The sequence below is a fragment of the Cupressus sempervirens genome, chromosome 8 (genome assembly GCF_028749045.1).
Source record: "Cupressus sempervirens isolate cs-2001-9-10 chromosome 8, ASM2874904v1, whole genome shotgun sequence".
Classification (NCBI taxonomy): Eukaryota; Viridiplantae; Streptophyta; class Pinopsida; order Cupressales; family Cupressaceae; genus Cupressus; species Cupressus sempervirens.
In genome coordinates, this window is record NC_143125.1 from 105,944,404 (window position 1) to 106,088,582 (window position 144,179).

The 144,179-nt window shown below is 35.3% G+C and overlaps 3 protein-coding genes across 7 annotated transcripts; 1 reads left to right on the plus strand and 2 right to left on the minus strand.

The window, feature by feature from the left end:
* Positions 1 to 57,286: 57,286 nt before the first annotated feature.
* LOC149541818 (uncharacterized) lies at positions 57,287 to 119,100 on the minus strand. 5 transcript variants are annotated; one of them, XM_089796885.1, is made up of 7 exons: positions 118,756 to 119,100; positions 117,848 to 117,929; positions 116,010 to 116,049; positions 115,535 to 115,618; positions 78,718 to 78,910; positions 57,859 to 58,132; positions 57,287 to 57,773 (listed from the first exon to the last, which is right to left on the minus strand). In XM_089796885.1, the coding sequence occupies exons 2-7, from the start codon at positions 117,899 to 117,901 to the stop codon at positions 57,576 to 57,578; spliced, it is 843 nt and encodes a 280-aa protein (XP_089653011.1). In that variant the 5' UTR covers positions 117,902 to 117,929; positions 118,756 to 119,100; the 3' UTR covers positions 57,287 to 57,575. The 5 variants fall into 5 exon arrangements, with proteins under 5 accessions (XP_089653011.1, XP_089653014.1, XP_089653015.1 ...); XM_089796888.1 differs by having other exon boundaries at positions 57,891 to 58,132; positions 118,756 to 119,091; XM_089796889.1 differs by lacking the exon at positions 118,756 to 119,100 and adding an exon at positions 118,640 to 118,749 and having other exon boundaries at positions 57,891 to 58,132.
* On the minus strand, positions 80,952 to 84,431 carry LOC149541819 (uncharacterized). Its single transcript, XM_089796884.1, has 6 exons — positions 83,746 to 84,431; positions 83,374 to 83,606; positions 83,106 to 83,258; positions 82,564 to 82,964; positions 81,863 to 82,426; positions 80,952 to 81,728 (listed from the first exon to the last, which is right to left on the minus strand). Exons 1-5 carry the CDS (start codon positions 84,417 to 84,419, stop codon positions 82,058 to 82,060), a joined length of 1,830 nt encoding a protein of 609 aa, XP_089653010.1. The 5' UTR covers positions 84,420 to 84,431; the 3' UTR covers positions 80,952 to 81,728; positions 81,863 to 82,057.
* Positions 99,377 to 108,642, plus strand: LOC149541820 (uncharacterized). The gene is made up of 8 exons (XM_089796500.1): positions 99,377 to 99,471; positions 102,791 to 102,866; positions 102,990 to 103,043; positions 103,270 to 103,350; positions 104,491 to 104,729; positions 105,663 to 107,578; positions 107,732 to 107,856; positions 108,048 to 108,642. Exons 1-8 carry the CDS (start codon positions 99,377 to 99,379, stop codon positions 108,372 to 108,374), a joined length of 2,913 nt encoding a protein of 970 aa, XP_089652626.1. The 3' UTR covers positions 108,375 to 108,642.
* Positions 119,101 to 144,179: the final 25,079 nt, after the last annotated feature.

Consider the following 144,179-nt stretch of genomic DNA (forward strand, 5'->3'; position numbering starts at 1 on the left):
CATAAAGCATCAAATTTTGAGTGTCTCCCTACTTTTTCTCTATTTGCATCCCATTTGAGAACAAGATCACCATCTTTGAAATTTTTGACCTTATCTTTCTTATCAATTTTCTTCTTCATCTATTGTTGATGTGTCTCCAAGGTCTGCATGGCCTGATTTCTTTTCTCCTCCAACTCCATCAACTCTACCATTCTTAAAGACATAGCATCATTTTCAATTACTTCCAATTGATGAGCTAGTTCTATGGATGGAAACTCCAATGAAATAGGAATTCTAGATTCCTTACCATACACAAACATAAATGGAGAATTTCTAATAGCCCTCTTAGGTATTATTCTATCAGCTCACAGGGTTGTCCTCAATTTCTACTACCAACACATTTGATTATCCTCAATAGTCCTCTTAATGATCATGATCAAATTTATTGAAGATGTGCTTAAGTAAATACCATGATCTACTTCCCATGCAAATATATGAGCTCCTATAAATTAATTAGAATTATCTAATATTATGGTGGAAGGAGCTCCAAACCTAGTAACAATTCCACTAAGGAATTCCACTACTAAAGCCTCTGAAGAATCTTTCAAGGCTACTGCCTCTATCCACCTTGTAAAGTAATTTTTTTCAGCCAAAATCCACCCATGACCAGAGCTAAAAGGTGGATTAATGGGACCTATGAAATCTAATCCCATTGAGAAAAGGGTTGATCAACCTTGATGGGATGAAGTAGAAGAGTTGTAAGTCTCTATTTACCTAAGAAGAAACACTTTTCACACTTCTTTACATGTCTATGGAAATCATGGAACAAGGATGGCCAATAGAAACTAGCTCAAATGATCTTCATGTCCGTGGTTCTTGCTGAAAAGTGGCCACCATCAGGACCATCATGAAGCTCCTTAATCATTCTCTCTACTTGATCTACACTAATGCATCTCAACAAAGCTCCATTGAAGTCCTTTCTAAACAAAATACCATAGACTTTGTTAAAGAATGGACTATAATCTAAACTATCTTCTTTTTGCCCTATCCAATCCCTGAGGATATCCATTTCCCGATAAGAAGGTCATCATTTCATCTATCCGACTCCTTGGATTGTCATCTCTCACCTCCTACTATTTTGTCAACACCAAGGAAACTTCCTCATCTATTGTTTCTTGAGATGAGATCATATGCTTGCATAGTCCTTTCCCTCTTACCAAGTTGGTGATCTAAATGTCCACATCATACTCCATCACCTTAGTGATCCAACCTACTCTTTTTTCACTAATAACTCTACTCAACAAGAAATCTTTAGCACTTGCATGAGAGACCAATAATTGGATCTTATTGTGGGATAGAAAATGTTTGAATTTCTTCAAAAATCTTATGACTACAAGCGATTGCTTCTCCACATAGCTATATTTTTTTTCATACTCCTTCAATCCTTCACTAAAGAAAGCAATAGGTTGTTCTTCATTCTTATCATTCAATTGAGACAAAACAGCAAAAATACTTGACTCGCCTCCTAAAGTGTAAAGAATGAAGTCCTTATCAAAATTTGGATTGATGAGAGTAGGGGCTAAGACTATGGCTACTTTGAACTCTTCAAAACTTTCTTTCCCTTCCTTATTCCATGAAAAGACCATTTTTTTTAAGCATAGTTGTAAGAGGTCTCACCATGGTAGCTAAATTAGGAATAAATCTCCTCATAAAATCTATTCTACAAAGAAAACTTTGCAAACCTTTCTTGTGACTAGAAAGTGAAAGAGAAAGTATTGCCTTTGTTCTTTTTGGATCAATGGTTAGACCATCCTTAGATATAAGGTGTCCTAATAATTTCCCTTGATTAGTATAAAATACACACTTTCTTGGATCCAAAGATACTCCATACCCTCTACATCTTATAAATACTTGTCTAAGATGACCAAAATGATCTACTACATTCTTTGAATACACAATGATATCATCAAGGTAGACTAACACAAGCCTTTTACTCATATTTTTGAAGGCCATCTCCATCACCTTTTGAAATGTGGCACCTACATTTGTTAGTCCAAAAGGAGTTTTACTATAGCTATAGATGCCCCATTTGGTGGTGAAAGAAGTCTTATATATGTCAACCTCTTTGACTAACACTTGGTTATAACCCAAGAATCCATTGAAGAAAGAGAATCTCTCTAAACCACTAACTTTAGACAATAATTATTCCATGGAAGGGAGCTGGTGATGATCCTTAAGTGAGGCTTGGTTAAGATCCCTAAAGTCCACATAGTTTGATTTCTCCACTCTTCTTCCTAACAAGGATAAGGTTTGCTACCCAAAAGGAATGCTTAATAGGAAAAATGATATTGGCCTCAATCAATATTTCTCCACACTTCTTCCTTACAAGGATAAGGTTTTCCACCCAAGAGGAATGCTTAATAGGAAAAATGATAGTGGCCTCAATCAATTTAGATAGCTCTTTTCTCATTTATGGCTCAATCTTGGGATTCATTGGCATCTACTTTTAACTAACAAGTTTGACATTATCAACTAATCTATGGTACATTGAAATAGCCTTGGGTCAAAACCCTTTAAATCATCATATGTCCAAGAAAATACATCATTAAATTATTGACATAGATGAACAAAAATTTCTTTACTGGTTTCAAAACATACCTTCACCATGTTTAGCATCCTTCCATCAGCAATTGCAACTAGCATATGATCATCTTTATTTGTAGTAAGGTTCATCCCTCTATCCCTTGCTTGGTCATCAGGATTGAAGACACTCTCTAGGGTAATGAGATGCTTAGGAAATTTATTGGAGCTAAGGTTGATGATTTGATCACCATACTAGTCATGCAATATCTATTGATTTCTATCTAAGAACTCTACTTCATTCTTCAAGAAACTTACAATTTGTGCATCAAATTCAAAGACCTACCAATTGACATTAATATTAGGGACACCAAGTCTAACCACCACTTTAATCTTCTATCTCTTATCATCTTCAAGGCTCCTTGGCACATCATAAGGCACTCCCTCTACTACAAGTCCATCGACATGTCTATTTCCTCCTCTAGGGATGATCTGAATGTTAAATGCATTGAAAATTTGAAGCAAAACTTGTGCTCTATGTTTATAAGACTTGAGAAAACCATTCTTGGTGATATTTTGATTCCTCACTTGATTAACCACTAGCTCGCTATCTCCATATACACTTAAGATTTGAATTCCTCTTTTTTGAGCAAGTAAGAGACCTAAATTAATGCCTCATACTCAGCCACATTATTGGTACAACTGAATTGAAGCCTAAATGATAAGTAGTACCTTTCTAGTGTAGAAGAAACCAACATCACACTAGACCCTGATCCATTTTTATTCCTAGATCCATCAAATCACATGCTCCATAATCCATTGGTATTTTCTTTAACTTCCATTAGGTTGGGAACAAGAGCATCCTTTTTGGATATATAATAAGTTCCAAGGCCTATCTCCAAGGTTTCTAATATAGGATCAAACTAATATGCATTACCCCATTCATCTAAGAGGAAATTAGGTATCTCTACTAGAGAAGTGGTAGGCTTATTTGTTGTGTCATTCCCATCTATCTCTAGGATTGTACAGTTCATATTGATGAGATTAGGAATGTAGGGCTCAATATGATGGAGGGCTAATGGTTTATCTCTAATCAAAGCTCTAGTTCCATACCTTTCTCTCAAAATAATGTATGACCAGTCTAAGGATATGTAACCACCTTGGGCAGTGAAACATCTAGAAAGACAAATGGAAAAGTGTGGTTTAACCTCATCAACCGATATTTCTTGAACTACAATGCAACCACGGCATGCATGTAAGGCCATTTCAACATTCCTAAGGATTCCTATAGTTTTGATAGTACTACCATCTAACTACAATACATCCTTAATAATGGGTTCATATTTCATTTCCAAGATATTAGAAACATATTTAGGCATTACTGAACTACTAGCCCCTAAATCAATCATGTAGTTGTGGACTAGCTTATCTCCTATAATCAGAGAAACATAAAATGGAGGAGGTCTAACCTTTTTACTTTTTTCTACCTCTTTTGATGGTTGTCCCAAACTCATGGCATTCTCCATGCTAGGTGGTTAATCTCTGAGTTTATTGCTTTCCAACTCCTATTGCAGCAACCTCTTTTGTGATGGTATGATACCTACAACATCCCACATAGAAATGTCCACATTGGTCTTCTTCATTTGATCTATCATGCTAAAAGATGCATTAGGTGCCTTGGTAGAAACCTTAGATGTAGAAGGTTGAGATGGAACAGCTTGAGGATCATTCACATCTCCTCTACTATCATTTTGTCTTTGTTGTTGAGGAGCATTAATAGGTTGATTAGCACTATGTTGCTGGGAAACTATTTGTACATGACGCACTACACTTGGTGTCAAAGCCTAATTAGGAGGAGGAGTAGTAACATCTACAATAGCTCTTCTCTTGCTCCTAGTATTGTAAGTATAGGAATGTCTGTTTACATTACAATGCTCTTCCACTAGACAGTTCATGAAAGAATAACCATCCTATAGAATAGTATTAGCAAGTTGATTAGCATTGTGTTGTTGGGAAACTACTCACTCTAGTATAGTTAATGCCAAGTAAGATTCATGCCCTTATATTTTAAAAGGCATCAACTACTATTTTTCTATTATTCTAGCCCTAATTTTGTAAGTGGAAAAAGCTTGTATAAAAAGGCTTAGGGTTAGGGATTTCATGATGAATGGTGATATTGTACCTTCTTGCTGTGGTATTGGGTTGTAAGGGATTATGGATTGTAATTAGGTTGTAATCACTAGATAATAATGATATTGAACTTGTTGTTGGTGTACATAGCCCAGGGATTGGGTGAACCATGTTAAATCTTGGTGTCTTATGTTCTCTTATGTTCTCTTGGTGTCTTTTGGTATTGGTTATATCTTCATGTAACTATTATTTCTATTTGAGGTTAATCCTAACAAGTGGTATCAAAGCTAGATGGTCGTCATTTTTTTCAGCCAAGCCATCACCATTTTTTTTACCATTTCGCTGCTAGAAGGTCTCACAGTTGAGTGGGAGCAATGGCAGACAAGGGTAAGTTGGGGGTTGACAAGTTTAATGGGTAGAACTTTTAGTTGTGAAAAATGCAAATGGAGGACTATCTTTATCAAAAGGATTTATGGAAGTAGTTGGAAGGAAAAATCAAGAATCAGGGATCTATGACAAATGATGATTGGGATCTTTTGGATAGAAAGGCACTTCGAAGCATTTGATTATGCCTGGCACCATTGGTCATTAAATATTATAAAAAGTAAAGACAACAAAAGAGTTAATGCAAACCCTAACGAAATTGTATAAAAAGCCCTCCACTTCAAACAAGGCATTTCTCATGAAGCATTTATTTAATATGAAAATAACAAAAGGTGTACCTATTTTGGATCATTTAAATGAGTTTAATACTATTACTAGTCAGTTATCGTCTGTGGGTATCAATTTTGATGAAGAAATTGGGGCTTTCTTGATTTTGTGTTCTTTGCCTAAAAGTTGGAATGGCTTGATAATCACTATGAGTAATTATGTTTCTAGATCTAGTACCCTAAAATATGATGATGTGATTATTGTTATTTTGAGTGAAGAAACTCAAAGGAAAACCTTGGGTGGATCTACATCAAGAAGTGCTTTGAATGCATAAAGTAGAGGTAGAACGACTAAGAGAGAAAATAATTCTAGAAATCATGGGAAATCAAAAGGACAGTCAAAGGGGAAGAGATCTCAATCTAGAGGACTAAGAGATTGGTGGTACCATGGAAAATTAGGGCATAATAAGAAAGATTGATGGACTCAAAAGAAAAATGAAGGAGATGTTGGAAATATTCAAGACTATGCTAGGTTACTGAGAGAAGAGGGGTGAATCAGTAACCTCAAAAAATTTATCAAAGACTGAACTTAATTGCAATAATCCAATAACCATTAAATCATTAAATTAGATCTAACTATATGCATGAAAAATTGAAAATATAAACATCCATGGCACATGAACACAATACTTTGGTGATCCAAAAACCTTTCAAAAAGAAAGTAAAACTGGGATGGGGATGATACCCACAAAACTTTAATACTGCAACAGAACGTTGGCATGTTAAGGCTTACAATGATCACTTTTGATGATCTACCTTGTTAGGAGCAAGTAGGACTGCTAGGTCCGCCTTGTTAGAGGATTTACAAACATATAATGAAGTATGCAATTAGTAAAGAGATTTAACAAAAGACTATTAAGTCTACCTTGTTAGAGGATTTGAACAAGTTCACCTGTTTGAATGAAATAGTTGATCTCTGACTTACAACTAATTTTCTGATAGAGATTCTTTGAAGTATGGATCATCTTTGTGTGATAGATATGACTTTGTTGCTCCTTTTCTGATATGGACTTATAATACACTATATTATTGATTCACATTGGCATGCTTCTTGCATATGCTTCTCTTTCTCTTTTCATACATGCATTCATTTATTCATTCCTTCATATATATTGGATATGATACAATACATTACATATATATCAATCCAATTTACAAAATTATAAAGTTGGCCAATACACAAGTTAACACCAATATTACAAAGTCAGCTCGAATGAAGACACTCAGGTTCTGAAGACTGACTTGGAGAAGTTCTAATACATGATATTGAATGTCATTACTTACCATCATCATGCATTCGATAGAAGCAGAAGCTTAGTCCATACTAATCATCTTAGAGTAGTCTCAAACTCGGTCTACACTAGTGACTATTAGATACTATGTAACTTGGTAGAAACTAAATTACTTGTTTACCATGACTACACTCGGTAAACAATGATCATCACATAGCTCGGTTAACACTAACTTCACTTCACATGAACTGTTGGCTCGGTTTAAATTGTGAAGCTTGCTAACCACTGTACTGCTCAAGTTGAATTGCTAGACTTCACATTATCTGATTTCACTTGTTAACCATTGGGATGCTCAGTAGGAATTGTAAAGCTTTGTGGCTACTAAATTACATGGAAAACACTATAGACTATTCAATAAGCTCAATAGCCATACAGAATTTGAATAAGCATTTTCACTAATAACAAACTTGACTAAATTTCAACAATCTCCCCCTTTGGCATTAGTGACAAAAAAACGTATTAACCAAAAGTTATATACATCATAGTGTGATACTGGCTCGGTACTGTTTTTGAGATTTTTTAAAATTTGTCTTTGTAAGTATATACAATCTACTTTCCTTTCCTTTGCATGATTCTCCCCCATACAATGTACATTTTTTTTTTCATATATATACATATTATTTCTCCCCTTTTTTGACAATAATGCCAAAGATTTATTGAAAATTTATTTACATAGAGACACCAATATAAGAAAGAAACTCAAAATGTAGCTTAAGTATGAGTGCTAAAGTCTTATCCCAATTTTCTTGCAAAACTTTGCAAGTATGTAGAGCAACTTGGACTTCTACAAAGAGTTTTATCATGTGATCTGCAATTGAGAAATTGTTGTCATGGATCAATATTTTTGAGTAAACAATGTGCTTATGCATTGTGTCCATGATGGGAAGGATCATATTTTTAATATCTATCAGTGAAGACTAGATCCTTGCTTCTTCTCTCAACAACTTTGCCTACATATCTGACAAGAATCTGATTTTCATATGATGTACAGAGCTTGAACTAGGGTCAAGTTCCAATTGTTGTGCACTAGCTTTCAAATCTTCATTAATCTTTGTCAATTTTCTCTTTATTTCCTTTGTGAACTTGGTAACATTACATAATTTCTCAAAAAGTAATGTTACATTTGTGCAAGATTTTTCAAGATTGGTCAAAATTGAGGAAAGATCCACTTGCTAGATGGCAATTTTTTAAGCAATGTGCTTAAGCACTTTGTTATCAAATTTTTTCTCCGCTTTCTCAATCAATTTTTCTTGACCACTACAGTCCTCATTAAAATTTTGGACTGCTTCTTCTAATTGAAACAAAATGTGTTGAAAAGTATCAACTTCAACACCTATCACATCAATCAAAATATTCCTAGCACTTTCTATGATTTTATATTCTATCTCTTTCCTCTCTCAATTTCTTTTGCTTTGCTTTCTTTTGGAGGAGCTGACTAGCTATTTGCATTTGATCTGTAGTGGCATTATCAAAATCCCACTTTGGAATCTCAATCTCTTGTCTAGATCAATGTTCTCCACTATCTCCTTTCCACTAAAAAGTCTTATACTTGGTTGAGCCTTAGGTTCAACTGCCTTTGTACTTAATGCCTTAGAATCTTGAATGGAAACAATAGTAGAGATAGTAGTACTAGCTTTAAAAATTGATATAGTACCAATAGAAGGAATACTTGCTGGTATGCTTACTAAATCCAAAACTGATATACTTATAGAAGTATCTGAAGCTATAGAAAATAAAACTGTAAAATCCAAAATTGTAGAACTCGAAACTTTACTCATTGCTGAAGAAAACAAAATTGTGGAACATGTTATGCTCACTGCTCATGAACCTGACTCAAGAATTGAAGAAGAGGGAGGTTGCAGCTCAGTAGATGAAGTGGTAGACACTTCCATTAGTGATGTGCTGAGCTGTGAGGGAGTGAAGACTGATTGGACATTTGATGTATCTATTGTGGTCACAATCAAACTTGCTGAAGTTATCTTTGAACTTGATGTAGCAGCTAATTTTCTTGGAGAGTGAGGAAGTAAGGCAATGATTGCTGCTACTATCTTCATAAGATTAGTCCCCTCGTCATCTTCTTTGTCTTCCTCCATAGCTTCTTCCTCTTTATCTTCTTCAACTTCTTCATTGTCAATCTATATTGTCTCAAAGTATGTTCCTTCTTCCTCATCATCATTGTCATCATCCTTGACTTCTATTGGAAAGTCACTTTGTTTATGCAAGTGATAAATATTCTTCCACATACCTGTAGAATTATTCACTACATGCTCTATATCTTTTAACAAAATTAAACTAGTATTAAATCTAAGAGTCATCTTGGCTTCATTTTTCTTCATAGTCTCTTTTACCTCAGCATCTGTGATGCTCGGTAACAACAACCTTAGGGTTTGTTCATAGATATCTTTTGCTATCTATTTAGTTTAATCCCATCTTGGCTTCAATTTCTCTAAAAGCTCATTAGAGATTTGAGAGGCTATCTGATCAGGGGAATACTTCCATTTGCCCAACTTGGTTAGCACCAATTCTTCAATCTATTTCTTCTCAACCTCTATCTTGTCTCATACTTCAATGATTTGAAGATGATTATGCTTGCCCCTTCTTCCAATTGTTTTATTTTTTCTTAGAAGGTGGGAGGAGGCTTGCTAAACACAACTTCACTACCTTTCTTCCTAGATCTCCTAGTAAACATTGTAGTGGATGGCTTGAGTGGCTTGGTGATGTTCACCTTGCCTTTCTTCTTTATTGGCTCTTCTTTCTTTTCTGACTCTTCTTCATCCTCTGCATCATCATCATCTTCTCCCTTACCCTCGATCAACATAAGAGGTGTGTTGGATTTGAGTTTTTCTATTCTCCTCTTGTCTTTGTTATCCACTTATGGAAGCTTGATTTCAAGCTTTATTCTTTCCTTGGCCTCATCATATGTTCCAAAGTGTGGTGCCTTTGGATCAATAGGTTTGTTTATCAAGGCCTCAATTATGTCTTTTTCTTCATCAATGTTCACCTCATAGGGAAGAGGTTTTATGCATACAACTCTTGGAATTACTACCTAAATTTAGACTTTGTCAAGCTATCCACCATGAAACAAACATTATCTTTGTAATCTTCAACCAATTAGTTTCCTTAGAATCCTGAATCTATTATTCATTTTCTTCTTGAAGACATCAAAGTAATTATCCATTATGCTAACAAAATTCTCACCCATTTATGCAATATATACATTAATCTAATACAAAACTGGCACATCCTTTTTCCATACGACTGTACCTTTAGAAGGGAAAAACTTTTGAACATAGAAAAATAAACATGTCAACAATTAACCAAATTTGCAAGGGTTATTCTTGAATGTCCTAATACTTTCCATGTTTTTGTTGAACTATTTCAACAACAAGTCTACAAGATCATATGACAGATTGTTCTTCACAACTTTGAATGCCAAGTCTACTACTTCACACGACATTAGCTAGACAGCTAGAATTGTAGATCTTGTGTGCTATCACATGTATGCCAAAGTTTTGTTCTACATCTATTACACTATTAATCATCATACCTCTATCATCCCACTCCACTAGGGTTTTCTTTTCTAATTTTGCCCAACCTAGGTTTCAGTAGTTTTGGGTTTGGAGAGCATGGAAAGGCTGATGATATAATGAACCATCTTCCTAGTGATCAAAAATTGTTTCTCAAGCCATAATTGACTATTGTGAACTCATCTTAGGATGTATCTAATCCATTTGATTTGGAAACTTTTGGGTACGTGGGGAATGTGGGTTAACCCTTATCTTCCAAGTGCTTATGTTCAGGTTTAAGAACACCATTCACACACAATTCACCTAGGGCATCATCCATCTCTAGGGTTCCAATTTCTTGAATTGCACACTTAAAATGAGTTCAAATATCATTAATGAGTAGTACCTTAGGAGGGATCTACGATTATGCTCCATTTGGATCTAGGGTTTTGGCAATTGTTGGAACAAGTTTGAAATCTGGTGGTTTCCATTCGACTCCTTTGACCAACATTTCTAACCCTTTTTTTTCCTTGTTTCTATTTCTTGATGCTACCATGGCTACTTGGTAGGTTATGTAAAAATTTGAAAATTTTCAATACAAATTTTGCTCGAAATTGCTCTATTGCTCTATAATATGCTTGATCGCAATAACACTTTAAAAAATTTGGTGAAAAATGAATTCAATCTCTTGTCCTTTTGATAACACTTTTCCATTAATGCTCAGTATGAAGGTATCTATGATGACATCATTATGCATGACAGGTTGTCATTAATTATCTTTTCAGATCGCTCGGTGAATGCTTCATAACTCGATAACCAAACATGTGTGACTGGTTACTCCCAACCTTCCTCAATAGAGTACATGACCCAACCTTACTTGGTAGAGAAAGTAACTCAATGATAACTAATATTGATATTCTATGATCCCTTTGTATCTTGAATACTAATTTGGATCAGTGCTTCCTTTCAATTTTGGAACTATTTGGATGTGATCATGATCACGAAATTCTAATTCTTTCTTAAGAACTTAATTGGAGATGGTCGAGTCACCCACTTCTTGAGTGACATGACCATCATTACTTGGACTAGCTTCCTTGGTGGATTTAGGAATTCATTGTTGCCTCACTTTCTTTCTAATGTTGTTTTCTTTAGCTTTCTTTTCATCTTCAATTCTACCTATATTCATGCAATTCTTGGCTAGATGACCAAGTTATGTACAAATGAAACATCTTATGGTGGTATCTCTCTTCCTTGTGTGATGTTTAAGATATTTCATGCCAATGTGTCCATACTCTCTATAGTAATGACATATGCACCAGGTATTATATTCCCAACCAAATATTGCTTTCATAATTTGCTCTGCTAGATTGAATGACTTGGTTCTGCAGTTTGATGCCTTGTGACATTGTTTCTTACATTTGTGACATTTGCCTTCAAATTTTGGTTTCTCTTTACATTTATTAGCCTTATGACCATGTTGATTGCAATTTTAACATTTAACAATAAATTTTTCTTTACCATTACTCCAACATTTGTTTGATGTATGACCTATCTTACCACAATGATTGCAAGTAGATCTTTGATTCCTTTGAGCACCTTGTTTGGAGGATTCACCTTCTTCTTTGTATCCAATTCCTACTTTACCTTTTTGTCTGTGGAGATTCTACTCATTCAGTTGATTCAATTGATTTATGTTTGCTTGGGATTTCATCATTCTCTCATTGACTTGCTTCTTAGATTTTAGGTCATTTTTTAATCTTTCACTGATTTGTTTTTCAGATCTCAGCTCATTTCTTATTCTTTTATTGATTTGTCTTTTTGAATTTAGATCAGTCCTTAATCTTTCATTGATTTGTCTTTGACTCATGATTTCTTCATTTTCATTGGATATTTGATCTATAAGATCTTCATGCTGAATGGATTGGTTTTGGATCTCATTGTTTCTTCCATCCATTTCTTCTTTCAACTTATTTTTTTGTTTCAAGATTTCACATAGCCTTATTGACTGAACTTCTTGTTCTCTTTTGATCTTTCTTATTTCTTCTTGCAGGGAACCATTCTTCTCTAAGAGTTCTTTGATTTCATCATTTGCTTCATCTAAACTGCTTGAAGGGAAAAGGTCTTCAATGTACTGATCATTATTCATCTGATTTGCAAGTTCCTTCCTTCTTTTCAAGGATTGGGAAAGTTGCTCCTTAGCTTTCTTGTGTTGAGCAATGGCCATTTCTAGATCTAACTTTTCATTGTTAATTTCCTTATCAAGTCTGAATATCTCCATTTTCCTTGATCTTTACTCAAGCTATCAAGCTTTATCCTGAGAACCACAAATACTTTGATACCAATTGTTGGAAATATTCAAGACTATCCTAGGTTACAAAGAGGGGAGGGGCAAATCAGTAATGTCAAAAACTTTATCAAATAATGATCTTAATTTCAATGACCTAATAACCATTAAATTACCTAATCAAATCTAACTATATCTAGGAAAAATTGAAAACATAAACATTCATGGCACATGAACACAATAATTTAGTGATGTAGAAACCTTCCAAAAAGAAAGTAAAATTGAGGCGGGGATGATACCCACAAAACTTAAATATTGTAGCATAAAGTTGGCCTGTTAAGGCTTACAATGATAACTTCTAATGATCTACCTTGTTAGGAGCAAGTAGGACTATAAGGTCTACGTTGTTAGAGGATTTATAAACATCCAATGAAGTATGCACTCGATAAAGAAATTTAACAAAAGGTTGTTAAGTCTATCTTGTTAGGGGATTTGCACTAGTTCACCTATTAGAATGAAATATTTGATCTCTAACTTACAACTAACTTGCTGATAGAGATTCTTTGAAGTACAGATCACCTTTGTGTGATAGATATGACTTTGCTTCTCCTTTGCTGATATGGCCTTACAATACACTTTGCTACTGATTCACATTTGCATGCTTCTTGCATATTCTTCTCTTTCACTTTTCATGCATTCATTCATCTATTCATTCCTTCATATATATTGGATATGATACAATACATTACATATATATCAATCCAATTTACAAAATTACAAAGTTGGCCAATACACAATTTAACACCAATATTACAAAGTCAGCTCGAATGAAGACACTTGGGTTTTGAAGACTAACTTGGTGAAGTTCTAATACACGAAATCCACTATTTTTACTCGACATCATATTGAATTTAGTATAAGTATAAGCTTGGTCCATACTAATCATCTTAAAGTAGTCTCGAACTTGGTCTGCACTGGTGACTCTATAGATACTATGTAACTTGGTAGAAACTAAATTACTCATTTACCATGATTGCACTTGGTAAACACTAATCATCACATAGCTCGGTTAACACTAACTTTACCTCACATCAACTGCTGGCTAAGTTTGAACTGAGAAGCTTGTTAACCACTAGGTTGAACTGTTAGACTTCACATTGTCTAATTTCACTTGGTAACTGTTGGGATGCTCAATAGGAATTGTAAAGCTTGGTGACTACTGAATTACATGGAAAACACTTTAGACTAATCAATGAGCTTGATAGCCATATAGAATCTGAATAATTGTTGTCATTAATAGCAAAGTTGACTAAATCTCAACAATCTCCTCCTTTTCCATTAGTGACAAAAACACTTAACAACCAAAACTTATATACATCACAGTGTGATATAGGCTCGGTACTGTTTTTGAAATTTTTCAAAAAAAAATTTGTAAGTATATATAATATACTTTCATTTCCTTTGCATGATTCTCCCCCATATGATGTACATACTATTTTTCATATATATACATATTGTTTCTCCCCTTTCTTGACAATAATGCCAAAGATTTACATAGAGACACCAATATAAGAAAGAAACTCAAAATGTACCTTAAGTATGAGTGTTAAATTCTTATCCCAATTTTCTTTCAAAGAACTGCACATATGTAGAGAAACTTGGACTTCTACAAAGAGTTCTATCATGTGATCTGCAATTGAGAAATTTTTGTCATGGATCAATGTTTTTGAGTAAACAATGTGCTTTTGCATTGTGTCCATGATGGGAAGGATCATAGTCTAAATATCTATCAATGAAGACCGGATCCTTGCTTCTTCTCCCAACAACTCTGCCTGCATATTTGACAAGAATCTAATTTTCATATGATGTGTAGAGCTTGAACTAGGGTCGAGTTACAATTGTTGTGCACTAGCTTTCAAATCTTCATCAATTTTTTTTAGTTTTATCTTTATTTTCTTTGTGAACTTGGCAACATTACATTATTTCTCAAAAGGTGATGTTACATTTGTGAAAGATTTTTCAAGATTGGTCAAAATTGAGGAAAGATCCACTTTTTGGATTCAATTTTTTGAGCAATGTGCTCAAGCACTTTGTTATCAAATTGCTTCTCTTCTTTCTCAATCAATTTGTCTTGACCACTAGCGTCCTCATTGAACTTTTGGACTACTTCTTCTAATTGAAACAAAATGTGTTAAGAAGTATCAAATTCAACACCTATCACCTTGGTCAAAATATTCTTAGCACTTTCTATGATTTTATATTCTCTGTCTCTTTCCTCTCTTAATTTCTTTTTCTTTGGTTTCTTTTGGAGGAGCTAACTAGCTATTTGCATTTGATCTATAGCGGCATTATCAAAATCCCACTTTGGAGTCTCAATCTCCTCATCTATATCAATGTCCTCCTCTATCTCCTTTCCACTCAAAAGTTGTATACTTGGTTGAGCCTTAGGTTCAACTACCTTTGTACTTAATGCCTTAGAATTTGAAATGGAAACAATAGTACGGATAGTAGAACTAGCTGTAAAAATTGATATAATACCAATAGAAGGAAGACCAGTTGGTATGCTTACTAAATCCAAAATTGATATACTTATAGAAGTATCTAAAGCTATAGAAAACAAAAATGTAGAATCCAAAATTGTAGAACTTGAAACTGCACTCACTATTGAAGAACACAAAATTGGGGAACATGCTATACTCACTGTTGATGAACCTAACTTTGGAACTAAAGAAGAGGGATATTTTAGCTTGATAGATGAAGTGGTAGACACTTTCATTAGTGATGTGCTGAGCTATGAGGGAGAAGAATTGATTAGACATTTGATGTATCTACTGTGGTCACAATCAAACTTGCTAAATCTATCTTTGAACTTGATGTAGCTACTAATTTGCTTGGAGAATGAGGAAGTGAGGCAATGACTATTGCAACTATCTTCATAGGATTAGTCTCTTCATCATCTTCTTTTTCTTCCTCCATAGCTTCTTCCTCTTTATCTTCTTCAACTTCTTCATTGTCAAACTATATTGTCTCAAAGTATGTTCCTTCTTCCTCATCATCACTGTCATCATCCTTGACTTCTACTAGAAAGTCACTTTGTTTATGCAAGTGATAAATATTCTTCCACATACCTATAGCATTCTTGACTACATGCTCTATATCTTTTAACGAAATTAAACTAGTATTAAATCTAAGAGTCATCTTGTCTTAATTTTTCTTCATAGAATCTTTTACCCCAGCATCTATGATGCTCAGTAACAATTGCCTCAAGGTTTGTTCATAGATATCTTTTGTTGTTTGTGTAGTTGAATCCCATCTTGGCTTCAATTTCTCTAATAACTCATTAGATATCTGAGAGGCTATCTAATTAGGGGAATACTTCCATTTGCCCATCTTGGTTAGCACCAATTCTTCAATATCTTTCTTCTCAGCCTTTGTCCTGGTCTCATACTTCAATGATTTGAAGTTAGTTATGCCTACACCTTCTTCCAATTGTTTCATTTTTTCCTAGAACGTGGAAGGAGGCTTGCTAAACACAACTTACTACCTTTCTTCCTGGATCTCCTGGTAAACACTATAGTGGATGGCTTGGGTGGCTTCGTGATGATCACCTTGCCTTTCTTCTTTATTGGCTCTTCTTCCTTTTCTAACTCATCTTCATCCTTTGCATCATCATCATCTTCTCCTTTACCCTCAATCAACATAAGAGGTGTGTTGGATTTGAGTTTTTCTATTCTCCTCTTGCCTTTGTTAACCTCTTGTGGAAGCTTGATTTCAAGCTCTATTCTTGCCTTAGCCTCATCATATGTTCCAAAGTGTGGTGCCTTTGGATCAACAGGTTCGTTTATCAAGGCCTCAATTATATTTTTTTCTTCATCAATGTTCACCTCATAGGGAAGAGGTTTTACGCTTACAACTCTTGGAATTACTGCTGAATGTAGACTTTGTCACTGTCTACCATGAAACAAACATCATCTTTGTAATCTTAAACTAATTTTTTGGGAATCCTGAATCTATTATTCATTTTCTCATTGAAGACATCAAAGTAATTATCCATTATGCTGACATAGTTCTCACCCATTTCTACAATATATTTGTTAATCTAATACAAAACTAGCACATCCTTTCTCCATATGATTGTACCTTTAGAAGGGAAAAACTTTTAAACATAGAAAAATAGACATGTCAATAGTGAACTTAATTTGCAAGGGTTATTCTTGGATGTCCTAATACTTTCCATGTTTTTGTTGAACTATTTCAACAACAAGTCTACAAGATCATATGACATATTTTTCTTCATGACTTTGAATGCCAAGTCTACTGCTTCACACGACACACTATTTAGATGACTAGAACTATAGATATTGTGTGCTATAGATTCTAAAAATAGAACCAAGCTGGAAGCTATGTCAAAGAAATTTGTATTTTTTGGATATGGCATCAATGAATTTGATTATAGGCTATGGGATTTTGAAAATTGCAAAATTGTAAGAAGCAGGGATGTCATATTCAATGATAAAGTGTTGTAAAAAGATCAGTTGCAGCAATATGAGGAGAAATAAGATAATTATGTAATGTTGGATGATACTCCAAAAGATGATGTTCCAGCCATTCCTCATGATGTGCAACAACCACAACAACAAATATCCTTATACTGTAAAAGGTGTCTGCTACTATTTTTTTATTATTGTAGCCCTAATTTTGTAAGCAATAAAAGCTCAAGTATAAAATGACTTAGGGTTAGGGAATCCATGATGATTGGTGATATTGTAGCTTCTTGTGGTGGTATTGAGTTATAAGGTATTATGGATTGTAATCAAGTTGTAACCACTACATAATAATAATATTGGACTTGTTGTTGGTGGACATAGCCCAAGGATTGGGTGAACCACATTAAATTTTGGTGTCTTGTGTTCTCTTTTATGTGATCTACTATTTTCTCATATTGGTTATATTTGCATGTAACTATTATTTATGTTTGAGGTTAATTCTAACAAGGTTGGTATTTGTAGTTTGGGGGTGGTTGATAGGTCTATTCTAATTATGAGGGTGATTGATAGGTCTATTTTGACTATAGGGGACATGACTTTAGTTTGGGGATCTAACACGACTGGGAGCTTGACTTTGGAGTTGGAGAGTCCTACTATTTTGAGCTTGTTGCCTCTTCATAGTTACCAAATCATTACCCATTTTTTGTACTATTTCACTATTGTCCTCCATCTTCTTTTCTTGATCTTGCATCCTTTTATCCACATACTAAATTAGTGTTTGCATCATGGCCTCAATCCTATCAACTTTATTAGATGATGTGGAGGCTATTGGGACCACAGCAAGAGGTTGACTTAAAGAGGAAGTATGAATAGGGGCTACAATAGGCTAATGATTGGGCATGTCTGATAAGATAGGCATTGGGGGCCTTGGAGCTAACTTCCCTCCTTGTATTAGATATTTTCTGATCTTATGGAAACCTCATAAGCATTTGGTAGAGTGTCCCCTCCCATAGATTGTAGAGTGGTAGCAATATCACTATTGAAGGCCCTAAGGTAATAAAAGAATGCATTATTAGGAAAAGGCTTCACTGCAATAGATATTTTATCCCATGTCTTATAAAATCTATAATTAAAATCAGTCATACATTCATGGGGTGCCCTCTTGATACTTGTCAATTGTTCCAAAAGCAATAGATGCTTACTTTTTTCTTCAAAATGCTTGCATATGGCTGCTCCTAACCCATTGCAATCAACTATAGAGTTATAAGGCAACCCCCTATACTATTGTAATGCTTTCCCTTTTAACGATGAGGCTAGAAATCTAACTACTACATCATATTTGATGATACCATGAATATTGCAGATGTTAGACACCTCTTGAATATGCTTAACAGGGGAAATGGAGGTTTCACCAATAAATTCAGGTATACTTTTAAGAGCTGATATTGGTATTCTAGGCTATGATCTAACAACAAGAGGAATGGAAATGGATCTCATAGAGGTATTTGTTACTCTTGCTCTCCTAACTAGTGATAGAGATATCCTAACCTTTCTTTTTGGATTAGAAAAAGAAAGCTCCTGGTATTCGAACTTACCTCTAAAAGATTCCTTTGTGTGTGTTTTAGGAATGAATCATAGAAACTTTGGTCTGGAAACTAGATTATGTTTAAAGCTTGGATTCGCCAAGTACTTTAAACAAATGAGCCTCTTAAAGGCTTTAATACTGAAGGCATTACTATCTCCTCAACATGAACATTAAATCTTTCTTTGACGCTAGTGAACTTAAAATGTTTAATATGAGGGTCCCACTAGGCGTGCCAAAAATTGTTGTTACAAAAGTTTGCACCCTGATCCAAAGTTTTTATCTAAGGACAACCTTGTGAAACATGGAAACAACCTCCAAGTTGTGGGACTTGAACAATGAGGTTGAATCTCCAAAGAAGGTTGGCTTCCTTTGCTATTAGGATGCACCTAGACTACACTAGGAGGGGGAAAGGGAGGAGGAATGCATAGAAACAAACTACCTAATCTATTCTAAGTAGCTAATGCACCAAAATAGGATGTTCAAACCAATCTCTACCCATACATACATAGTAAAATTATCATGACAGCCCAAAGATATACAGATTTAGACTTGCTTTAATCCTTTAATCCATTAGCGACACACATATCAAACAACCAAATGAATGAAATGAGGAAAAAGAGATTCACTTCTTATCATTCATAGGCCAAAAGAGATATAGAAATGTAGGTTATATATATCCGTAGTACATCAAAGAGAGGAAAATAAAACTTTCATTGTACATCAGTGGTCGAAGGAGATAACACAAGATGTCATATAATTCATAGGCAAAAAAGGGAATTTGCAATAATATGCAAGGACAATGCCAGAAAAATAGAGAAGATCCAACCTTAAGAAAGAAAATAAAATATACTTTTATAGTATAAGCATAACTTAGATAGCTTCCATTCTAAGATAAAACTCAAAAACTACATTCAAACTTGCAAAGAATAATTACTGCAAAACTGGAATAGATCTTATTGCCATGCAAATCCAGACACAAGAAGATCACTTATCCACCACACAATCTTTGGGAGGATAGGAACGGTGGCCATTAATCTTCTCACTAAGTAGATGGATCAATAGGAAACAATGGAGTGTTCTTTTGCATTTATCAAGCCTAGGGTACAATGAAAGTGGTTGTAGTAGATCGAATAGATTGGCTCTATCATCAAAGAGTTGCTTCCTTTGTCATCAACTTGCTAAATCGGATAGAAAAGCACAGGTCAACCGTATTCAACTATCACTCTATACCTTTCTTGCTACCTAATTGGTTGAGAACTCCTCTTTTTCTAGCTTGACAGGTCAAGCTCCTTATATATTTTGGTCAACACCAAATCTCACGATCCTACAAGTGTCAACTACGGTCAAAACCCTTCATGACACCATTTGTTCATAACCTAGACTTCCACGATCTTAAAATCACCTATACCTCATAACATCGAGCCCATCCTTCATTCTCTTTATGATCATTTGACAACAACAAGACCTACAATCTCACAACAGAATGACATTGTGATAACACCCCTGGTGTAAGCTTGTGATGCCATTATTCTCCCCTTGCAATATCACAAACACAGTTGATCTAACCTTTATAATCTTATGATCGCAATCCATCGTAATATCAGTAGTCATTACAATAGCCCTTTTGATCCTATGGTCATGGTTTAACTATCTTTTGTCATGACCTTGAGAGGCATCCTTGCGTGTTCTTGTGACCTTATGACTCTAAGATCATATGACCAACCTTCTCCTTTGTAGCCTCATAAACCTGGGAATTCAAACCTATGATCCTATTATCATTGACCCTTGTGGAGTCAAAACACATATTCTTTTGGCTTGTGATCCTATGATCATCTCTAATATAACAACAACTCAACACTACACCAATCCTCTACCTCATGTCCTCAAAATACATCCTTGTGACACCTAGGATCTCATGATAGTTTACTATCGTAACATTGGGCAAGACCTTTGAAATGTCCCTTTTCTGATTTTTTATGATATTTCCAGCCTCAAATCAGAACTTTAAAATCAAACAACCAATATTACAAAGATCTGCCAATTTCCCAATAAAACCCAAATCGGGTATGTCCAAATTAGTGCCAAAAACTTCACAACTTCACAAATTATTAATAAATCTGAAAATAGAAATTTTTACAGAAATTTCAGCAGCATAACAGCCTACAAAATAAAATTTCCAGATTTGTATAGCCTTTACACAACAGCTCACAAATGTAGGGCAAAACTATGCTCAATCGGGCTCCCGAAATTAACACAAAAAATGCCCGGAAACACCACAAAACACTCATAAACTATCTCAGAAGTTTAATCACGACCCAATACATATATTCAGCCCTATTTTAACATCATAAAGTCTGAAATACAGCAGCAAACCAAACTGATATGAAACACTCAACTGAAAACCCAAACTCAAACCAAAAATAACCCCGAAAACACCCAAATCGACACTATTCAGCACAAAGGCAAACTCTGTATGAGCATGCACATGGAATGTCTTCAAACTCCCGTCCTTAGCCTTCCTGGAAACCTACAAACTCTCGTTCTTGGGTCTCCTTCTCCACAGGTTTGGCAGCCTCTGAAGAACAACAAGAAAATTTAGCAAGAATCAAGATGTAGAATGAGCCCAAAATGCCTCCAAACCCCTTTTAAAGAGGGCATAACCCTAACTCACGTCCAAGAGGGGTTAATAAAATATAATTTAATAATAATTTTTATTTATTAGTCCATTGGTTTCCAAAGATTAGCCCCTTTTTCCAAAATTTCACCTTTTTGGAGCCTGTCTGCCTTAACAAAGTTTATTTTTTTTTTAATTATTTGAATAGGGGACATGACAAGTCCTCCCCTCCCAAATATTGCTTGTCCTCAAGCAATGAAGGTTGGAATTCTTAAGAATATGTGCTCCTTCCCAAGTTGCATCCTCTAGTGGTAATCCTTTCCATTTGACCAAATGCTCTATGATGCTCCTATTTCTCAACCTTTTCTCTCTTGTATCCAAAATCTCTTCTGGTATCAAAACTAATTTCCCTTCATCATCAAGAGGTGGTAATTCTGTAGATACTATGGTTTGTTGGCCTAGAACCTTCTTTAAGCAAGATACATGAAAAATATTATGTATTTTGTTGTTTGGTGGGAGCTCCAATTCATAAGCTACCTCTCCTACCTTCTTGATGATTTTATAAGGCCCATAGAACCTTGGCTTGAGTTTCTCTGCCCCACTTCTCTTCAAGGTGCTTTGCTTATATGGCTGCAACCTAACAAATACCAAATCTCCCACCTCAAAAGATCTTTCAATCCTTTTCCTATCAACATATATCTTTTGTTGGTTTTGTGCCTCTTCTATCCAAATAAAAGCTCCTTTCTTTGTCAAATCAGTCAAGGGGGCAGCAAGCTGAGAAAATCCCTTGGCAAATCTCCTATAGTAGCTACACAACCCGAAGAAACCTCTCAACTGTGTAAGATTAGTGAGTGGAGGCCAATCCAAAATTGCCTGGATTTTTTGTTGATCAACCTATACTCCTTTAGAGCTTATAATATGTCCCAAATATAGGATCTCTGTCAAACCAAACTCACATTTAGATAGCTTAGCATAGAAGGATTGCTGCTCCAAGATTCCCAAAACAGTGTCTATGTGCTTTAGATGCTCTTCCCATGTTTTACTGTATATCAAGATATCATCAAAAAATACCAAAACAAATTTTCGAAGATACTGACTGAATACCTTATTCATAGGTGCATTAGTGAGTCCAAATGGCATAACAAGAAATTCAAAGTGCCCATAGTGACATCTGAAAGCAGTATTTTCCACATCTTCACTCCTCATTCGGATTTGATGGTAGCCTGATCTTAAGTCAATTTTTGAGAAGTATACAGCACCATGTAACTCATCAATGAGTTCATCTATACGTGGTATGGGATACCTATTTTTTATGGTCTTCTTGTTTAGAGCCATGTAGTCTATACACATTCTCATTGTACCATCCTTTTTCTTGACAAGTACCACAGATGATGCAAATGGACTAGAGCTAGGCCTTATGAATCCCATGTCCAGGAGTTCTTTAATAGTTTTTTCAATTTCTTCCTTATAACCTCTTGGATGGCGGTATGGGGTTGTTATAACTGGTTTGGCACCCTGTTCTAACTCTATAACATGCTCAAAACCTCTATCTGGTGGTAATCCTAGAGGCAAATCATTGAAAACTATACTATGCTTATCAAGAATATTTTGAATTTCAAAATGGAAATTACCTTGATTCTTTGGAGAGCTTGTTGGTTGGATTATGACTCCTGCTGCCCATGTTACTTGTCCTCTTCGAAAAGTCCTCTCCATCCTCTTTGCAGAGACCGCCTTAGGTGCTCCATTCGATAACCCTCTCAATATGACTTCTTTGCCATTGGAATGAAATTTAAACTCCATAGTTTGATGGTTCATGTAATAGCCTCCGATAGAGTGCAACCATTGAACACCCAATACAAGATCTATCTCCCCAATACCAACCACATAGAAGTCATCACATAACTCATAATCTCCTAAGGTCATCTTGAGTTGTTTCACCACCTGTGTGCAAGGCATAGTGAATCCATCAGCTACAGTAACATTGAATCCCTCAAAATCTTCTGCTTTAAGCCCCCTTTTCATGACAAATCCCTCATCAATAAAATTGTGAGTTGCCCCACTATCAAGAAGAATAGTCAACCTTTGCCCTGCTAGTACCCCTCGAATTCGGAAGGGATGGTATCTTGGGACTCTTGATAATGCTGCTAAAGTGCCATCCTTGCTGATTTCTTTTACTTTCTCTTCTTCTACCTCCTCCTTAGTATCATGAAATTCCTCATGCTCATCTGAATCAGATTCTGAAGCAACTTCAATATAGTGCACTTGACCTTTCCCCAAACATCTGTGTCCTGGAACCCATGGTTCTCTACAAGTAAAACAAAGCTTTTTCCTTCATAATTCACTCCTAGTCTCTTCATCTACCTTCTTTTTTGCCACATTTGTCACATCTTTTGGTGGTAGTGTTGGGAAAGTGTTTTTCTGAAAATTTCCCTTATGTTGCCAAAGATTTGGGGGTTTTTGATTAGTGATTGATTTCATAGGCACGCAAGTTTCAAGTTGCAAGCTTCTTTTGATAGCTTCCTGTAAGGTTGAGGGTGAGAAAGCCTTAACCAAACCCTTAACAGAATCTTCTAAACCATCAAGAAAAAGATAAACGATCCTCTTTTCACTCATATCAGGTACCATAATAGCCACTTTTTGAAATTCTTCTATATACTCATTAACTGATTTGGTTTGCTTCAACTTTGACAATTCTTTAAAGTACTCTTCATCATCCTTGAGGTCAAATCTATCTATCACCCTTTGACTGAAATCTTCAAATGTAGTTACCTGATTGTGACCTTGAGTAGTCATTCCATGATACCACCAATCATAGGCTACATCTTCCAAGTGTAGACTTGCAAATTGAATAGCATCACTCTCTTTCATGGGGTTAAGTGTGAAGAAAGTTTGTAATTTTTGTAGCCATGCTCTAGCTGAAATTTTATTTGTTCCATCAAAAGTAGGTGCTGTAAACTTGCTTATTTTATTTTTGAGCTCTCTTCCACTTGTGTCATGCCCCCTCCTGTTCTCTTTCTTTGGCATCAAAGCGTTCATCATATCCACATATTCTCTAAAAGGAACTGAACTACAAAAGTCATCATCTAAGCCATTGTAAGTAGCTCTTAATGTAATCAAATTACCTGTAACCTCTTCCACTGGATTAATGGCTGGATTTGGTACTGGTGGCTCATCTGCAGGCAAGAAAATAGATTTGGTTGATTTAGATGGTGTGGATCTCCCATTTCTTGGCTCCTCTGAAGTGCTCCATTTCTCATTAATAGATGCAATTCCTTGTAATTTTTCTGTCAATATTCGCAAAGCCTCTCTAGTTTTCGCCAAACCATCCACTGTTTACTTCTGAGTATTTTGGATGTCTTGGAAGAATTTCTTTGCCATCTCATTTGGATCAGCCATACTTTTTTCTTCCTTGGATTTTGTACTTTTGCTTTCAACTGGGGGTTTGATCAAAATTTCTTTATTCTTTTCTCGCTGCAAATATCTTTTTTCTCTTTCACTTAGTTGCATGCAATCATAAAATATGACATGCAACTTCTACAAACCCTCAGGCTGGCAAGATCACGGCTCTGATACCACTGAAATGTCCCTTTTCTGATTTTTTATGATATTTCCAGCCTCAAATCAAAACTTTAAAATCAAACAACCAATATTACAAAGATCTGCCAATTTCCCAATAAAACCCAAATCGGGTATGTCCAAATTAGTGCCAAAAACTTCACAACTTCACAAATTATTAATAAATCTGAAAATGGACATTTTTACAGAAATTTCAGCAGCATAACAGCCTACAAAATGATATTTCCAGATTTGTATAGCCTTTACACAACAGCCCACAAATGTAGGGCAAAACTATGCTCAATCGGGCTCCCGAAATTAACACAAAAAATGCCCGGAAACACCACAAAACACTCATAAACTATATCAGAAGTTTAATCATGACCCAATACATATATTCAGACCTATTTTAACATCATAAATTCTGAAATACAGTAGCAAACCAAACTGATATGAAACACTCAACTGAAAACCCAAACTCAAACCAAAAACAACCCCGAAAACACCCAAATCGGCACTATTCAGCACAAAGGCAAACTCTGTATGAGCATGCACATGGAATGGCTTCAAACTCCTATCCTTAGCCTTCTTGGAAACCTACAAACTCTCGTTCTTGGGTCTCCTTCTCCACAGGTTTGGCAGCCTCTGAAGAACAACAAGAAAATTTAGCAAGAATCAAGATGTAGAATGAGCCCAAAATGCCTCCAAACCCCTTTTAAAGAGGGCATAACCCTAACTCACGTCCAAGAGGGGTTAATAAAATATAATTTAATAATAATTTTTATTTATTAGTCCATTGATTTCCAAAGATTAGCCCCTTTTTCCGAAATTTCACCTTTTTGGAGCCTACCTGCCTTAACAAAGTTTTTTTTTTTTTTAATTATTTGAATAGGGGACATGACAACCTTTCTTTGGCTTACGATCCCTTGATTATTTGTGATATCATGACAACCCAACCACTCAACTAACAAGAGCCTTGTAGCATCTTATCACTGCTTGGTTCACCTAATGATCCTCTAATACATGAGTTATCATAAGATCAGAACCATACCATTTTTTCATGCCCCTGAGACTTGAAATATAACACAAAATTGAATCTTGTGACTGTTGGGCAGGTTTAAATATTTTAAAATTCAATCCTTGGCAGGAGGGAACCTTTGGCCAATAGAACTATAGACATGTTTTTTTCTTGGTCATATGATGATTTTAAGGCCTATAAAGAACATTTATTTCAGCATGATATTCATATTAAAATAGATGAAAAACTTTTTGGGCAAAGGCAAAGGCCTATCAATCCTACTTTGGCTCCTAAGATGAAAGTGGAATTAATCAAACCTATTAGACACTCGACTTGGGTATCAAATCTTGTCTCAAATAGAAAGAAAAATGGTGACATTAGGTTATGTGTAAATTTTGGAAACCTTAACATATCGTCACTAAAAGATAGTGATGTTCTTCCTAACATGGAAGCTTTACTTCAGAAGGTGACAAGAAATGAATCATTATCCATGATAAATGGTTTCCCTTAAATATAATCACGTAAAGGTCAGGGAGTCAAAACAATACAAGACAATATTTACTACTCCATGGGGCACTTATGTCTATGCCAAAATGTCTTTTGTGTTAACTAATATGGTAATCACTTTTCAAAGAGCTATGGATGTTTCCTTTGAAAGCCTAATTTCTTTCATTTTGTTTGTCTATCAAGATGACCTTACTGCCTACTCCAAGAAAGAAAAATATCACTACAAACACCTAGAAAAAATCATCTTCAGCTCTCTTGAATATGGAATATCACTCAACCCCAATAAGTATCATTTTGGAGTTACTGAGGGAAAACTTTTGGGTCATATTGTATCAAAAGAGGGAGTAACGATAATCAACAACATTCTAGATCCTAAAATGGTGAAATTTGTCTAATAATTATTTAGTCAGATCAACTTTCTGAGGAGATTTGTCTCCATCTTTGTAGAAATTACCAAACCAATTGCTAAGATGTTGAAAAGGGAAAAAAATTGATATGGCATAACAAGGCCTTAGAAGCACTTGTAGTGATAAAGAGGGCAATCAAAGAAGTATTAGTAATCAAAAATTTTGATATAAGAAGCCATTCCAATTTTTCTCTTTTGAATCTCATCATACTATAGTTTTTATTATGTTCTAGAAGAATGAAGCAGGGTATGCACAACCAATTTCCTTTTTTAGAAAGTGTTTGCAAGAAGTTGAGCTCAATTATGATATTAATGAGAAGCAAGCTTATGCATTGGTTAAGGTATTCAAATAATTTAGACTATATTTGGTTGGAGTAGAGGTAATTGCATATGTACCTAATGCAATAGTAAAGGATATCTTCAAACAAACAAAAACTATTGAAAGAAGGTGTAGATATCTTCAAACAAATTGAAACTACTACAAGTGCAGGGGAATTGAATTAGAAGGTTAATCTTGTTCATTGACCAAAACTTATTGAATAGTCTTATTAGAGAATTGGAAAAGCTCTTGGATTTTCAATCTATGGTTTTTAGAACCAACACTTTCCTAGGACAAAATGTGCCTTCCCAAGGCTACTATTTTTGCATGGGCAACCCTACAAAATCAGATTTAACAACTAAATGGCTTAAGAAATTAGGATTTGAGGATCTTACCAGGTGTCTTCTTTGCAAATTTCAACAAGAAACTCCTAATCATATCCTTCTTAACTATTCATTCACACAAAAATGTTGGAATTGGCTCCTTAATCAACTAAATTTCTAGATAGTTCTTCCCAATAGCCCGTTATCTCTTTTTAATAACAGGCCAACTAAAATGGGTCACAAATTTTTAAATCCTTTATGGAAAATTGCACCTTCTATCTTAATATGGGAAATTTGGAAGGAAAAAAGCCCAAAAAATTTTCAAAAGACTAGCCTATCTTAAGATAGATTATGTAATAAAATGGAGCCTAGTATTGTAGAAAAAATAAATAATATAGTTTAAATGTCAAAATCAATTCCAATACATTTTCAATATGGGACATCTTAATGAAGAATGAATGGTACGATCTAAATACTCCACCTCAAGCTGGTAGTGGAGGTAAAGAAACAATAATAGCAAGACAAAATTTAATGGATCCCCCATAAAATTAGCTAAAATAAGCTTAACTTTGATAGAGCATCTAGAGGTAATCTAGGCATTACCGGTATTAGATGCATTATTCACAACTGAGAAAGTAAATTTTTTGGGAAAATCTTGAAACCCCTAGAGATTGCCACAAACAACATTGTTGAAATTTATGCATTAATTGAAGGACTTATTTTGTGCATCTCACTAGATATCAAAAATCTAGAGATTGAAGAAGATTGTTAGATCATTGCCAATGGAATTAGCAAAGGTTCAACCATTAATTGGAATATAAACTCTAGATTAGATAGATTACTTAACCTCTTAAAACATTTTGAGTTAATATCTTGTAATCATTTATATAAAGAAGCTAACAAGGAAGTAGATAGTCTAGCTAATTTAGGTGCAAATAGAAAATCATATATCCAAACCTATATATAGTTTACAATACATAATAAATGCCTATCTTAAAAGCTAAAATGTTAGTTAAAAGATTGATTACATAATAACTTATAATTTGTTCATCTTAAATGATTAGGCATATTTGTTATAGCTTTTAGATAGTTGGGAGCGAGGTTGAATCAGTTATGTCTAGTTATCTTACAGTCCCTTCAAACACTTCAATACCAACTTAACTTGTCTTGCTCTTCACTCTTTTTTGCTTGGTTCACCTTGCTTCTTTAAGCTTCTTCTCCTTCAATAATTTGCTTCCATTTAGAAACCTCCTCAACAACATCAGCATACCAAACCAAAAACTTCCTTGAACATATCCTTAAATAGTAGTCTCTCTACTTCTAGATTTTGTCGATTAACCATGATCATTGATCTCATATTCATTACAATTAGTCACTTAGAAAATAGAACTTTCATACAACTTTATGCTCATCCTTATCCTTCTTCAATCTTCATCATTAGACCTTCATTGTATTTTTTTCAGCCATAGATCTTGTAACAAACTTTGACTTTAGCTTTTAAACATCTTGAATATTTTTATTTCCATCATAAGTAAGCTTCAGATTCCATATTTCTTAACTTCTTCTTTTTGATTCTCAGTGAACATGTCATTTCACTCAAGTAACACATCACTTAGTTAAAACTAGACTAACTAGGTTAACATTGAACTTTAACTTTCTTTATTAACTGCTCAGTGACAACTATAGTCACTCAGTGAACATTATTTATTCTTTCACCTAGTCACTCAATGGAGCTTGTATAGCTTAGTGAATACATAGACTTCATCATTACATTACAATATTACATGATTGTAAAATAATCAAACCAACATTATATTATCATTGTCCAACTCATTCAAGTGTTCATTGAATACCATACATAGAAACTCTATCATTAACATAATTTGTTCAAATCCTCTTCATCAATCAAATAATATAGAACTCTACTAAGTTAGTGTAATGTCTAATCAACTAATAATTTTATATCAATGAAAATGTAACAACTAAAATGACTTTTTCACATACATTCATAGCATTATCAGTTAGGGTTAATGATACAGGAGCATCCAGCGGTATAAGGGCAATCCTATGTCACCCAAAAAAATGTACTTGGACTTAGTTTTTTTTTCATGTGTTTTCATTTTTGGATACCCATTTGGGTCAAATAAAGGTTCCAACTCTCACAGTTCCACTATCAGTGTTCTAGGATAGAGTATTTGAACACCTTGGGATACGTGTAAATGCCAAAAAAAATAGGAGTATGTAATTGAGCCATCATTTTGGTGAACTAGAAGCTGTAAATTGGTCAGATGATTGTAATTGTAATATAGAGCATTCCAGAAAAAGAATCAGGTCAAAAGGCCCCACAGTTTGAAAGTTATCGCAATTTTTCAATTTTTGGAGACCTCCTAAGAATGCTTCAAAGTCAGGTTAGGGGCATTAAATGACTTTGAATAGGGCCAAAAATGGGGAATGAGCAAAGCTAGTTGATAGGGCTATAGAGCACTTTGTGAGCTTTTCAAAAATGTAAACAGTTTGTTAATCGGAGATACGGTTCAAAAGTTATGCCTCCCAGAAGTTCGGTTACCATTTTTGGATTCTTCTAATTTTGCACCGACTTCTAATGCGACTTCTAGAGCCTTCTATTTGGTCGGTGGATGCCTACTAGCACTTTCTAGAATGTATTCCTAATCCTTAACTCTCTGAGGTCTATTTAAGAACATTTTTGGCATTGTAAAAGGCAGTTAGGAGTGGAGTTTGAGAGAAGGTACTGGGAGAAAAATTGTCTCCAATTTTATGCTATTGTAAGCCCATAAGGCCTGTTTTGAAGTCTATTTCCTCTGCACTATGTGTACTAGCATATTTTTACAGTTAATAAATTTTTCCCTTTCCTATTGTGTCCATTCTGTGCTTGGGTCGTGTCCCCATCAAGTGGTATCAGAGCTGGTTTTCTTGAGTGTGTAGACAGAGCACCGGCTGTGAGGCAGTTTGCACCAGGACTATGTGGTTGTGGGTTTGAGTTAAGAAGATGCCTCCATGAAGAAAGAATGGTGGAAGGGTTGGAGCTATTAATCTTGAGGAGGTTAGAGCCCTCCAAAGGCAGCTACAAGCATTGCAAGAGGAGCTCCGTAGAGGAACAAATGTTCCTATAGGTGACGAAAGTGAAGATGACAATGAAGAAGAAGAAATTAGACCAAAAGGGGAATTTGACGGGGAAGTTTTGAATCAGGCAGAGGAAAGGCTTTTTAGGGCCATTACTAAGTTTGGGAAAAGACCTACAATTGATGTGGGTGTATTTTCAAGAAATTTAAAACCAGATGAGTTGATCGATTGGATCAATGAATTGGAAGAATACTTTGAGTATGAGGATATCAGGGACCCATATAGGGTTAAGTTTGCAAAGGCCAAACTGAAAATCCATGCCAAAATCTAGTGGCAAGAGGTTCAATTGGAAAGAAATATAAGAGAAAAGGAGAATATCACAATGTGAGATTTTATGGTGGACAAATTGAAGAAGCAATTCATTCCTATTGATTATGAGCTTGATTTGTTTAAGAAGATGCATGGGTTAAAGCAAGCAGGAAAATTAGTCCAAGAATATACAGAGGAGTTTTACTGACTTCTAATTAGAGCGGGGCTTGCAGAAGCAAATAAGGAGAAGGTTGCTCGTTATATCAATGGATTGCGACCTAGCATCCAGGAGGAATTAAGTTTGGTAAGAATGACCAATGTTGAAGAGGCATACCAGTTTTCCCTACGAGTTGAAGAGAAGCTAAATAAGAGGTTTGAAGGGAGACAAAGAGGGTGTAGTCAAGGAGGAAGGGGTAGTGATAGGTCATCTGGAGGCCGAAATGAAACCCAAAAGAAAAATGAAGATGTGGGTACTAGCAGGAACCAGAGGAACGAGAGTTTCAACTGCTCTCATGATCAAGATTTTGAAAATCAGAGAGGAAGAGGTAGAGGACGTGGACAAGGAAGAGGAGGCTTCAGTGGTACCTATTTCCATTGCAATGAAGAAGGTCATCATGCCTTTGAATGCCCTCAACAACAAGGAAGGATAGATAGGAGAGCTGAGGGTCAAGCTAGGGTTGCTCATGTGGATGAGGATGCATAATCATCACATTCAGAGGATGCAAAAAGAGGAGAGACTTTAGTAAATGAAAGGGTCCTACTAAGTGGTGAGATTGAACCAGGACAAAGGAGGAGTTTATTCTGTACCAGGTGCAAGTGTGAGGATAAATGTTGTGATGTGATCATTGATGGTGGTAGCACTGATAACTTGGTATCAGAGGAGATGGTCTCTAAGCTGAAACTCAAGAGGGAGAAACACCCCCAGCCCTATCGGATTGCTTGGGTGAAGGATGATCATAAGGTCCTGGTAAGTGAACAATGTTTAGTGAAGTTCAAAATTGGGAATTACCATGATGAAGTTCTCTGTGATGTTATTCCAATGGATGTTTGTCATCTACTGTTGGGTAGACCGTGGCAGTTTGATAGGCATGCAGTACATGATGGTCATGCAAACACATACTCTCTAACAAAGGATGGAGTTCGCCACAAATTGAAGCCCATGAAAAAGGAAGGTGAAAAGGTATGTAGCAGTGCTAGGATTTGTCTTGTTGATGGAAGGAAGTTTTTAGATGGCATGAAACATTAGTGTATGTGCTATGCTTTGATTCCTAGGAAAGATAAAGAAGGTAGTAGTGAAATACCACTTGAAGTTTCAGATTTACTAGGTGAGTTTTGAGACATCATCTCTGATAATGTTCCAGAAGGATTGCCACTAGTAAGGCAAATCAGTCATCAAATAGATTTAATTTCAGGAGCTAGTTTGCCTAACAAGGCTGCTCACAGGATGACTCCTACTAAAATTGAGGAGCTAAATAGATAGGTTCAGGAACTATTGAGGAAGGGCTTGATTTGAGAGAGCCTCAGTCCATGTGTAGTACCTGCAGTACTGGCACCAAAGAAGGATGGAGAGTGGAGGATGTGTACAAACTCTTGAGCTATAAATAGGATAACCATCAAGTATCAGTTTCCTTTGCTAAGAATGGATGATCTTATGGACTGCTTGAGTGGAGCTCAGTACTTCACAAAGATAGATCTCAAGACTGGCTATCATCAAATATGGATACGAGAAGGAGATGAGTGGAAAACTGCCTTCAAGACCAATGAAGGTCTTTATAAGTGGTTAGTCATGCCGTTTGGATTGACAAACGCCCCAAGCACCTTCATGTGGCTTATGAATGAGGTACTTAAGAAGTTCTTGGGAAAAAAATTTATTGTCTATTTGGATGATATTTTCATTTTCAGCAAGACTTTGGAAGAACATTTATTGCATATTTGTAGTGTCCTTGAAAGGTTAAGGGAAGAGAAACTATTAATTAGTCTGAAGAAGTGTATCTTTGCAAAAAGGGAGTTAGTCTACTTGGGGTTTGTTATATCACCTAAAGGTCTCAAAATGGATCCAGAGAAGGTAAAAGCCATCTTGGAATGGCCTACTCCAAGGTCTGCTACTAAGGTAAGATCATTTCATGGTCTGGTTAGTTTTTATAGGAAGTTCATTAAGAATTTTAGTGACATATGTGCACCCCTGACTGACACAATAAGAGGGGATAGAAAAGAGTTCAAATGGACTTCGGCAGCTGCGAGAAGTTTTGAATTGCTGAAGAAGTAGGTGACAAAACAACCTATGTTGGAACTTCAAAATTTTAGAAAGGTGTTCCAAGTGGATTGTGATGCTAGTGGCAGTGCTATTGGGGCTATATTAAGCCAAGAAGGTAAGCCTATTGCATATTTTAGTGAAAAATTGAATGATATGAAAAAGAAGTATTTTGTTTATGATCAAGAGTTCTATGCAATAGTTTAGGCCTTAAAGAAATGGAGGCATTATTTATTGCCAAAGGAATTTGTTTTGTATATTGATCATCAGGCGTTACAGTACCTAAATAGCGAAGGTAAATTGAATCAGAGGCATATGAAGTGGGTAGAGTTCTTGCAAAGCTATACATTTGTGTTGAAGCATAGAAGTGGAAAATCTAATAGGGTTGCAGATGCACTCAGTAGGAAACAGTTGTTGCTTATAGTAATGCAGGTTGAAGTAGTTGGGTTTGATGAACTCAAGAATCTATACCCTGAGGATCCTGATTTTGCTGAAGCGTGGAAAGCTTGTAAAGAGCCTATTGCTGTAGACAGAACTAAGTGGTTAGACTATTTGATTCAGGATGGTATGTTATTCAAGGGCAGTCAATTATGCATTCCAAGGAGTTCCATGAGGGAAAATCTGATTAAGGAGAAACACAATGTAGGGATGGCATGACATTTTGGTCAAGATAAGACCATTTCCATTCTTAGAGAACATTATTTTTGACCTCAGATTTCACAGGATGTGAAGAAGTTTGTACAGAGTTGTCAGATTTGTCAAGTTTCCGAGGGATTTAGTCACAATACTGGACTATATCAGCCATTGTCTATTCCATCAAAGCCATGGGAGGACATAAGTATGGATTTTGTTCTTGGATTGCCAAGGACACAAAGGGGTAATGACTCAGTATTTGTGGTGGTTGATAGGTTCTCCAAAATGGCACATTTCATTCCATGCCACAAAACTCATGATGTTGTCCATATTGCAGACTTGTTTTTCAGAGAGGTGGTGAGACTACATGGTCTCCATAGGAGTATAGTTTCTGATAGAGACACTAAATTTATGGGGTATTTCTATAGAACATTGAGGAAGAAGTTGAGAATAGACTTGAAGTTCAGTTCCACACATCACCCACAAATTGACGGCCAAACAAAATTGGTAAATAGAAGTTTGGGCAATTTACTGAGATGTTTAGTTGGGGATAAGCCCAAGGGATGGGATTTGATTCTACCACAATCAAAGTTTGCTTACAATAACTCTATAAACAGGAATACTGGTAGATCACCATTTCAAATTGTATATGGAAGTAGCCCAAGGACCGCACCGAAATTGAGGAAGATAGAGCAAGGAGAGAGGACAAGTGTTGAAGCTAAAGAATTTGCTAAACATATCAAGCGTCTACATGAGGAGGTTCAGGCACACATTACCAAGATGAATCAAGAGTATAAAGCTAGGGCTGATCAAAGGAGAAGACATAAGGAATTCCAAGTAGGGGATCTAGTCATGGTACACTTACGAAAAGAAAGATTTCCAACCGATACTTACAACAAGCTGAAAATGAAGAAATTTGGCCCCTACAAAATTCTGAAGAAACATGACTCAGGAAATGCATATGAGGTGGAGTTGCTAGATGATATTCACATTTCTCCTATTTTCAACGTTGTAGACTTAACAGAGTATCATGATGATGGTGCAGATTAGGAGCCGATGTTAGAGCCATGTCCAATTCCTGCTTCTAAGAAGGAGGAGATAGAAGACATTCTAGATCATCGTGTGGGTAGGAGTACCAGAAATAGTCAGTATGAAGAGTATCTGGTCAAGTGGAAAGGACGGCCGATAGAGGACTCAACTTGGATATCAGCAGCTGAGGTTTCCCATTTGAGATTTCCTCTACCATTCATAAAGTGACAGGGTTACTTTTCAATCTACCCTGGGTGTCTGATGCAAGAGCATCCAGAGGTATAAGGGCAATCCTATGTCACCCAAAAAAATGTACTTAGACTTAGTTTTAGTTTCATGTGTTTTCATTTTTGGATACCCATTTGGGTCAAATAAAGGTTCCAACTCTCACAGTTCCACTATCAGTGTTCTAGAATAGAGTATTTGAACACCTTGGGATACGTGTAAATGCCAAAAAAATAGGAGTATGTAATTGAGCCATCATTTTGGTGAACTAGAATGTGTAAATTGGTTGGATGATTGTAATTGTAATATAGAGCATTCCAGAAAAAGAATCAGGTCAAAAGGCCCCATGATTTGAAAGTTATCGCAGTTTTTCAATTTTTGGAGACCTCCTAAGAATGCTTCAAAGTTAGGTTAGGAGCATTAAATGACCTCCAATAGGGCCACAAAATTGGGGATGAGTGAATCTGGTCCATAGGGCTATAGAACGCTTCGAGAGCTTTCTAGAAATGTAAACGGTTCATCAATCGGAGCTTCGGTTCAAAAGTTATGCCTCCCGAAAGTTTGGTTACCATTTTTGGATTCTTCTAATTTTGTGCCAACTTCTAATGCGACTTTTAGAGCCTTCTATTTGGTCGGTGGATGCCTACTAGCACTTTCTAGAATTTATTCCTAATCCTTAACCCTCCGGGGTCTATTTAAGAACATTTTTGGCATTGTAAAAGGCAGTTAGGAGTGGAGTTCAAGAGAAGGTACTGGGAGAAGAAATTATCTCTAGTTTTATGCTATTGTAAGCCCATAGGGCCTGTTTTGAAGTCTATTTAATCTGCACTATGTGTACTAGCATATTTTTGTAGTTAATAAAATTTTTCCTTTCCTGTTGTGTCCATTTTGTGCTTGGGTCTTGTCCCCATCAGTTAACAATCTCCCCATTTGGCATTGGTGGCAAAACACAATATATGATTTTAAATTATTAAACATAGCACATATGATAATCAAGTGTATGCATTGACAACAATACAATTATTCAACTCTTTGTCTTCATTCAAATTCTCTACAAAAAAATTCATCATCAGTGTACTCAATATGTATCTCTTTCTGATTCTCTTCATTACTGATTTATTCTCTACCTTTTCTTCGTTCTCTCCCTTTTATTCATTCTCTCCCTTATATTCATCCTCTCTCCTTTGACAATAATACTAAAGGTAACTATAGGTTCCAATGTGAAACTTATAAAAACCTTGTAGCTATACCTTATACCTTGCATGTAAAGTTTACATCATCTTCATTTCAATCATCTTCACAACTTCAAGAGACTCATAAAATGAACTAATACAACATGCATCTTCACATAGTGAATTTTGGATAGGGGAAGGACCCCCAATTTATGTCTTAAACACTCATAAGAATCCTGCAATGATTTAGTAAATATGTCTGGAATTTTCTCTTTGGACTTCACATATTCAAGCCTTACTTATTTCTCTTGTACTTGCACCCTAAAGTATTGATACTTGATTGATATATGCTTTGTCTTTTCATGCATCACCAAATTTTTTGACATATTTATTGCACTACTGTTATCACAATAAATAGTAATAGGCTCAATTATCTCTTCTTGCATTCCATCTAATAATGGCTTAATCCAGACTATATTAGAAAAATTAATTGCAGTAGCAACATACTCAACTTCAGCAATGGATTGTGAAATGCAGCTCTATTTCTTTCTCAACCATGTAATTAATCTTTCTCCTAAAAAGAAAGCTCCACCACTTGTAGTTTTTCTATTATCCACATTACCAGCCCAATTAGCATCGATATAGACATTAATTGGAAAGTAATCACCTTGTCTGTACCATAATCCAAAATATTCAATTCCTTTAAGATATATGAATATCCTCTTGATAGCAGTCATATGTGTATCCTTAGGATTAGATGAAAATCTTGTAACTATACTTACAACATTTGTAATATCTAGTCCACTATGCACGGCATACTTTAAATTGTTAGTCATTGATCTTGTTAGAAAGTAAAGTCCACTAAGATAACTAAGATGGGGGGTGAATCAGTTATCCAACTATCAAAATATTTATCCACCTTATTAATCCTTAAGCATGTGAATAGTATAATCAACAACCATAACAAGATACTTGTACACAATAACACTAGATATGTTGACTAGGGAAACCCTTGATATGAGGGAAAACCTTGATGGGGATGGTACCCACAAAATGATGTATTAATATAAATGTTCCTTGTTATAGGATGGACTCTATCAGGAGCCAAAGAAATACATTTAGTGCATATCAATCCATGTTAGAAGACTTTGAATCCATGTTAGGAGATTCCAACCCTATTAGGATTTGTAGAAGGTAGACAAACTCACTCTCCAAATAGCTTCAGGGGAAAGACCACTCAATTCACTATCCAACTGATCTATATATTAGTCCTTGCAGATTAATAAAAATATATAGCTCATTCTCTATCCTCTGATTGGACTTATCCTCTTCTAGTCTTGATACCAGATCACCAACTTTGCATCCAATAATCCCTTTGATCACTTACTCGCATTTGCCAAATACTTCACATATCACACTTGAATTGTACTAATCACTTACTTGACCACAAGTAAAATAACCTTGGACTTTATACGATATCCTTAAAATAATTCCTTGACTTAGCCTTGAGGCTTTCTCAATTAATTATAATTCGACCTCTTTAAGATAATTAATTATTTTAAAATTATGCAACATTTTCAACTCGTAGTATTTACAACTTCTCACATGTGTGACCTCAAACCTTGTGCATTGACTAACATCATCCTCATGCTATCTATTTTCATTGTCTAATTGCTCTCATTGCAATTCTATCTCAATAAAGAGATACAAATCGATCATCAGAAACCACTTATCAAGTACTCTATCTCCTTACTATCTTCTATAAATCAAGCATATATGTTACATGTCTTTAACTCTCTATATGCGCACTTATACATGTCATTAGGATAGAGTTTAGAACACATCATTAACTGTGCTTGACCTAGTCATCAATACACAGTCTGTACAACCTCATTTTCTATTTGTTACTTTACCAGTCTTCACAAAAATAATGCTATGTTGACATGAATGACAAACATAGTCATGAATGCAATATGTCAATCATGCTAACAATCTTGTTGGTGTAAATAAGTATTTACTTATTACACTTTACTTAAGTTTTCTTAGGTTAATGCATTATTTTGTTATTATGCATTATTTTATTATTTCTTAGGTGAGACACTTAGGAGTTTGCATACTCTTATGAGTTGTCATGTTGACAACACTGGAGTAAGCAACTCTAATTCAGCACATGGCGTCTACAACACTAAAGTTTGCATAATTAACTAAGTTGTCATGTAGCCAACACAATTATTCGCACTCCTAATTTAGCACATGGTGTCGACAACATTATTTTGTGTGCTACACCTTTATAGGCTTATCCTCTCATCATCACACTTACTCCTGTACTTAATGGAGGATAACCCATATCTGGTGGACATGTGTCTGGCTATATGACTTATCATGTTGTTGATTCCTATGCATTCTAGAAGCATTCCAGAGGCCTCTATATATAAGCACTCCTAGTGTACTTACACATATTGAATGAATATCATATCATCATTCTAATCATACTCTTTTGGTCTACTATTGTGCTTGTTCTTGAGTTCCTTGGTCTTGGGTGATTTTTTCCCTAAGGAAAATTCTTACATGGTATCAGAGCTGAGGGAGATTCTCTTCACATAGCCATTTGAGACCATTCTTTCTTCGGCACCTCAACCTAGATCCAGAGAATTCATAGAAATTGGGTGCGTTTAGAGCCAAAACAGACTTCGCCATTGCATCCAGAATGTCAATTAGGTGAAAACTAGCTATAAATTTGCCTATGTCAGGCCAAAGTCAATTTTGAGGCAAAAAAATTTGCAAATCGGCACCCCAAGGCCCAATTTGCAACTTGGGTATGGTCATTTATTCGATCTGTTGATTTATGTTTTAGATCAAAATTTAATTTTTCTTTGCAATTATTTGTATTTTTTGGATTTTTTCGAAAAAATTTCTCAGCTAGTTGGCCCTACAGAGAAATTTTTTTTGCAAGACCCAAGTAGTGACACCCTGGCCCTATAAGGAATATTCTTCATTTGGTAGTTTAATTATAGTCTAGCAACACAAATTTTCATTGGCAAATTCTGACCAGCATCAGTATACAATTCCAATGAACAAATCCATCCAAGCCGCCTAACCCCCAGCAATTCCTCATACTTTGACAGATGCTCTTTGCGTTGTCTTTAGAGGGTGTTTTGTTTTAAACCTTGTGGAAGTCACCCACCGCTTGTATGTGGGACTAATTCCCAACATCTCCTGGTGCACAAAAGATCTCCAATCCCGCAAAATTAGACCCCACCCGCATGAATTTTTTTTGCACGGCAGCACTTGCAAATTCCTTCTAGCATTAAAAACCCATCAGCGATGAACACTATTCAGCAAGCAATGAGTGTAGAGTTCCTTTGGCACTAACAACTTTCTCTGTCACTGGCTTGACTTCGTGCAGAGCTTTTGACAAACAAAAATCATTTTTGATGCCCATGAACCATTCTCCAATGTTCAAATAATTCTCGCCGACTATACATTTTGGCCCCCCGCAGCTGTTGATTTCCAACAACACATGTGAAACATTTTCTAATCCACATGTCGTCCAACCAAAACACCCACTTGGCCTTATCAGACACCATGCACTGACATGCAAGCAGGACACATTTTTATCTATACAGATTCTATACAATCTGTATAGTTCGTACAAGACACATTACTGCTGACATCATCCAGGGGGCCGAGTACACTGACATCATCATTTTGCTGGTTTAAAATTGATGGTTGTATGATCATCATTTCCAGCCAAATTAGAACTGCTGCGACAGTCATTTGACCATCAAATTTAAACTTGTCTTTTTTTTTATCAGACCCCTCTCCAGATAAATTTTTGATTTGACAGTCCGACTTTGGTAGGCCATATCTTAGTCATCCAGACTCCAAATCAGGTGTTTTTTTTTTTTTTTTTGCCAGAATTTTCTAAATTTTTTAGTGGTACAACTCTTGTCTAGTTTTGGTGCACAGATTTGTTAGAAATTGCATCTTTTGGTGACTATACCTGTCCAATCTTGCATTTTACAACTTCTATTGCTCCATACGAGCTTATCTGGACTCAAAAATAGGTTCCCTATTTTTGAAAGTGCATTATTTTTTGTCTACTTTCCAAATCTGCAATCAGATTATAAGGTTGTGTGGACAAAAGTATCACTTTCAGAATTAGGTCCTTTTCTACATTGTAATGCTTTGATATAACTTCAGAATTATTCTATATCTAAGATACATTGTAATGTTCCAATTTTGAACTCCATAAGGAGGTTGTAAAAAGGCAAAATTAGAAGTCCACTAAGGCCAAAATTGGTGACTATTGTAAGTGCACTACATATAAAGTGTCAAAAAATCTCTCTTTTTTTGGGGGGGGAGGGGGGTGTTTCTTGGTGTTGTGTTCCTCTTTTCTTGTTGTTTTCTTTCATTTTTTGCATGATGGGAAATTTCAAGTCTCTAAAATTAACACCACATAACTATACTACATGGTCCATTAAAATGTAGTGTCATTTAATGCATAATGGAGTTTCTCAATATGTAGATAGTACCCTTCCTAAACCAACAAGTGAGCGAGTATCTAGAAGTGAAATCTCTGCTTGGAAAATAGTAGATAGGAAAGCCCTAGGTGATATTTGTTTGGGGGTTGAAGACAAGATCGTCTATCAGATCCAAAAGTCTCATACATCCAAGGAAGCTTGGGATACCCTCAAAAACCTATATGGTAAAGTGTCTAAGGAGGATATTTACAAAATTAAAGATGATCTTGTCTCCTTAGATCCAAAGATATTTGATTCTATACAGGACTTTATCATAAAGATGGATGAATTAAGAATAAAACTTGATGATTGTGGGAGTCCTATTAAAGATGACAAGTTAATCTATCTCATTCATAATAAGTTGTCATCTGAGTACTCCACATTTGTTTCTTCTTGCAACACAACAAAGACTACATTAGGGGCTACCTATCAGAAACTCTCTTTTGATCGTTATGCTTAACTATTGGATGAAGAAGGATAGAAGTTGAAATCAATGGGGATTCTCAATTTATCCAAGTCAAAGGTATTGGTGGCAAATAATAAGGGTTCTCATAATTCAGCTGGTCAATCTTCAAATAAAGGAAAGGGCAAAAAGAAGAAGTGGAAAAATAACACACAAGAGAATGCAGAAAAGACAACACCATCATCAAATCAATGAGGCAAGTCTTCTTCAAATTAAAATAAGAAGGGGGACACTAATAAGGAGAAGAAAAAGTGTGCTTATTGCAAGAAGTTGGGTCATGATGAACATGAGTGTTATCATAAAAAGATTGATGAGTTAATGAACATCATAAAGAAACACAATGTTCCACTGCCTAATGCTTATAAGGAGAAAGGATCTTCATCTTCAGATTCAAAGGGAAAAGGGCAAGCACTTATGGTAAAATCAAGTTCTTCAGTGGAATGGATTCTTGACTCGGGTGCCTCATATCATATGGGTTCTTGAAAAGGAGACTTTTCTTTATTGAAGAAATCCAAGGTACCACACATCTTTGTAGGAGATAATACAAAAATGGAAGTTGAATGGAAAGGACAAGTGGAGATGGAAAATGGGAAATTCAAAGACGTTCTCTATGTTCCTAATCTAAGCTCTAATCTCCTCTCAATTTACCAAATCACTGACCTTGGAGATGGAAATAAAGTTGAGTTCCTTCTAGATTTAGTAATGGTGCGCACTCTCAAAGATGATTCATTGGTTGCAATGGGGAAAGTCATCATGACACAAGGTTGTATTCTTTCTCCCACTTTGTGCCTAAGTCTCTTACACATGCTTTTTTGACTCAATATCATCCACAAATCAAATTATAGCATGAGTGGTATGGCCATCTAGCCTTCCACTATCTTCAACAACTTTTCTCAAAAAGCATGGTCAAAGGTCTACCTACAATCAACTTTTCCAAAGGTGAATGATCAACATGTTCAATGGATATGCATCGATAGGAGAAGTTTACTAAAGGGAAGTCTTCAAGAGCAATAGTTCTTCTTCAGTTGGTTCACATGGTACTAGCAGGTCCTTTTGTAGTGACATCAGTAAGCCAAAGTCACTACATACTCACTTTCATTGATGAATTTTCATGCTACACTTGGGTCTACTTTCTTTATCACAAGAATGAAGTGTTGGAAAAGTTTCTAGCCTTCAAGACTCATGTTGAACAACAATCAAGGAAATCCATCAAAGTTCTAAGGATGGACAATGAAAGAAGATATGTGAACACAAGACTTAAAGACTTTTGCAAACTTGAGGGTATTGATCTTCAGAATCCACCAGCATTAAGTCCGCATAAGAAAAATGTTGCAACACTAAGATTACAAACTCTTAAGTCTATGGAAAGTTGCATGATACAAGCCAAGTCTCTTGATCCATCACTTGAAGTCGAAGCTATAAGCAATGCTAATCACATACTTAATAGGTATCCTCATAATGCCTTAGCTGGAAAGACTCCTTTTCAGGCATGGTGCAGCAGAAAACCAGTTGTGAAACACTTCAAAGTCTTTGGTTGTCTAGCATAGGAAAACATATCTTCTAGGGGATACAAGGCACTACCACCTAGGCCTTGTACTTTCATCAAATATGAAGACAATGTTAAGGCATACAAACTTATGGATCCTGAGGCTCATGAGATCTTTATTGAGAGGAATGTTCATTTTGAGGAAAGTGCACCCAGCTTATCCTCTAATCCTCTCTGCACTTCAAATATAGTGGAAACTAATAGTGACACCAGCGATAGTGGTTCAATAGACTCAGATATGTGGGATCCTATCACTAGTTGCAGCATGAAGTCATGACATCAGCGCATTCCACATGCATATATTGCCATAGTGATAGGTACAAAAATAGCAAGGTACACCTGATCTTCCAGTTCCAGCATCAGAGGATGACTACATAGCAAATATTGCAGGTTTGTTCGTGGAGTCATACATTTCAAATTTGGAAGACATCATTGATTATATACATCTTCTCTTTGATGGAGAAGATCCTTCTTCAGTTGTTGTGAGGGCTCACTCTAACCCTCATGTCCATTCTATACATGATTGATCTTCACAAGTTGATATGATTATGGATCCTTATGTACAGCAGTTGTAGGGGGTCTCTTTATCATTTGAGGAGAAAGTAGGTTCTTTGGGACAAGTTCTACATCCATCCTTGTTAGATCTGACATTGTTCTTTTCAGCAGCATTGGAAGGGGCAACAATCAGTATCGACATAGGGATAGTTGAGCAGGTTTCAAAGGCATCATTGATCATTGGGATTCTTTCTACACATCGGGGAAGCATCTCATATGTACCTATGATATTATTTCTTCCAAAGGGGAGGAACATTATTTAGTGTCCTGGATCAACTTCTACATCAAAGCAGCTATCACTAATCGGCACTCTACATTTTTTTTTGGGGGGGGACTACCTTGTCTCTCTTCTTCTTCTCTCTTGTGGGGGGGACCTTTTCCTCTTTTGGGATTGTGTTCTTATCATATTTCTCTATTGTATATACTTGATGTATGTCAAATGGGGGTCTTGATTACTCCATCCATCCATGCATCTTGTCTTTTCTTCTCTCTTTTTGGGGGAGGGTTTTTCCCACGAGGATTTCACTCTTTCTCTACTTTATGAGAGATTTCATTTCATTATGTGCATGGGTACCTAACATAGCCTAGTAGTCGAGACCCAGCTTGCATTTCATCGTAGCTTTTGTGAGCTTAAGTGCATTCCCCTAAGTTGCACTTAAGGGGGGTTGTTGATGTAAATAAGTATTAACTTATTACACTTTACTTAAGTTTACTTAGGTTAATGCATTATTTTATTATTTCTTAGGTGAGACACTTAGGAGTTTGTGTACTCTTATGAGTTGTCATGTTGACAACACTGGAGTAAGCAACTCTAATTCAACCCATGGTGTCTACAACACTGGAGTTTGCATAATTAACTAAGTTGTCATGTAGACAACATAATTATTCACACTTCTTATTTAGCACATGGTATCTACAACATTATTTATCCTCTCATCATCGCACTTACTCTTGTGCTTAATGGAAGATAACCCATATTTGGTGATCATATGCCTAGTTGTATGACTTATCACGTTGTTGATTCCTATGCATTCTAGAAGCATTCCAGAGGCCTTTATATACAGGCACTCCTAGTGTACTTACACATATTGAATGAATATTATATCGTCATTCTGATCATACTCTTTTGGTCTACTATTGTGCTTGTGCTTGAGTTCCTTGGTCTTGAGTGAATTTTTCCCAAAGGCAAATTCTTACAAATCTCCCCAAGTATTCTATAAATTCCTAGGATAGTCCCTCAAAAGAATACCATCAACATTCATGATAACATATCTGTATTGTGTTTCATTTACCTCTATAGTAGTATCTCCCTTTGATAATTTTACTCCAATCACCATAGGTGTACCAACTAATTTTGACTCATCCATTCCAAAAAAATTCAAGATTTCCTTTACATACTTAGATTTAGTCACATATATACCTTGTAGGCCAATGAAAATTTGATCTCCCCAAATATTGATATCTCAAATTCTTTGCTCATTTGATCAACAAATGATTTACATAGAAAATTATTTCTACCAAATAAAATGTCATTCACAAAAAAAAACAAAAAACCAATTAAAACCATATTTTTATATTCACATTTCAAATAAAGATTATTGTTCTCACTTATTCTAATGAATCCAATCTTAATCAAATAGGAAGTTAACATTTCATACCATGCTCTCGGTGCTTGTTTTAATCCATATGGTGACTTGTTCAATTTGCAAACCATATTCCTCTAATCAAGTTCAATGAATCCATCTAGTTATTCATTGTAGGCTTCTTCTTCAAGTATTTCATTCAAAAATGTAGATTTAACATCCATTTGATATACTTTTAACTTCTTATAGGTAGAATATGCCAACAATGTTCTTACTTCTTCCAATCTTGCTATAGGTGCAAAAGTCTCACCATAATCTATTGCTTCTTCTTGTGCATAATCTTTTCAAACCAGTCTTGTCTTGTTATTCACCACTTCTCCATTTTCATTCAGTTTATTTATGAAAAAATCTATTTTGTTCCTATCACATTCTTGTATGTAGGTCTCGGTACTAATGTCCATGTGTTGTTCTTCTCTATCTAATCAATTTTTTCATTCATATAATTTATCCAATCCTCATTTTTAAGTGTAGCCTTAGTTGTTCTTGGTTCAAATTTAGCTATAAAACATGTACTATCTCTTAATTTACTTAGCGTCATCAATACAATGCTTCTATCTTTAATATTTTTTCAGGTGAATGATTCTTTCTTACATATCTTGCCAATACAAGTTCATATCTTTGATTTTCAGCATCATCCTCACTCAGTTGGGGTTCAACTTCTTGCCCAGGTTGTACTATCTAGTGCTTGGGTAAAGCATGGTGTGTAACTCAGTAGCTCTTTGTTATAACTTGGGTAATGTATCAGGTACAATGTCATACATATACACAAACTTGTTGTAGTCTTCAGATTCCTTCTTGATTTCCACATCATTCTTATATGCAAACTCATTAAACCTTACATTTGCACTTTCAATCATTGTGTTAGTGCCTTTGTTAAAACATTTATAAGCTTTACCCTTAGATGAATAACCAAGGAATATACCTTCTTCTCCTTTTGAATCAAGTTTGTCATTTCTTGTATCCTTATGAATGTAACACCTACTTCCAAATATCTTGAAATAACTTACATTAGGTGTATGACCATACCAGAGCTCATAGGGTGTCTTGTTTGTTCATTTCTTCAACTAAACTAGATTGAGAGTATAAACAACAGTAATAATAGCTTCTCTCTAGAACATTTAGGAAAAAAATTGCAATCATCAATATCCTTTCACAATCCACAATTGATCTATTTCTCCTTTCAACAGTCCCATTTTGTTGTGGTGTCCTCGGTGCAAATAATTGTATCTTAATACCATGCTCAGCACAAAATTTATTGAATTCAATAGACATAAGCTCACAACCTCTATCAAATCTCAAGCATTTCAATAGTTTACTAGTTTCTTTCTCAACTCTAGCCTTATACTATTTGAACATATCAAAAGCATGTGATTTCACTTTCATGAACATAACAATAATCATCCTAGAATAATCATCAACAAACAATATGCAATATCTGTCACCATAATAAATTTCAACACATGTTTGTTCACATAGATCAGTATCCACTAGTTCCAAAATATCATTAAAAGTGTGTGTCTTTTTTGAAAAGCTTGACTTTGTCATCTTACTGAGCTAACATTCTTTGCACATAGCATTCTTAGGTTTTTGCAAATTTAGTAACTCTTTTCTTTCTGCAAAATTTCACCATGTTCTCAAAATTTATATGACACAACCTTTTATGCCACAACCATACATCCTCAACTTTAACAAATAATCATGTATCAATAGTAAGATCTAGATAAAATAAGTTACCTCTAGTTTGCAATCCAATTCCAATTAGATTTCCTTCATCATCATAGATCTTGACTTTCCTATTTTGGAATTCCAACTTGTGACCTGAATTATTCAATTGTCTAGCACTCAAAATATTATACTTTAGTTTTTGTACCCAATATGCATCATCACATATAATTTTTTTCATTCAACATTAGTGATCCTCTACCTTTTAGTAGAAATGGAACATCATTACCTATCTTAATAGTTCCACCATCATCAATTTCTTCAAGTTTGTCAAACTTACTTATATCACCAGTCATATGATATGATCATCCATTGTCTATAATCCATCTATCACTCTTGTTAACATGTGAAATGAGGGTCTTTTTCATTCTCATACCTTCCTTCATTGGGATCTTTATTGACTACAGCATAGACCATCTTAACTACTTCTTTCTCTTTATTAGTATTGGACTCAATGTGTTCTTCCTTGACAATGTAACGTGATTTCTTTCCTTTGTATTTATACAACTTTTTCTTCCTATACTTATAGTCTTTCTTCTCATATGTGTCACTCTTACTTCTGTTAGGACACTTAGCAACCAAATGACCAACTTCATTGCATTTGAAACAAATCAAGGGTAGTTTACCTTTGAATTTACCTTTACGTCTTGACAACCTTCTTGTTAGCAATGCTTCAATTTCATCCAAATCATCTTTAGTTTTAGACTCACTTTCTTTACTTTTCTTCTCTTTCTTTGAACTTCCACTAGTCAGTGAATACTTAAAGGCATTTCCAAGTGTAACCATACAATTATCATAATTTCTCAACTCAAATGCAATCAACTGACCAACTAATCCATTAAGTGTCAAGGCATTACCAGGCATAGCTCTAACTTCTTTATTTGTAGAAACTTTTATAGCATAGATGGGTAGAAAAGTTCTAAGAACTTTACTTACAACATCAAACTCAATAATAACTCCTCCAGCAACTCTAATTGTACTCACAACTTCCTTGATTTGGTTCACATACTATGCAACATTCTCACCTTCTTTCATTATCATGTCATCGTGCTTGCCTCTTAGACTTGATGCTTTAGCTCTTGGCACATTTGGGTCTCCATCGTGTACAAGTGTCATCTTGTCCCACATCTTTTTAGCATTGGTGTAGTTCTTCGTATCATCAAACTCGACATCATTAAGGGTAGATGCAATCTCAATCATCAAGTTGTTATGGTTTCTCTTCTCATTCATTTGATCCACAATCATAGGTGCAAGAGGTGCAATTTATTCATGATCCAACCAATGTGTAACATTATCTCCAATTCCATATAGGTGCAATCTCATTCTTTCTTGCCATGAGGAAAACTTCTTCTTGTTTAGCTTTAGTACCTCTATCTTATACATCTCCATATCTTAAGTTCCTTTAAATTCTTTCTCCAAGGATTTTGCTCTAATACCAATTGTTAGATAACTGGGAGGAGGGTGAATCTATTATGTCCAGTTATCGTACAGTCCCTTCAAACACTTTAATACCAAATTCACTTTGCTTGATCTTCACTCTGCTCTGGTCGGTTCACCTTGCTTCTTTCAACTTCTTCTCCTTTAATAATTCACTTCCATTTAGCAACATCAACATCAACAATCACTTCCTTGAACATCTCCTTAAATAGTAGTCTATTTGCTTCTAGATTCTTCCAAATTTTGTCATTTAACCGTAATTGTCAATCTCAAATTCATTTCATTTAGTCACTTAAAAAATAGAACTTTCATACAGCTTTTTGCTCATTCTTATCCTCCTTCAATCTTCATCATCATATCTTCATTGTATTTTTTTAGCCATAGACCTTGTAACAAAATTTGACTTCAGCCTATGAACATTCTTTATTTCCATCACAAGTCGGCTTCAGATTCCATATTTCTTAACTTGTTCTTCTTGTTGATACTCAGTGAACATAAAATTTCACTTAGTTAACACTAGACTAACTTGGTTAACACTAAACTTTAACTTTCTTTACTAATTGTTTGGCGACAACTGTAGTCACTCGGTGAACATTGTCTTCATTATTTCACCTAGTTACTCGGTGTAGCTTGAATAGCTCAGTGAATACATAAACTTCATCATTACGTTACAAAGTTACATAATTGTAAAACAATCAAACCAATATAACATTATCACCATCCAACTCATTGAATACCGTACATATCAACTATGTCATCAACATTTTCTTCATATACTCTTCATCAATCAAATGATGTAGCACTCTACTGAATTAGTGTAATGTTTAATCAACTAAGACTTTGACAACAAATGCAACATAACAACTGATATGACTCTTTCACATACATTCATAATATTATCTGTTAGGGCTAACAATAGCTCACATCCATGATTAATCATTTGTTATTCATTTTTTGGTCAGTGTTCATCTATTTGACCTTCTCATCTTTTGTGCACTTTTGGTTCACACAAATCCTTGTCTCTCCTCTCTTTCCTTCTTGTTTGGTTCCTTTCTCCCTTTGTTTTGTCTTTTTTATCTCCGCCCTATGTATCTACTTTGGTTCCCCCTTGTTAGTGTTGTACCCTTGGCAATCTTACAAAAGTAAGACTACAAGGAGATAACACTTGTATGGGAGTTCTTTCCCTATTTTCCTACTATTTCTCTTTGCTTGTTTCTCTTCTTTTTCTAATTTCTTGTTTCCCTCTCTTCTCTCTTTTTGCATCTTCTCTGAGACAATAGAGCTTCCATGAGCATTCAACTTTCAATATTCAATTCCTTATAACTATTATAGTGTAGCTTGTCTGATCTTGTGTAATTTGTTGTTATGTGGAGCCTAATCAAACTCCACTTCATTTGATGTGGTTTCGCCATAGTTGTCTACAAGCTTTAGGGTAAAAGGAAATACCCCTTGTGGGATCTACAGCTCTAGGCGCACCCCTAAAGCTAAAAATGAATTCACTATTGTAAAAGGCATCGGGAGTAAATTTTTTCTACTTGAGACTTATTCTAGCCCTAATTTTGTAAGAGGCAAAAATTTTGTATTAAATGGCTTAGGATTAGGGACTTTATGATGTATGTTGATTTAGTAGCTTCTTGCAGTGGTATTGAGTTGCAAGGCATTGCAAATTGTAAGCAGGTTGTAATCAGTGGATAATAAGAATATTGGACTCGTTGTCTGGTGGACGTAGCCCAGGGATTGGGTGAAACACATTAAGTCTTTGTGTCTTGTGTTCTCTTCTATGTGCTTTATTATTCTCTGATATTGGTTATATTTGCATGTAATTATTATTTGTCTCTCTAATCTAACATAATCTAAATGACAAGACTATTAGGCCACAAGATTATAGGTATAAGTATTCATTTTATATTTTCATTTAAAATATCTTTACGACTATGATATTCTTATGGTAGTTCAAATATCGGCTTTAAACATCAATATAAGGTATTTATAGGATAGAACTCAGTTGTTTATTGGTATACCTCTTAGCAAATAAATTTTCAATTCTACATTTTATTGATGAAACAAAAAGTTAATTGTCTCAAGAATATTGAAAGTGAATCTTTACTTTTACTAGAGTAATCTAAGTTATTTATCAAATTAACAATTTGATCTTAGTTGGTTGAGTAAGTTTTGATTACAGGAAACACTCAAAGAGCTTGGAAACTAGTCAAGAAATCCCTGAACACAAAAGGTGTGAGTACTAATAAATGTAAATACAAAAGGACAGATTTCATGTGAAAATAATCAAATATCTAGAAAAGTAAAGGAAATATTATTCTATTAATTATAATCATTATGTAACATCATTGTATGAAATTTACTTATTTTAGTTTGTAAATTTGGTTAAAATTGTAAATCAACTTAAAATCTTGATAAGGTTCCTACTAAACTAAGGTGGGCATTTAATGTAATTACGAAAACAAGATTGAAAAGTCTCGAGCTTCACTGGGGGTTTATCTCAAGTTAGCTTCTCGCTTTGAGATGGTATTTAGCATAAGAAGCAATTTTTTGTTTTACTTTCTTGTTGGTAGTTTTAAAGTTGCATATATTGTGAAGTTTAATTTGTCCAGAGTTCAAGTTGGATGGTTGTCTAGTAGCTTGTGAGGCTAAGATTTGGGAGTTATGGAAGGATAAGATAACATAAGATAAGATAAATTTATTAATGTCCAAAAAGAGACCAATGAGGGTCTAAGGGATTGGAAACAGTACAAAGGGGTAGACGCCAGCAAAGGGAGCACCAAAATAGAAAGAACATGAAAGCAAAACAACAAAATAACCAGGAAAAGGGAATAACAACTAAGAACTCCTCACAGGCGAGAAGTAGTCCAAAATGGAAAGGTGGGCATTAGAGCAATCAAGTACTCTGGAAGGTCACCTCTAAGGTCTACTAGAGAGACGTTGCCAAGCGTAATCATTGCATGGTCTCACAGATCTGGTGTGAACCGAGATAGTGCAGAGAGGTCGTTTCAATCCTTGAGCAGGAACTATAGGACTAAAGAAAGTGATGATAAGCTACGTAGGGGTCGATGTTGAGCAAAGTTGGAGCTATATAGTGTGCTCACGAGGTGCATGGTCTCCTAAAGATAGAGTGCAAGACAATGCTGGTCGCTATATCTGAAGAATGAGGGAAGGGACTGACACTCTCTGAACAAACTGTAGAATCTCCCTCGGATCTCATAGTAAATGGGACAACAAAAAATAAAGTGAGACTCGGTCTTGACCTCCCCGATGTGACAAAGCCGATAGAGCCTGTCCTCCCTACCAATCTGGTGATCAGTCTGAATACATAGCTGGTGAGAACCAACCCTGAAAGATCCTACGAAGATGCAAAGAGCGTGAGTCCAACAACGGGTAAGGTACCAGGGACATAAGATGATCCTATCCTATATCTCAAGAAAGTGCTCAGCATAGAAAGCCATACGCAAACGAAGCCCACTTATAGGGGATTCCTCTAGGTCGTGATAACATACTATTTGTAGATGTCAAGTCTAACATGCTTATTCAACTCCTGCTAAGGTGGAAGAAGATGAGTTGGAGCATCTAGAGAAAACTAGAAGGGGGGAAGATGATCCAAACTAATACCAATCGAGCCCAAGAAAGCAAAGACCTGGGTGTACCAACAACGAGATCTATGACCAGGAGCAATTAGCCAAGTAGGAATATCTGTGACGATCATCAGAGGAATCAACGAAGCTTTGTAGCCAGTGAAGTAGCCAAACTAAATCAAAGATGGTCCCCAATCTGAAAGGGTGAGCACCAAACTCAACCAAAGTGATGTTGTGTGGTGTGAACTTGTGACATCTGATAATGCGCCAAAGGAAAAGAGTTTGGACTCTCTCAATAGAGGCTCAGTCAGACTCCAAGAGAGAGGGGCCCCAAATAGTAGAACCATAGAGGATAGTTAGCTTGACCAAGGAGTCAAGAAGAGACATCTTAGTCATGGTGTCCTGGAAGTGGTGTCGAAAGCATTGTTGCTCGAGAAGAGCAAGGGAGCCAAGCCCCTTATTGACTCTAGGCTACATGGTTGGTCTCATGTTGAATTGAGGTCCAAAAAACTTATACCCCAAGTAAGTATATGAAGATGCAATCTCAATCTCAGTACCCTGGAAGTAAAAATGGAGATGGGATGTCCCTAAACAATTGAAGACCATAACCCAAGTCTTGCCCAAATTTACAACTAGCTCACGTGAGTCGCAAAAAGAGGCCAAGCCATCAAGGAGCCATTGAAGACCCTCGGGAGAGGATGCTAGGAGAATCACATCATCAGCAAATAGAAGAATAGAGATTAGTACCTGATGTAAATAACAACCATTGCCAGGGAGTGAACAATCATGAAGAAAAGCCTCAAGCAAAACAATAATAAACTTTCGTTGAGTAATGGCGAGCTTCCTCAATGATGGCCCGTAAAGTCAAAATGTGATCGGTGGTCTGAAAATCTAAACGAAACCCAACCTAACCTCTAACCCGACAATGTCATTGATCAAGCTCACCTGATAGGATATCGTTCAGCATAGTCACATAGAGTTTGGTAAAGGTATGCCCAACCATGATGGTCCTATAGTTTCTAGGATCAAAAGCTGGCCCAAATTTATGGATTGAATAAATAATATGTCGTGACCAAGAGTTAGGGAAGTCGACACAAACCACTTGATTAAAGAGCACTGTAAGAAAGGGACCTAGGACAAAGATACCCAACTTGAAGAATTCAAATTGAAATCCTTCATCATTTGGAGTTCTGCTACTATTCATAACTCTAACTGCCTCACTAATGTGGGAGAAGGAGAAGAGGTGACAACGGGTGGGGGGGGGATGAGATGGAGAGGGGGTTGGTAAAGAATATCATAAAGTGTGGAGGTGTAGGAGAAAAGGGAGTTACAAGACAACTTAAGAGAACTCAAGAATCTCGAATACGAAGTTAGAACACAACTTGATGGAACTCCACTTGATTGTAGATTTGTTTCTTCGATGAAGATTTTTACAAAGATGTGGAAGATCTTGATTTCAGCAAATTTTAAAATGTGAACTTTGCGAGGGGTTTCTTAAAAGAATAATTGTATATTTTGGAAAAATAATTGTAAGAATAATGCAAAAGGGAGTTGTTAGTATAATTTATTACAATGTTAATAAATGTATTGAATTTTTTAGGGTAAATAGTTAGAGAGGTGGTTTTGCACAGTTAAACTATTTAACTTCTTTTTGTCATCTCCGCCACTTTATAAATACCTCTCAAATGTGATATCAGTACACATTCAAATAAAAGCAAATTTTATCTATTTTTGAAATAATCGATTTATTGGATGATAGATTGCTTCAACAAGGTACTCATATTGAAGAAATCTCTCTAAATGTTAGCATACTAGAAGGAAATCAAGTCCAAGTTGGGTTAGACTTGGGGAGTCTTGTCTCGTTTTACAATCCCATGAGAATGATCTAAAAGCATGGTTCTTAAAGAATTGGATTTGAAGGTGTTAATGGATAATAGAGCCATTTCTTCTAGAAAATGATACATGGAATTCAAGGAACTCATGAGATATAGAATGGAGTTTGTTTATGATTTAACAACAAACTTGGAGTCAACTCTTAGATTAGGTGCAAAGGAGAAAGATCTTCTTGCCAAATTTGGAGTAAATCCTTACAAAATGGTGGACAGTGATGAGCAACCCCTCTTTGAGGAAATAGTACTTCAATATTTTACCTCAATGGTTCAAGCAGAGATTGAAGAAAATGATTTCTACTTAGCTTTTCTTGATAAAAGAAATCATTGTTAAAACACTATTGGGTAAACTGCAAGATATCCTAGGGAGGAATGAGAATTTTTTTCATGGGCTTGAATGTTACCATCATACAAGTTAAGGCAATTGCCAATCACATGTTAAAGCCAAACATTACTGAGATGCTAGCTTCTTGGAAAGAGTTTGAAAATTCATGGCTACAAATAAGAACAAATAAGTGTCAACTAACACTTCAAATATATTTTTGTTTTCTAGGATATGTCTTATGTAGTTTTGTTTTGACACATTATATGTAAAATTGAAAAATGTAATTGTGTGTAATTATATTACATTTATTTCCACCTTTTTGTCATAACTCTTTTACTATTCAAGGTTATAGACATCCTATATTTAATTTGATTCAAAAGGCTAAGTTTGATCTTTTGATTGCAAAGCCTTATCTTGAGTGTACCACAAGTTCTCCTCCATCCAAGAAGAAGCCTATTCCAAGTAAGGTTTCAAATTTCATTCTACAACCAACTGTTCCATTTGTTCTCGAAAGAATGGATGCAAAAAGTCCTTGGGTGATTGCTTTTGGTCCTTTAGACCTTACACCACCCATTCAAGACCTTCTGCATGGTTTAAGAAAGGATTTTTCCAAATTCTATGGAGATGGGAAGCAACATCCCAACAAACATATCAAGGCCTCTTACCATGTAGAATTCCTGGAGTGGAATATGAGATGTTTTAATGACATTATTCATTGAAACTTTACAAAGTATTGTTGCATATTAGTTCTACAAACTTGCACCACAAACCATTATTGATTGTTATACCCTCTGAGTTAAGTTTGAAGAGAGATTCAAAGTAATTGAGATGTGCATTCCTTATTGGCTCGATTGAGACAAATGGACTCACATGAGCCAATTTGTAAGTTCATTGCCAAATTCAATAAGTTGGCAAACAAAATCCCCACACTGCCAACCTTACAATTGAGAACCTAATGTGTGTCTTTATCAACACATAACTAAGTTCCTAACTGCTCTTGTAGATGCAAAAAATCTTGCAGTAGAGATTAAAGACAATTTGATCATTGCTAGGAAGACAATAAGAGACTCAAATTGATCTAGGAAGAGTTCTTCACAACCCTTTACTTTTGGCATCACTGGTCCCATAGAGCAAAAACGAGCAAATGAGTTGCTCTAAAGAGGCAAATATTAAGGTACATTCTTTGCTCTACACAAGAATATTCCTCGAAGAACCTTTCCGAATGTTGCTAACAATTATGCTACAAAGAATCAAGCTAAGCTTCCTCTCACACCAAAGAGAATTGTCCTTGAATCTACTCCACAAAATGTAGCAATGGGACATTATGAGACAAATCAAAGTGAACATTCATCGTCAAAGGAGATACAACTAGCAACTCCTATCAAGTATGTGCATTTTGAAGATTCTTCAAAATCAGAGGAAACTCATGGTCAAGATTATGTTGTGTTCGCTCTTTCCAAAAGTCGTCTTCATCATCCAAAAAATGGAGCTAAAGTAAAGGATGCTCTTCAATTGTCAATTACCATTGTAAAAAGATTCATTTGCCAATTCTTACAAAGGACACTACTACGAACAAACAAGTATACCTAATCCTCATATTTCTTCAAATGTGCCTAGACGAAGGGCATCAAATCCAAAACCCCATATTGAATGTTTCTCATCTTCATTAGAAAATGATTTTAAAGTCTTTGATATTATTGATCATGCAAAGAAGACCAAAATTCAAATACCTAAGGTATAATATTTACAAGCTAACCTAAACTAGTTTGAGAAGTTTGTTACATATGTGAAAGAAACCCACTCTATACAAAGTTCTTCCCAAAGTAGACAAATTATTCCTAATCCTAAGACATTGTCCAATAATTTGGTTACTATATCTTCATATGTTCCTAGAAATGGAGAACCTTTATATTTGCTTGTTGACAAATGATTTTAACCTCAATGTTACTCATTCAGGTGCCTCTAATAACACAATGCATATCAAAGTGGCAAATGTGTTTGGGCTAACCTTAACAAACAAAAAAAATCAGTCGATGTTACTCCATGGAAAACAAATAGTGCAAATCAAAGATGCACAATTTACATTTGCATCTTTTTCCAAACAAGATCAAGATGAAACTCTTGGTAACAAATGTTCCCAATTCCTATGGAATGTTACTAGGATGTAATTTCTATATGCATGTACGAGGAGAGCTCAATATGGATATCTCAGAAGTAGGTGCCCATCAAGGGTGTTATGCAAAAACTTCTTCACAAGAGGGGGGACTAAGTCCATTGTTGTGAAATGATAATGATCCACATGCACAAATTTTGTTTGAATCATCCCGAGTGGGAAACTACTACATCCACATGATGAACATTTTAAGTTTGCACAAGATTGGTCTGAGGTATCTAACATGTCTAGATCGTGTCTTTCATATAGTGCAAGGTTTGAAGATGCTAGTGAAGATCAAGGGTTAGAAATTGGCACGAGTGAATCATTTTGTCTCATTAATAATGTATGTGATTCTACTAGAAATGTTGAAGATGCCAATGATAGTAGCTCTAGTGGTGTTGAGAATTGAGTTTCATTGCAATTGTACCTCTTCTCATAACCCTATCTTTATAAATATAATAATGAATTTATGCTAAAACAATACAATCAAACAAGAAATAAAATCTAACAAAAAATAGCTAAGATTATTAGCTGAAAATTTAATTAAACATTTAAAGATAAATGAAATCTTTAAATAATGAATAAAAGAATAAAAGAATTTACAAGTTGAAAATCATTTAAATATGAAAAAAATTACAAATTATACAATAACAAACAAATTTAATGTGGTTCACCCAATATGAACTACATCCACACAAGAAATAATCATCTGTTTCATTTCTCTATTATCCAACAGAGAACAAATTACAATATGATATCATTCACATCAGTCACTTATTTACAAGCCTTTTTTGGTATTTTACAGAAGTCAATTTACTGCCAAAAATAAAAGATCATTCACATCAGTCTCTTATTTACAAGCCTTTTTGGTATTTTACGGATGTTAATTTACTGCCAAAAATAAAAGCCGGCTCATTTAGTTAGGAATAGACGACTTTTCATTCACCCCAACCCCCTACTATGGTCTCTGCCTGGAAAAGGCAATGACAACCCAGCTGCGTGATCAGTCACCACATACCTACAATAGTAAATATTCCTACGATATTTTAATAAAACAATAAAAAATATAAATATGACCGAAAATAGATTGACTGAAATGTTCATGAAACTATTGTTTGGGGAACTGTGTGAAGGAAAAATGTTTTTAGATTTTTTCCTCGAGCAATTATGGCAGACGAGTGATTCGAGGCATGTGAATGTGCCATGCTAGGTATGTCTGTGTAGGGATGAGTTGGTGCACCACTCCCAGGTGTTCAGAAACCAAAAATAAATGGTAAGGAATTGGCCCTAGCATTCAGAATAGATACAAGTGGAACTGGATAAGTTTTCATTAGAACGGACCAATAAACATTAACTACAGAGCCTATCATTTAAATGCATCAAACGATAAGAGAATACTTCCAAAAGGTGAGCTACTTCCTCAATCTTAAGGCAGTGCATTAAACATAAACAGAAACCCATAATAGGGATGTGGCGCTTTAATTAAATGCTTATAAATTATGGACACCTCTGTTCACAGAGATAAGAAACACAAGGAATGGTATATAGCAATGAACTCTCCACTGATATTAAAAACAATTACGTCTCACTCACATATTGCGCTGCTATTTTCCTTCTTTCAAAAAAATATTGAAGAAACAGGCACAATAGACATAAAACTTCATATTTTTACAGCACAACAATGCTCTTTAGTAGAGCCATACAAAAAAGAAAAAGAGGAGCAGAACTTCGACATTCATGCAAAAAAACAAAACTTGATGACCAGTGCTAAGCAGAGCTGTAGAAAAAATGAACTAAAAACTGGTATTGTCCAATTATTGCTGTGAGCCTTTATTTGAGACTGCATATTGTGACCAACAAAAAAACCTGATTCCAAGCCAGCAAGAACAATGACAATCCATTTGAAAACTTCCATTGAGATGAGCAAGAGGAACTGCCAAATCAAAAATAAAACGATTAGTTTTTGTTTATACCAAACAGAGTTAACATTAGACTATGTACGTCAAGTGTATGCATACCGAAGCAGGAATGAAGATGAATAGAGAGTAACCATATAAACACCAAAGCTGCACTAAGCTTGACGGAATGCCCAAGAATTGGTTTAAAAAGTAGAATCCCACTGGTACGAGGCCTATATATGCATAGAATATGGCTGCAGCCAAGCTCACATAATTGATATTATAAAACCATTCTGTATCAGTGGTGCTTGGCTCAAAAGATAAATAGGATGCACAATTTCCAAGAACAGCTGCCAAGAAGACTAGAGTTGTAGAGATCCATATAGGTCCATACCTACATCAATTTTAATAAGTCATGCACTCGAATATGACCCTCCATCGCTTCTCTCATATGCACAGGTATAAATATAATTTGCAAATGTTAGCCCCACTATGTCATGTAATGTATGTAATCTTCAGTGAAATGAATATAATCTATACTAAAGAGACATATTGCATGCAAAATTATTAATAATGAAGTGCAATGAGCATTAGTAACTACAGTGATACAAGTGAATTTTTGCTGCAGTTCCCATGTTCAAGATTGATTTTATGGTAAAATAAAGCAATCATTAAGAATAGTCCATTTCACTACAGAATTTGCTATCACTATCCAATGAAGACAAATGTAACATATAAATAAAGTGCAGAATGTCAAGATCTGCTATGTTACAGTTGCTCGAGTGTAACCCCCTGTAACTTACTGCTTATATTATGCATAGCATTGTAAAAGGCTAAAGAACTAAGTATATGTCATGTTACAGAATCCGTCCAGCTACACTTGTGTAACCAACATTTACCAGAAATATGGTGGAGTAAAAGCCACCAAAGGAAGAGTGTTCACCTTGTTTAGGATGTCACTCCCATAAAAATCAAGAAAATGCAAGAAAATAAAGGCAGATGTGAAAATATGATGATGTTTGCTAATAAGAGACAAACAACTCTACTTTTTCCTTAGATATATAGAACTACTGATACTGTCAATAAAGCTTGTTGAAAACAACCTACAAAGAAAGAGATGAAATACAAAACATTGAGCCAAGACAGTTGGCTAGAGACCTCAAGGAAACAAACAGAATCTCAATGAAGCAGATAAGATCATAATAGATATAAAGCGAAATAAAAATAATTAGTGGTTTCCACTGAGGATGAAAATGGCATGGAAATGGCATGATAAAAGGTAAAGTTACCGCACCAGATTAGTGCTCTCAAATTATAAATAAGTTATTTAACTAGGTAAAAGATTGATTACAAGATTTTCTATCGATTGTATCAAAGATGGTTATTAGATTGTTGATTGATTTTTTTTAATTTGGCTATTAGATTGTTGATTGATTGTATAAAAGATTGGCTATTAGATTGTTGACTAATTATAATCAAGAGAATAACTTGGCCAAAGAATAGGATGCAGCAGTTGCAACTCTACATGGACAAAAAGGAATGTAAATCTAAAGGACCATGAAGGCCTGAATCTTCAAGATCCGAGACATTATCAAAATATACATGTTGAAAAATATAATTTTCTGGTAGTGAACTTTGCCAAAAATCATCCCATGTTGAAAATTCTTGGACAAATTAGGTCCCTTCAGCTTCACCAAATCAATTGGCATCAGTGACATGTCCCTAGGAGGGAGGAAAGAATATAGTTCCTCATTATCATTCACATAATGGTTGTTTCGTGTCTCCTATCTGAGAGTAGGAATATGATTCTATGACAAGATTTTGCATTCTTTGATCAGCCATCCCTCTTTGGTATCTGGGGAAAACAATTCCGTAATTTAAAATTTACATCATCTTTGTGCTCTATTAGATTCCCTTTTACCTGATTTTCTTCTTAACATTCTTCACCCTTTGTATATACACTTCCAATTGTCTGATTCCATTTGCATATTGCTTTAACACCATTTCCTTCAAACTCATTGAGAATTTCTGACTTTTCAGTACCTTTATTGTGGCTAATTATAACTGGATATTCTGTACTTCTCTCTACACCTATACAGATAAAACAAAAAAAGTCTCTCACTCAAGATAATGGCATACAAAGTTTTTGCCAAGTTACAATTCTAGAACTATTTTTGAACTATATCAAAACATGACCAATCATTTGATCCAAGAGTAAGTGCCAAAACATTCAATCAACACTCCCTCTTAGTTAGGGAGGAATCCTGTAATGTCCCCATTTTTGTCAGCATTGGAGTTTTAGAGATTAGCCTATTATTGTGATCCTCGTAAACTAATTATTGTGGATAGAGAGTCTTCTGAGGTAGTGGCTTCGCTTGGGAGGGTGTTGTCTTCTCCACAATTCAGTAAGCTACAAATTGGTCTTCGTTTGGCTCAGATTGGACTTCATTTGGGCTTAGTTTTGTGTACTTACTATTTGTGATAAGTTGGGTGTTGGTTGAGATGGACCCTTTCTATTTTTGAAAAGTTCATTTGGTCATATGGAGAAATAATAAAAATGACTTCTAATTCAAACGGCATATTTAAATGATGAGTATTTTGGGAGTTATTATATTTTTAGTGGCCAAATTATTATTAATTTATTAAATGGCTTATTATAAAGTCATAATTTAACTTTATAATTTCATTTAAGTTGAGAGTTGAGTTATCATTGGAAAAAGCCATTTTTTAATTAGTTAAGCTAAGTCAAGTGAAAGAATCTAATGGAAGCTTGTAATAAATTTTCTGTGGTGAAGCTTCTTGAATGAAGTTACATTTTGGCAACAAAAAGAGCATATGGAGATTATAAATACAAACCCATTTGTTAAAAAAGGCACGCTTGAATATTTATTTGTTTTTGTTGCCTTTGTGACTTTTTTAGAGTTCTGATTTTTGTGCCCTTGCTGAAGTATAAGGGTCTGAATTATGAGTTGTTTCATTGAATCTATAGCTGAAGTATTGTAGATTCAAATCTGAGATTTTGTTCTGAGTTGCTTGGTAATTCGCAATTGAGGTATTGTGAATTAGTTCTTAAAATTTATTTTGAATCACTACTGAAGTATAATGATTGTTATATGATGCATTGGTTGAAGCTTCTCTATTGAGCCTGTAGGAATTGGGCTTAGTTCTTATTTTGATCGGCGCTTACATCAAAGATGGTCAAATTGATTTTGTGATTCAATTTTCAATGTTATGGATGGTGACAGGAGGTTTGGTATTCATTATACCCGCAACGGGCGTACTTCTCTGCCTTGGGATGGAGAATCTGAGATATGGGACATTGTGGAACAGTTGGATGTGCTAGTCAATGAGCTGAATCAAAATCACAAAAGGTTGACCCAACTGATTTCGAATCCGAGATTTTAGCAAAGCGTGATATCACTTTTTCGAAGAGCGAAATGTGATGATATAGTTGCAGCTACAAATGTGCGGGACATTTCTTATGAGACATCTCATGAGTTAGGCACAATTGTGGTGGAACGTGATGAGAATTCATGTCGGGTTGAGTCAGATGATGCAATTGTTGGCATGAGTTCCCAGGATCATGTATTTGACAACAATGCAACTATAGTGAGAGTAGTAGAATGCGAGGATACTGTCATATCAACAACCACTTATGTGTCGATTGAGCCATCTAGCAAGGAGTTTAGCAGTATCAATGGTTGTAGATGTGTTCCCTAATGATAGTACACATCAATGATGATGAGTGAGTGGTGTCGAGGCAGAGTCATGTTATAGTTCAGATCAGCACAGTGGTGAGGTTCACTTCGTGGACAATCCTATATTTGACATGGATGCAACATTGTCTTATGACAATACGTTGTTTGAGGTTGATGTTCATCACTCACCTGAGTGTAGTTGGACTCAATTTTCACCATTTGCATATCCAGTTCAATTTTCTATTGTGGTAGTTGGTGATGTTCCTTCGTCCACATATTTTGACGTGACTACATCTATTATTGATACAATTGGCATGAGTGCATATGGTTCTCTAGTAGCTACGTCTTTTAAAGAAATTGTTGGTGTTGATCAGGATTCCAGTACAATATAAATTATGTGGGTGGAAACAGGGAAGAAGAGGATGCATAGACCTCCTATGAAGTTGCCTTCTGGTGACATTCTAACTTCTACATCATCAGCACAAGTTTTAGGTGCTATGCTGCAAGACATGTGGTTGCAAATGATGATGTTGGTTTGCAGTTAATTTAGTGTTGACAGGGATGTCAAGCACTTCTTCATTTGGGATCTAGGTGGAGGTTGGAATTCACTGTATTGCCAGATTGCTTGAGGACAAGCAATCTTAGGGAGGGAGGACTATAATGTCCCCATTTTTTCCAATATTGGAGCTTCAAGGATTAACCTTTTATTGTGATCCTCGTAGGCTAATTATTATGGATAGAGGGTCTTCTGAGGCAATGGCTTGGCTTGGGAGGGTCTGGTCTTCTCCACAATTCAATAAGCTACAGGTTGGTCTTCGTTTGGCTCATATTGAACTTCGTTTGGGCTTAGTTTTGTGTACTTACTATTTGTGGCAAGTTGGGTGTTGATTGAGATGGATCATTTTTATTTTTGGAAAGTACATTTGGTCACATAAAGAAATAATAGGTATGACCTATTTCAAACAGCATATTTAAATGATGAGTATTTTGGAAGTTACTATATTTTTAGTGGCCAAATTATTATTAATTTATTAAATGGCTTATTATAAAGTTATAATTTAACTTTATAATTTCACTTAGGTTGAGAGTTATCATTGGAAAGCGCTATTTATTAATTAGTTAAGCCAAGTGAAAGAATCTAATGGAAGCTTCTAATTAATGTCGTGTGGTGAAGCTTCTTGAGTAAGTTACATTTTGTCAACTAAAAGGGCATATGAAGCTTATAAATACAAGCGCATTTGTTAAGAAAAGCACACTTGAATATTTATTTGTTTTTGTTGCCTTTGTGGCTTTTTCTGAGTTCTGATTTTTGTGCGCTTGCTGAAGTATAAGGGTCTGAATTCTGAGTTGTTCCATTGGATCTATAGTTGAAGTATTGTAGATTCAAATTTGAGATTTTATTCTAAGTTGCTTGGTAATTCATAGCTGAGGTATTGTGAATTAGTTCTTAAGAGTTATTTTGAATCACTGCTAAAGTATAGTGATTGTTCTATGTTGCATTGGTTGAAGCTCTCTACTATTTTACATTTTATCTGAGAAGTCGTTTTATGCTAAGGAATTTGTTTGATTTGGAAGAGAATTCATTGACTGCTGTAAATGTTGGAAGACCTATGATTAATTTTGGTTAGTCATTGTGCATGCTAAAGGGCTGTTGATATTCCTCAAGGCAGCGGTTTGACATTTTGAGGACTGCATTTATCCTTGGAAGGCCTGTGATATATATTATAGGGGCTGTTGTAGATTCACAGTGGACTGCAAATTAAAAGTCAAAGCCAATCTATATTTCCAGGTTCTTGGCATTTTAATATATTATTGTTGCTACTGTATGTTTGAAACATTGTTGGTAATGAATTAAAAAAGGAACAAATCCTTCCAAAATTATATTATTATTGTCTTTCAAAATTATATAATTGCACAATTCGTAGGGCAGAATTGTGAATTAATGTTAGCATTCATACAAACTTCTTAGTATTAAATTGATCCGAAATTGTAAGTGCCCAATTACATTCTCTAGTGTGATTTCAAAAATTAGATTATCAAATTTGTAACAATAACAATAAAAACTGCCAAATGTTTGACAGAATGTTAGGTTGTTGATTAGCAAAGGTAAATTGATGATTGGTAAGGATAAACCCTGTTGGGGTTATTACAAATCCTTCTTATCATGTACAAGTTACATCACCTAATTGTGATGATTGACCACAATGGCTACATCTACATGTGAAAGATATCACCTCTTGTTAACCATTATGACTTATCCATGGATGTCACTTTCACGTGATATCCACCATTATGGCTATCAATAAATATCACTTCGCATGATATCCACCATTATGGCTTTAGATATCACTTTATGTGATATCTACCATTATGGCTATCAATAAATATCACTATCCACCATTATGGCTTTAGATATCACTTCACGTGATATCCACCATTATGGATGTCAATAAATATCACCTCACATTATATCCACCATTATGGCTTATAGATATCTCCATAGTAATATCCACCAATATGGCTTATCCATAGATGTTCCTTCCTAAGATGTCTACCATTATGGCTATCCATAGATATCACCTCATGTGATATTTGCCATTATAGCTTATAGATATCTCCACAAGTAATATCAATCATATGGCCTTCCATAAATATGTCAGACATCATTTTGATGATAAGATGTACAAGTGTCCATCATTGTGAGATCGTCACCTTACAATGATATTCATCATGGCTCATCTAGAGGGTGAACACACAAGTACAAGAAAGTTGCCACGGATTCTCTCACGTGGTGTTGTTGTGGCATCAAATATATGACATCCCCCATGAACCATATCAAAAGGTTGATCCTCCATGGTTGCTCCCAAAGGGTGGAACAAGGGCTTTCACCTTGAGTTGCACCTCGAACTTCTGCCTCATTGAGAACTCATCAACAAGGGATTACACCTCGAGCTTTCTCTATCATGGAGAAGAGCTCATTAAGCAGATATCAGTTTTTTTTAACTCCTCATCCAAGGTTGCTTCTAATGAAATATCAAGCTTCTCTCTCACAAAGAAGAATGCATTACAAGGGATTGCACCTCAAACTTTCTCCCTCATGGAGAAGAGTCGTAATATCCTGATCTTGGATATTTGTTGATTTCTCTTTAAAATAGAATAACCAAAACTAAAACCTTGCAAATGTGTTCCACACAAACGAATACAGTACAATAGCCGACAAATGTTTAACAAGATTCTTCTTAATAATAATATTCAACTCAGAAATAGGCAAATGGAATACAATATGATGTTTAAACCAAAAAATTCTTTACCCATTAATAACCAGTTCCTTTCAAAATAATATTCAGAATTCCAAGCATAGGCAGATATAATACGAACAACAATAAGAAACCAGTATTTTTCCAAATAAATCCGTCCGCCTCAGAATGATATTAAAAATTCAAGCATATGAAAATGCATTACAAATCAGTAGGATAAAACCAATAGTTCTCGAACACTCCTAAACACATTATTGCATTATACAACAGCAATACAATAACTAGTACAAAACCCCAATCCTAAATACAGATTTAACAATCAGATTGGAACGCTAAGATAAGAAATTGTAAGTGCTACTGAAACACCTGAAATGATGTTCTCCGAGACAATGGGTTTGCGTCCACTGTCTGCTAGCATGAGGGGCTACGTCCTCCAACTAGCTGAAAGCTGAAGCTTTCCAAGACTCTCACAAGAGAGGAAACTGAACTGAATAATAAAATCAGGCATACCAACAATGAACTTCCTCTTTTAATACACAATCCTAAGACTATTCAGCTCCTCTCTAGTTTTCGTCTTACTCCCTTGTGGCTTTTCAATTTCCCTAAGGCATTTTTTCTTGTTCCTCCTTGCCCCTTTGTTCTTTATATAACATTAAATCAACCTTTATAATATTTTGAGCCTATGTCTCAAAGTCAATTTAATATTGCATAAAATAAGACTTCAATATTTCTAATGTTCCAAAAGGGAACATTATAAATCTCCCCTCCTCAAAATTGCTTGTCCTCAAGCAATTAGTACCAGGATCCCATACAAGTCTGTAGGCAGCCCTGAAATCCAAACTGAAAACAATTTCGATTATACTACGAAGCCAAATGTCTCTCTGCAATCTATCTCTCAACAACCGGATCCCTAGATCCCATATAATTCTTTGAAAAAACTCAACACCTGTACCTGTAAACCGATCAACACTGATCAACACCAAGTCCACAATAAAATCTTCGTCCAACCATAGATACAATTTGCCAACACCTGGATCCCAAACTCTATTACGTTGCCTCGTTGCTATGATGAGATAGAAATATATCCAGGGTCCATGTATAATCCAGTAGAATGTGAAGACCTGACCTAAGCAGATGATGTAAGAAATGAAATGCTCAAACGCTGAAACTATCATTCCATGGACATCAAAATTCATACTGTCGGCATAAGCTTGGAGATTTCTCAAACGCATAGATGCTATGAGTGTGAAAGATGCTGAAAATCTATCCATAAACCTCAAAAAAAAACTCCACCGAGAACTATTCAGAGGCTGATGAAAAAAATTCACCCAACTCCTAAATGGAATGAAATCAAAAAATATGTTGGGACTGATCAAATGATAAAGAACGAAAGTTGATTCATCATTCCCCTATTGAGATCCGGATTCACTGCTAGAATCTGAGCCAGGATCCCAAAGTTTGAAATCAAACTCTTCCTCTTCATGGCAAACAAGAGATGATCCTTCATTTAACACAAAAAGAGGATTGTCAGACTTCCAATTGGCAACAACTTCAAACAAAGGGTTGTCAACAAGCTGAAAGTGTTCTGAAGTTTTGCTACTTAACCGTTTGGGGCAGCTATCCAAGTCATACATCTGCTGAATGCTCTCGAGTTCGTCAATGACTTCCTAGAAGAACTCCTGCCTCATCCTATTCTTATGTTCTCGAGAGTGTTCCATGAGCTTGATTTGTTTTTCTGCTCCCAGTAAAGATAATTGAGTTTCACTTAGTGCCTCCCAAACATTCTTAAGCGTCCTACTGAGATCCTCAATCTCATCCCTTTCCTTATTTGACTATGCTGCATAAATCTCGGCCACCTTAAGAATATAATCCCTGTCGGACAGCAAATATAAGTAATCTAATTTCATAGTCTCTAGGGCTGTTTTGACTTTCCGTAACTTGGCCACATGCCAGTCACTTTCCCCTTCCCTTGGGACCTTCCTATAGAGCTGTTCAACCAACTCGTGGGTACTATCAAATTGCACCAAAGATGCCACAACCATGTCTTCACTAACCTTTAGTTGATTCTGTACGGCATCTATTTCATTATCTTCCTGCTAAAACTGTTCATTGTTATGCAGTGACATCTTAGGTTGTTCCTCTAAATTCATGTTCTGAGTATCATGAGTATATGGTTTATGATACCAAGGTCCCAAACTGCTACTACCTTGTGTGCAATCTGTTTCATTATTCTTCTTGACAAAGCTCACCTCCAAGTCACCAAGGAAGAAACTTGTACCTCGCGTAACATCTACTATGTGATTGCGAGAAGGCTGCCCATCTCTGGTAGTTGTCTGCTCTTCTATTTTACGATCATCCAAAAGATAATTCTGGTCTACCGAAATTTCTTCATACACCCCTATGTGTTGTTCGCTTGCAAAAAGATCCTGAGCCAACTCCAGATACTTTCGTTTTGCCACATCAGTCATATTTAGCTGCTCGAGATAAAAATCCATATAATCCCTAAATGATAGATCATTCTGAATTCAGTTAGGGAGTCTTTGATAATCCTTGTAAATATTGAGTATTTCAGTTTTTATAATGGAATCTGAATTCCGGACTGACTGCTATTGTGGCCTCATAGAAGCTTTCTTGATATTATCCAAATCCTGTATTTTCTGAAATAATAATTACTCAATACTTTCTTTCTCTTCCGAGTCAGTTTACCAGGCCTCCAATATTACTTGTTATCCTCTGTAATGCCTTCACTTAGATTACTTTTTCCACCTGTATCGAGCACTTCTTTAGTTGGGTAATGAAAACATGAATGTGGGAATTTGTGACTGAGCAATAATATCTTCAAGCTCAGCTTCTATAAGTTGTAGCTTTCAGAAACTGTCTCCTCGAGAAATAATCAGCTCTTCAATAGTTATCTAACCTTTTGTTGGTTTTTCAAGTCTTTACCAATCTGCAATCAATAACTTTTGTCCACTGGGTATGTACACTGAATGTGTTGATGATACACCAATTTGTCACCAAATCCTTGAGGATAATACCACTCTATGTTGAGAACCTGTTTGTTAGAATGTAATGAAATTTTGGGATTGAAGCTTTATCTCTATCCGTTTGATATGTCCCAAATACTTTATTCCACCATGTGTTGTCCTGGATGGAGTTGCTTTATCATTAAATCCTTGATTTCTTATTGTTGAACCTGACGTGCAATATTTTCACGAATAGTGCCATTCTACAGTTTTTATATCTTTTCCAAAATATGGCAATGGTAATATGCAGATTTTTGAATATGCGAATAGATAACTGATACTAAAGAGCAGCGATGGGTCTTCTAAGTAATGACGACAAGAGGTGCACGCAGGAGAGAATTCCTATGTCTTCCGTGGAGGATAGGTCTACTGGTGTAGTTTGTCGACACCCATGTAATGACTTGGAGCTCCCAAAATTCTCTGCGGCCTCCCACAACTTCCCGCACCCTGCTACTGTCTTAACACACCCACAATGTAGGGCCTATTACCTACGGTAGGTTAGCATCAACACATCAGACGAACTCCATTTCCTCCCGCATAAAGCTATATCACAATCAGCTTCCTCTTTGCGGTGAGAAGGGAAGACCCCCAATAGCTTGAATACCTTGCCGTTGTCCAATCTAATTTGTGATGCTCACCCTATTGTTGGGCCCCTTACGGAAATACTGATTAATGGTTGAACTTTCTCTAAAGTGCAATCATACTCACTCTCGCAGTTATCAACATTTCATAAACCGTCACTACTTGTTGAGGAACTTACTTCTTGCAAACGGATTCCGAATAGCAATGACGTCCCACCCGATTGCCGTCACCGACGCTCAATTCAAAAATCTAAACGGAACAGATAGGACACCTGTAATCTTTGTTACCCAGTACAACAGCCAAGCAATGCTTCATGATAGGTGGCCTCAAGCTGACTTTTCGCAATAGACGGCTCTCTGAAATCCGGCGATGCCTAAGATGTAATGGCTGAAGTTCTTCCAACCCTCAAAAGATGTGATACAAAAAATGATCATACACTTTCCCTCTTACATGTGCCTTTTGTTCTTCCCAATATTTTCAAACAAGAGAACAACTACGTAACTGTGAAGGAATGAACATACAGACCTAGTCTCTAATTTGGAGGATGGCGACAATTGAAGAGAAAAAGTTTGTTCTAGGTGTAACCTGCTTGTTTATCCCCTTTGTAATTGTCGAACGACTTCTGACAGTATCTGGGGATTTCAAAAGATTTAGGCCCGACACCTATCCATTGTTAAATGAGCCTGTACATAACGTCTTTCCCAAGGAACCACTCGTCACCGTGAATGCATATCTTCTTCCATTCCAAGAACAACAATGATTTCCAGGGATACCTTACTGTTGTGGGCTTTGTCGTAATTACAAACGACTATCAATATGCTCCAATAGTGATGAAGAATGCACTTCCCAAAGATAAACCTTTCACGGAAAGGCAGAAATCGTTATATTTTCCTCCACAATTGGAAGGTAATCCGATGCACTACCCTGTCGATTCAGAAGGCTAGTCTCGATTTTGCTGAGTTCTTGCCAATGAATATGCTCTTTGGTTGCTTGTCTCCACTCCACGTTGCTGGAAAACTATTGCTGAAGATGTCCCGTCCTGATGCTACCGTGAGAGGGGGGAATTATTTACGTGACTTCGTCTTGGGCAGTTTTCCTGTTTGCCAGCAGTAATCAGTCACAACTCCCAACGACTTGTAGCTGCGACTTCCATTGCTCTTGTGGCTGTTGTTATTTCCAACTAGACCTGCACACCTGGAACAACTCACGTGATTCCGCAAGAAATATTAATGACAATACAATCTTTCTCGGCCCAACCTCTCAACTAATTCATTATTATTGGAAACATCTTCTGGAAATGCACATACAGATGTATCTTTTGGTTTGCCATATAAGTCTAGCCTATTGGTGTAGATGGAGGTGGTCGTCCACTGTCTAAAGACTCCCGATATGAGGAACTTCACTCACAATGTTGAGTGTTTTCATCCGTTATTCACCTTGGATACCCAAGAAGGCTTGATGAACAACATTGAATGTTTTCCTCCCCACAATTCAACATGATGTATAAACTCTACTACTTGCCTCAAACCCAATATTATGCGATTCTATAACTTATGCTCTAGCACATGACAGGAGAAAAGTTTGCCGCTACCAATATTTGATGACCAACATTCAAATACAACTACATCTGACATAACTAGTATGTTACAAGTTTACCACGACTCACAAAGGAACCAACAATACGTCATACCCAAGTTGAAAGCTAAGATTTAAGCAATGAAGTCTTCATGCCCCTATGTGTAGCTTAATTCCTATTAATTTTACATTCAATAAATTGAGGCTTCCCAGATGGCGGTAGACATTCCTATAAGCCTACAACTACATCTTTTGGAAATACCATAACAAGTTATAGCCATTCAATACTCCATTTCACCAACAATCTACAAAATCACCACTGAACCGGCTCATAGTAATGTAAGAGAGAATGTAAAAGACAAACTCTATCCCCAATCCGTAAATTAATGACTCTACAGGCCGTCAGGATACACTTGCTCTAATACCACTATAATTACCCGATCCTGGATATTTGCTGATTTCTCTTTAAAATAGAATAACCAGAACTAAAACCTTGCAGATGTGTTCCACACAAATGAATACAGTACAATAGCCGACAGATGTTTAACAAGCTTCTTCTTAATAATAATACTCAACTCAAAAATAGGCAAATGGAATACAATATGATGTTTAAACCAAAAAAAATTTCACCCATTAATAACCAGTTCCTTTCAGAATAATATTCAGAATTCCAAGCATAGGCAGATATAATACGAACAACAATAAGAAAACAGTATTTTCCCAAATAAATTCGTCTGCCTCAGAATGATATTAAAGATTCAAGCATATGAAAATGTATTACAAATCAGTAGAATAAAACCAATAGTCCTCCAACACTCCTAAACACGTTATTGCATTATACAACAACAATACAATAACCAGTACAAAACCTCAATCGCAAATACAGATTTAACAGTCAGATTGGAATGCTAAGATAAGAACTTGTAAGTGCTACTGAAACACCTGAAATGATGTTCCCCGGGACAATGGGTTTGTGTCCACTGTCTACTAGCATGAGGGGCTACGTCCTCCAACTAGCTAAAAGCTGAAGCTTTTTGAGACTCTCACAAGAGAGGAAATTGAACTGAATAATAAAATCGAGCATACTAACAATGAACTTCTTTCCTCTTTTAATACACAATCCTGAAACTATTCGGCTCCTCTCTGGTTTTCCTCTTATTCCCTTGTGGCTTTTCAACTTCCCTAAGGCATTTCGTCTTGTTCCTCCTTGCCCCTTTGTTCTTTATATAATATTAAATTGACCTTTATAATATTTTGAGCCTATGTCTCGAAGTCAATTTAATATTGCAAAAAAAAAGATTTCAATATTTCTAATGTTCCAAAAGGGAACATTACAAGAGTTCATTAAGCAGATATCAACTTTTTTTAACTCCTTGTCCAAGGTTGCTTCTGATGAAATATCAAGCTCCCTCTAATATCAACCTTTTGGCCTCCTTGTCCAAGGTTATCTATGATGAAATGTCAGACTCCTTTTGAATCTAATATCAACCTTCTAACTTCCTTGTCAAAGGATGTCTTTGATGGATTGGCAGGCTCCTTCTGAATGTTAATTCTTCTTCCTTGAAGAAACTAATCTAGATCTATGCTACCAACTCAACCTCATGGCAACAAGTCGTGTCTTTATTATTCAACAAGAAAACTTTCACACAAGATGCATCAAGCTCTTCTCTTGAATGCTCCTGAATCCAACAAGTATCCATGAATATCACAACCAAGATACCGCATTAAAGCCTTCTAGCCTATGTTTGCATGAATGCTATTGATATTCCTATGGGGAGTACCCTAGCAATGCTCGAGAGGTAATATAGTGATCATATGTTGCATTCATGGCAGTGTTTGTCATTGATGTCAACATACATGTTATTATGTAGTGATTAACAGAGCAAGAGACAGAGATTGACGTCACGTGGTTTGAGGATTGAAGATAAGGCTATGCACAACTGAGGACATGTTCTACAAAGTGTCTTGATGATGTGGTTAAGTACACATACGGAAATGTGAAAACAATTGATAGTTATTCAAAATTTATTGAAGACAGCATTCGAAAGAGTTCTTGTATAGTGGTTACTATTGTTTGGATTATATCTCCTAACAGAGAGAATCTAGTTCACGGTTGTACAAAGATTGAAGATGTGATGAAGATGCAATGGTCAAATGTGCACATCCCGATGAGCATCGAGTGAAGAGTTATGAAGACTATGAGCCAACAATTTGGTTGTAATTGTGAAAAGTTGTAATATTGTAATATAAGGTGCATGGTAATATCTTTAGGTGGTCCTATATTATAATTGTAAGCTAGGAAAGCCTCAAGGTCGACTCAATAATTAGTTTTAGGACTTGTTAAAAAGGAAAATTGTTTTCCTTGTGATAGAGTGTGACATAGTGGGATTGTGATTTTAAGCGAGATATGTATAATGCGAGTATGCGAACTTGTATGTGATATCTAGTAAACTTGATATTGAATATCTTTTGGTAAGAGAAGTGTTTGGTGCAATTAAGGCACAATGAGTTGATGAGAGACTCTATTTGGCAAAGAAGTTGTTGTGGATAGTTGTTTATTGGTATTATTCTAAAAAGGATAGTACTAAGGCCAGTTGGAAAGTGAGTACAGTGGTCTTGCCCTTGAAGCTATTTACACAGTGGGTCCTTCTATCTTCCACGACTCCTAACAGGGTTGGCACAACTTCTAACATTGTTGGAATCTCCTAACAAGGATTCAAAGTCTCCTAATAGGGACTAATATGTATTAAATGTTAATCATTGACTCCTAACAGGGCCCATCCTCTTACAAGGAACTTATATATTAGTGCATCATTTTGTGGGTACCATTCCCACCGAAGTTTTCCCTCTGATCAAGGATTTCCCTAGTTAACAAATCTAGTGTTATTGTGTATGGTTATCTTATTATGGTTGTTGCACTTGCTGATTACATGTTTCAAATTAAGGTTAATAAGAGTTGTTTTAATCTGATAATTGATTCACCCCACACATTACCCCCCCCCCCAGTTATCTTGGCAAACTTTACTTTCTAAGAGCCTACACATACAAATCCATCCATAAATCATAGTCTTGTGTTTGCTACAGTTTCCTGATCATTTGAGAAAACATCTTGACATGGTCGAATCTCTCTAAACCAATATGATCAAGATCCTCAAAAGTTAACCCATGCAGATCCTATAGGTGCTCCCCCTGTCACAAAAGAATACCCCGCTCATATAGTCCCAATCATGGAGATACCTTGCTCCAAGAGACTCAATTGAGAATTATGACTGCATAGTGTTTGCACTTAAAACTAAACATCCATTGACATCATTACAGCGAAACATTTGTTCCTTGGCAACGAACATCTTATCATTGTTCCTTTGTGTATCTATTGTGAGGTTTTCACACCATCACCCCAAAATTTTGGGGACCCCCCTTTTTGTTGATCGCCTCGGCAAATTTTTGGATTGTCCAACAATTTTGAGAATTTTGAGCCTTGGATACTTTCGGGCAAGTGGAAGAAATGTTAGATTTATTTTCACCCAGTTTCAACTTGATTTTCCAGAGCCACCAATTCTATCCTTTAGGCCGAACAAATTTCAAAGTTAATTCCAACTTGGCAAGATAAAATTGTAAATTTGGCACTTAGACATTTTCTTTTGAAAATTTGGATATAATTGTATAAATTTGGATAATTTTCAAACAATGAAATTTTTGTTAAATTTGATCTTTTGGAAAATCTCAATTATTTTTTTTGGTGAAGAAAATTAATTTTTGTGATGGTGAAATAAAATTGCAAAATCGATTTTAGGCTCTAGAGAAATAATTTTATTTATGTTAAAAAGCTAAAATTGCTTAGCTAAATCGATTTGAATTAAAATTGCAAAAAATAGTTTTAAATGGATTAATTTGCCTTGAAAACTTTTAGCCTTTAATGAAATTAGTAATTTAATATTGAAAAATGTCTTTTGGTTAGCCAAAATCTAATTTTAAGGACGTATTAATTACTAAATCTTTATTAAATGGATATATTTAACACCTCTAAGGCATTATTTATTTTCTTTTTGCAATTTTGGTCCAAATGGCAATTTAAAAAGGCAATTTTCATTTTGGCAAAATTAATATTTAGCTAAGTATTTAATTGTGGGCCATAATTTTGCATTAATTATTGTTTTTCTTTCTCCCGGGGTCCAAGTCGGCCAGCTTGGGAGGAATAAGAATGTTGGGTATAAGAGAAGGCCTCTCTCCCATTTCTTCCTCACTTTTCACTTCTCCTTCTCAAGGTCTTGGTGATTTTGCAAGAGCAGATCTGCACTCTTCTTGCTTGGCGAAATTTTGTGGGAGCCGAAATTTGTGGGAGCCGAATTTTGTGGAGGGCGAAATTTGTGTGAGCCGAAATTTTTGGAAGATGAAATTGTGATTTTTTCAAGAGGCTGTGATTTTTGCCCTAGGTTGGGTAATTTTATTTGGAGGTGAATTGCATGATAAATTTCTGATTTGCAAGGGATTTGAAGTTCTTAAGGTCAAGTCCTAATTCCGAAAAGTCGCTGTAAGATTATTGGTTAAAGTGAATTTTCATCATCTAGAGTTGCAAGGGGTCCTTAAGCTGACATCCTTCTTTTGTTCTAGTCTAAGGATTGCTCCTCTTGGTTCTTCTTGCCTTCTGGTCCACCACTCTACCATCCCGTAATAGGGCGACGAGCATGGAGGATGTTAGTGCAAGTAAGAATCCCAAGCAGGCAAGCACTAAGAAAGCCAAAGAGGATATGATGCCCAAAACTCCCTTCTTCTCAAAAATGAAGAGAATAACCAACACCAATATTGGTACAGTGGACATGATACGGATGAGGGAAAGACTGAAGGAAGGACAATCCCCCTTGGAAAAGAGGATATCAATGAGACAGATTTTGGATCGAGATTGGATGAGCTGGAAAAGGTTGCCATCAAGAAGAAGCATTTGGGCACCCTTTCCTCTCTCAATCCTTTTATTGGATTTGAGAAAGAATATGAGAAGGATCACGAAAGGATACTACAAGCAGCAAGTGGCGTGGCGAAGTCAGCAGAACTCAGGACTAAGCACACACCTTGTCCTCCTATGGAAGAAGTTAACGAAACGCTAGCTAAGTTCATTGCCTTAGCTAAGAAGATGAAAGAAAAAGGAAGATTCATATTAGAAGATCATTTGATGTAATCCCAAGTGGCAATTTCCCTTTCTTCTAGAATAGGACAGGTGTCTATTTTTGATTGGCCACCATTTTGGTGCCTTCTCATTGGTTGCCACTTTTTGCACTTTTTTCATTGGTCCATTGATGAGGTGGCAGCTTCTCATTGGCCGATGGGGTGGCAACCCTAATTAGGGTTTTGAGGATCCAATCTGGATCGTTGATCTTGTTTTAATCTCCACCGTCTGTTGTATTTCTGGCCCCTATAAAAGGCCATTTGCTCTCATTTGTAAAGTGGTTGGAGAAATTGTTGCGAAGATAATACCAAAATTGCTCCCTTCTTCATTGTTGCAATTTGCATGTTGATTAAGAACATTTGGTGTTATTGCATGTTTTCTACTTCCACTTAGTTAGATTTCCTTTCAAGTTGTTAAAGTTGGTTTCATTTCAAGTTGCTAAGTAGGAGTGAAGTAGATGGATAGTTGTATGGTAGCATTGGTAAATGTTTGATAGGGATCAATACTAGACCAGTAGCATCCTAGCGGCTGGTTGGGAAGCTTTGTGTGGTAAGCTAGTTTATTATTCCTTCGAATCATTGCACCTGTGGAAGTGAGGCCACTGGTCAGCTCTCATTAGGTTCGATCCCCGTCCATTTGCTAACCTTCCATTCATAGGAGTAGGAGTAGAATAGTGAGTAGCTGGGTAGTCGAAGTAGATAGAGAGAAGTTAGAAAGGTAAGTCGAGCATCGGAACACATCCATTCACCTTCCACAACCACCGTTTTCCCATCAACATCATCATCGGCAGACACACCCTCCATCATTACTACCATCAACATTATATGCCACTCCGCACATTTCACAAACCGAACCACCATCACCTTCATCCCACCAAAGTCCAAGTCATCCTTGAATGAAAAAAGTAAGGCCGCCTACGTGATTACCAGCAAATCACATCAATAAAACTGAACAAGTATCCACAAGAGTAAGGAACATTGGAGTTATTCTCATATCCCATGAGCATTAACTTTTCAAGAGAGGAATTGTATGTTTGATACTCCATATCAAATGTTCAATTGCTAATATGTTATGTAAGTGATACAATACTCACATCAACAGTATCACACTTCCATATTTTTTGTCTGTTTCAATCTGCAATTCATTACTTCGTTCAAGCACCCCAACTCGAACCATTCTTCAGCATGCGAAGTTACATCACAATATTCCTTTCAAGCCGCTACATACCTGGCAAACTCTATGATCATTCCATTGGGGATCTGATCCTCATTGGCACTCAAGAATACAACTGCAAACTGTCAATCAAGACAACATAACATCTTCGGCACATCTAATCATAGTAATCACAGAGCATACACTGCAAACCGATTTGCATCCTTATTTGGTAATTCTGAACATGAATACATCCAATTCAACCAACATTATAGGCAATTCAGCTCCACGATATCAATGTCAGCTGGTATTAGATTGAATCACTGTTATTTCATTAGCATCCATGAGTATTAGCATCATTCATTTCAAACTTATAGCAACATTTGGAGACCGTTATTAGCATCAGCAACCAAGCATTGGCCATTTGGCATCTTCATTCACAGTCATACCTTATCTCATGTGTAAAGACTCTGATAAACCATAATGAACATTCAAATAAGATCTGGATCTTCGCATACATCAGCAATTTGAATAACCCCAACACTAAATGTTTATGCCATCATGATGTTTCTGTGATGATCAATGTTGCTATAATTGATCACTGCTACAATAACTTGTGCCCAAGATGAACACGTGGTGCCTTACACATAGAATAACCTTGACTATGAGCTTTGGTATGCACCAGATATAAATTTATACAAGAAATTATTGTGCCAATTTCTTGTATGACTGCGAATTGTTGTTAGCTTTGGTATGCCAACCTCCTCATCCCTGGTTAGCACTAAAGATGTGAACGACAATAACATTTTATTGGCATTAATGAACTTGGTAGAATATCAAGTTCATACTTATATCTTGTAGAACATTGGTAATCATATTTCTTGTATTAATTATCAACAATACCCCATGCAACATTAAGGAATGTCTCAGCATCCAATGTTTTTTTTGCTAACCACCGATGGATCACATTTCAGCCAATGACATTTCCAATGATCGCCGTCCCTTCCATGTTTTTTTTCATTGAATCGAATTCATCATCCAGAAACCAGATCGATTGAAGATGCATGTGGGTGTGAGCAGGTGCCTCCAAATATTTGACAATCGAATCTCCTTACACCATTTCTTTGGTCCAGCGAAATCCCATTGGACCTTAATGGATACCCAAGCTTCAACAAGAAACGTATACAATTTACGTCTCCTTCATTTAGTATTATCAAATTACATTGGATGATATCCTTGTTATCTTGTACACCGGCATGCCGTTGTCTTAATATAATGTATCAATGACTAATTGTCTCCCAATAAGTGATTTAATATTTTATAATAATCTGACTTGTTACTCCCTTCCATCACTTTTTGATTCAAGTGTCTTCTCACTTCTCTTCCATTAACTTGAACCTGTGATTGGCTTACCAAAAAAAACTGTACAAATCCTGTGATAAGTCTTGGCTCACTGAAATCAGCAGAAAGCAAAACCATTCAGATTCCCAGAAGTTTGAATCTGCTTTGATACCATGTTGTTTTTCCAGGGTTGCTCAATTATCCACAGGCAATAACCTTATTGCCCTCCCAACCATAGATGATATATTTGTCTCCCCCAAGCACTATGATATATTGATCTGCATATTTATTCAATTGTTATTACCTTTTATTGAATGTAATCACGCACCTCATTGTGTGTGTGTGTGTGCAAGAGAGAGAGAGAGAGAGGTGACTTTTCACCAAGGGACAACACTCTTCCAAGTGGCACCAATTAACATATTATTAATGAATATTATAATTTTTATATTATCGTATAATATAACAATTATATAATATTATTATATTATCCCACAATAATACAAATATAATCACAACCTTTGTGACATCCGTGTTGGTTTGTGGATTCCGCATGCAGCTACAATAAAATCAACATCTAGCACCTTCCAGAGTGGTGAAGCAATAACATCTCGTTGCAGATTGATATTCAGAAGAGCAGGCACATAAAATACATTTGAAAAATAAAGGAAAATGAAGCGTGTATTGCAAAGTTTGCAGCTTGTTTTCAGTTGTATTTATGGAATGACAACACAGGTAATCTCTATGTAAGTAGTTACGATCTTTGAAATTTAATCAAATGGCTGTCCCTTTATCTTTTTAGATGCAAATTCCCACAACCATTTTAAAAAATTCATTTTCAAGAAAAAAAAATGGAGATATCAGTTTGTCATATAGCAAAATATACCTCTTAAAAGAGAAGCAAAGATCCAATTCCAACTGCCTTCACTTACAAAATGCAGCAAAGTGGGTGCACACTGATCTAGATCTTTGTTCACAACTTTCTATAAAAATAACTTGAGGTAAATTATTATGCTTGTATGAACAATGCCACCAGTCATAATGCAAATAAGAGAAAATAGCCATAACTAACTTTCAATTAGGAAAAAAAACCCTGCTCCACTAAAGTAGGAGGGGTGCAGGGAGGGGAGGCAGGGAGCGTCTGCATTTAAGAATAAAAAATTAGCAAAATAGTTAGAAGTTTTAGGATATACATATCAGGGTTGTGGGCAATCTTGTCAACAAAGTCTCCACGGTGTGGATACAGCGAGTGAACAATTCTCTCAACCACATCATAAGTGTCCACGCTGAAGTAAGGCCTGTAGGATGTAATACTGAAAACCCCTTTCCATCCATTTGATGGCTGTGCATTCCTTTCACCACCAGCACCAACCCCACTAGATGCATCTGCACTATAAAAAAAATAGCAGAGTGCAATACATTATTTACCAATTTGCCTGCAAACTACTAATAAGTTGATTCATTTCCTTCTTATAAATCATAGACATTCAATTCTGGAAAAAACTACATTACGTAGTCAATCATAATTAAAAAACAATGTCATCAACACCATCAGTATAGATCATTAATATTCATATATGGCAAAATTAGATATAACAGTCCACGATAAACTAATTATATAAACATGAAGTAGGCTATTCCAAGCCCAAATGATTTGAAGTAAAATAAATGTGAAACAAATATCCCATAAACTGTTGTACTGAGTTCATTTGGTGTTTAATTTGCTGGTTGATATTTTATTATTTAGTAGATTTGAAGGTATCGCTGATTATAGGGTTTACTTATTTAACTTTCTCAATTTTATTTTATTTAATTAAAATATAAAAAACCATTGTATGTTCATTTCAGTTTCAATGAATTAAATAAAAGAACAAGTTACATTTTATTGGCTAGGGCTTGATTGCATTAGTTGTAGCATTTTCTTTTAGTCATTTTGATGATTAGAAAAATACAAAAAATTCCATGAAATTATTATACAAGACATTACACTTTATTCCAAACAATCCTCTAGAATCCTTCTCAAATTATCCGGTCAAAAACTATTTTTTCCCTTGATCATCAGAACCATTTTATACAACCTACATGCTTAATGCCTTAACAGGTTATATCCCCTTTGCAAAGTTGATTTATTCACGAAAACATGATTTATTAATGCATGGCTTAACATTCCTTCTGAACTGCATCGAATTTAAAAAAACCTTTTTCATTAACAGTGCCCTTTAGAACTCCATGAAATCTACAACTATGCTGCGCTACCAACTAAACAACTTGTCAAGCCTTGTCAATGTCTATGGCATTCATAGACATAAAATGGGCTAATTGTTTCTTGCCACTCATGACGGGATTGTTATTAGATCCACACTAATGACTGTCATTTATCATTGGTAATGGATAGGGGTTGCAGCAGACCCAAACTTCACAATCTCAGTATTATTTGTTTGACAACTAAGTTGTCAATTCGGGTTTGGCTATGAGAATGTGGTTCGTGAATTCATGAAAAAGAAATCATTCTGGTTCGTATGGGTTTGTGTGTTTTTGTCTGTGTCTATATATATGCATTATATATACAAAAAAAATAAGAGAAATATACATAATTGTAAAACTAAATCATTTCATAGTATGAATCTATGATGCTTGTTCATTGATCAATGTCAAATGTCAAAGATAAATATTAAAATTATAAATACTTGACCATTGGTCTACATTCATGATTCTAAAGAAATCACAACATTGAATTGCAAAATTACAAAATTAAAATTCAAAATATAGTTCATTGAAGTTTGAAACATGATGAATTGAATTGGATTTGTCCTAGCAATGGTCAATCCTAACAGGTTCTCAAGTCCAAATCCTCTAACAAAATCACTTTTAGTAGGGTGAGCAGGATCCTAACAAATCTAAAATTAATTCCTTTAAAAGGGTGGCTCATTAGTTTGAGTTAGAAAATCCTTTTACAAGATTACTCGTAACAGGGTAAAGCTCCTAGCAGGGCTAGAGGCAAATCCCTTAACTGAATGAATCCTAACATGGTCTGCTCCTAATGCGACATTAGAGTAAGCTCTTAATTTAACAAGTTGTATTTCAAAAGAGTGAAAAAGATTTATGGGTATTGATTCTTGTAGTGGTTTTTCCCTCTAACCCAAAGAAACGTGAATCGGAATCGGATCGGAATCGGCAAGGCCGAATCGAATCGTGAATCGGCAATGAATCGGCAATGAATCGGCGATGAATCGGCAAATTTGAAAAAACCCTTTAAATTTAAAGATTTTAACAATTTAAAACTTATTTCATGCACCCTTTATTGAATATAACTTAAGCACACTATAACATCATCAAATAGAAGTTAAAACTTAACATACATAAACATGAAACATAAAATCCATCACATACGTAACTATGTTATCTAAAATGTAAATTGTAGGCTAGCTGAAGTAAATAGAAATCAAATGATCATAATGATTTAAATCATAGAATGTATGTAAGATGATCCATAAGACATCAAATCATAAATTTATGTAAGAATCTAAGATGAAGATCCATGAAAGTTTGAAACTTTGAAACATATGTCTATCAATGATTCAGTATCAATATCTATAAACAAAATATAAAAACAAGGCTCCAGCTCAAGCCTCAGGCTCATAGTCATCATCATCCTCAACATCATCCTCAAGCTCGGCTACAGCCTCAGCCTCAGCCTCTGAGTATCCAGTCTGCCTAGTAGCAAGGCGTCTAATGTAGGTCCTAGAGGACTGTCGAGCCATATCTCCCGCATATAAGATGGGCTCACGAATGTCGCTAGGGCCTGTGTCTGTGCGTGCACGTGTGCGTCTACCAATGCCTGAAGAACGTGCTCTAGCTGCCTCAGCCTCTATATCCACCTGGTCAATCCACGCACGGTCTTCCTCAGTGAAGACTGGATCTACAACCTCTGTGAGCCACTCTGATTCTGGATCAATCTCCTCCAGAATGATCGGAGAGGAGTCAGTGCCCAAAATCTGTCTGATCCTAAGACGGAGGTTGTAATGAACGAAGACAAGATCATTCAACCTCTGCACTGTCAACCTGTTTCTCCTCTTCGAGTGGATGTGCTCGAACATGGACCAACTGCGCTCACATCCAGAAGCGCTGCTTGGCTGACTCAGAATACGAATGGCAATTTTTTGAAGTTTTGGGGTTGTGGCCCCAAACATTTGCCACCATCTATCTGAAATAAGGGAAAATAAAAATAATTAGTCTCATTTACAAATTACAAATTACAAGTTAACTCTAAAATTACATAATCAACTTTAAGTTTAGAATCTAGATTCATGAACATTGAATATATTATTTAATTTTTACCTGGCTGTATTGTTTCCCGAGCATCTATGGCTACCCTGCTAGAGAAAAGTGGCCCTTCTTTATTATTGAACTTATCAAGCTCAATAATTGCAGCACTGCTATCCTCATCAGTACTCAACCTCTGGATCACTGTATATAATCCGGTGAGAACCTCCTCATCCGCCTTGAAGTCAGGACGGAAACGAAATGCCGAATTCAAAAAGTAAGTTGCTGCATGGATGGGTCTGTGGAGCTGATTCTGCCATCTCCTATCAATGATGTCCCAAATAGGGGCATACTTCTCCTGCACTCCTGCATACTGAGCTCTAATGGCCTCCTTGGCCCTATCCATGCCCTCATATATGTAGCCGAATTCAAAAAGTAAGTTGCTGCATGGATGGGTCTGTGGAGCTGATTCTGCCATCTCCTATCAATGATGTCCCAAATAGGGGCATACTTCTCCTGCACTCCTGCATACTGAGCTCTAATGGCCTCCTTGGCCCTATCCATGCCCTCATATATGTAGCCCATAGAGGGCTTCTCCCCATCAGCAGTTCGTAGGAGAGATACAAGAGGCTCAGTGGCCTACATATAAAGTAAAACAAAAATTTGAGTCAAAACTTAAACATAGAATAATTCAATAATATAAGGTAAAACTAAATCATTAAACAATTAGCATAGTAAACTGTAAAATATTAAATGTTAAATTGCAATAAAATTACCTTAAGTATTTCTCTAGCAAGTTTCCAAAAACCATCATCATCAAATATGCAATCCACCACATCTATCCCTGCAGTGGTCGTAGCATAGGAAGATGAAATCCACTCCCGCCCAACAAACATGCTCCTCAAATCATCCCTTGATGTCAACAAGGACTGCAAGGTGATGAAATTCGAGGCAAACCTCGTGATCCCTGGACGAGCTAACTCTTTGTCTCCTGTGTACTTCCTCATTGTGCTAAGGACAAATGAATGATTATAAATAAACTTACATATGTTTTTTGCCCTTTCCACACATGACTTGACCCACTCAAGTTTGCCAATTTCCTCCAACATGAGGTCAGGGCAGTGTGCTGCACAAGGGGACCAAAATATGGTGGGGTGCCTCTCCATCAAAAGTTTGCCTACAACAATTTTAAGATAATTAGAAATTCAAATTTCAAACATGTTAGAACTTAGGAAACTTAGAAATTCTAAGTTAGAATTAGAAAAAGTTCAAAATTCAAATAAATTTATTTTCAAAACTTAAAAAGTTAAAAGTTTACCTGCAGCAACATAACTTGCTGCATTATCCGTCACCACTTGCACCACATGTTGTTCCCCCACCTCTGCTATAACTTCCTCAATAACCTCACATAAGTATGTGGCGTTTTTTACATGAGCAGAAGCATCAATGGATTTGAGGAACATGGTATATCCTACAAGTAACAAAACAACGAATTATAATTACTATTAGCAATCAACAAATCAAAATTTGAAATAGTCAATCACGATTCAAAATTATGTATGTAGGAAAGTAGAATGATCAATCACCTCCACAGGATACAAGAAAATTGAGGAGTGTTCTTCCCCTCCTATCTGTCCAACCATCAGTCATGATGGTGCAACCCTTTTCGATCCACTCCTTTCGGTTGTCCTCAAGCTCATGCCTCATATCCTCAACCATTTCCTCCAGGAGGTATCCACTCAACTCAGCCTCAGTTGGGGCTTTAAACCCCGGACCACAAATGGTAACTGCATCTATCATGTTCTGCCAATAAGGAGTCCTGTCACAAATAGATAATGATATTGATTAGAAATTTAGATGTCAAAAACTAAAATCATAAAACAAGTAGATATAATTAAAGTTTTACTTTTACTTTTAACTTTAACTTTGAAGATAACAAAGAAAAAAGAATCAATTACCTGGCTGCAATAAATGGAATGTTGCAAAAGTACCAGAATTTGCAAATCTCTTTTCTGGCAGCATCATGAATCTCCTTGTTCAAACCCATGCCCTCAAGCGTGGGTTGGGAGCCAGGAGTAGTGCGGGGCACAAAGTAACTATCCATTCTGCTTTTCCGCACTCTAGGCCGCAATAGGTTGGTGTTGGACTCTGTCTCAGTATGAGACCGACTACCACTAACACTCACATGAGCACTAGCACTAGGATGAAAAGGAGGCCTAGAAGAACCCTCTCCAACACAACCTACGGATGCGGAAGCTGATGCAGATGCACTTGCAGATGTAGATGCGGTTGCGGATGTGGGAGCATGGGAGCCAATACCTCTTAACCCTTCAAGTTGCATTTTCTTAGTCAACTTGTCTTGTTCAATTTTTTCTAATGCCACTAAACAAGAGCGTTTTGCCTCAGCGATTTGTTGAGTGCAAACTGTGACATCATGGCCAGGTATGCCAGCAATGTGGTATTTCAATCTATAGATACCTCCCGAATTTATTTTTTCTTTGCAAAATATACATTTTGTTTGATATTTGGTTCTCCCAGGAAACTCTTCATTAAATTTCCAGCATTCATCTTTTTTACCCATTGTGGAAATTGGAAAATGAAAGCAAAGGGCTGCTGCAATAAAAAAATTCATGTAAAAAATCAAAGTTTGCAACTAATAAACAAAAACTACAAAACAACAAACCCTAGTTTGCAATTTAGTAAAACTAAAAATAAAAAACATTCAAGATTTGCAAATGAACACTAAAAAAATTTAACAAAAAATGCATACTACACTAACATGCCAAAAAAAAACCAACACTTACCTCTTGCAAATGAGTTGAGGAGTGTTGATATTGACTCCTTAATGCTCCCAATGCAATTTATGGCCTCCCCAAATGGACTTCTGATCTCTTTGGTGCTCTTCCTTCTTGCCGGTTGGAAACCTATGGATTCTCTTTTCTCTTCTTCTCTCTCACTCTTCCTCTCTTCTACTCATACTAAGCAAATAGAAGGCTCTTTAGGGTTATAACAAAGAGGAAAGTCAACTTAGAAAGCAAATAAAACATGTGTTTTTTTTTTTAAATTGAACTTTCTATCCTTGCTGCCGCGGCCGATTTCTGGAGATTCACGATGGCGATTTTGGCGATTTTTGCCATGAATCGCCGATTTTGGCGATTCAGGCGATTCACAAGAAAAAATCGCCACTAGCGATTTCCGATTCCAAAAAAATCGGGAGCCATGAATCTTATCGCGATTTCATGGCGATTTTTGGAACTATGCTCTAACCAAGGGTTTCCACAATAAAAATATTGGTGTTGTGTTACTTGTGTGGATGTTTTATGAATTGTCTTATTGATAATTTAACAAATTAACATGGAATGAATGGAACTATTAGATCTGATATTGGTTAATAGGTATTAAGAAGTTTTGAACTTTAATTTTCTTAATTGTCTTGCACAATAATCTGAGTGGATAAAGAAGTATGTACTATATTAGCATAAATAGTGCAGATTTTCTTGAAGAGTAGTCAGAACATATGTTTGATGATTGGTTGATTAGTTATCGTGTTGTCATTGATGTCAATTTGAAGGTTGTCTACTAACTGTTTAACAAGGAGCTTAGTAATATATATTGCAAGATACAAATCAAGTGTGAAGTTGATTTGTGTGTTGAGTTAGTGAGGTTGAAATAGGAGACTCAGAGATGTCTCTAGATGTTGTATGTGCAATTGTATGTACTGCACATAAGTATTGAGAAAGTTATGAAAGATCGAAGTATGATAGTACAACCAAGTTGATCAATTTATAAGAGACAGTGAATGATCTGATTGGTCTACCAATCTATAATGTTTAAGAAGATGAAATTCAAAATTTATGATTTTACTCAATTACGTGTATGATTCTATGATCGTGAGTGATTTGATTTACAGGAAGGCATGTTTTGGATTGATTAAAGGAAGTGCAAGAAGGAAAATTAAGAATGGGTTGAATATTTGTGTTTCATCTCTAACCAATAACATGTAGGTCATTTCTAGTAGATCTTTCACGATGTAAAGATGTTTGACGATGTGGAACCAATGGGTTATGATGGATCAGTTATACATTGGTAGTTGTGATCGAATTACTTGAACGTGCATGCTCATTAGAAAAAGTGAAACAGTCATATGTTCTTTGTTGAATCGATGTGTGGTACCAACTAATGATGGATTAGGAATTAGTAATATGTTTTGTCAGCCTAAGATGGATTTTAGGTGTAACATGTTTAGGTTAAGGCAGTGGATTGCCCTAATGTTTTGATGTCTATTTATATGGGAAAATGTTACTTTTACAAGAGAGACAGCTCGAGAAGGATTGTGTGGTCAAGTTGGTAGTTGAATGCCTTCAAGAAAATGCAGATGATGAACTGAATTGGATTTGTACTTGTTGTCAATCAAGATTGCACCTATAGCAAGATACAAAATCTAGCTATCCTATTGAAACATTGAAACTCTCATGGATGGTGGGTTGTCCTATAACGAAAGATAAATCTCTGGACACTAGGTGGGTTCCTAAATAGTGATCACCTTAAACCTAAATTGTATGCGGGAAAAGGGATGAGAAGTGAATGACGATAACAGATACTAAACCTAAATGAGGTGATACACCAATGATTCATATGCAACTTTAATCAAATCAGCACAAATTACCCATAATACGAATGATTCACAATACTCGGACAAACATGCAACTACAAAAGTGATTCTATGCATGGACCCAGAATCTTCTATTTTGAAAGGAAAACCAAGGCTTCACCAATTTTCTGAAAAAAATAAGGACACAAACAAAGACCTGCAATCACACGTATCAAGATTCTAACATGCAATAAGGAATATAGCTTTAATGAAGGACGAACACAACATAAAAACAAAAAATCCACAATATTGCATGAAAATCAACAAGGAACCGCCAAATCTATATTATCAATGCTAAAAAAAAAATCTTTGCTACAAAGTGCTCTTACAATCAACTCAAAATTTTGCAATGTGCAAAAAATCTAAGCCCAAAAGAAGATCCATCATAATGAGATGAATGTACAATAAATAGAGCCCAAAACCCTAATTCGGATATCAAAAATATGCATGGAAAAAGAGTCAAAACTGATCCAAACTGTGAAGAAACCCCTGAAAACTGCTCTCAACCACCTGTCCAACTGATAGCTAATTGGAAAATTGCCTCTAACTCCTCAAAATCATGCATAAAACCCTAACTCGAATTTCAAAATCAACCCAAAAATATAGCATGTGAAACTCATCAAAAATATGCATAAAATAGGCTCCCATAATGAACTGTTGTTGTGAGGTTTTCACACCATCGCCCCAAAACTTTGGGAACCCCCCTTTTTTTTTAATCACCTTGGCAAAATTTTGGATTGTCCAACAATTTTGGGTTTTTTTTTTATTTTGAGCCTTGGACACCTTCAGACCAATGGAAGAGACTTAGCTTATTTTCACCCGGTTCCGCTTGATTTTTCAGAGCCACCAATTTCATCCTTAAGCCGAACAAATTTTAAAGAACGACATTTGGCAAGATAAAATTGTAAAATTTGTACTTAGACGTTTTCTAGTGAAAATTTGGATATAATTGTGTAAATTTGGATAATTTTCAAAAAATAATTTATTTTGTTAAATTTGGTCTTTTGGAAAGTCTTAATTATTTTTTGGTGAAGAGAGATTAATTTTGTGATGATTAAATCAAATTGCAAAATCGATTTTTAGGCTCTAAGAGAAATGATTTATTTGTGTTAAAATGCTAAAATTGCTTAGCTAAATCGATTAGAATTAAAATTGCAAAATTTGGCTTCAATTTGATTAAAATTGCCTTGAAAACTTTTTAGTCTTTAATGAAATTAGTAATTTAATATTGAAAAATGGCTTTTCGCTAGCCAAAATACAATTTTAATGACGTATTAATTACTAAATCCTCATTAAATAGAAATATTTAACATCTCCAAGGCACCATTTAATTTCTTTTTGCAATTTAGAACTAATTGGCAATTTTAAAAGGCAATTTTCATTTTGGCAAAATTAACATTTAGCTAAGTATTTAATTGTGGGCCATAATTTTGCATTAATTATTGTTTTTCTTGCTCCTAGGATCCAAGTCGGCCAGCTTGGAGGGAGTAAGAAAGTTGGGTATAAGAGGAGACCTCTCTCCCATTTCCTCCTCACTTCTTACTTCTCCTTCTCAAGGTGTTGGCGATTTTGCAAGAGCAGATCTGCACTCTTCTTGCTTGGCGAATTTTGTGGAGGACGAAATTTGTGGGAGCCGAATTTTGTGGAGGCCGAATTTTGTGGGAGCTAAAATTTGTGGAAGATAAAATTCTGATTTTTGCAAGAAGCTATGATTTTTGGCCCTAGGTTGGGTAATTTTATTTGGAGGTGAATTACATGATAAATTTCTAATTTGCAAGTGGATTTGAAGTTCTTGAGGTCTAGTCCTAATTCTGAAAAGTCGCTATACGATTATTGGTTAAGGTGAATTTTCATCATCTAGAGTTGCAACGAGTCCTTAAGTTGACATCCTTCTTTCGTTCTAGTCTTGGGATTGCTTCCCTTGGTGCTACTTGTCTTCTGGTCCACCACTCTACCATCCTGTAATAGGGCGACGAGTATGGAGGATGTTAGTGCAAGTAAGAATCCCAAGCAGACAAACACTAAGAAAAACAAAGAGGATATGATGCCCAAAACACCCTTCTTCTCGAAAATGAAGAGAATAACCGACACCAATATCACTATAGTGGGCATGATACGGATGAAGGACTGACTAAAGGAAGGACAATCCCCTTTGGCAAAGAAGAAATATAGAAGGCGGTTGCACATCACAACCCAAGTGTCGACACTTCCATTTCAACCATGATGAGCAACATTGGGATGGCACTTGATTTTGAGGATATCAGAGAAGAGGATATCAATGAAACAAATTTTGAATCAAGGTCGGATGAGTTAAGAAAGGTTGCAATCAAGAAGAGGCATTTGGGCACCCTTTCCTCTCTCAATGCTTTTATTGGATTTACAAAGGAATATGAGAAGGACTATGAAAGGATACTACAAGCAGCAAGCAACGTGGTGAAATCAGCAGAACTAAGGACAAAGCACACACCTTGTCCTCCTATGGAAGAAGTTAACGAAAGGCTAGCTAAGTTCATTGTCTTAGCTAAGAAAATGAAAGAAAAGGGAAGATTTATATTAGAAGATCATTTGATGTAAGCCCAAGTGGCAATTTCTCTTTCTTCTAGAATAGGACAAGTGTCTATTTCTGATTGGCCACCATTTTGGTGCCTTATCATTGGTTGCCACTTTTTGCACTTTTTTCGTTGGTCCATTGATGAGGTGGCGTCTTCTCATTGGCCGATGGGGTAGCAACCCTAACTAGGGTTTTGAGGATCCAATCTAGATCGTTGATCTTGTTTTGATCTCCACCGTCCGTTGCATTTCTGGCCCCTATATAAGGCCATTTGCTCTCATTTGTAAAGTGTTGGAGAAATTGTTGCGAAGATAATCCCAAAATTGCTCTCTTTTTCATTGTTGTGATTTGCATGGTGATTAAGAACATTGGGTATTATTGCATGTTTTCTACTTCCACATAGTTAGATTTCTTTTCAAGTTGTTGAAGCAAATTTCATTTCAAGTTGTTTAAGCAAGAGTAAAGTAGATGGATAGTTGTATGGTAGCATTGGTAGATGTTTGATAGGGATCAATACTAGACCACTAGCATCCTAGCAGCTGGTTGGGAAGCTTTGTGTGGCAAACTAGTTTATTATTCTTTTGAATCATTGCACCTGTGGAAGTGAGGCCGCTGGTCGGCTCTCATTAGGCTCGATCCCCGTCCATTTGCGAACCTTCCACTCATAAGAGTAGGAGTAGAATAGTGAGTAGCTGGGTAGTTGAAGTTTAGAGAAGTTAGGGAAGTAGGTCAAGTATCAAAACACATCCATTCACCTTCCACCACCACCGCTTTCCATCAACATCATCATCGGCAGACACATCCTCCATCATCACCACCATCAACATTATCTGCCACCCGCATATTTCACAAACCCATCACCATCACCATCATTCCACCAAAGCCCAAGTCATCCTTGAATGAATAGCATTAGGCCGCCTACGTGATTACCAGCAAATCACATCGATAAAACTGAGCGAGTATCCACAAGAGTAAGGAACATTGGGGTTATTCTCATATCCCATGAGCAATAACTTTTCAAGAGAGGAATTGTATGTTTGATACTCCGTATCGAATATCCAATTACTAATATGTTATGTAAGTGATACAAAACTTGCATCAACAACTGCATGCAAAACTTGCCTTAACTACTCGATATCTCGCCAAAAATAGCACAAAAAGTGCTCCATCACTACATGGAAAACTCAAATTGTCCTTTGACCAATTATGCATGTAGACAGACCAATTATGCATGTAGACAAATCCGAAAAGACTCTGAAAATGCCAAAATAGCTTCATAATCGACTCCAAAATCTTGAGTTTGAACTATGAGTCTAAAAATAGCCACTGAATGTCCACCCTCAAACTTAGGCATTTTTAAAATGCTAACTCATTCTTAACCTTTTTATTATTATTGCACTTCACATAACATTAATAAATTGATTTATTATTATCAATTTATTAATATTAATTACATATTTGATGCAAATAATAATAAATAAATTCTTTTGTTTAAAGTAAAAATCGTTATTAATTAATTGATTTTGTAAAACACCAATTAATATAATAATAATAATTCTTTATATTTAAACAAAATAAAACAAAATAATAATCTATATATTAACATGTACATGACTCCAATGTTAATAAATAAACTATCATATTGTTTTATCTTCCAAATTCTTAAGAATGGACCCGAACTTTTATCAAAATTGCTTGAGGGGCTATCAAAAAGGAAAAAATATAATCATTTCCATCATTTCGAATTGAAAAGATGAGAGAAAAGAATAGGGTTGAAACCCTAGCTGCCATGGGGAAATTCTAGTGTTTGCGATTTCTCCTTGCTCTGCTATATTGGACGCCATGTTTCTTGCTCTATATCATGGGTCCCTGGTATAGTCGCCATGAGTGCTGGTGTATTCGAGTTCTTTAAGCCGTGAACTTATTCTTCCATGTCGTGGCAAATTTTTCTGCTTGCCATGAGTCTCTGTTGTTTATCGTGGGTATTGGCGTTTTCTCATGGATCTATGGTGTGACTCCTTTCATCTCCATGACATGCGTTTGTCTGCAATTCCATGCGGTTTTCTGATTTTTGGTGTTTTCATGAGTTGCTGGATGTTCACGAGTTGCTAATTCTCCCTCATGATGGGTTGTTGATGCGTGAGCTTCGTGCTTGATGCCGTGAGCTAATACCATTGTTCTTCACTCTTCATTGTCATAAGTTGCACTTGGACCGTTATTCTTTTCACTTCATCAGCATTTTCTCTGTTGTAAGTTATTTGCCATAGAATGGAGGGTTTGCAAGAATTGCTTCATTTCATATTTACTTTGTTGTTAATTATGAAGTCTTATTCTGTTTGTTGTAGCAAATGTTTTTACTCCATTTACTTGTGCATGCTTTATTTGCTTGGCCTGGAAGTTACATCTTCTTGTGCCTCAGTTGTTCTTGATAACTCATATCCATGTGTACTTGCTAGTTTGTTATCCTGGAAAATACATATAAATGAAATGTTCCTCCTTCGTGACAGCATAGTATCATATTTATATTTCTAACATAGAAGCTTACATACTTTCATTGTTTTGATTGTTAAAAATCATTGCTCTTTGAAACTTCTCCTGTAGATACTCAATTTACTAGTATCCTATAGCATCTTGTACTTCCAACTCTGAAAATCGTGTTTACCTTGAAGCTCTTGTTAATTGCATCATAACAAACCTGTAACTGATACTCCTTGTTATTTGAACAATCAGAACTGAATTTGGAAATTACTGATTCTACATTTTGATTTCAATTTGCATTTAAAAAATAATGATTACATAATAGTTATGCACAATATCTTTTTGCTTGACTGTAATAAATTCCAGTCTTTATTTGCTACTGAATCAACTCCCATAACTTCATGAATGAACATTTGTTTGAGCATCTTCCTTGCTAGTTTAGCTTGTGGCTTTACTTAGTTTCATTACATATTTTGATCAGCAAATCTATATGGTTTGATACATCTTTTTTTCTAATTTTCTTTGCCATAAAATCTGAGATTTGACACATCTTTTATTTTTTATGCAATAAAGACATTCTTTTACAAATGTTCTCTTAACTTATAGACTAAGAATTCCATATGCCCTCCATGATTCAACTGAAAGGTTTCATACCTGCAATTTATGTATGTCCCTTTGACAATCTCCTGATGTCTTCAATCTTCTGCTATGGTTCAACTAGAAGGTTGCATACTTGTAATTTATGTATGCCCCCTCAATAGTCTCCCCATGTCTTTAGTCTTTGCCTCTACGTGATTTGACCAGAAGGTTTCACGCCTGTAGTTTATGCGTGTCCCTTCAATAGTCTCCTCAGTCCTTCAGTCTTGGCCTCTACATGATTCAGTCGAAAGGCTTCATGCATGTAACTTATGCATGATCCTTTGACAACCTCAACTTCATACCTGTATCTGCACATGAAACAAACTTATTAGCATAAAACCTGCTTTGCTTTCAGATATTTCTCTTGTCTTTGCATCTTTTCATGTTTTTATCTGAATAACCATGTTGTAGGAACACTAAGTAGTATAGAGATAATTGGAATGGTTTCCATTGCTCGGTTCGTATGAACTGACCCTCCACTTTTACATTTTGCAAATCTATTCCCAAAGGGAGATATGGGCTCAAATCTTCTTCAACATTCAAATCAACGATACTTCCATTCAGGCAATGGAGGCTTTTCCCCTTATCTTTTCAGTACATTTTTGTTTATGCAATGTGTTTATTCAGATATTGTATTAGGAGCTGCCACAACTTGTGTGGTATCTGAATGCACTGTATCAAGAATTGTTTAAAAGTTGAACATTTTGTACCTTATCAAAACAATTCTAAAATATATTTCAATAAAGTGTACTATTTTGGTACTTGTATGTATCTTGAATAAAACATGATCAATTTTTTTTGTTTATTAATTTTTGTACTTTACATTTTGCATCGAAATCATTCTGTAATATGTATGATCAGAAACTTAAAACACATAGTGCAACATATAAGCAAGCTTAACATAGCAATTTAGGAGGTAGGCTAAATTGGTAACAGTACGAGCAATGGTGAATCCTAACAAGTTCTCAAGTCCAAATTCTCTAACAAAATCATTTTTAATAGGGTGAGAAGGATCCTAAAAAATCTGAAATTAATTCCTTTAAAAGGGTGGCTCATTAGTTTGAGATAGAAAATCCTTTAACTAGGTTACTCCTAACAAGGTAAAGCTCCTAGCAGGGCTAAATGCAAATCCCTTAACCCACTAAATCCTAACATGGTCTGCTCCTAACCAGACATTATAGTAAGCACCTAATAGGGCCAAGCCTTTAATAGGGTGCATTTCGAAAGAGTGCAAAGATTTATGGGTATTAATTCTCGTAGCGGTTTTCCCCTCTAACCAAGGGTTTCCACAATAAAAATATTGGTGCTATTGTGTTACTTGTGTGGATGTTTTATGAGTTGTCATATTGATAATTTCACAAATTAACATGGAATGAATAAAAGTATTAGATCTAATATTGATTAATAAGTATTGAGAGGTTCTGAATTTTAATTTTCTTAATTGTTTTGCACAATAATCTCTTGCTATTTCAGATGTATAAATATCATGTCCTAGCACTTTTCACTTTCCTGCTTGTATGAATCATGTTGCACTTTAGATATGTCTGGAAATTCATCTACCTTCAAATTAGCACTATCAATCATTTTATTAGTCCTTTTGTTTAAACACTTGTATGCTTTGCGATTGGTAGAATAACCTATGAATATTCCTTCATCACTCATAGGATCAAATTTTCTAGTGAATTCATCTCTCTTGATATAACATGATCTTCCAAAACTTTCAAACAATTCATATAGAAGTATGACCGTACCACAATTGACAAGGTGTCTTATCAATTCCTTCCTTGACTTGTCTCTGGTTCAAAGTATAAATTGCAGTAGATTGCTTCTCTCCAAAAAATCTTTGCATTGTCTCTTTTTAATAGCATCAACAATGGTTATGTTTCTCCTTTCTGCTATAAAATTCTACTAAGGACTCCTCAGAGTTGACATTTTTCTTTTCATTTCCATTCTTGTCACAACAATCCACAAACTCTTAAGGAGTATACCCATCACCTCTGTCAAATCTTAGGCACTTGAGATTCTTACCACTTGCTTTCTCAACTAAAGCTTTAAAGATTTTGAACTAAAAAAATGCTTTTGATTTTTAACACACATCATTCTAGAGTAGTCATCAACAAATAGCATGAAATACTTGTCACCATGATAACTTCTAGTTCTCATAGGTCCACATAAGTCAATATGCACCGAATCTAAAACATTCTCAAATGAAAGGGACTTGCTATAGAAATTAAAACTAGTGAACTTACCCATTTGGCATTCCTTGCTCATAACATTGTGCAGTTTCACTAAAGCGGGCAATCCACTAACTGCATTAGTCTTGCTTATTTTTATCAAACTGTCAAAATTCACATGGGAAAACCTCCTATGCCATAACAACTATCTTCAAACTTTATAACCAAGCAACTATTAACTATAGTTATCATATGGAATAAGTTACCTTTTGTTTGTCTCCCAGTAGCAATCAAATCTTCGGAGTTTCCTAGAATCTTGCACAAGCCTCCATTGAGCTCTAGACGATATTCTTTATCATTTAGTTGATCAACATTGGGCAAATTGTGCTTTAGACCTTAAACAAAGTATCCATCATTAGCTTTACTCTTAGCAATCAAAGAAATAGATCCTTCACCTTTCACCAAACATAAAGTATTGTTGCTAAATCTCAAAACACCACCATCAAACTCTTCAAGCTTGATGAACTTGCTTCCATCTCAAGTCATGTGATAAGAGAAACCACTATCAATAACCCAATCATGATTGTGATCCATATGCGAAACTAGAGCTTTCCCATAAACGATATCCTTTATCATTTAGTTGATCAACACTGGGAAAATTGTGCTTTAGACCTTCAACAAAGTGTCCATCATCACCTTAACTCTTATCATTCAAAGAAATTGATCCTTTACCTTTCACAAAACTTAGAGTATTGTTGCTAAATCTCAAAACACCACCATCAAACTCTTCAAGCTTGATGAACTTGCTTCCATATCAAGTCATGTGATAAGAGCAACCACTATCAATAACCCAATCATGATTGTGATCCATATGCGAAACTAGAACTTTCTCACCATTTGTTATTTCTTCTTTCATTGCAACATATAGAACTTCCTCTCCATCATTATCATCAAATTAATCATCAGTCACTCCATCAATGACAACATAGCATTGTTTCTTTCCTTTGTCCTTGAATCTTCTCTTTTTCTCTTTGTTCTACATTAGGACATCTTGCAGTAATATGACTGATCTTGTTACATGAGAAACATTTCAATGGTAATTTGCCCTTAAGTTTATAGGTAGCTCTAGGTAATTTCTTTGCAAGTTAAGCTTCAAATTCATCTTGTTTTCTTTCCTCATCAAAGAATGAATCAAACTCACTATGACTAGCAATTTCTTTATCTTTATTTCCAAGAGTACATGATAAGGAGGCTTTGAAAGTAGCTTCAACCTTAGGAATACTATTGTCATTGTCGTTCATCTCAAATGCAATAATTTTACCAATTAGTCCATCAATGGAAACTTTCTCAAAAGTTCTTAATTCATGAATTGCAAAAACTTTGATAGAATAAACATGTTGTAAGGCTCTCAAAATTTTACTCACCACAACTTCATCTTCCATAGTTCCATTGGCATTTCTAATTGCAGAAACCAATTTTCTCTGCTTATGACCATATTGAGCAGCATTCTCACCTTTTACCATCTTTATGACATCATACTTTCAAGCTTTCGACCCTCGCTTTTTTAACATGAACATCTCCACCTAGACTAAGTAGAGTTGAATTCATACATCATGTGCATTATCCAGCCCATGAATATCAACAAAATCAGCATTTGACAAGGTACTTACAATTGCATTCAAGGTCTATATGTGTTCCGTCTCCGCCTTCAATTGATCAGCATTGAGTGTCCCATTAGGTCTTGTATACCTACTCTCCACATGTGTCCAATTTGTGACCCCATTCCTCTTAGGTAGAGTTCCATCCTATCACACCAAACATAGAAGTTCTTGGAAAACTTTGGACCTTCCTTGTTAATCATGTTGATCTTTTCCTCAAGTTGTTAGGATTTCCAGCAAGAGGACCAAAGCTCTAATATCAATTGTTAATATACTTAAGGTCCTAGATTACTAAGAGGGGGGCGGAGGGCAGAGGGAGGGAAGGGGTGTGAATCAGTAATCAATCAATTTCAATCTTTAACCAATATCAAATCTAACTCTTATTCATTCATTCCATGTTAACTTGTGAAACTATCAATAAGACAACTAATAAAAACATCCACACAATAACACCAATATTTTTATTGTGAAAACCCTTTGTAGAGAGAAAAATCACGACAGGAATTAATACCCACAAATCTTTGCACTCTTTTGAAATGTACCTTGTTAAAGGCTTGGATCTCTTAGGAGCTTACAATAAAGTCTAGTTAGGAGCAAACCGTATTAGGAGTCACCTAGTTGGGGGATCTGTCTAGCCTTGTTAAGACCTTTACCCTGTTAGGAGTAAACTTGTTGAAGGATTTTCTAACTCAAACTAAAAGCCACCCTATTAAAGGAATTAACTTCAAATATGTTAAGATCTTGCTCACCCTATTAATAGTGACCTTGTTGGAGGATTTGAACTTGAGAATCTATTAGGATTCAACAAGAAGAGGGATATTTGCACACCCCTTCTCGATCTCAATCTCTTGCAAAAACAGCATTTTGTCATAGAAATAGACATCTCAATATTAGGGGAATCCACCATGAAACAGATTGTATCTTTATACTTTAACACTATGGCTGATGGAATTCTCTAGCACTAGAGAGTGTTGTGTCATCCTCATCATCATCCATATCAAGTAAAGTGGCTCTAGAAAGATGAATGGTCATATCCAAGTCAGCAGACTCGAGTCCTACATCCCAAAGCTTCTTTCCCCCTTCTTGTATTTTGGATCCTTATGTGCCAGGAGGCACAAGTTGTGAACAAACAAGTCTTCTACTTTTTTTAAACCCAATTGTTTATGCTTCACTGAGTGGATAAAGGATTATGTACTATGTTGACATTAATGATGCAAATTGGCTTGAAGAGTTGTCACAACATATGTCAGAGGAGCTTGCAACCTAGAGAGAAAACCAACAAAATTAAAAATTAAAAATACAAGATAAATTCAAGAGTGTTAAGTGTTAAATGTCAAGCTACCGATTTGGGTTTGGGACAGGTTTGGGTAAGAGAATTCAGTTTGTGGATTCATGTAAGTTTTATTTTCCATTATCATTTGTATGGGTAAGAGTGTGCGTGTATATATATTTATATATGCATTATATATACAAAGAAATAAGAGAACTACACATAATTGTAAAACTAAATCATTCATAGAATGAATCTATGATGCTTGATCATTGATCAATGCCAAATGTCAAAGATAATCATTAAAATTTTATATACTTGACCATTGACGATTCTAAAAAACATTTTTTGTGACTTTGGCCCCACATTTTCTTAGTTTGGCCCGTGGGTCCCCTAAGACGTGCGGATCCTTGTAGGACACCCCCAAGTCTGCATGGGGTCCCCTAGGTCTGTGATGGATTCGGGTAGGGTCCATGTTTCACCTTGCGGATTCTTCTGGATCCACAGATTAGGACTGACCCCAAGGATCAAACACAGACCCATCACGGACAATTTCGCTAATCCGAATACAATTCGTACCCGGATCCGATTCAAGGGTCCAAGGTACAAAACCGATAACATACTTTAAAAGTTTCACAATTAGCCTAAGTTTTCACATAATTTTTCAACCTCTTAAATACGTGTCTATGCAGCACAGTTCCAGGAATCACGGCGATTCATGCGATTCACGCGATTTGGCGATTCGATTCAAGCCAAACGATTTTTTGTGAATCGGTGAATCGAATCAGCGATAAAGGGTTTATGAAATAAGTTACTCACTAAATTTCAAGGGTTTTTTAAATTTTCCGATTCATGGCCGATTTGATTCCGATTCATGGCCGATTCACGATTTGATTCGGCCTTGCCGATTCCGATCCGATTCCGATTCTTGTTACTTTGCTATGCAGTAATATGTCTTACACAAGCAAACATGACCAGCAATGAGGAAAGACATTCTGCTAAACTCTAGTACCTTCCTAAATTTAGAATCAGGTACAGGTTAATGTCTGAAATTTTTACAATTATTTTAAAAAGGTATAAGTGTCATCCTCATGGATTCTTACCACATATTTTAGCAAACTAGTACTCCCTCAATTTTAGCATATTCAGCAAATAATCTTGCCCTCCTGCCTAGCTTGACCATAAGTATTGCAATCAATATAGGTACCCTAGATTAGTAATCTGCAATAGTATTATGTATTCCCTTCTTGTATTGACCTCCTACATTAAAAATTATAGTTTTCTTACACACATTGATTCTTGTTTGATCAATCCTTTTTGGTAGAATGAGTACTTCAAATTTTCATATGTGCTCCACAATGCAATGATTAAGTGTCAGTGAAGTGAATATAGCTTGCATTTCTAGTATCCATGAGGGCCAACATTTTTTTGTCATAGACAAAGAGCTGACTGCTTTCCATTCCACTCTCTACTTTCATGCACAAGGGACCATTGAATTTGCATTAGCACAACTTCCATGTCCCAGCCTCTAGTGGAATGTTAAGTATCGCATTCCACTCCAAAGGGAAGTAAAAAGCTATATTTTGTGAGAATACCTAACCCAGAAATATGTCTCACGCTAGAGGTTTAGGGGCACGTCATTTTTTGCCATTGCTATAGACTTTACTTATTTTAGAATATTTCTTGCCTCCCTCTTCTCCTTGAAAATTTAAAATAATAAAAATGTTTACGAAGCTCAAATAAATGTTACTAGTTTGGGGCAATAAGTGCTTGAGACACTGACCCAAATTGACTTGGCTGCTTGAGTTTAGCACACTAAAAACGATACATATGAAACAAAGAGGATGGTGAAAAGCTGCAATTGTTTGTCTTGAGTGACTTGGTTACTCAAGAGAGCAATTGTTTTTAAAAGGGAATAATTTCTTAAATCTTTTCTCAGTCCTAAATAGGTTTTGGTTGTCTAAAGGGGAGGATATTATGTTGACAAGATCTGAACCTTTCTAAAAATGAGGTGAAGCACAAAATAGGGGTAAGCCTATGATTTGTTAGATAGGTTGAGTCCTTACAATAAGTGCTAGATGACCCATTTATTTATCCTTTACTGTCTATAGGTAGGAACCATAGTAACACTGGGACACGTCCCCCCTTTTTTTCCCCACGTCCCGGAGATGGGGACACTCCGAGGACTTGAGGACTCCATTCCCCCATCCCTAGCAGCGCCACCAGATTCTGCTACATCCGCCGAGAATGGGGGGATGCCTTGGTATTGACAATTTGCTGATTCGAATATTTATGTTCAACATTTGATGTTTCAAATCAATGCAATGTTCAAGTATTTACTCTTTTACATCTTTATATCTTATATTGCAATTCATCTTTTCATAACTAGCATTTTAAGTAACACGTGTAAGTATATACAACCACCCCCGTCCCCCCATCATCCCCAAATTAAGGCCCCTTTTCCTCCCATCCCGAAACTTGTCCCCCAGATCCATGGTCCCCCTGTCCCCTAGGGCGGTATAACTATGGAAGGAACTAATGTTTTCACCTTGCATCCATCAATTAATGCATTCTTGATAATTATAAGTGCAGAAACAAGTCTAAAGAAACTACCATTTCACATGTTCAAATCTAGTTTTTGCTACTTTTACTCTATGAGCTGCATAAGCAAGTTTCTTAATCAATGGTGAAGAGTAAAATTAAATTTTCAATTAACATCAACCACTTCAAGGGTGCAACCTCCTATTCAATAACAGAAAAATCATATGTTAAAATTCACACATTTCCTCCAATGATTCTGGGTATAGAACATCCCAAAATTAGGTATGTCTGAATAACCTTGTGGAACCATCTAGGGTTTAGATTTTTTTCAATCTGCAACAAGATTTTAATCAAATCTTCGGTAGCATTTTAACATGCTATTTTTTATTTACCCAACACAGTTGCACAATCAGACAAATTTTTCATGATATATATTTGAATTTTTAAGTTTTTTATGTTTAAAACCCTAGGCAACTTTAATAAAAGTTCTAGAAAACTAGAAGGTTCATGATTCATTTTTTTGGTTTTTCTTGAGCTGAAATTGTTAAAAAAAAGATGTGTCAGTTTTTCTGCTCTTCGGTGTTTGTCATTCGTATGACTGGATTTGTTAACTACTCTTCCAAGCCCACACACCTCAAACAAACCTTACCCCTGCTTGTGTCTCAGCAAAAATATGTACAAGTAGACCCCCACAAACAATGCTTTGAGTAAATTTTTAGACTACAACTTTTAGTCAATGAATTGGTTTCATTTTCTTCTTCTATTACCATACAGTTTAAAGAGTTCGTGCTATCTTTAAATTTGCTAGAAAATATTATGCCTATCGTGACCAATCCATTAATTATATACAGATTTTGTAACTCAAATTTAGATTGGATGAATTAATTTAATTATAATATTTGCAGCTTTAAAATTGTATGGTTAAATTTTTTATTTGATATTTTTATATTTAAATTTGAGATGGTATGAGTGAATTAAATTAATTTTTTATTTCACTATATACAAATTTCAAAACTCGACATTTGTAATTTGGTTTTCGATATAATTATTTTATTTTCTTAATGCAAGGAATAAATTAGTAAAATGGCAACCAATATTGGCTATATTTTCCAACCCACACAACCTGAAGTACAAATGAGCAACAAGTTTGAGGGACGATGGGGCATTTATTTAAAAATGCAGTACTGTAATGTGCAATATACTAGCTCATGCAGCCAAATGAAAGCACATTTCTGTGTCATTATGAATATGAGAATTAAAGTATGTCCAGGAAGGATGGTAAAGGTTTGCCCCAGTGCCACCATATAGAGATGCAAAAACTAATGATGAGAAACTTGAGATGAGGTCCAGCTCATCCAAGTTCATGTGGAATTCCCCCAAGGTCTTCGAACCTGTGTCCCTAAGGCCGCAACAGCATCCACTAGAGTGAAACATTAACAAATAGTACTTAACACAAGGCTGTCCAGCTGGAATATCAGTCCCTTTGTTATCCCTGTAAAGCTTGTCATAACACCTAAACATTTTGTAATGCAACAATTTTTTACTATTTAAGCTCATAGTTTTTATGACCTGTACGTAAATGAAATCAAGAGTACAGTCGGAATGTGACAGAATAATTAAATTTTCCATGTCCTTAAAACCCCAAAATGCTAGTCTTCTTTGGAAGGCCCCACTTATTTCAAATTTTCCTATTCAAGGAATTATTAACACTTGTCTCTTATGCGTTAAACGGCATGGTACTCTCTCAATTTCAAAATCCTTCATAGCTTTCAGTGACAAAAAGTTTAATTTAATACTCTTCCTTTTTAAGATTTTGCAATTATGTTTGAAATGCCCTCCCTGTATGGCAAACATACTTCAAGATGACGCCCAGTACCCACAAACATGTGATTGCAATTTGGCATTTTCTGGAAAACAAGGCCTACAGACTGTAATGCTTTTAGCATTAAACAGGAAACACAGAACATGAAATCGAGGGAAAGGCTTTCCAAATAGCCCCCCACCCACCATAATAAAAAACATTCCCTCAAAGGTAGAGGTGCCAACATGGGCCCACTCCAAGAATGTTATGGGTATTGCACCTCACTCCAAACAACCTTCTACAATCCTGCTAATTTTTTCTCAATAATATTTTTGTTCTCAAGAGACTTAATACCTTTTTACTATTCATGTAGTCAAGGCTTTAGCATAACTGACTTAGATTTCCTTATGTTATTTGTAGGTTCAGTTTATTGCATCTACAATATTCTTAATACAGACCATAACTGATAAGGAACTGTCTGCATAACCAATGGTAGCATATGGCATACCAATTGCACTGATCACTGCCTCAGAAGATAAGCTTTTGCCTAGTTGCTTTATGCCTAACTAGCTAACATATTCCTGTAAAACAATTTATCTTACAAAACTGATTTACGCGTGCAAATGCGATTTATTTTGCATATGTGGTTCTTCTACTACCATTGTATAGAGATAGTGATGCTTGACAAAAGTGTACATCCTTTAGGGATCAAGAAAGTTTTGGAGTGCCTCTTCTATCTTCAAGCGTTTATAGGTATGATAGCAGCTATACATTAATTTCCATTTGTTAAATGTAAACACACTCACGCACATGTATATATTATATATTTAAAAATTAAACCTTACTTATCCTGCACAATTGATAGCATAGCATTCAAAAATTTGTATGAATATTATATGAATAGAATTTAATTGTGATCTATTCACTTTGAACACAAACACGCACCCTTTCTGGAACAAATTTGCCTAGTGATGCAGGATTGGTTCCAAATCAATTTTGGGTCTTCCTTTCATGGTTATGATTTTGGTATCTTGCAGAGGATTCTATCTTCTTGGTCATGAACAGCTGGTGGTCGAATCCTTTACCTTGTCTTATTTTAGCAGCAGTTTTGAGGGATTTTATTGCTATTCTGTGGCAGCATCTTATTTCTTTGTTTGGCTGATTCAAATCTCCAGGTATGGTCAATGGCTTCTGTCAGTATTGAGTGCATTATTTTAAACTAGTTCTATATTTGGCCCAGGCAACTGCTGTCAGACCTGGTGGCAGTACCTGTTATTTTTGGATCATTTTTAAAATGGCATGGGAGTGGTATTCGTGTGTGAACTAACATCAAACTTGGCAGCAGCCATAATTCTTTGTGATCATTTTTAAAGCAACAAGGGAGTATTACTTTTTGTTAAGAGGTAAAGTTGAAATAATTTTTGCAACTTGATAAACAGATAACCAGGAACCTTTGGGAGGAGTATGACATGCTGAGAAACCGGTCAAGGAAGGTGCTTCAATTATGTTTTCTGATTGTGTAAAGGGCAGAGGTAGATTCTTCTGGTGTTCATGTTGTTGAATCATAGAGAGGTAGATACTTGAAACAAGAAAATTATACTATCAAACATTTGAATCTACATGTTTTTAGTTTCGCTTGTTGAAAGGATGTTAAGACAGTAAATTTCTGCGTGTTTTTTCAGAATATTTAAAAAAAGTGCAGTTGCTCTTATAATATAGTCATTTGAGTTTGGATCTGGCTTCCTGAATTGGCTACCCACTTCAGGTACCCAACTGTGGCCTGCAAGACCACCTGATCTGGTATCTTCTTTATTTGCTTCAGTACATAGTAACATACAATACATTTACATTTTGAGACTGTTGCATATAAAAATTATTGGCGATTCAGGCAAAACATCAGCATCTACCAATTAAAGATATGTGTAGCCTTCAAATGGCACTTTAGTGTTGCTGGGAATCTAATTTTCTTATGTTAGTGGGGTATCACTTTTGTCCTACACATTATTTAAGCTTTCCTAAGTTTAGGAGAGGTTAATTTGAGGGCACGTAGAAAAAATACTTCAGCTGCATGTGTCACTCTCTCTCATACATGGGTAGTTGAGTTACACACCCTCTTTTGGTAAGTTGTGCCACATAACCACTTTTTTGTTCTTGCTTGGTAGGTTATGTAGTAGTTGGGTTTCTCACCCCTCTTGCCTCAATGTGCCACCATGTATAACTCCTATTTTATCTTCATCTAAGGAGACCATGTCACATCTTTTGGAATTTATAGAGTAGGTAGAACCGTAAAACCTCCGACCTTTAATAGAAAGTAGTAGTTAATGCACCTCTATCATGAGCCATAATTTATATATATATATATATGATACACATCTATGGAATATGAATATGTAATTGATTCCTTTTTTAATTATGTAGTCAATTATATAAATCAAATTTACATATGAGTAAATATATTGTTAATAACAAATATATATACAAGATGAATATTTATTCATAACAAATAATAATTATAAATGAATAATTAAGTACCAAGTCTCTAAATTATAATTATGATTCATCCCTTCTATAATCACCATCCATGCATCCTTATCTCAATCTAATTACAGATTAAGTTTGTACTCAACTATTGCTGCCAATTGACGTTAACATCAACACTAATTCTATCTGCCATATTAATATTCTATTTGCCATCATTGACTCGTCAATAGGTCCTCTAACAAGCAGCTTACTGGTTGATAAGTGGGCTCTATCGATGGCAATACTCAAAGTAATATTACAATGACAGAGATATGTCTATTTCATTGGTAACGCTTCTTGTCATTACACTGACACAAATATCAAAGCAATATTAAACAAAGTCGACATTATTTGTGGCTAAGGAGCATGCCGTGGTTAGAGTATTGAAGCATGTTGATGGTGATTGAAATTGCATTGCAGCTGGAGGTTGCCGCTACGAAGTGGATTACAATCACTGTAACCCGGGTGCGCGCACCCGAGTCAAAAGCCCTGCGCACCCGGTGCGCGTGCGTCACGCACCCAAGCATCCCCGCCCGCGGCTTTTTCGCTGCCACACCCCCACCGCACCGGTCGAGCACCGGGTGCTTGGGTGCTTCCGGGTGCGAGGGTGTGCGGGTGCGCCACAGGTGCTCGCGGGGTGCTTCCCGGGTGCACACGGGGTGCGTTGAGAAGAGGCCCAATTTTTTAAAAAAAACAATACTTTTTGCTTCTTCTTTTTTGTTTTTGTTTTTGAAGTATGCTAACCCTAATTTGGTGTGGGTCCCATGTAGTCTATTTGAAAGCTTAATAAGACCAATAGATCTCTTATTCATTTCATCATTTCATTTCACCATTTTGGAGCAGCAAGGAGCTAAGTGAGAAAGAGTGTTTGGAGGAGCTTGTGAGAGATTAGTGGGTGGTTTTGCAAGGGATTGCAAAATCAAGAAGAGCAAGAGGAGCAAGAAAGTTTGATTTGGCAAGTGTCTCCTCAAGTTCGAGCCTTCAAGGTAGGGTTTTTTTAATTTTACTTTGTTTTTTTGGTTTTAAAAATCAATTTTTAATTTTTAAATTTAGTATTTAGTATTTAGTTTTACTAAGTTACTTTCAAGTTTCAAGTTTCATTCTTGAATCTTGTTGATAGTTGAATCTTCTTAGTTCTATGATTTTTTATTTTATTATTTATATTAATTTTTAGTACTAAATACATTTCAGCATATGCCATATTGCCATATTTTTATTTTAAGAACAATGAAAAAATTTAAAAACTAAAAATTAATATAAATAATAAAATAAAAAATCATAGAACTAAGAAGATTCAACTATCAACAAGATTCAAGAATAAAAAATAAAACTTGAAACTTGAGAGTAACTTACTAACTTAGTAAAACGTTTCAGCATATGCCATATTGCCATATTTTTATTTAATATTTTCTTTTAGTATTTTACTATTTGGTTTCATTTTTTAATACTTTAAATTTTTAAATCGTAAATGCTAAAATTATAAAGTAAAGTTTCAAGTTTTAAATTATTTTTACTTGGGCTGAAATGTATCATGATCATTTTTATAATTTTACTTTCATTTTGTGAAATGCAGTTTTATAAATGGCTTCTAGATCCAGCCAAAGTGCAAAAGACATGGAAATTAATGAGCCAAGTGCATCTGATTATGAGCCTGAACTTGAGCCTGAAGAAAGTGATCATGGGGCTGATGTAGGTGGTCAATCTGAGCCTGCGGAAGAGCCTCTTTATGTTGCACCAGGGGTGCCTTCTACTGATTGCCCTTCAGAGATTTTGAGGAAGTATGCTAGGGGTCCTTATGACCCAAAGTCCCCTCTTAAACAGTTTGCTACAAAAATTACACGCCCTACACCTTCAAGGGGTGGCACACGCAAATGGAAGTGCAATATATGTGGAGCAGAATGGTTTGGCAACATTACAAGAGTTAATTCACACCTTCTTTTTTGGAGTGGCTATGGTGTGAACCCATGCATGTTCTTATCAAATCCTGAGAATGTCAGATACAGAATTGAAGTAAATAAACTATGGGGCATTCCTGATGATAGTGTTGTTCCAGTGCCTAGATCTTTGTCTGCTAGGCAACAGGTACAGCATATACAGCAGTTACAGGGACAGCGAGATACATCTACTCATATCTTGTATCAGAGAGCAGGGACTATGTCACCTACACCATCATTCTCCTCACCTACACACAGTTCAGCTAGGGACAGCAATAGGGGGAAACGAAAAGCAACTTCAAGTGGTACTGATAGTAACCCCATTGCTCATTTATTTAACATGCATGCAAGGGACCGGTTAGATGATGTTGTTGGTGATTTCTTCTTTGCCAATGGCATCTCTACACATGTGGCTCGATCTCCCTATTTTGTGAGGATGATTATCATGGCAGTGAATGAGGGAGAGCCATCATATGTGCCACCAGGTGACCACAAGCTGAGGACTACAGTGTTGGATAGAGCCTATGACAAGGTTGGGATCTTGATGGAGCAAATGAAAGCATGTTGGATGGACTCAGGTTGCAGCATTATCATGGATGGGTGGACGGACATTAGTCATTGTCCACTCATCAACATTATGGTTACATGCACGGAGGGCCCATATTTTTTGAAGGCAGTTGATTGTTCAGGGCATCGTAAAGATGCTGATTTTCAGTTTCATGTGCTTAGGGAAGCCATTGAGGAGGTTGGACCACAAAATGTGGTCCAAGTTGTGACAGATGCAGCACATGTGTGCAAAGCTGCAGGGAGGCTTGTTGAGGCAGCTTATAGGCATATTTGGTGGACTCCATGTTGTGTGCATGCCATTAACAATGCACTCAAAGACATGGGGAAAATAGAGTGGATTAGAAAGGTGGTTAATGATGGGAGAGAGGTGCAGATGTTTATCTGCAATCACCATACATCACATGCACTTTTCAGGAGCTTCGCAAAGAAGCAATTCCTGAAACCAGTTGAGACCAGGTATGCATCATATTATATTCTCTTGGAGAGAATGATTGAGTTGCAAGAGCCATTGCAACTCATGGTTATGACACAAGAATGGAATCGATGGCCTGAGTCCAGAACAGAGCAGGGGAAGAGGGTAAAGGAGACAGTGAAGAGTGATCAGTTTTGGAGTGATGCAAAATACATAGTCTCCATCATTACTCCAGTGTTTCAGGTGATCAGATATGGAGATGCAGATTCACCTAGCCTTGGAGAGGTTTATGAGTGCATTGATTCCATGCTTGGGCAGATGAGGGTTGTTGTGCGTGAGAGAGACCCCACTCTAGCATTCTATAGGGAGCACATTGAGCCTATCATTCACCGCAGGTGGGAGAAGTTGAACACTCCTTTGCACATGGCTGCCTATGCATTGAACCCGAAGTGGTACATACCTAGGCCTGGTAGAGTCACACCACTTCAGGATGATGAGGTGAAGAATGGGTTCTTTCGATGCATTGCCAAAATGTATGATACTGAAACTGCTAGTGAGATCCGTACCGAGTGGTCCGAATTTGCTAGTCTTTCAGGTAATCCTTAAATCTTGATTCAGTGCTCTAAACTCTTTATAATTATAAGTTCTTTTAATAATTAATTGTAACTTTACTTATAAGTTATAACTTTATTTAAGTTATTTATAATTTTAATATTATGTTGTAAACTTTAAAACTTGTAACTTGTAGGATACTCGGATATTGCAAAGGTGGATCTCAAAACCATGGCACAAAAGAATCCCATTTTGTGGTGGAAATGTCATGGGTCACAAAAGTTAAAGATCACCTCACTAGCCATTCGACTGCTTTCTCAGGTTTGTAATACTAATAACTAATTCCAGCCCTTTACAATCTTAACTTGAAGAGTTTTACCTTGCTGATTTTAATTTATGATTCATTGATTCAATAATTATTAATCATCGATTTACCATTTATCATTTGTTACAAATTGTATGAACATTTGTTTGTAACTTGTAAATTGTAACTTTCAACTTTGTTATCTCAGGTGTCTAGCTCCTCAGCTGCAGAGAGGAATTGGTCCACCTATAGCTTCATTCACTCTGTTAAGAGGAATAGACTTACCTCTAAGAGAGCGGAGAAGCTGGTTGCTGTACATGGTCACTTGCGGCTCAAAGATCGCAAGACACGCGAGTACAAGGAGAGCCCTGCAGCACGATGGGATGTGGAGCCAGAGGATCCAGCTCAGATTGATGAGGATGCCGATGCAGAAGCCAATGTAGGGCTAGTTGGTGTTCCTTTAGAGGATCAGGATCTTACCCAGGAGGAGTCTAGTAGTTCCAGTGATGAGGACTTTGGCATAGGGGATGATTAGAGAACACTTGAGAATCATCCATTCTCATTATTGGCATTTTGTCATTTTGTTGATTATACTCACTTTGATATGACTATGATACATTATTATTATTTCACTGTTTCATGCTATTCAGCTCATTGTCATCATGAGCATCTTTATGATATATGATATTCATAAAATCATATTTGAACAATGAATTTTGAATCTTGCATCTTGAACTAAGTTAATTTGTCAAATGGTCATTAGTAATAGTAATGGTTATGAAATTTCAAGTTTCAAGTTTGAACTTATGGTTTGTGAATCACATTTTAATTTTCTCTATTCATTGTAGTCAACTATATTTGATATGTTAATGTTACATTGTTATATAATATATTGAAGCATCATTTCATAATTAGCATTTTCAATCATATATATTAATAATATTATATATATACTATGCAATCCCCTCCCCCCACTCTCTCTCCTCCCCCCCTCCCTTGAACCCCCCCTCCACTCCCCCGCCGCCACACCCTTGCTGTCCCCAAATTGAGGCTATTTTTTTCCCGCACCCAAAACTCGTCTCGACGTCCCCCCGCACCGCCACACCCCCGCGCTGGGGTAACACTGATTACAATAGTCCATTGCTTTAAATAAGCAGTCCAAGGAAATATTCTAGACTTACATCACGAATAAGGTAGCAATCCATTAATAAACAAAGTTATTGAAATGCCATATGGATGCCATATAGAGACACACCCCTCCACTCTTAAGAATTGGTATAAAGGAAGTTCAACTGCACTTCATATGGATATAGATCAATAGATATATGGATTACAGATCAAACAGAAGGACAGAAAGGAAATATAAAATATTATGGTTATTCTCCAGAAGGGAGATAAGGAAGAATAAGACTGTGACTATGTAAAGTGTTGAATAACATACTATTTAATGCTGTGTTATATATATAATAGTGTAAGATAATAAATGTATAAACATATATATTAATATTATACTAAAAATAATAAATTCAGAATTATATATATGTTTTATACATATAGCAATGATACATGAGATATTAGTGTGTGTGTGTGTGTGTGTATATATATCTATATTCAGATGTGTTAGGACTTGAAGAAGGGACAATAACGTTTCCAAGGAGGGACTTGTCTAAATGCAAGCAATGGCTAACAGTCCTAAGATGGGGTAAGGGTCAGTGTAAGGGAAGCCTTGAAGGCAAGTCCCAAAATAGGATATGGGCTTGGACTTGTAAACTTTGAGGGAGCCCACTGAAATTGATCTCTAGGCACCTTGGTTATACACCTAATCCTTCAGCATGTTGAAATAGTAATAAGGTCAATACAGATGTCAATAAATACATATAAATAACTTAGTTGGACTAAATGAATGAATAATCCTTTTTACCTGACTGAGTTATTGTATCTTTACCTATTTGGCTCGAACATAAATACTAGATTTAGGTTTGTTGGTAAACAGATTCATCACTGCAAATGCTTCTTTCAAAAATGACCTTGTTCGCCCAAGGAGCAGTGCTAACCACACCAATGGTTGGATAGATTGAAGCCTGGTCACTATCAAGTTGCAACCTTTCTATACGTCTGAGAGGGGCAGCTCCTTCATATGAATGGGGTATTTGGTATTTTTTCATACTTTTCACTCGAAAATACATAAAGGAAACAAGACCAAACTAAAGAAAATAGATAACTTAAACCTCAATAGTAGTAGACATATGAATACTAGTTGAGATTCACAAATGGTAATGATTTACAAAAGGGTTTTTCAGTGCATTGATGCAATTATGAAAAAATAAGAATAACTAACCTTGACATACGACAAGATAAGCTATTCTATTACATCCTTATCAAGATACCAGGAAACGAGTGCATTTTGCCAAACAACTTACATAAGTGAGAGACTGTTGAACTCCATCAATACATAAAGAGATCACCACTTTTGCATACAAAAAATCAGTAATAACAACTCATGAATACAGCTGAGACATACAACTAAATGCATTATTGATTCTTTTTAAAAATATACAAGTTCAAATACTCCTTTGTACATAATGAAAAGCCAAAAATCTGCCTTGAAATTTCTCCATAATATCCCCTTTGCGAAAAAGTCTCCACCTTTTTACATTAGAAATGGCCTTGTATATATACGCTCTTCTTGATAACCATCTTTTAACCACTCATCATAACTACCTAACCTCTTTCCTAAATACTTATGATAACTACCAAGGGGAGTTACATTAGATAACTACTTGAGGTAACTACTTAACCAACCACTTATGATAACTGTTAAAACATGTAGCTTCGGTTAAGACAATATCTCTGATCATATGAGAATATATTCATGTGTGTGTGTGTGTATGATTTGAATATTGATATGTATATATGCACGAATATAATCTGCATTATTCATGATGATCACTATATATAGAACCAACTGTGCATATTTTGTTTATATCTGAGATTGATCTTAGTAAATGATTGCATTCCATTATGATCATTATTGATTTGCATCGGGCTTTCTTAAGTCATTGAAACAATTAATTTTGTTATAACTAAAACATTGGGTGTGATCAAAAACCACCGATCGAGTATATCGGTGAATGGTCATGTCTCCATTTGGAGACATGCCCATTCACCCATATACCCGACCACCCTTGTATATATGTTGTTACCGCCCGATATTGCAAGCATCGAAATCAATTAATGTGAGCAGATCAGAGGTAATACAAATATCGAAGGTTTAAGAAACCTTTATCAATATCTTTGCATTATTATTATACATATTGTGGAGCATATCAGGTCCTTCATTAGCAGAGATTGAACCTGAAATAAAAACCATACAGTTATCAGTATTGTCATAGAAATCTGTATAAACTTTACAATAACCACCTAGGATAGTCACTTAAGAAACTAGTCAAGATAACTACTTAAGTGACTACGTAGAATAACTATCATTTTAAATGAAAGTTAGGATTTGCGTAACTTTAACAAAACTTAACCCTAATAGATAACTTTGCTTTATAATGAGTGACATAAATCACTTTTACAAAGGCCTATTTGAATCTTGTGGCATTAGAATAAGACCAAAAAAAAAGTAATCTCCGTATCCTTTTCTTGATCCATGAGCTATTTGTTCCCCAACATCATAACTTTCAAGAACCTATTATTCAACTACATTTGTACCTTATTAAATGTCCCTTTCTTCCCATGAACCAATAATCTTCTCAATGATTTACAAAATTTTATCCCATCCATCTTTATCATCTTTATGTGTTCTTTGCAAGCACAACATTATCCATGCATGTCGACCAAGGTATTCACAATATCAATAATATTTGAGAAAGCTCCCTTCGCAAAAGATCATATCTATAACATGTTCCTTCATTCCCATTTTGATGTGAGTACGTAGGATGCTAGTAGAGATTGTTAACCTTCACATTATCAGTAATCTTATTTTTGCAAAACAACTTCCCATAAACATTGCTGGCCCAAATGCTATCTCAAAGATATGATTCAAAGAGTTCTAAATAGCCACCATGACATGAAGGTTTGGAAAGAACTTTCTTCTAATTCTTTTATGCGCAGCCTATGGTATCATTCAATTTCACTCCATGTGATGATGTCATCTTTTTTAAGGCACACTTGCAAACAATCCTTGTGCTTCTAAACAATTTTGTGAACTACTATAAGATTGTAGTTTATATGGTTCCACATTTAGCAAACCAATCTACTAAATGTCTTTGCAATCACAATATATCACAGCTCCTATTTTTGGTGCTTTGGAGGATAAAGTGACAGCTACAATAACTACCACTTTTTGCTTATAATAACGACATTTTGGCTTGTCGACTTTATAAATTTTATAGCTTGGGTCACTTGCCGATTAAGTCCCTACCATTGAAGGATTTAATACTCTTTTATTTTGGCTTGTTGAACAACACACGTAATTTGCCCCAATGACTGATATTTATTATGAAGAGCTCTTCAATCTTTCACATCTCTATATCATTGGATATTTGCATTGCCTAGTGATTATAGTCAAACAGTTCATGTGCCTTCTATGATTTTTGATGGATTCTCATATGCTATACCAAAACTTCAAGTATTGATGCAGTTGATGTTGCCATGTTTGAGACATCCCCACCTTACAGTGCATGTCTCTAAGAGAAATTCCAGTGATACTTAACAACAATCTTACCATCCAAATTCATGCTTGGATGGATATTCATATACTCTTTCAAAGGTCTTATTGCAAATATGCAAAAATGACAGAAAAGTTTGTAGAATACAGCTTTACACTTGCCATCCAAATTTCATTGAAAGTTTCTAAAGTCTTTTCAACAACAACAAAAAATTGTGTAGATCTGGTGTTCATGGAGTTCCATGAAATGTGTACTATCAAACAATTCAGGTACATTGTCTATGATTCCATTTTTTTCATGCATTTCTTGTGATGGGTCTCTTTGAAGTAGTTTATCGCAAAATATCTATGATTCCACATTTACCATGCATGTCGACCATGGAATTTCCAACTTCAAAATCTGATAAGATTTTCCCATATTTTACATTTGATGACATCTATAACCGATTCAAAACACCAATTTTTCATGTCAAGACGTTGGAAAAGGTGGTTGTATGCAAATTACACTCACAACTTGCATTTGCTTGAAAGTTTTTAAATTTTTTTTACCAAATTTATATTTGTGGATCATGCAATCATCGCATTCAATGAAATCATATTTCTTTGAAGAGTTTTGTCAAAACCTTCAATTGTGATGTCTATAGTGTCATGATTTGCATGCATGTCCATCGTAGTAATTGTTTGATCGTCCTTTATGTTTTATTTAATTCTCATAACCTTTTCTCCTATATTAACACACCATAAATCATTCGAAGTATATATCCACGAGAAGACAATGGTTAGAGGCACTTTGTCCAACTACTCATGTTGCATGTGTTATGCTTTGAAAATAAAACCCTATCTCGTTCTTCTCATAATTGAGATTGATCACACTTTTGGCTGAGAATATGTGCCTCTAATCTGCACTTTCAAGGTGGATAGAGATGATGAGAGGTTGTTTGACACTTTAAATATGTCAACTGAGAGTTTTTGGTAAAAAGAAAACCTCCATTTTTCGAAACTGATTATGCCAAGAATGAACGAAAATTGACATACTCGCGTAAGGGACCTCTTGACAAGTTTTGACCATGTCATTTGAATATTTCCAATGTGCATTGAGACTCAATCACAAGTCCATATATAAGCATGGGATTGTTTTGTTGGTTAGTTATTTAACTATCTCCAAAATATCACTCTTCTCTTCAAACATGTCCCCAACTTTTATACTCTGCTATTTTCCTTGGAAGTATCAAAGATAAAATCAACTTTAAAAACTTCTTCAAACACATGAAACCCTTTTTCTTTCATCTTGGCCTTAGTTGAGCATTGCTTTTGATCGCAATTTTTAATAACTTGGAAATTTATTCAATACCACCAATAAACAATAGAGTTATATTGATTTCAAAAGGAACTTTAAGAACTTTTGAGACCCGCTGATAAAGACACCTCCTTACAATCAGGTTCTTCTACAAAAACAATTGTCTTAGTCATCTTTTCCATATTTACTAAAATATTTATTTAGCAACAGGTTCGACAGTTGTCAATGTTTTTAAAAGTTCTAAACTTAATTTACTCTCCTGACCACATTCTCATTAGTCTCTTTAAGAAAATTATGGATCCAGTCAAGAGAGGAAATGATCAATCCACTTCTTTCAGACAACCGCTTGCGTTTGTCCATCAGTGTTTTCAAAAACTTTCACAACTTTTGGAATGTGTCGATACTGCTTTCACTTGAATTGAATTTTCCATAAAATAACAACTTTTCTGATGTATACAATATATGTTTGCCAACTTTCGAAGAGATATTTGCCTATACTCCTGTCGGGTCATTGGGCTGCTAGCCAATTTTTACAATTTATTGAGTGTCACAAAAGATATCAAATTCCTGCATAGTTATATCGCTGAACCAAACTCCACTTCCTATCACCTTCAATTGTTTTATCATTAATGTTGGTTTTTTTGTCACTTAAGCAAATTACCTAAACAATTAAGCTACAACACCATCATTTTCCATCGATATGGTGAAAAGAAAAGGTGGTACTTTAAATATAGTAAGCAATCTTTTTAAGCACTTAATGAAGACTCGAATGACCACTTGTGAGCTCTTCTCAACTTGCAATTTTCATTTGAATCTACATGTACAGTTTGGATATTGTCAAGACCATGAGCATTCTCTTAAACAAATATTACTAAGCCACATATTAATCATTTGTATGATGAAAATGTTCTAGAAGTGGTTTGTCTATACTTCCACACTTTACGATTGAAACATATGGTCACTTTTAGGCATGATCAAGATAGGGCATCAGTAATTTGTAAATCTGACACTTTAATTCCACATTATCAACCTATGCTAGCCAATTAGATTTAGGGGCTTGTGATGAACATGCTGGCTTGAGAGGATGAGATAAATGTCAACCAACTCACTATCGGATTCATAATGAAGGCCTTTGACTGAAATCACATAGTAACTAATCTTAGAAGTACCTTTACCAATTGCATAAAACTTGAATTGGCTAGATAATGAATTTGGTGTGAAAGTTAAAATTTTGGCTGTTTTAAAATTGAGGTCAACATGGTTCAGTTGGAAATGACTAAGCCTAAGCCTAAAGGGGAAATTACAACCTCTTGGATGTATATGCACTTATTTTGCTGTAAGCACTGGCTTCTACCTTCTCAAATTCACTGATAGCTCACTGAGAGTATCAAGTGTATTCTCTAATTTATCTTGCTATCTCTGTTTTATCGCACTTCAATTTTTCTTTTTATTGTGTTATTTTAATCTCTGATAATCTGTCAGTGGAGTTGCATGTGATCTACTACCAACATCAAACCCTGGCTCAACTCTCGCTTCTCACAGAATCTAACAAAATATTAGATTAACGAAAAAAAAACTTAGGCTAATCAATAACTTTCACTTTGAGATTTAAACTAAAATGATTTGTCTATAAATACAAGCACAAAATATAATTGTCAGGGGCAACTTCTGACTATGCAAAAGATAGTTATTTACTTCATAGCACTAACATATGGTCAATACATACCATCAACATTGTGTGTAGGTTGATATCCCCACGGTCTGCTTGGACCAGTGTTTGGTGTCGGTGGAAATATCTGTAGGTTTGCTTCTGCGTGCATATCACAAGGCTTACCATCAATCATGAAATATATACTTAAATACTAGCTAGATAATACAAAAGGTTCTCAATCCATGTGAAAAAGTACATAAACAACCTAGAGTTGGTGCATTAGAAAATCAAACAAACTTAAGTGGTAATCAATTGACAAAGCAATTTAGGAGTTGAACAAGAAACTCCATTTTAATTTATTAAGTTATCCTGATTATAATTCTATCATTGGGAATCAAGCTACTGTACATGTTATACCACCAGAAAGATTACTGATTGTTTACATTCTCCTAGGGATACAAGGGAACTTGCCATTGTATTTTGTCTGGAAAAGGAAACTGTATTTTGAATGTGTATTGAAATGGAGATAGACAACATGGATTGCACGTACCTCCAGAATTCAGCAGTTTCGGATCACTGTCTATCACAGCCTACACATGAGCATTTTATAAGAACATTAAATATAATGTGTGGTAAAAGACAGCAGTTATGAAGAGCTACACACTAATCTTTGCAAACAAAATAATGTGATAGACTATAAGAATGTCTCCGATTATATGGCCAATCAGAAATAAAGGAAAAATACAATGCAAAAATTTAACTTAAGTAATAATGAGATGCAATTTAGATATAATATCTACGTCAAAAAGAATCTGGCATGGTTATAGTATTATGTAACTGGTAGTACATCACACTTAGCAAATAGTTTAATAGCAATCTCACAGTTAAAGTGATCAAAACTATATAAAAATGTGCAACTGAAGGCATAAGAACGAAAGTCTATGTCAAGAAGAAACAAGTGTGAACTACATCTAGTTTTGAAGCATAAGAAACAGAACCTATAAGAAGAAGAAGAAGAATAAGAAATTTTGCTGGCTCTACTCTCATGGCATCTATTTTTGTTAATTTTCTGTGGTAGTTGCCCTTGTGTTTCATGGTGAAGGCGCCTAATAAAGGTTTAGGAGGCTATTCCTAACAATGTTTGCCACATCAACCAAAACTAAAACAACCCACTTCCCCAATTAAATGTACGCAAATTAAGTAAAGAATGAAGATCTTGGTATCATATAAAAGTCAACCAATCAATGCTTGGAAAGATCATTTCAAAATCACATGCTGGTACAAACAATATTCTAAACAAGTGGAATGTGATAGCTCCTATACACCAATTCATGTGTGCATATGTTTGTGCAGTTGAACTCATAAACATGTACATGAAATCTTTGAGCACATACCTAGACCAATCTTAGAAAGTTCATTTGAAAAGTGGATACTCCAAAGTCAATTTTTTAAATAATAGTTTTGAAGTCCATCCAGTTGTGCTCGAGTGATTGAGAGGCAAAACCAATTTAAAACAGCAGAACAAGAGCTTTTTGTTGCTAGGCAAATCTCATAGTGTGTGACATTGTATATACATGTATATCAAATCTTCAATTTCTTTGAAACATTCTTGTGATCTATTGCCCTATTTCTTACAACAAATTAATTACATGATGATTTTATACCTTAACTGGTGTAATCATATGTATTGTATTAACAAGTTTTTTATGGGGAAACACTTCTACTACAAAAAGTTGATCACAGGATCAATTCATACACTCTGGTATAATATAAAATTCTCCGCTTTTTTTTTAAAAATTGATTCTTCAAACCCCATTACTTCCAATATGGTCATCATATCATAAATTCATGAATTTTCCAACATATTCATTCATACATATTACAACGATCCAATAGCGGTTAAGAGCATTTGAGGAAATTGTGCCCACCAACTGACATTATAATATTTATGCTTTTAGCCGATGGCCACAAGTCTCTTCATGGCTGAGCCCTAAAGTCAGTTTACCAGCTAAAGATCCTCTCCCAGTTGGTCAAGCCGGATGGAGAGGAATTCTATTTTCTGTTTTATTTCAATTTTCATAAACCAATTCTGATGGAATTTCCATGTTCTCTTTTGATTCAATTTTCATAAACCCAGTCAGATGACAGATTTCAATCCAAAATGAACAGACACAACTCATTCATTAAATCGCACTAACAGAAATTTAGGGAAACAGAATCAAAGTTACGGCAAATTGGATCACCATGAGGAGGCACAACAAACATTTCCAGCATCAAAAATAGCAGCAGCACAATAATTTGATTCTTTAGAAACATATATGATGAACTAAATCGCGCTAGTGAAGAATATTTGCTTAAGATTTTAAGGAAAAGACAAAGGTTACATACAGGTACGGAGCCAGGAAGATGACTCGTTGGGAGACTAGCATATCCGCGGGACATTTTAAGAGGACGATAAGTTAAAATTTATCTGCACCAGCGAAAATTTATTAAAATTTGTACATCAAATTGAACTAATCTGCAGAAATTCCACGGAATACCAAAATATTAGCATTAAATCAAAATAATCTGAACAAATACAACGAATATTTACCAAAACATATGCATTAAAACATATTATCGACAAAAACTCAATGCTTACTTATTAAAACACTCTGCACAATTTCAAGTACTAATTACTTAACATTAAATCGCAATAATCTACACAAATTGAACAGATTATTACTAAAATCTTAGCATTACTTCAAAAAAATATACCAAATTGAAAGGAAAAACTTTCAAAAAGGGAAACAGTGTACAATCAACAAATATTTACTTAACATTAAATCGAAATAATCATCGCAGATTCAAAACGAAATTACTAATAGCTTCGCCTAATATTGAAATACTCGAAATCAACAAATATTTGCCAAAAACTTTGCAGTAACTAGTATATCTTACGAATATCGATGAATACTCACTAAAATTTTATATTGATTTAATCTGCACCGCTTCAATGAAATTCGACTAGAAACCGAATCAAAACAATCGGCGCAAATTCAATGATTATTCAATAAAGTCTGTGAACTCAACCGATAGAACAATATGCACAAATGCAATCAATACTCACTAAAAGTTTTGCATTCAACCGTTTTGCATTAAATCGAAAGAACAATCTGCGCAATTTCAACGTATACTTACCAAACCTGTGCATTAAATTGACAAAATCTGTACAATTTCAAACGAGTATACTCGAAAACCTTAGAAAGCTTGAAATATTATTGGTACAGGATAAATTATAAAAATCTGAACTGTACCTGAAAAAGAGTTAAGCGGCGATCATCCTGTGATTTGCGGAGAGTCGATGTGTCTTCCCGATGAAGTAAGCGAAATTTCTCTAAATTTTGACTATGGGGTTACTTAAAACTTTCGCTTGACAAACGGATTGGTATTCGGTGAATTCAAAAAGGCATTTGCGTCATAAAATTTGGTTTTCGTTCTCTCTCTTTTCCCCGCTTTTTTCTTTTTTTGTTTTTCAAGTTTTTCCTGTAATTCTAATTTCAAAGAATTAAAATAACTGCTTGCCGACGCAAACAAATTCCGAAGCAACGCCTGGCATAAAACCTGGTTTACCTTTAAAAAAACATATCAACGTCGCTTTTAAAGTTTAGGTTTACCTTTAAAAAAACATATCAACGTTGCTTTTAAAGTTTACTTTTATGGGGGTGATAATTATGTATTGGGTCCAATCATGGGGCCACTTTGCTTTTCTTGGGTGTTAATGATCTCATGTGGACTACTAGAGAACTTCATCAGGTATTACATAGCTTTAAAGGGGATAGCTTAGATAATGTAAGGGATACCATAATAATGGGCTTTATTTCGTATTGCATCTTTCCCATCCTATTAAATGTGGTAAATAATCGATGGAAATAGTCAAAATGAATCTGAGGAAGCAAGAAATTTTATTGAGATATTTAGGTCAATCGTATAACTAATTTATCAATAATGTACTTCACATTAAAGTTCAATGTCAATGTGGTGGGTGCTTAATAGAAGTGTCAAAATGAAGCATGGAAAATAAATAAGAATATTAAGATATCTAGGTCAAATGTCCAAGTAAATTATCATTTTTTTTTTTTAAATTTATTTAGAGAGGATCTAATTGGAAGTATGAAAAAGTTCATTATCAAAATGAACGGTAGAAGATTGGTACTTCAAAGGACATGTTGCCTCATAGGACATTTTTTATATTATGAATGTTAAAATCTTCTATTATATTGTATTTTATGTATTTTCAAATTTTTCAGGCACATGGGTGGATTTCCAAACAATAGTAACATCAGGGTCAAATAAGGTTTTCATTTGAGTTCCTTTTACTACCACCAAGATTACTCACCAATTTGCAATTTTTCTTTTAAAACATTGCATTTATTCTTAAATCACTAAACCTTGGAATCGAACTCATTTTTTTAGCTAATCCAATAATATGTTAAACATCAACAATGATTGTAATCCTCCCATCATGAAGCCATGATGTATTTCCTCTTCCAATAGGGAAATTATAGTGTTGCCACCCAAGGTACACGTTACCTCCATCATATTTCTCATATGTGGAAAACTACTCCTTATGAAGAGTCATATGATATAAGCATCTTGAGCCAACTAACTAATGTTCATGAGTAATTACATAATAAGTAGAAAGTAAAACCTCATTACCTTTTTTTTTGTATGGAGGAACTATATTGTTTATTTTTGTTTCTAAATGACGCAACACCCACTAGGTTGGAGGGTCTGAAAATAAACTATCAAGCCAAGCTGCTAAACAATCTTAGCAAAAGCTTAACATAACACAAGATATAACAAAAATTCAAGCTCTTATTCCTTCAACATAGAGAGCATGCAACATGTTGGACTCTAAGGCCTTCCTGGTTACGGCCAATACATCAACAATACAACAACAGTTTCAACAAGATCTCATAAGGCCCAAGTAAACCCTAACTAGCCCATATTTGTATCATTGTTGTAATCTAGTAGAAACCCCAAGAAAGATATAAATGTCTGCTCACAAGCCACCAAGCAACCTTCTTGTTTCTATAGACACCTAGAAATGGGCAGACTTGTGAGTTTGCATTTAACACACTAATTATTATTCTATTAATTAAGGGTTCTTAAATCATTAATTAATCATCTTTATTCCTCTATTATCAAATCTTTCCATCATTTAATCACTCCCTAATTTTAATTAAATAATTAATTTTATTTAATTATTTAACCTTTAATTAATTGATCATTATCAGTTAATTAAATTCAAAGAGAAGCAACAAAAGCTTGGAGTATTTGATTGGTTTGTATGTTTTATTGTGTGTTTCCAATTATTTAGTACTTCTTATTTTGTTGTTCATAGGCTCATGTTTGGTAGCTTATTTGACTTCATTATTAGATCATTCAATGCTACTAGCCCTCATTTCTTGAGTGTGCAGAATTAAGCCTATACAGTTTCTTAAGCCCACAATTAGCTACTAGCTCTTCTCAAATGAATCTCCTTGAGTGACCTCTTCGCCCATTGACTCCTCTGTTGCTAACTCCCTCCAGTTGCCCTAAAATGCTACCCATACCCTCCTTTTATATAACATAGCCACAAGTTGTCCTTTACAAATAAAACTCTCTATAACTCACAAGAAAACATATTATGCCTTAAGTTAGTTTACAACAATCATTAAATTCGTATAGGAGAAAGGACCAAGAGCAAAAATTGGTCTTCACACATTCAATCAGTCAATCCATGTCATAAGCAATGCAACTAAATTAAATACATAGGTTGACCAACCAAACAATAAAAAATGCACATGTCGATAAACATACCAATTGAGTTGCCAATAGTGGTATGTTATGATGGTTAAGTTGTTGAGTTGTTATCTTTTCCATCAAGGTTCAAATATAATGGGGATGAGGTCCCCCGTTTGTGGCCTCGCTTGTTCATAGCTCTAGGTCAAAGTGTTACCCCTCTTTTTTTTTAAAAAGAACATACCAATTGAGCTTATTAGCACAACAACTGAGCACACCCATATCCACCGAGCACAAACACCAACCAATTTGAACATCAACATCCATGTTGAATATCAACCAAGTACAAGCTCATCCACTGAGCATATTTGATAAAGAAACATATTCGATCAATCATTGAGTCCATCGATGAAGCCACACCTTCCAACAAGAACCACCACTAGATGACCGAGCAACACCATTCTTCAATCAAGCTCACCAACTCCCATCACTGAGAGTGAAAACCAAATTCAAGCATACAAGATTGTAGATTACCCCAAGATGCTCTTGCATCATTAAACTTCTACAAATGTTTCTTGGGTGGATATTTTGCAACCGATAATTTTTACCAATTCAAATGTAAAATAGGTAGACCATCCATATCGTGTGAGACAAATTCTCTCCTACCTTTAAAGGAAGGCTCCCCCTTCTCACTATTCCTTGGATCAACTTATGGTAAGCAAGAAGTGAAAAAATGTGTTATAGGGTGTTAATAATATTTTTTCCTATTTCTTTCATAAAAAAATCTAATTACTCACGAAGTGCATAATGGACAAGTTGAATCTCTTAAACTATACTTCTATCTAAAAGTTGGAAATAGTGATACTGATACCAAATACCAACTTACAAGCTGATTGAGAGTGCATCGTCTTAGATCTACATCTAATTTTATCTATTCTATAAGAAAAAACTCTACCATTAGGGTGCACAGACTTCCAGAAGTAGAGAATTTCTAACCATTTGCATGAATTTGACACAGTAATATAAGCTATATTCACAACTTCTAGTCTATATATTACCGCAATTGCTTCCAAGCACAACTTCAACTCTAATTGTTTCATATATTCAATGTTCTCTATTTAAACATACAATAATAACATGAACAAAAAAATATTAGAAATAAATCACAGTCATTGATTTTAATTGTTCAATCACAATTGTTTCTAGTTGTAGCTTAGAATCCAAATTCTTCTTTCTATTCACTTTTCTTTCAAATTTGCACCAAACAATCAAAGTTATGCTTGCACAAGTTTGGCAGAGCTCTCTTGCATATAATAAAAGATGATTTTTACAATGAGTGAGGTGCTCCTTTACATTAGAAAAATAAATAAGAGAAAGAAGGAGAAAAAGGTGGGAGAAACTCAACCACCTTGATCTAGTCAAACTAGGAAAGAAGAATTATTATATTACATGACTAAAGGTGTTGTGATCAAATTACATGCAATCTATCTTCTAGCAAGTACAATAATATGAAGAAAATGTTGGAAGTTCTGTTGAATCAATCTTGTGAATTATCAGCAAAAGATTTGTGCTTGGTGATGCAATCATGGATAGTCATTGGCTAAGGAGTCCCTATATTCCATGCCGCTATATTCTCTTTGATGAATTGCCAATTGTCTTTTAAAACTTGACGTGATCCAATTATGGATTCTCTTCTGTCAAATTTACACATTCTGGAACTTCTAACACTTTGAGAACCTTTTCAATGTTACTCGGATGTAAATCCGAAACAACTTTCCCATCATCATCTTCAATCGATTTTCCTCTCTCTTTCTCAATCTTTTTTTATCAAAGTTCTTTGGCACATATTCACACTAACTCGAGCTCCAGGGAAGCCATTGGAAAAATGGAGACCAAATGAATGTTGCTTCTTTGGATTTGAAGCATATATTCTTGACGAGATGTCTCTACTCTTTGAGGAACTTCAGACATATCTTGAAGAGTGCACTGCAACATGAAGACGAAAACATTTTCCAATGAGATTGGATCCTTGAAAACTTTGATATTTGAGTTACAATGACGGATCCATGAGGGATGGGTGTTCAAAGTATAGATTAGATACTTATTGAATGCTTTTGAATGTTGGAAACGAATAGAAAAACTTTTATGTTGGGCACAAATGATCAAAATTGGGGTTTTGATGGTGGATTACATGTAGGGGAAAATGGGGCTTTTGCTTTGAATAGCTTATAATGCAAGTGGGAAGCATATGGATATGTATAGGATGGGATTTTTTATGTTTAAAAATGTGAGTTTTTCTCAAAATCAGGTTTAGGAGATGCAATTGCATGTGGTAAAAATACATCATTTTACTTGATAAAAATATGTAATCGGGTTTTGGGATTGAGATTACATGTGTAGGAATATGGAGTTTGTATGTATTTGGATAATGGATAAAAATAAAAGGTGACAGCGTGGAAATGTGCTTGCATTCTTGAGGAAAGATCTCCAACTTTTGTCCAGAAATAAACCAAACCAAGCAACAAAATATATACAAAAAAATAAAAAGTAAAAGAAAAGGATAAAAAAAATCTTTGACTCAAACTTGATAAACTTTAAAACTTCACTTTGTATACAATTTTGATTTTGCAGTGAGAGACCTTTGCAAAGAATGAAAGTTTCAAAGTTTATTAAATAACTTCAAGCTAGGGTTGCATTTGAACAAATGGATGATAAAGAGCCAAAAAATGCAAAAAGTTAGCAAAAAGATGAATAAAAGCAAATAAAATTGGATTATTGCACTTACATGGAGAGAAAACAACAATTTTTGGAAGAACAAGAAGAAGTTGGGATGAACTTATTCTCTCCAAAATTGGATTCTCCATGTATGTTTTCATGAAATAACCAAAAGACTTTGAAAGATTCAAACATTGGCTTCAAATCAGGTTTAGAAGATGCAAATACATGTGCAAGATGTTGTCAGTAAGCTTGCAAATGAAATCCTAAGTACAGATTGTGCTTGTTGAAGGATTTGCATGATTCAAAATGTCTCCTCAAGGAAATCGAGCTCTCCAACTTGCATTACATGTGCATGTATTTGATGCAAATGTATTAAATATTTTCTTTCCTTATAATATGCTATGTAAAGACATGGTCTAAATGCCCTTTAAGATGGTCATTTTTGCTTTAATAGAAAAAAATCTAATTTATAAGAGCTCTTTACATGTACATTTTTCTTGTGATTGCCCAAAATCGGGTTTAGAAAACCCAAACGCATGTGTAAAAAGGTCAATACAAATGCATTCTTTTGAGTTACAAGCCACAATCGGGTTCTCTAGATGCATCTATATATGACACTTTCAAGTGCAAAAGTAAAATCCAATTTTAAAACCTCAAATGCAAGTTTAAAATATGCAAGGAAAAGACATGAAACTCATCTATAAGCCAAATCGGGTTTATAAGAGCCCATTACATGTCACATTTTCATGTCTTCATTTGCATGTATTTTGACCAAAACTCCATCTCCAAGCCAAAATTAGGTTCTCTAGGTGTGATTGCATGCTTTAAATATGTAATGCATTTACATACATTTGCATATCCAAGCCAAAATTGGGTTCTCTTTGATGCATTACATGTATTTCATTTCAAAAATTACATGTAATGAAGTTGCATCACTTAATTATTCTATTTAGCAGATGTCCAATTGGTTACTTAAGTGAATATCACCTAAAGGGGTCAAATACATATTTCTACTAACATATTTTAAATATTATGTATAAATATGTTCAAAAAGTGACATTTCACCTAAATATTTTAAGTTAATACATTAAAGTAAATCTCAGCATCAAATTAGACTCTAAAGTGCACAAAGTCAACTAAGTGATAAATTTGTAAAAAAAACTCAACATCAAATTATAACATAAAATGCACTATATTGACTTTAATCACTTAAGTGATAAAGTAACTAAAAAATATAACATAAAGTCAATTTAAGTTATATTTTTCAAAAGTACAACTCAATATTAGAATATAAGAAGACCAATATATTAAATGTGCAATTAAACTTGGAGAAACCACCTTTTTAGGCACTTAAATCTTTATATATTTTGACTGACAACATTGATTAAGTCCCAAGTTATCTCAAAGCAAAAGGAAAACTAAAAGAAAAAGATTGAGGGAAGCAAGAAGAGTAAAATAATCCAAACAAACACTCAAAAACATAATAGGAATGTTGAACACCTCAAAAATCAAGTATAAGCTAATAAGTTCGAAGAAAAAAAAGACTTGATGAGAACCTTTAGTAAAATGTTCATTATATTAATTAGTGACAATCTTTGGTCAATTTTTTCCAATCAAATAATGGGTTATCTCTGAGAAATATGAAACTCAAAAGTTTTGTAGTATTGCCTCCATTTTGCGATGACAAAATGTAAGACAACAACTATCTCTATACGGGGAATGCCATTAATTTGTTCATATAAACAATGAGTGTCATGGAATCCATTTCTCTAAGTACCTTTGTCTATCCCATTAGGCTATAGAGTTAGGCGACCAACAAAAACAAAACTAAAACAAAAATCCTACAACAACAAAATAAGACTCTAACATGATGAACGCAAAGCAAACCTACGTAAAATAAAACAAACTTGTGCATGCACACCTATTTAAAACAAAGAAAAATATACCTTTAACATGCCAATAATGCAAATTTTAGATGAAACCATTTATTGTTTCAACAAAATAGCTACATTTTTTCAGCAATTTGCAATACCTTGCATGTTCATGGGAAACTTCATATAGATGGAACACAAACAACTGGAGCAATGATGTCAATTCCTAATATAAAAACCTCTTGGAATAGATGAAGAGATTATCCTTTTTGAGATGAATCATGTGTATTTCTTCTCTAAAGTGGGTCCATGAATAAAAACTGCTCCTCTAGAACTAGACATGCTTCTTTGGCTTCTTCTTAAAATTGCATTTTCATGTTCAAGTTCATGTGTAGTGTCTAGTTTCCATTAGCCAAAACCAAGTTAGATGTCAGATTTAATATCCCCTTGATTGAACAAGTTCTAGACTCTTCTTTCCAACAGTAACTTGTTTTACTAGTTCATCAATCACTAGCACCTTAGGATGCTCAAGAAGACCTTGCTCATATGATATTAGTAATGGTATGCCTACACTGCACAACTCAACATGCTGCTCACAAATGACTTGGTAAAGTCTTGATAATTTTGGATAAATTACTTTTCAAGCTCAAGGCTAGAATATTTATGCAAAGTGTACTCAAGTTCATGACCTTGAGACACAAATACATCATTTTTAGCTAGATTATAACTTTCTTGCATGTTCCTTTTTATGACCTGAATATCTTGAACATTTGAGGAAATTTTTTCCTCCCTCATCTTTTCATCTTTGGCCTTCTAAGACTATGTGCACCATATATGAGAGTCACAAGTTATGTCTTATTCCTTTTCTTGGAATAGAAAAGCAAGATCACTAGCTTCAGATACAGTATGCTTTACTTTTTTATTTGCTAATGGTTCATCAATTGTAAGCTTCTTTGATGGCGAAACTAACTTTTGTTGATTCCCAGTAATAGAACTACAAGGAACAATTGGAAGAGGCATCATTTGTACATCTTCTTGAGGAACAAAAAACATGCCTTGAGCTATTTTATTTGAAAGGGAAATTAACTCATTTGCTAGCCTTTGCACTACAAGATCCATCCTTGCACTAGAAGAAGATGAATTGGAAGAATGATGACTTTCTTCAAACCCACTTTCTTTGATTCTTATATTCCCAACAAGAATAAGATCATCTTGAATTTCAATTGTCAATGTCTGTGCATCTGTAACAATAGTTGGGGTTGGTCTCCTATATAGAAAAATGACTTTAGGTATTTGAGCATTGACAAATAAAAAATTTTGATTTTCAATTGTAGGTTGAGAAAAAACTAGAATTCTTCATGTCTTGATATGTTGAAATGAGAAAAAAATTCACACATATGCACATGATATGACTTCTTCAGCTAAGTAAGTTGGGCCAACAAAGCTTGAGCATCTTTAGGAGGCGTGAACATTTCCTCAAATCTGGTTATTCCAACAACATGAACACCACATGCAATGTAGAAAGAAAAAATATGTTCATAGTGATGTTGTTGTTCGTCACTCAAGAATTTGGGAAAATTCTTTCGCAAGCCATCAAGAAGAGCATGTAGAGGTAGAGCTCGATTCAATCATCCAAAAGCATTTCCCCAATGACCTTGGGCCATTTGTTGGAAACTAAAATTGAGATAATTGTTATGTTGTCATTGATGTCAAACCTTATTGGTAAGATAGTGCTATATGATTTAAGTGCCATATCAAGATGATCGATGAAGAGGATTTGAGAAGATGGACATAACAAAAGGACCTAGAAGAAAGGTTGAGTTATGAAAGGAACTACAATGGGCACTTGATTAGTTATGCTTTGAAAATATAAAGTGATTGTTTAATCATAGCATAAGTGAAGAAGATAGGTGTATTGAAGCCTAGAAGAAGTGATTAAAGAATGGCAAAATGCATAGGCTTGACCGAGCAAAAGAGTAGAAGATTAAAGAACTCGAAGTTTATGTCGAGTGATTCTAGTGTTGACCGAGCGCCAATATAAGCCAAGAAAATATAGTGTTGACCAAGCATCAGTATTAACCAAGTGTCAATATATGTGCCAAATAAAAAAGTTAGTAGTGACCGAGTAACCCAATGATGATTGCGTGTCAGAACACAGTGTTGGTCGAGGGACAACATTTGATAGAAGATGAGGAAATTGTGATTTTCAGCCAACAAAGTTGATTTATTGGAATATGTAAAGCATGTGGAAGATAAGGATGGATGACTTGGAGCATTTAATTCAAGGGAAATCATGTTTGAGTGTTCCTATGCAAGAATTCAAGTCAAAGTTTGGGGAAGTTTCTAAAAGAGAAAAGATGAGACAAAATGATGGAAGGATTCGATGAATTTGACCTAACCCTAAGATCTATGATGGTTTTTAAGTGGAAAAATATTAGAATTATATATTTAAGGAGGTACAAGGGCTAACCTAAACTAAGTTGGAGTAGTTGTTGATGTTATTGATTGGCAAACTTGAGCAGAAGGTTGAGAAGAGTTGCGAAGAGTTGAAGTGTGATTGCTTGAAGGGGTGCCAAGCAAATCAAAGAAAAATATGACAATGGAGGCTAGTCAGTGGATCAACATGTGAACCGAATTGTGATCTATATTTGCAAGGTGAGTTGTATCTATCAAGGCATACCTATAGTTCCTTTCTAACCATTCTATTAGTATTGAAATCCTTTAATCAAGGTTGACCTAATAGTCATATATAAATCCTTTAATCAAGGTGGCATTCTAATTGAATGTTCTAGAGTCCCATAACAAGGCCACTGCTAACAGGGTGATTAAATGCTTTAACAAAGTCACATTTAACAATGTGTTTTGTAACCTTTAACATGGTTGGCTCCTAATAGAGTTCACTTTAGAAGAGTGAAAAATTGGTGACATGTTACTGGTGGTTTTTCCCAAATTGGGTTTCCATGTTAAATCCCCGTGTCATACTTATGTGGATGTCATTTGAGATGTTTTATCGTTAATGTTTTACATTCTACAAGTTTGATAAATATTAGGACAGTGAACTATGAGTTTATGTTACTAATTATCTACTATAGAGACTAAGCTATTGAATGTTTAGATCTGAAGTATTTCAAGTAATTAAAAGATTAATTGGTATATCAGGACTTTGGATAATTGATTCACCCCACTCTTAGTTATTTTAAATCATTCTAAGAAATTGGTATGAGAGCATTGATGCTTGTAGAGAATATTTTGGAGGTATTTGGAGCTAAAGATCAAAATGTACAAAAAGAAGGTACCAGAGTTGAACAAAGAGAACTTCCCTACATGGTAGAGTTTGATGAAGTTTCATCTAGCAGGAATTGGAGATGGTGCAATATACTATACAAAAAAATGCATATGTGGCAACAACAACAGTTCCTTTGACAACTCAATAGATGAAAGAGAAGCAAGAACATAACTAGGCTATGTTGGAGATTGCACCAACCCTTAGCTATAAATATTTTGATGACATAAAAGATTGCACTACTAAAAAGCAAATATGTGATACATTGTAGACCATCTATGGAGGAGAAACAAATGTTCTAAGAGAAAATCGAAATGATTGAGAGGTAAATTTGATGAAATCAGAATGATGGAAGTTGAAAATCTTGTTCGGTATTGTGGAAGAATCAAAGAGGTGGTAAATTCTTTAAGAGGAGAAAATGGAAAGATTGATGATGAGTCTATGATCGACAAGGTATTGAGAACTCTAATTCTTATCTATGTTATTAGAGTTTCTACAATACAATAACTGAGATGTACCCCTGGTAATAACCTAACCTTGGAAGGTGTAATTGGTAGGCTTACTACTTTTGAGATGTCAAATTTTGATAATTTCACACCTTCTTCTATTGAATATGCTTTTAAATTACAAATGGTTATTAGTAAGAAAGGAAAAGGAAAATGTGTGACTAGTGATAGTGATTCTTCTAATGATGAACTTGATGAGCTTGAAACACTAGAAGACATTCAAGAGGAAAGGGAAAATATAAAGGTAAACTTCCTATAATCTATTTTTCATGTAATAAAGCTGGTCATATTGCTATAAGGTGTCCTGACAAAGAAGACAAGGGTGAGAGAAGGGAAAGTTGTTGGAAACATGAGTGGTAATGATATTCCTATGGGGGAGTATTATAGATATGTTACTATGATGATATGTTACATTCATGAATGAGTTTGTCATTGATGTCAACATAGCAGTCTTCTGTGGTATCTGACAGAAGAATAGTGGAAAGATCAAGTTGGTACGGATGACTAGTTGAGTATTCTCACTATCCAAGGTTATGAGAGATAATTCTAAGTATCTAGTATATGTAGTTAACATTGGATGAAAAACTGATGAGTTTGGAAGAAGTTATGTAAGTTTTGGTGATGTCTATTATGAGATAGAGTTTACAGAGGCATGCTCTGGTAAACTTTTTATATCTCTTAGCAGAATTGTTATTCTAAGAATCAAGGTTGAGGATATGAAGAAGACATGTTGATGATGACATGGCTAAGCTCGCTCATCATATTATTATGTGTACGAAAATATATTCAAGTTAAAAAGTAGAACATTAATATTATCGCTAAGTGCAACATGTTCTTAAAGTGGTCTTATAATGATTAATTGAGAAGGTATAATAGCTGACTCAGAGAATTGTTTTATGGACTTGGTATAAAGGAAGGACATTTTTCCTTTATCATATGATAAAAAAATGGTATCAATTAGAAGTGATTGTAAGTAGTAGAGAGAGAGAAATGCGAAGTTGAGCAGAGCATAGTGGAAATGAAGGAAACTTTATTACTGAGGTTCTATTGTGTGATTTGAGGTTTGGTATTTGGATCTAAGGTTCATGACCTCATTGACGAGGTATGACAGTGATTGATTTGATTGATAGAACATAAGAAATAGGAACATAATAGTAAATTGCACGTTTGAGTAGTGAGCTCTTCTTATAGTTGAAATTGCATGTTTGGGTAGTGGGCTCTTCTTGCATACATTATACTACAACTCCTAACAGGGATTCAAAGTCTCCTAACAGGGACACATATGTACTAAATGTTGTAATAGACTCCCAATAGGGTCCATCCTCTAATAAGGAATATTTATATTAATACATCATCTTATGGGAATCATTCCCACCAAGGTTTTCCCTCTGATCAAGGGTTTCCCTAGTTAACATATCTGGTGTAATTTTCTATGTGCATCTTATTATGGTTGTTGTTTACTTTGTTTGAATGGTTAAGTTTGTTTAAAGAAGATAAATGCTTTAATTGTTGGATAACTGATTCACCCCCCCAGTTATCTTGGTGGACTATTGTTTCTAACAATTGGTATCAAAGCATCAAGTCCTTGAAGATAAAGTTTAACAACTTTGGGAGATCCATGGTGAGCATGTTTAGGAAAGATAGTTCAAAGTTCGATGGAACAAATTATGATAGCTAGAAAGAAAAGATGAAGACACATCTACTATGTATGGGTCTAGGATATTGGATCTTGACAAAAACAACAAAGACAATCATTTCTTAAAAGGATTTGGAAGCTTGTACTAAGGATGAAAGAGATCTTTCAATGTACAACATGAGAGCTAGAGAAGCACTGTTGACTGCACTTCCTGAAATTGAATACAATCAGGTAAACTCACTTGTTACTTTACATTTGATTTGGAAAGCTTTAGAAACTATTTTTGAAGGTGATGAACATTCTAAGAAGTTGAGGTTACAAAGTTGGATTTGTGCATTACAAGATGCTAAAATGATGGAAAATGAATCTATAAGAACATATGTAGGCAGGATATTAGAAATCACTACAGGTATTAAATCTCAAGGAGGAACCAAAGAAGATGATAAGATTATATGGAAGATATTGAAGACTTTAACACCACCGTTTAAGCCAGTAGTTCAAATGATACAAATGTTGATATCTTGTACCAAAGATTTCACAAAGGAGACATTGCTTGGAAGACTTGAAGTAGTTGAGAATGAGCGTAGACAATTCAAAGAATTGACCAGAATAGAGACAACTTTCAGTGCCTTGAATATTTGACCTAGTTTATCAAGGAGCACAAGTGCTAGAGGAGATTTTGCTAGTAGCAACAAAGATAATGAGGATAGAAAGATTGAAGAAGGAATAGCCCTTCTAGTAAGAAGAGAAAAATATGGTAAGAAAAAATTTAAATGTCGAACATGTAATGAATATGGTCATTATGCATCTAAGTGTCCTAAAAGAGAGAAAAAGTATAGAGGTAATTTCAAACTTAGAAGAGATAAAGAATGTTTTTATGCTAATGAAGAAGATGACTCTAATGAACAAGCAGTAAGTGATAGTGATGATGGAATTAGATTTGTAGCTATTAAAGAAGAAAGTCCAAAGAAAATAGCTTTGGTATCACAGGTTGTAAATAAATCTAATTAGATAATTGAGAGTTGTTGTTGATATCATATGACTGGTGATATGAACAAGTGTTTAAATTTCAAAAGTCATGATGGACGCATTGTCAGAGTTGGAAACAATGCAACATGCCAAGTTAAAGGTATTGGATCTATAACTCTTGATGGTTAGACTAACACTAAGGATGTATATTTTGTTGATGGTTTGAAGCACAATCTTTTGAGTGTTAGACAATTAGTGGACAAAGGTTATCACTTGCAGTTTATCGAGAAGACATGCATGATTAGAGACAAAGATGGAAAGGTAATTGGAACTAGAACCAAATCCAGAGGTAATGTATTTCAATTAAATCCTACTGAAATGACATGTTTGGTTACAAAGGTAGATGACAGTTGTTTATGGCACAAGAGATTTTTTCATATAAACTTTGACAATATTGTGAAGACTAGTAGTATGTTTGTTGTTAGAGATTTGCCTAAGATTGTAAAACCTACTAACACAATTTGCAAGGAGTGTGTTTTGGCAAAGCATAATAGAGCTTCTTTTCCCAGCAAGAAGTTTACTACTATAACAAAATTGGAGAGTGTACACACAGATCTTAGCGGTCCTATGAAGAATAAAGGATTCTATGGTAAAAATTATTTTATGATTCTAGTTGATGACTTTTCTAGAATGGTGTGGGTTTAATTTCTTAAAGAAAAATCTAAGGCATTTGATAAGTTCAAGATATTCAAGAATAGAGTTGAGAATGAATCAGGCATGAAGAATAAATGTTTAAGATCAGGTAGAGGAGGAGAATTTACATCAAATGAGTTTAACGTCTTTTATAAAGATAATGAAATCAAAAGACAATTATCAACTCCAAGAACTCCTGGATAGAATGACATTGTAGAGAGAAGAGACATATCACTTACAAAAGCAACAAGAGCTATGTTAGCTAAGAATGATGTATCCAAGATGTTCTAGAGAGAAGCTATAAATACAAAAAAATACACTATGAACATAGTGCAAGTTAGGAAAGACACAAACAAGGTCCCTTATGAACTGTGGTTTGGTCACTCACCTACAGTTAAGTATTTCAAAATTTTTGGTAGGAAGTGTTATATCAAAAGAGATGATGATATTGGTAAGTTTGATGCTAGAAGTGATGAAGGTATGTTTCTTGGTTATTCATTAAAAAGAAAGGCTTATAGATGTTATAATCTGAGAACAGAGACTATTATGGAAAGTGCAAATGTGAGAGTTGATGAGAAATTTAGGATACAAGAGAGAATGATTGACTACAATTCAGATGATGATGTTGTTACTAAACCAAGTAATGATAAAGTATTTCTTGAGACTAGCAATGATTTATAGAATGAAGGAGAGCCAATACAGGAACAAAACTTAGAACCTCAATAGAGCCAAGAGTTGAGATAGCAATTCCTATTTTAGGAAAGAATATGATAAAGAATCACCCATCTGAGTAGATCATCAAAAGCAAAGATAACAATGTGATGACAAGAAGTAGAGTCAATGAAGAACTATGTTTAATATCTCAAGTTGAACCTAAGAATGTAGATGAAGCATGTAAAGATGATTATTGGAAACAAGCTATGAAAGAGGAATTAGATCAAATAGTAAAGAATAAGACATGGGAATTGATCCCCAAACCAACAAACAAGAATGTGATAGGAACTAAATGGCTATTCAGGAACAAGATGAATGAACAAGGTGAAGTTGTAAGGAACAAGGAAAGATTGGTATGTAAAGGTTACTCACAACAAGAAGGAATAGACTATGATGAGACCTATCCTCCAGTGGCTAGAATAGAAGTAGTAAGATTATTCTTAGCCTATGTAGCACAAAATAAATTTAAAGTATATCAGATGGATGTCAAGTCAACATTTTTGAATGAAGAACTTGAAGAAGAGGTGTACATAGAGCACCTTGAAGGTTGTCCTTTGACAGATGATAAGGATATAGTATGCAAATTGAAGAAAGCATTGTATGGCTTGATGCAAGCACCTAGAACCTGGTCTGCAAGATTGGACAAGCATTTGACAAAGCTTGGATATAACAAAGGTATGACATATAGGAATCTATATTGGAAAGAAATTGATGATGGTTTTATGATTTTGGTAATATTTGTTGACGATATCATATTTGGAGGAAATGATGAGGAAAGTGACAAGTTTGTAGAAGAAATGAAGAAGGAATTTGAAATGAATATGCTAGAAGAAATGAAATATTTTCTAGGATTGCAAATCGTACAGAATAAAGAAGGAATCTTTATTTCTCAAACTAAGTACTTGAAGGATATACCAAAAAGATTTGGTTTGGAAACATGTAAACCCATTGGAACACCTATAGTAACTGGACACAAGTTATATACAAAGGATGAGACTCCTATTGTTGAGTAGAAGAAGTACAAATGTATGATTGGAGGTTTGAAATATTTGAGTCACACAAGGCCAGATATAGCAAATGCAGTTGGAATTGTTGCAAGATTCCAAGTTGATCCTAGAGAAGCACATTATGTAGAAGTCAAAAGGATATTTAGATATTTGAAAGGAACATCTAAGTTCAGATTGTGGTATGACAGAACTAATGATTTTACTCTAAGTGCTTATACTGATGTTGATTGGGTAGGTAGTATAGATGTTAGAAAGAGCACCAGTGGTGGAGCCTTCTTTCTTGGAGGAAGATTGGTTTCTTGGCTAAGCAAAAAGTAGGATTGTACATCACAAAGTACAATAAAAGTAGAATATGTTGTTAGCAAATAATTACAATCAAGTTGTTTGGATGAAGTAGATGCTGAAGAATATAAGGATAGAAATCAGTGAACTTGTTGTCATACATTGTGACAACACACGCACAACAAATATGTCTAAGAATCTAGTGTTTCTTTCTAAGACCAAACACATTTCTATTAAGTATCACATGTTGAGAGAGAAAGTTAGAGAAAAGGAAATTAGATTGGAGAATGTGAGCACTTAAGAGCACATTGCAGATATCTTCACTAAGCCTCTTCCCAAAGAGACTTTAGAGTATTTGCAAGGTATACTAGGGGTTATGCCTCTCCCTACATTAGAGTAGATGATGCAAGAGTGCATTAGTCCAATGTAATAGAGTACCATTGTTTGTTTGGACTAAATGCTGATGCTTCCTATATGGGGGAGTATCTATGATGGACATAGTCATCTAGGAATCTTGTTGGATGTTGTTTTGAATAATGTCTTTGGACACTTGAGCTAGTAAGAATCAGTTGTTGTAGAGTTTGATGGTTGCTGAAACCTTTGACATTGATGTCAATGGGGGAGAAGTACGACATGACAAATGTCATGAGGAAAAACATCATGGGGAGAAGATCATGAGGAAGAACATCATGGGTAGAAAGTAAAGACAAGTAAGAAGAAGTACAACATGTTTGGAAGAAGTAAAACATGGAATGAAAATTTGATGGAAAGAAAGGTACAACAATGGGGGAGAATGATTGATGAAGATGATTTGAAAAGAAAGATTAATTGTCTTTTTTTGGTATTCTTGGAACTAGATGCTTTTCATCTATGTTGCGATCAATGCCAAAGGGGAGATTGTTGGAAACATAAATGCTGATCATATTCCTATGGGGGAGTATTATAGATATGTTTCTATGATGATCTATTACATTCATGATTGAGTTTGTCATTGATGTCAACATAGCAGTCTTATGTGGTATATGATAGAAGAATAACGAAAAGATCAAGTTGGTATGGATGACTAGTTGAGTATTCTCACTATCCAAGGTTATGGGAGATACTTCAAAGTATCTAGTATATGCAGTTAATATTGGATGAAGAAATGATGAGTCTGAAAGAATTTATGTAAGTTTTGGTGATGTTTGTTCTGAGATAAAGTTTACAGAGGCATGCTCTAGTAAACTTGTTATATCTCTTAGCAGAATTATTATTCTGAGAATCAAGGTTGAGGATATGAAGAAGACATGTTGGTAATGATGTGGATAAGCTCACTCATCATAATATTATGTGTACAAAAAGATATTGAAGTTGCAAGTCGAAAGATTGATGTTATTGCTAAGTGCAATGTGTACTTAAAGTGGTCAGGTATAATGATTAATTGAGAGGGTTCAACAACCGACTCAAGGAATTATTTTATGGACTCAGTATAAAGGAAGGAGATTTTTCCTTTATCATATGAGAAAAAAATGGTATTAATCAGAAGTGATTGTAAGCAGCAGAGAGAGAAAGCAATGCGAAGTTGAGTGGAGTAGAGCACAAGTGAAGGAAACTTCATTGTTGAGGTTCTATTGTGTGATCCGAGATTTGATATTTGGATATGAGGTTTGTGACCTAGTCTACAAGGTCTAACAGTGATTGATTCAATTGATAGACTAGAGAACGTAATAGTAAATTACATGTTTGAGCAGTGAGCTCTTCTTGTAGTTGAAATTGCATGTTTGGACAGTGGGCTCTTCTTGCATAAATTGTACTACAACTCCTAACAAGGTTGGAATCTCCTAATTGATTTACACCCCGCCCCCCCACCCCCACTCTCAGTTATCTTGGTGGACAATTGTTTATAACAAAAGCAAGTACAAAGGAAGAAGAGATGACTGAGATAATAAGAGAAACAAGGACTACAAAGACAAAGGTAAGAAATATTGTTACATTACTGAAGAAGAAATTGATAATGAGATGAATAGTAATGATGAAGAAGTTGTCTATGTTGCTATGAAAGAAGATTCTAATGAAGATGAGAAAACTACATTAATTTCATATATGAGTAAAGTTGATAGGTGGATAATTGATAGTGGTTGTCACATCACACAACTAGTGATAAAAGTAAGTTTGAAACCATGGAACCATACAAAATGCACCATGTCTTGTGGAAGGTAAAGGATCAATAAAATTGACTAACAAGATCAAGTGTGAACATGCTTATTGGGTTAAAGGACTTAACTATAACTTTTTGAGTGTTTCACAGTTGAACAAATCACGATACAAAAGTTGAATTCCATCATAGGAAGGCCATGATATTTGATGCTATTGGTGAACTGATTGGAAGTGTTGATCAAACAAGATGTATCTTTTTTCGTCTAGATTTATTTGATTAGACATGTGCACAAAATGAAGATATATGGTTATGGCATAAGAGGTTATGTCCTATGAACTTTGATAATTTGGTAAGCATTAGTAAGATGAAAAGAGTAAGGGGTTACCAAGATTGAAGAAACTTGATAATGCTATGTGTAAACAATGTCAATTGGAAAAAATGACTAAGTTTAGTTTCAAGAGCAATACTATTCATCTAATGATATTTTGGAATTGGTTCATACTAACCTTTGTGGACCTATTAGTGTACAAAGATACTATGGAGACAAATATTTCATTCTATTTGTTGATGACTATTCTAGAATGATGATTGTAATGTTTTTAAAGAAAAATCTGATGCTTTTCAATTGTTTAAGTTATATATTGCCAGAGTTGAAAAGGAAATAGGTAAGAGTCTGAAGTGTTTGAGATCTGATAGAGGAGGAGAGTTTATCTTTAATAAATTCAATATATTTTTCAATGATAAATGAATCAAAAGGAAAATGTTAGCACCTAGGACCCCTCCCCAAAATGGAATAGCTGAAACAAGAAATATATCAATCATGGATTTTGCTAGAACACTGATGATGGAGAAGAATGTATCATAGACATATTGGAGAGAAGTTTTAAGTACAAAATTTTATACTTTGAACTAAGTACAAGTCAAGAAAGGTACAGATGTTACACCCTTTGAATTGTGGTATGGATATGCACATAGTATGAAGCATTTTAAAGTTTTTGGAAGCAAATGTTATATACTGAAGGATAATAGAAATGGAAAAATTGATGCTAAAAGTGATGAAAGCATATTCCTAGGATATTCCACTAAGAGCAAAGCTTATAAGTGTTTGAACTCTAACACTAACAAAGTTGTGGAAAGTGCAAATGTGAAAGTTTATGAATATGCAAAAAATAATGAAGTTGAATGCAAGACAAAACCTAAAGATTACAACACATTCATTTATGTGGATGAAAGTGTTCCCTACACCTTACCTAAGCAAGAGAATGAAGCTACCAAGCAATAATGAATAGTGAATGTCGAACAACAGACTATGGGTGGTCAGCATCAACAGAATGATGCCAAGATACATGTAGTAGATGCCAAACATCAGGAAGACAATGTTGAGCAACCAAAACCTAAACTAGAGATACAAAATGAACTTGAAATAAAATTTCAAGATGAACCTATGCAAGAACAAAGAAGGAAAGAACCTGTACTATAGAAATATGTGAGAAGACACCACACACCTTAACAACTCATTAGAGACAAAGACTCTAGAGTTATTACAAGGAAAACACTTAGAAGTGAACCTATATCATTAATGTTGGATTTACAAGTGCGAAAGGTAAACTTCTGAGAGGGGGGGTGGGGGGGTGAATCAGGAGTTTAAACTTGGACCCATAAAACTTTCACCTTTCATACATCACATGCATAATAAACTGAAATAACATATAAAGCATATGCATCAATCATGTAAACATGTAATCAAACACACACACTTAACACCAGATATGACTACCCAAAAACCCTCCAAATGAGAAGGTAAAATTGTGGTGGGGATGACACCTACAAATCTTCACTACTATAGCAATAAAGTGTAGCCAATTAGGGTTACAATAGTTTGACCATGAAACATGATTTGCCCTATGAAAGGCGTACCTTGTTAAAGGCTTACAAAGATTGTTAAGTCCCACCTTGTTAGAGGATTTCAACACCCTATTAGAAGTGTGCTTGTTAAAGGACTTTAGGTCATTCACTTGGAATGCCACCCTGTTAAAGGATTTGGTAAAGCCTATTAGGACTACTCCGCCTAGGAGATTTAACTAAAATCACCTGTCAAAATGTCTTAGCATAGATCTTGTGGTTGGCACTTTCTTACCTGATAATAGATCACCTCTATCCAATCTTTGATTAATCCTTCATGATATGATGTATCAACGGTGTATCCTCTATCCTGTGTTCTTCACTTAACTGATTCTACAATTTACTCTTACTGCTAAGTCACCTTGAATGCTTTGCAAACTCTCTTGTTTACTCCTCCAATTCGATCATTCACCCCTTTGCAATGCTCTTTGCTCTCCAAAAATTTAGGGCTTCATCCTCCTTAAGAAGACTAAGGTAGTTCAGGGTTAGGTATGAATCTACAGCCAAGGTTCATCCATTTTTCTACTTAAATCTTCCATTTTTTTGACTCGCTACATGTAATTTGCATAGGGAATCTACATATAGATTTTTCCTTATCTCTAAAGGATCGAAAACTATCCTTAAGTTGGCTAAAAAATGTTTTACATAGTTTTTTGTGCCATAACAAATAAATATGTCCAATCTATGTTACTCAACATATGTAGTCTCTAATGCTTGACATACACTATTCTGACTCAACACTTGAACTACTCAACATCTACTATTTACTCGACACTTGAATCACTCAGCATGGTCTATCTACTCAGCACTTGAGTGGCTCGGCACATGAGTGACTTAGAACTCATTACAACTTGGCACAGTCTAACATTTACATGTTGTACTCGACATGCATTACTATTTCAACATGAACTAAGTAAATGTCTTAAGTGTGTTGACACTCACTTATCAAAACCAATCTAAGATCAACAATCTCCCCCTTTGACATGAGTGTCAAAAACACTTGAATATACATAATCAATCTAATCTTCTCAAGTATAACATATCCATGACTCGACTTATATATAAAACTTCAAAATTTTCAAAATTTTGCAATAACCTATATACCTCCAAATTTATAACTCCCCCTGAGTTAATATGTTTTTTTTATTTCCAAAATCTATTCTCCATTCTGAGTAGATTTGTTTCTGTTGACTGATACTCTTTGACTTCAATGCACTTATACTTTTTCATGCTGTATTTTGCTATGTTTTTATCTCTATATTGTATTTTTTCAAAAATGTTTAAACTCCCCCTTTCTTTATTCTTCCACATAGGATGTTCTCATCCCTTTTATTATATCTCCCCCTTAGAATATTCTCTCCCTTTTTGACACTTATGTCAAATGGGCTATACATGGGTAGTGTGTTTATCCAAAAATGATTCGTGGACTTGCATTATGATTTTTAGAGTTGCATCCTAGTTGTCACATGCAACATCTAGTGACTTGAGTTGGATGGCAAGATCAACAGCAAGGTGTTCTAGGCCATCTAGGGTAGAAAGATTGGGGTCTTTCTTTAGCAAAATTTATGCATAGACTAATTCCTTCTGTAATATTTCCATGTGAGGGGTGAGAGATGCTTGTATATTTATCAATTTGGCTCTTATGTTAGCCTCTTCTACTGTTAACACAACTAACTAACTTTGTGTTTGAAGCAATGTATTAAAATGCTTCTCACTCTGGGTTGGGTTCTGAGGTCACCTTGTACTTAAGATATTGAGATTTCTCTCCAAGCTCAAAATGTGATGTTTGGTCTCTTGGGTGAAGAGTATAGGGTCACACAATTTGGTGTACAATGAAAATATGTTCAAGCACCTTCTTCACATCATCAACCTTTGTTGCTAGTGCAACTTGAGGTAGTACTATCTCACCAGATATTTTCTCATTGACCTTACTTTGGAATTTCTTTTTTGACCACTCAAAAAGTTTTGCACTTGTATTAGTGTCTTCATTGTTGACCTTTTCCACTATATCTAACAAGTGCTCTACTAGTGGCTTTGTTTCTTCAGGAGTAGGCAAGCTGAATCCATCTAAAAATACGTCTTTAATTTCTTGCAGTGCTTGCTTTTGCCTATATTCCTTCCTAAGCATTTCTTGATGCTTCTTCTTTTCTAAAGCTTGTTGTAAAATGCTTATTTGATCTATTATTATTGTGTCATAATAAAATTTAGGAATTATTATCTCTTCATCTAAAGTGATATCACCATAGTGAGTTATCTTATCAACTTTTGAAGAGCTTGAGCCTGGCACTAAGATTTGCAATGGTATAGTTTTCGTGCTCAGCTTTTGAAGAAGTTTTGTAGAAGTGCCAGATGTTGGTAGAGTTACCGGTGCCTGAATGGCTTCTTGCTCATTTACTTTAGGTGTTTGTTCACCTTCTTCAAACTTATCTTGATCTATGACAATGACCTGACATTCACCTTCTGTTTGTGCTTTAGGTATAGATGAATCTATATGTCTTGTTTGCTCTGTTGTTATCCCTTTTCCTTCTTCTATAGTTTTTTTATGTTAAACTGTATCAATTTTAATATTAGTATCAAACTTAGTAGATGTCTCTACTATTTTTTGAGTGAAAGGTTGTACTTGAGTATTTGAAGGGATTGGAGAAGGTGGTTCTTGTGGTTTCACCTTATCCCTTGTAACCTCAATTACTGCCTTTTGAAGTTCGTCTACACTGACCAAAATTGGATTATTACGTACTAGTGCTTGTAGTGTAGATTGGTCTAGAATCTTCTTCAAATCATCTATAGTTAATGGATTGACGTTATTAGCTAATGCATCAGGAACATCCTTGACAATTATGGTTTCTGCAGTTACACTTGTGTCATGAGGAGGACTAGAAATCGACATTTGTGTGTCTTGCACACTTTTTTCCTCATGCTACTATTTAGTTGTGGCCATGTCACTATCTATCTTTTCAGTCACCTCCTCAACTGTATTTCCTGCTTCCTTGTTGTCTTCTTTGTCATCTTTTTCATCATTCTTACCCTCAAAGGAATCCTCTTCTCCTTGTTTCATAGTAGTTAATCCATAGATCAATTTCCACATTTGTGTGGCTTTCTCTACAACATCTTCAATGTTATTTTGAAGAATGATGAAGGCTCTATAGATTGGTACAAACCTTCCTCCATATTTCTTATTTGCCTTGGCAGTCTACCCTTTTGTTAATTCTGGCATTACCTGGGCTAGTGTTGTTTCTCTAATCTATTTTCAAAAATTTAAACAATAATGCCACTTTTGTTCAACAGTGTCATATAGGCCCTTTGGTATAGTGTCATCAAATTCAAGTGGAGTGTTCTTAAATTTTGATATCATTGCATACACTGCCTCTTCTACTTGATTCTTCTCCTCTCTTCCAAGCTTTTCAAAATATATATTCTTTAAACCAAATAAATCTACATTATTTCTAACATTTTCATACACATTTTTAATATCAGAGAATGGTTTGTAAGTTACCACTTTGAATTGACTCAAATTATTTGATTTAGTCTTTTCTTCATCTGAGTCAGGCTGTACTACATACTTTCTTCTCTATTTCCTCTACTCTTGGCTTCCTTGTTCTATGGCCTTAGTCTTTTCCTTGTCCTTTTGTGTGTTTGCATGTGTGTTGGCCCTGGTGGTAGGAGCATTAGGCTTGGCTAGGCTTGGCTTTGCATTTTTCTTTGCCTTTCTCATAGGTTGTTCCTTAACCTTTCTCTTCTTTGACTCGACATGTGTTGGTGCTTCCTCAACTTCTTCTTCCTTAGCATCTTCTATTTCTTCTTCTTCCTTGTCCTCTCCCATGCCTTGGGTCAATGCAAGAGGTCCTTGTGTTTGTTCTTATTCTTCCTCTTCATCCTCTTCATCTTCTTCCTCACCCGCACCTTCACCAAATTTGGCCTTTAGTTTCTTCACCAGTTTATCTTTCTTTTTAAGTGTGGAGGCAATTTTCAACTCCATTTTAATCTTTGATTTCATCACATCATAATTTCCAAAGATTTTTGCTGTTTTGTCCACTTGCTCTACTAGAAGTGCAGTTATTGTTGTTGATGTTTCATCAACATTGATCTCATATCCAAGTGGTCTTAACCATCTGACCCTTGGTGTGGTAGCTCGTATGAAGGTATAATTAGCATCAACAAGAAAGCATTATCATTGTAGTGTTGCTCAACTAATGAAACAGGTATACTCATTCTTTGTTTCATTGACTTCTTAAAGTCATCAAAGTAGCTAGTCATCAATGTTTCAAAATTTTCTCCCATTTGTGCAATGTACTCATTGATCTGCATTGCTATTGACCTATTGGTCTTCCATCTAACTGTATCAAAGGACGGAAAAGTATTTTGTACATAAAAGAATATATAGATAACTATTGAACCAAATTTGCAATGTGCACTTTTGGTTTTCCTTATAGCTCCTAAGTTCTCCATCAATTGGTGCAATTATAGCTCAGCCATATCATAAGTATGATCTTTTTTCATAATTTTATAGCCGACATCTACTACAATATAGGGTACACTATTCAATTTGCTAGATTTATAGAATTTGTGTGAGATTACCCTAACAACAAAGTTTAGTAGTAGATCAGTGATAGTGTCAATTGTCATTCCTTGTTTGTTCCACTTTGCCCCTGTGTTCCTCTCTATCACTTGTTTGGAGTCACTCCTCAAAGTCTTAGGTTGATCTAGGGTTGGATAGCCAATCATCTTGTGAATTATCCTCTTTGACATCTTAATTTGTCCTCCTTCTAGCCATAGGGGTCCATCATGTATTCAACTTAAGACAATTATGATCCATTCAATTTTGAAAATATTAGGAAAATCTAGGGCATGGATCAAACCCTTCCTCTCAACGATTTTGAATTCTTCTTTCAAAGCACCATTTTCACACAGTCTGTTATAGGCTTCTTTGATCTCCATGTCTCCTATTCCTCCTATTTTGTAGTTGTAACACTTCCTAACATCTTGTACCATAATAACTTTTGGCAGGAACATGGATAGTGCGCCAGAGGGATCTTGTTTATATGTTATGTCAAGGATGGCCTTGAATATTGGCTATTTGACCTTGTTACTAACTAGTTGGACATTCAAAACCTCCTTCCCTTCTACATTCTTTGAGCTAGATGTAATTTTGTAAAACTAGGGTTTGTGTACAATAAAAACTGCGTAGCTTGGCTTCTGATAAATACATTGAAAATCTTGTAGAACTAGTATGGAATCA

Coding starts and splice junctions, on each gene's coding strand:
- LOC149541819 (XM_089796884.1), bottom strand. CDS start 84,419: ATGAATTTTTTTATTGCAGCAGCCCTTTGCTTTCATTTTCCAATTTCC. Junction 82,965..83,105: donor AGCAAGTTATGTTGCTGCAG/GTAAACTTTTAA, acceptor AAATTGTTGTAG/GCAAACTTTTGATGGAGAGG. Junction 82,427..82,563: donor TTGCTAGAGAAATACTTAAG/GTAATTTTATTG, acceptor CTTTATATGTAG/GCCACTGAGCCTCTTGTATC.
- LOC149541820 (XM_089796500.1), top strand. CDS start 99,377: ATGGGGACACTCCGAGGACTTGAGGACTCCATTCCCCCATCCCTAGCA. Junction 107,579..107,731: donor CGAATTTGCTAGTCTTTCAG/GTAATCCTTAAA, acceptor TGTAACTTGTAG/GATACTCGGATATTGCAAAG. Junction 107,857..108,047: donor CCATTCGACTGCTTTCTCAG/GTTTGTAATACT, acceptor TTGTTATCTCAG/GTGTCTAGCTCCTCAGCTGC.
- LOC149541818 (XM_089796885.1), bottom strand. CDS start 117,901: ATGTCCCGCGGATATGCTAGTCTCCCAACGAGTCATCTTCCTGGCTCC. Junction 78,911..115,534: donor ACCTACACACAATGTTGATG/GTATGTATTGAC, acceptor TTTATAGTGCAG/ATGCATCTAGTGGGGTTGGT. Junction 58,133..78,717: donor ATTGCCCACAACCCTGATAT/GTATATCCTAAA, acceptor AAATTGATGTAG/GTATGGACCTATATGGATCT.